General features: G+C 45.3%; 6 protein-coding genes and 1 pseudogene across 19 annotated transcripts; 2 read left to right on the forward strand and 5 right to left on the reverse strand.

Moving 5' to 3' along the window:
* Positions 1–13,561: 13,561 nt before the first annotated feature.
* LOC110199394 (uncharacterized) lies at positions 13,562–20,536 on the reverse strand. 2 transcript variants are annotated; one of them, XM_020974210.2, is made up of 5 exons: positions 19,909–20,536; positions 18,615–18,731; positions 18,151–18,504; positions 17,468–17,581; positions 13,562–16,865 (listed from the first exon to the last, which is right to left on the reverse strand). In XM_020974210.2, the coding sequence occupies exons 3-5, from the start codon at positions 18,329–18,331 to the stop codon at positions 15,571–15,573; spliced, it is 1,590 nt and encodes a 529-aa protein (XP_020829869.1). In that variant the 5' UTR covers positions 18,332–18,504; positions 18,615–18,731; positions 19,909–20,536; the 3' UTR covers positions 13,562–15,570. The 2 variants fall into 2 exon arrangements, with proteins under 2 accessions (XP_020829869.1, XP_020829867.1); XM_020974208.2 differs by lacking the exon at positions 18,615–18,731.
* A 103-nt stretch (positions 20,537–20,639) lies between these two features.
* On the reverse strand, positions 20,640–23,773 carry RING1 (ring finger protein 1). Its single transcript, XM_020974212.2, has 7 exons — positions 23,651–23,773; positions 23,274–23,425; positions 22,921–23,081; positions 22,515–22,730; positions 21,942–22,337; positions 21,377–21,650; positions 20,640–21,047 (listed from the first exon to the last, which is right to left on the reverse strand). The coding sequence occupies exons 2-7, from the start codon at positions 23,349–23,351 to the stop codon at positions 20,946–20,948; spliced, it is 1,227 nt and encodes a 408-aa protein (XP_020829871.1). The 5' UTR covers positions 23,352–23,425; positions 23,651–23,773; the 3' UTR covers positions 20,640–20,945.
* Positions 23,774–25,489: 1,716 nt separating this feature from the next.
* On the reverse strand, positions 25,490–27,877 carry HSD17B8 (hydroxysteroid 17-beta dehydrogenase 8). 5 transcript variants are annotated; one of them, XM_020974132.1, is made up of 9 exons: positions 27,785–27,877; positions 27,273–27,490; positions 27,036–27,152; positions 26,798–26,890; positions 26,639–26,724; positions 26,361–26,445; positions 26,189–26,231; positions 25,869–25,943; positions 25,490–25,674 (listed from the first exon to the last, which is right to left on the reverse strand). In XM_020974132.1, exons 1-9 carry the CDS (start codon positions 27,828–27,830, stop codon positions 25,658–25,660), a joined length of 780 nt encoding a protein of 259 aa, XP_020829791.1. In that variant the 5' UTR covers positions 27,831–27,877; the 3' UTR covers positions 25,490–25,657. The 5 variants fall into 5 exon arrangements, 4 of the variants coding, with proteins under 4 accessions (XP_020829791.1, XP_020829795.1, XP_020829792.1 ...); XR_002321974.1 differs by lacking the exon at positions 26,189–26,231; XM_020974136.1 differs by lacking the exon at positions 27,036–27,152.
* A 256-nt stretch (positions 27,878–28,133) lies between these two features.
* Positions 28,134–31,683, reverse strand: SLC39A7 (solute carrier family 39 member 7). The gene is made up of 8 exons (XM_020974129.2): positions 31,543–31,683; positions 30,774–31,289; positions 30,483–30,651; positions 30,287–30,358; positions 29,987–30,118; positions 29,682–29,825; positions 29,263–29,459; positions 28,134–28,889 (listed from the first exon to the last, which is right to left on the reverse strand). Exons 2-8 carry the CDS (start codon positions 31,278–31,280, stop codon positions 28,617–28,619), a joined length of 1,494 nt encoding a protein of 497 aa, XP_020829788.1. The 5' UTR covers positions 31,281–31,289; positions 31,543–31,683; the 3' UTR covers positions 28,134–28,616.
* Positions 31,684–32,076: 393 nt separating this feature from the next.
* On the forward strand, positions 32,077–39,675 carry RXRB (retinoid X receptor beta). Its single transcript, XM_020974130.2, has 10 exons — positions 32,077–32,194; positions 33,257–33,507; positions 33,908–34,064; positions 34,592–34,771; positions 36,095–36,267; positions 36,651–36,780; positions 36,984–37,116; positions 37,241–37,332; positions 37,902–38,007; positions 38,284–39,675. Exons 1-10 carry the CDS (start codon positions 32,176–32,178, stop codon positions 38,429–38,431), a joined length of 1,389 nt encoding a protein of 462 aa, XP_020829789.1. The 5' UTR covers positions 32,077–32,175; the 3' UTR covers positions 38,432–39,675.
* COL11A2 (collagen type XI alpha 2 chain) lies at positions 38,432–77,843 on the forward strand. Of its 9 annotated transcripts, XM_020974217.2 has the most exons (67): positions 41,019–41,108; positions 42,012–42,099; positions 44,392–44,541; positions 44,728–44,938; positions 45,122–45,284; positions 48,051–48,242; positions 49,126–49,203; positions 49,843–49,905; positions 50,506–50,685; positions 53,330–53,389; positions 53,512–53,553; positions 54,128–54,190; positions 54,541–54,615; positions 55,167–55,253; positions 55,608–55,664; positions 55,953–56,006; positions 56,154–56,207; positions 56,430–56,483; positions 56,691–56,744; positions 57,322–57,375; positions 57,516–57,560; positions 57,712–57,765; positions 58,204–58,248; positions 58,760–58,813; positions 59,124–59,168; positions 59,401–59,454; positions 59,785–59,829; positions 60,007–60,060; positions 60,193–60,237; positions 60,492–60,545; positions 60,975–61,082; positions 63,294–63,347; positions 63,925–63,978; positions 64,459–64,503; positions 64,591–64,644; positions 64,820–64,864; positions 65,043–65,096; positions 65,297–65,350; positions 65,560–65,613; positions 66,152–66,259; positions 66,435–66,524; positions 66,771–66,824; positions 67,110–67,217; positions 67,472–67,579; positions 67,761–67,814; positions 68,663–68,716; positions 69,001–69,108; positions 69,404–69,457; positions 69,887–69,940; positions 70,198–70,251; positions 70,454–70,507; positions 70,971–71,078; positions 71,366–71,419; positions 71,716–71,769; positions 71,976–72,029; positions 72,488–72,541; positions 72,819–72,926; positions 73,088–73,141; positions 73,330–73,383; positions 73,691–73,798; positions 74,042–74,095; positions 74,430–74,465; positions 74,747–74,800; positions 74,955–75,222; positions 75,695–75,807; positions 76,094–76,300; positions 76,527–77,843. In XM_020974217.2, the coding sequence occupies exons 2-67, from the start codon at positions 42,060–42,062 to the stop codon at positions 76,665–76,667; spliced, it is 5,169 nt and encodes a 1,722-aa protein (XP_020829876.1). In that variant the 5' UTR covers positions 41,019–41,108; positions 42,012–42,059; the 3' UTR covers positions 76,668–77,843. The 9 variants fall into 9 exon arrangements, 7 of the variants coding, with proteins under 7 accessions (XP_020829879.1, XP_078011557.1, XP_020829874.1 ...); XM_020974215.2 differs by lacking the exon at positions 42,012–42,099 and having other exon boundaries at positions 40,703–41,108; XM_020974216.2 differs by lacking the exon at positions 42,012–42,099 and having other exon boundaries at positions 40,703–41,108; positions 50,512–50,685.
* A 32,864-nt stretch (positions 77,844–110,707) lies between these two features.
* LOC110199352 (large ribosomal subunit protein eL8 pseudogene) lies at positions 110,708–112,119 on the reverse strand (annotated as a pseudogene).
* Between the last annotated feature and the right edge of the window lie 27,875 nt (positions 112,120–139,994).

The raw sequence follows: 139,994 nt of genomic DNA on the forward strand, positions 1-139,994 counted from the left end.
AGCAATAGCACTTCTAGGGCTATATCCCAGAGAGATCATACAAATGGGAAAAGGACCCACATGTACAAAAATATCCATAGCAGCTCTTTTTGTGGTGGCCAAGAATTGGAAATTGAGGGGATGCCCATCAATTGGGGAATAGCTGAACAAGTTATGGTATATGAATGTAATAGAATACTATTGTGCTATAAGAAATGATGAGTAGGCAGACTTCAGAAAAACCTGGAAAGACTCGTACGGATTGATGCTGAGTGAAGTGAGCAGAACCAGGAGAACTTTGTACACTGTAACAGCCATGTTATGTGATGACTAACATTGATAGATTTAGCTCTTCTCAGCAATGCAATGATCTAAGACATCTTCAAAGGTCTCTTGATGGAAAACACTATCCATATCCAAAGAAAGAACTATGGAGTTTGAATGCAGATCGAAGCACACTTTTTGCCATTTTTTTCTTCTGTTTTGTTTTGTTTCCTCTTTCTGGTGGTTCTTCCTATTGCTTCTAATTCTTCTTTACAACATCACTAATGTGAAAACATGTTTAATAGGAATGTATATGGATAGCCTATATCAGATTGTACACCGTCTTGGGGACAGAGGGAGGGAGGGAGGGAGGGGAGAAAAATGTAAAACTCAAAAGTTTATGGAAGTGATTATTGACAAATCAAAATAAATAAATAAATAATAAGAAAAATAAGCCCATTCTCCCCCCAGGGATTGAGATAGTATAAGTATAATAGTATAGTATTAGGTGAAATTGGTAACTTCTTTTCTTTTTCTTGTTATGTCTTTATAGTAAATACTCCTCTGTAAAAGCTTATTGATGGTAATTGATGAAATGGAATTGGGATGTAATCACTGGTGATTAACAATGGGGAGGAATACATCAGAATACTATCAGCTCAAGCTGATAGCACTAAAGAAAGAGGACCCCAACCTCTCAAGTGTACCCCCAATCTGGAGGGTGAGCTGTAGCTGGTCTCACACTTGGAAGAGTGAGTTGAGAGTATCATTACATTTATATAATCAAAATTATTTATTTTGTGTTTTATGACTAGTTCTATCTCTTGTTTGACTATTGATCCCTTAATAGCTAAATCTGATGGCTACTGGCCATCACCTCTATTATTTTTCCTCTCCTTGACTTCTAGGACACTGATCTCTTTCTTGATTCTTTTCCTAGTTGTCTGCATGCTCCCCTGATTTCTTCATTGCTTCATTGTCTTCTTCCTACCCCTTAAGTGGGAGTGTCTCAAGGCTCTGTCCTGGACCATCTCTTCTTTCTATGTGTTCTCTCCCCCTGCACTCTCTCCCTTGGTTGTCTCATCCCCTCCCTTTGGTGAGTCATCATCTATATGATTGACTCTCAGATCTACATATTCAGCCCTAATGTTCCCCCTACACTTCACAACTGCAACCTCATGTTAAAAATCTTCCCTGAATGTCCTATTGTTGCCTCACACTGAACATATTCCAAACTAAACTTTCCCCTTAAACCTGACCCTCCTACCAATTTCCCCATTTCTGTTCATGGCATCAACATGTATTCAGGCTCTAATTTCAGTTCATCTTTGACTCTTCTCCCTTTTTCATGCTGCACATAAAATCCATTGCCAAATAATGTTAAATCTACTTCCACAATGTCCTTCAAATATGCTTCCTTCTCTCCATGAATATTGACTACTCTTATCACCTCTCACTTGCACTATGGCATTAGTCCCCTAATTGGTCTCTGTACCTCCAATCTCCGCCTTCTTCAATTTATCTTTCATAGAGATTCCTTTATCTTCTTAAAGTGCCACATCACCCTCCTGCTTAAACATTTTCAGCGTTTTCTTATTGCTTCTTTAAAAAAAAACTGCACATACAATTTTATTCATATCTTTTGTTTCTATGTTGCCTAGATTCCCCCCCCATATCCTTTTCTTCTCCCTTCTTAGAGAGCCTTTCCTTATAACAAAGAATATTTTTTTTGAAGAATGAGAGGCTCCTTAGTTCTAGGATAAAATATGACCTTCTTTTCCTGGCATTTAAGGCCCTCTGTAATATGTTCCCAATCTGTCTTTCCAGCCTTATCTCAGATAACTGCCTTTCATTCATTCTGTGTTCCATCCAAATGGAATAGCAGTTTCTCAATCCTGACATGCTGTCTCAGCCCTGTGCATTTCTGTAGGCCCGTCCTCATTCCTGGAATGTACTCCCTCCTGCTCTCTGCATTTCAGAATCCTTATTTTCTTTTAAGGCTCAACTCAGGTACCCCTTCTATTGAAATCTTTCTACTCCCTGCCCTTGTCCCCAGCTGAAAGCAGTCTCTCCCTCCTCAGATTTTCCTATGCACTTTGAAATTTCCCTTTGCCTTTATTACTTCCCTGCCTTGTATTTGCTATACCAGTGAAATCACAGATGCAGTGCTTGTCTATATCCCTGCAGTTGAAGGCCAGTTTTTAAGGAGGTGACTGTTTTACTTTTCATTTCTGTGTTCCCAGAGCCTTTCCTGTGCACCCAATAGGAAGTTAATGAATGGTTGCTGTTTGTAGTTGACCCTGGGTAATGAGAAACTAGCATAGCATTAGGAGGGTAGGCATATAGGGACACCTTGAATACCCTTACATCCTGAAAACAAGGAGAAAACCTTAGAATGAGGGGAAAAGTAGTCCACATGCCTTATCCATCCCAAATGGGACCTCCTCCCATTTCAGAGAATCAAAAGTCAAGATATTTCTGACACTGAAAGGCAAGGGCCTGAGAGGAGGAGAGAGAGTCGAGGATAGAACAAATCAAGTAATTTATTCTAGATATGTTGCTGAACATTGGGACATCAAGGATTAATATATATCAGGGGATCTTACTAGCTTCTTCTCTGGATTGTGCCTTCATTCCCCTGACTTGAGAATTGTCCTCCGGGTCTATACTTCAATTTCCATGTCCCTGCTTTCTGGGACTTCTCACCCTATTAACAATGTTAATGGTGTAGGGCGGGTGTATTTGTCCAGATATGATTTCATTTCATATAGCAAACTCCCTGGCATAGAAATTCCCTTTACAAATGCAGATCTGCGACTACAGATAATTTAGGGTTTCAGAATATGGATTTCCTTATAAATTGTTCACCTATCCATAAGTCTGATAAATAATATGTTCATATTTTTCTTGTAATATCTCTCTTTATATCTAGGTCATGTAATCATTTTGACCTTATCTTGGTAAGTGGTATAAAATATTGGTTTATGCCCAGTTTCTGCCAGATTGCTTTCTAGTTTTCCCAACAATTTTTTACTAAATAATGAATTTTTATCCCCCAAACTTAAATCCTACATTCATTTGCTACAAAACCATCTGGTACTGGCTAAGAAATAGAAAGGTAGATCAGTGGAATCTTTTTCCATCAAAATATTTCCCTTGCCTTTCAGTAGACTTTTCTATACCTTCTATTCAATAGGAAAGGAAGAAAAGAAGGAAGGAAGGAAGGAAGGAAGGAAGGAAGGAAAGAAGGAAGGAATAAGCATTTATTAAACACCTACTATGTGGCAGGCACTGTATTAAGCTCTTTACTAATATTGTCTCATTTGATCCTCACGATAACCTTTGGAGTCAAGTGCTATTATTATCCCTTTTTCACGCTTGAGGAAACTGGGGCAAAGGTTAGGTGACTTGCTCAGGACCAGACAGCTAGTAAGTGTCTGAAATTGTATTTAAACTTAGATCTTCCAGACTCCAGGGCACTGGAAATACATTATAAAATTTACCATGAATGTGCATGTGAGAATTAAAAATCGAGATTAATTTCAATTGGATAATATAGTTATCTACCAAATACTACCAAATATCCCTGTCTTCTAGAGTTGTCTGGGGCTCTGAGAGGTAAAGTAACTTGCTCAGCCAGCATGTGTCAGAACTATATGACAAGTTGTCTGTCTCCCATATCATACTGCCTTTCCTTAAGGTATTATTCTTTGTTTTATCAGCAATCCCTAAAAAGGAATCTGGATAAAAAGTATCTTCTTGGGGCAGCTAGGTGGCACCCTGATAGAGCACTGGTCCTGGAGTCAGGAGGACCTGAGACCAAATCTGGCTTCAGACACAAAACACTCACTTAGCTGTGTGACTCTGGGCAAGTCACTTAACCCCAATTGCCTCACCAAAAAACAGACAAAAAAAGTATCTTCTCGGTGGCTGATGACACTCAACTGAGTTTCTATGCTGATTAGTTTTCCTTTCCAAGAATAAACCTAACCAAAATATTTATAGCAGCACTTTTTTTTTTGTGGTAGCAAAGAATTGGAAACAAAGCTGCTCATTGATTGGGGAATGACTAAACAAATTGTAGTACATGAATGGAATGGAATATTACTGTGCTGTAAGAAATGAAGGTGATGAATGAAATGCAGAAAGATGTAAATGAACTGATGAAGAGTGAAGTAAGCAGAGTCAAGAAAACTATACACACAATGACTGCAACAATGGAAATTGAAAGAACAATCACACACAAAATTTAAAAATTTGTGGACCTTCTACCTCTGTAGAAGGGTAGGTTGGAGGTGTCTTCTCATATCTCTTTTTCGGAATCATGCTTGTCCTTTGAAATTTTGCAACATTTGGGGGCAGCTAGGTAGTGCAGTGGATAGAGCACAGGCCCTGAAGCCAAGAGGACCTGAGTTCAAATATGGCCTTAGACCAAACACTTGACACTTACTAGCTGTGTGACCCTGGGCAAGTCACTTAACCCCAATTGCCTTTAAAAAAAATTTGCAACATTCATTTTTAAATTAATATATCAGAAAATCCAAAAATAATGTACTTGACTCTGTATTTTTGAATTTTTTGATGTACTAATCAATTATGTTGATTCTTCCTTTTCTTTGCTTTTTTGTGTTTTTAAAAATGTGAAGTGTTATATTGGGATGACTTTCTGGGATGGAGGGAGAGACAGAAAGAGAGAGAGAGAGAGAGATGGAAAATTCTGGTGATGTGAAAAAAAAAAGACATCAATTAATATTTGTTTTTAAAAAAGAGTTGAGGGGCAGCTAGGTGGCGCAGTGGATAGAGCACAGGCCCTGGATTCAGGAGGACCTGAGTTCAAATCTGACCTCAGACACACAACACTTATTAGCTATGTGACCCTGGGCAAGTCACTTAACCCCATTGGATAGCCAAAAAAAACAAACCAACCCAAAAACAAACAAAAAAGAGTTGAAACAATCATATGACAATTTGGAGAGTCCTGATGCTGGCACACAAATATTTGGGGGTGAATATCCTTAACTAAGGGGTCTTCTTTCCACTCTGACTCTGGGGTGTTTATAGGTCCTTTGGAGGCTCTTGGATAAAGCTCTGATGCTAGTGCTGTAGGCAGAGATACCTCAAATAAGTTCCAGCAGCTGCCCCACCCCCACCCCAGACTAGCCAAAGAAACAAGCTTTGGGATTCAAGAGGTAAAGTGAGTGGGGGAACTACCTTTTTATTAGGGCATCAAATTCTTGTTAGGGTCTAAGGCGTTTCTGGAAACCAGTTGGTCTCTTTCCCAGGAACTCTATACTATTGTCTTTCCTATTTTGAGAGAGAACTACAGAAGCTGGTGCCTCATCAATCACAGATTTAGAGTCTCAAAGCTTACAGATCTCTGTGTCCAAACCCCTCATTTTGCAGAGGAGAAAACTGAGAACTCAGAGAAATTAAGTGACTTGCCTTATTATACAAGTCGTTACTAGAAGAGCTAGTATTTAAACCCAGGTTCTCTGACTCCAAAGCCACTATTCTATCCACAATTCCTGGCTGCCTCAGTCTTACTCCAGTCTGCCAACTAGGTGACTCAGTAGATAAAGAGCTGGGCCTAGAATCAGGGAGACCTGGGTTCAAATCCAACCTTGCTAGCTGTATGACCCTGGGCAAGTCACTTAACCTTGATTGCCTCAGTTTCCACATGGGTAAAATGGGGATGATAATAGTAGCACTTACCTCCCAGGATTGTTGTGAGGATCTTATTGGTAAAATGCTTAATAAATGATTATTTCTTTCCTATCTCATACCCCTGTTCATGGGGATGTTCTTCCTCATGTTTAATCTAGGGGCTACAAAGAGGCATAAGTCAGGGAAGCTGACTTATGTGGTAGGGGAGCTAAGCCTTGACAAGGCAGCACAGGCAGTCCCCAACTTGTAGATGCCCAGTTTATTCACATTCCTCACATACCAGCAGCTAACTGAGAATGTGGCCCCATAGCCACAGGAGCTCACTCTGAATTCTCTCCTTGCTGCTACTATTTGGGACTTCCTTCCTCTTCTCCCTCGCTCTTGCCAAGCCTGCCGCCACTCAGGACCCTTCCCATGCCCCATCCCTTGTTTGTCTTGTCACCTGGCTTAGATGACAATCAAGGACAAGGTCGACAATCACAACAATGGCAGGGAAGATGAAAGGGAAGGGGGAGGAGTGAGAAAGACACTGGAGTTGGAATCTGAGGAACTAGATTCCAATCCTGTCTTTAATGGTGACTAGCTATATGACCATGGACAAATCACTTAACCTCTCTGGACCTATGTAGCTTTATCTGTAAAAAGCAGATGGTAATAGCTGTTATTTCTAACCTCACAGAGTTGCTGTGAAATCAACATGAGGTAAAACCTAAAATGCTATGGAAATGTGAGTTATTATTCTCTCCATCTCAACTCCCCCCTTCCCCCTCTCCATTGCTGGTAGTGTTGATAGCCCCTCTCTCATCTACTCATGCTATATACTAAAGGCCCAGCTTCCACTCCAGCTTCCAGAAATACCCTAAAGGCCAAGATCAGGCCTCAATGAGTATGGGAATGCCTTTGAAATAAACACAAATCCTTTGTTTATTTCCAACCTCACCATTAACATATATAACTTCTTTCTTTCCTTATGGGAGAGAGAGAGAGAGAGAGACAGACAGACAGAGAGACAGAAAGAGAGAGAGACAGAGACAGAGAGACAGAGAAAAAGAGACAGAGAGAGCACAGAGGAGAAACAGAAAGAAATAATTCTTCCCCTCTTCCCCCATCCTACCTCCTTCTTTTATGTTGCCACTGAAAGCAAAAACTGTCAGGATCCTTTCAAAGGTCTCTGTCTTTGCTTGAGGGACAAGGAGAAACTGTGAGACTATCATGGCTCTAAAGCTACAAGCATCTCAGGATATTGAGTCCACTCTATCCATTTTACAGAGGAGGAAACTGAGGTCCAGCAGTTTAAAAACCTTGCCCAAGATCACACAGGTGATATGCATCAGAGCTCAGGTTTTGGACTCTTTTGTCTTCAGACTTCACAGTCAGGTCTTTAACCACTGGACTATGCTGCCTCTCCTCTCTCCTTTGGTGATTTAGGGGAGGAAATCCAGGTCAGAATCAACAGGTGGTAGTAACTATTGAAAAAAGGAAACAAACAGGACAAATTGTTCTGTTTCTTTTACAAGTCTTCTACAGATGGACAAGGAGTAGTCTGGGAGCCAGCCTAGGACCTAGAAGGGATCCTCAGAATTTTAAACACCAAAAGTGTCTGATTCTTTACAGCTCTTCATGCCTCCATCCCAAAGCCTCAATACCCCTTCTTCCTCATCCCAATATTGTTACCCAGCAATATGGTAATCTGTGAAATACTTAGCTACTCTGATCAAGACAATGATACAAGACAATTCTAAAGGAACCATGATAAAAAAATCTTATCTACCTCCAGAGAGAGAACTGATGAACTGATGAAGCATACTTTTAAAAAACCTCTTTTTATTTTACCTGTTTTATTTTTTGTCTGTTTTCTTTTGCAACGTGGCTAATAAGGAATATATTTTGTATGACTTCAAGTGTATAATTGATATCATATTGCTTGTCTTCTGAAGAGGCAGGAGGGAGGGAGAGAATTTGGAACTCAAATTTATTTTTAAATGAATGTTTAAAAATTAACTAAAAATTAAGGAAGAAAATATATATGGAGAAAAAAAGGAACATTGGTATCCATGCTGGTTAGATTCTGTAGTACTATTCATATCTCATTATATCAAGTGCATTGTGGGTTAAAAAGGGTTTTCTGAATTAGCCTGGGAAACTAATCTCTCTATGTAACATAGTTTCTATGGAAAAAAATGTATCCTAAGTTTCACGCAATCTACTTGTAGCAATATAGTTCAGAAGGGGGCAGTCTGTTCCTGTACATGTGGGTGAAGAGATAGGCAGATTGATGTGACTCTTGCTCCGTGAGTCTTTCCTTTCCTCCTTGCCCACCACTCCTGAAGAACTCTGGGTTTATATGGACCAGGGGTCACCTCAAGGGATCATTATGACTAAGCTTCGATATGGATTGAATTTGTACTCCCCCCCAAATAGGTGATAGGGTTCCCAACACCTACACAAGCACTCAATGTACCATATGGTTTTATAGTGGGGAAAAGGGGTGTGTGAGAATACTGGGAGGATATGGTTTCAGCATCCTTTCCCAGAGAGCTACCCTAGTGACTGGGGTTCTTGCTGTGGCCCTGCCTCTATTTAGAATGGGTGGCCAGAAATTCATTCTTCCCTGGGGCTCAGGAAATGACAAGCACTGAACTTCTTTCAGGATATTTTCCTTGGGAGGATTTTGTGCACCAATTAACAATTTTTTTAAAAAAAATTTTACTGGTGGAAAAGACCTGGTAGGGTTGAGGTTTCAGGACATGGGTTTAAATCAGCTCTGCTGCTTACTCTGTATGTGACCTTATGCAAGCTATTTCATCTTTGTAGGGTTCAGTTTCCTCCCTTCCAACTTGGAAACCTTTGATTCTTTGTGTATAATTCCAAGAGGATTGGGCATTTGGAGACTGCGTGAAGCTTTTGGGGAACCAGAGGGTTGAATCTTAAGTATTCTAATAGTAAAATGACCTGCTGTATCTTTATCAGTAGAGAACACAGGGTAATATATGGAAGAACCATGTGATAGAGGAAAGGTACGTGGGAGAATGATTTGCTAATACTCTCTCCTTCCTCTCCACAGCCTTGAAGACAGTGTCGCTTACTGAGAAGAGCAATAGTAAAATAATGGGAGTATTAGTACTGGAAATGGAAATAAGGGCTCAGTGACAAGGTAGGGAGACTCAGGAGCTGAGGGGATGCTATGAGAATAGACAAACTGGAAGATGAAGTGGCAGTTGTTAATAATAATAGCTAGCATTTATATAGTACTTTAAGTTTTTCAAAGCTCTTTACAAATATCTCATTTAATCCTCACAGCCATTATTGTCCCCATTTTACAACTGAGGAAACTGAAGTACTCTGGGATTAAGTGACTCATCCAAGGTAACTCAGCTAGTAAGAATTTGAGGCTGGATTTGACTTTGAGGCTGGACTGGACTTACAGGTCCAGTGTTCCACCCACTGCGCCACCCAAGTGGCTGCAAGATGAGGATCCATTGCTACAGCTCTTCTTTAGCTCATTGAGGGTAAGGACTATTGTGATATTGTCTTCAACGCAGGGCAGAGTGTCCAGCACACAGGAGATGTTTAATAAATACTGCTTGTTGAATGATGAAAGAATCCAAAATATGAATTCCTTGTTCCTCTCCCCTTTTTTTGTCTTTGTATCCCTAACACCTAGCTTATTGCCTTGCATATAGTAGGCACTTATTAAATGATTGGTAAACTAAATTCAGCTTTCCCTGGTATGTACCTTGCTTGAGGCATTGTGTAACCCAGGGGTGGGGAACCTGCAACCTTGAGGCCACACGTGGCCCTCCAGGTCCTCAAGTGCAGCCCTTTGACTGAGTCCAAATCTCATAGAACAAATCCTGAAGTTTGGATTCAGTCAAGGGGCTATACTTGAGGACCTAGAGGGCCACATGTGACCTTGAGGCCCCAGGTTCCCACTGTAACCTATTCTCTTCATATTCTTCCAAAGGGTAAAAAGCTAATATATTGAGATGACATCTCTTAACATTCCAAGAGTACGCCCTGTAGATACAACAACAGTTACAGCAACCCTTTTTTGTAGTAACAAAAAAACTGCAAAGAAAGTGGGTGCTCATTGACTGGGCTGAACAAACTCTATATGAATGCAATGGAGTATTATTAACAACAAGAAATGACAAATATGAAGAATTCAGAGAAACTTGTGAAGACTTGCATGAACTGATGCAGAAAGAGGTGAGAAGAACTAGGAAAACAATTTACATGATTACCACAGTAGAGTAAAGGAAAAAGACTTCAGAACTTTAATCAATGTGGTATTCATTTCTGCCTTCAGGAGGCTGAGGGTAAAGTATGGTTCTTGGCTCTTGGCAGAGGTTAAGTGACATAGCTAGTGTCAGAGCCAGGATTCAAACTCAGGTCTCCAAAATAAAGTTCTTTTTCTACTACAGCAATGAATGGATCCAGGCCCTGAGTCAGGGTGAAACCAGAAGTTGCTATAGAAGCAGCCACATTTCAGGCAGAAGCTGGAAGGAGAGAGATGAATATCTGATTCTTCATACTACAGTTACTGCCTTGGGGTGTGAGGCAGGGATGTGGTGTAAATGCTGAATAACTGGCTATCCAAAAAGAAAAAAAAATGTACCTGTGACACTTTAAGGTTTGACATGCATTATTAACATTTTATTCATCTTTTTCTTAAGTCTAGACCACCCACAAAACAATAAATCAAACCCTAACTTCTGAGGTATAAATACTCACAATGAAATTTTTTTTAAGCCAATTGGGGTTAAGTGGCTTGCCCAGTGTTACACAGCTAGTAAGTGTCAAGTGTTTGGTCTGAGGTCAGATTTGAACTCAGGTCCTCCTGACTCCCAGGCTGGTGCTCCATCTACTGTGCCACCTCGCTGCCCCCAATGAAAATTTAACAATTGGTTCTCTCCATGGCCTGACTGTAGCACACCCCTGGGTGTGGCCAGAGGCAAGTCATTTTCCTTGTCCTGTCCTGACTCATTCTCTTCTGCTTTCAGTCCTATCCAAAGTGATAGTATTTCCCTTAATGACGGAGCCCTTGCAGCTCCCCACCTGTTCATTGACTGGTTTCTATCCTGGGTAACACTGAGACTAAAAAACCAGGAGTTCTAGGAGTGTCCATGTCTCGGGATAGGGAGAAGCTACCTATTATTTTAAGTTCACCAGTTACTTCCTCTTGACCAAATGCAATGATTTTAAGTTTTCATCTTCTTTCAGGTCTCTGTTGTATTTGATATTATTGAACAGGTTTCCCCTGATTCTTTTCACTTGACCTCTATGACACTATTCTGCTGGTTTTCCTAGTTCTCTGGCTAGCCCTATTCATTCCCATTTTGCCTCTCTTGTTTTTCTCCTGATACATTTACTCTCCATTCCTCCAAATCTCCTTCTCTGCCCTCTGAAAATTTAAAATTTCACCCTTTCCCAGTTTCTCCATGACTGTTAATGAATCCACCTTTTTATTGGCTCACAGACTTGCAACCTCCAATGTAACTTTAATTCCATTCTCCTTCACCTTCCACACTGCCAGATCGAACCAGTTTTTTTTTGCTGGCTTAATATCCATGTCCTGCCCCTTATGAGTGGGGGTACTCCAGGACTCTGTCCTGGCCCCTTCACCTGTCCCTACACTATCTTTGATGATCTCATTAGCTCCCATGGATTTAATTGTTGCATCTATGCAGATGATTTCCAAATCTACACATCTAGCTCTCATATCTCCTGAATTTCAGTTTATACCTCCAACTTCCTGCCGGACATTCTACCCACATGTCCCATAGTCATCTCAAGCCCAAGAAGTCCATGGCAGAATTTATCTTTCCCTCTAACTTTATTTCTGTTGAAGGCACCATTATTTTCCCACATCCATATTCACAACCTAGGCATCATTACTGACACTTCCGTTTCCCTCAACTCTTATATCCAATGATCTGACAGATCTTATCAATTCTACCTCCATAACATCTCTTACCAGTTCTCTTCATTCATATGGCCCACCACCCTAATTTAAGGACTCAGTACCTCTTGCCTGAACATGTGTAGTAGCTTTCCCTGCCTCCAGTCTCTCTTCTCTCACTCCATCTTCCACACTGCTGCCAAAGTGATATCACAGGTCTGACCACTCATTGCCCTGTTTAAGAAACTTCAATTGCTTCTTTGCTTGGCATTTAAAGTCTTTCACAGTTAGGCTCCAATCAATCTATCTCCCCAGAATGATTAAACACCCTCCAGAAAACCAAGCTCCAGGCAAACTGACTTATTTGTTGTTTCCTGTGTGCAACATTGTGTCTCCTGCCTCCATGCTTTGGTATAGGTTTTCCCCCAGGACTGGCAGACTCTCCTGCCTCACTCCCACCTCTTGGAACCCCTATCTCCCTGCAGGATCTGCTCAGCTGTCCTTCAAAAGGCTTTTCATGATTCCTGCCAGTTTTTTAATGCCTCACAAAATTACTGAATTTATTTTGTATAGATCTAGTATTTTACTTATCTGTGAACCAGTATCTTCCCTAGTAGAATGTAAGCTCCTTGAGGGCAGGAACTATGTTATGTATTTTTATTCCCAGCATCTAGCACAATGCCTTGGCACATAATAAGCACTTAGTACATGTACAGGTCTTTTCCATCTAACACCTCGATTATCCATAGAGCTTTTTTGTTTGTTTGTTTTGTCTTTTTGAAGGTACCAAAGAAATCCAAGTCAATAGCAAAACAGAAATCAGAGATAGTATACATGGGAAAATATATATTGGACTACATAGAGTGGAGCTCTGCCATTGCAAGTGAGGTAATTCAGTTCAACCAAAATTCAGTCCTAGATTTCATTCAAGGTGAAGTTCCTCAAAGTCTCTAGTACAGCAAGCTGGGGATATGGACATGATGGAGACTGTCAGCTCCTCTCATGCTGGCTTCTTCCCAGAGTCTTATTTTCCTTTCAGCAATTTGAAGTGGGATTGGCACCAAATCTTTAAACTACTTTTTCTGATCTAATTCTTCCTGTTCCAGCTCTTCCTAGCTACTGACAAAACTATCTTTCGGATAAACCATTTCCATCATGCCAGCCCTCTACTCAAGGATCTGCAGTGACTCTTTATCACCCAACAAAATCAATCCATAATTCTCAGTTTGGCACTTACAGTCCTCCACCCACCAGTCACTTGTGTTTCCTATACTTCATTCATTCTCACTGGTTGTCAAGTCAGCCCCTTCCCCCCCATGAGTCATTCCCTTCTTTCCATCCTCCCGTATATTCTTTACTATTCACCATAGTCGTCGTCAGTCCATTCATTAGCATATGATTCTCTCCCTCCTTTCAACAGACCTATGTCCTTCCCTCTTTTCACTCTTACCTCCTTTGGGAAGTATTTCCTTGATTCAGATCTCTATTACTATGTCTCTTCAGCATTTTTATGCAGTTCATATTATAGCATGATGCTGTCTTGCAATATAACCTCTTCCCTCTCTCTGGGCCTCTGTTTCCTCATTTGCAAAGCAAGAAGTTTGGGTGCAATGATCTCTAAGGTCAAATATTAACCATCCCATGGTTCTTTTTCTTGCATTTGTCAAAATAGTCAATCAACAAGCATTTCCTATATGCCAAGGCCCTGCCATGATGTTGGAAATACAAAGAAAGGCAAATCCCTTTGACACGTTCTAGGAGAGATTTCAATCCAAACATTTATTGAGTGTTTACTGTAACAGCCCAAAAGTTACATTGAGAAAAATTAATAAATTAACTAAAATAACTATTTATACTTTAATATTAACAATAAGAAAGAAGGATATTGCAAGAATGGACCTTTCTCATCCTAGTCAACCCATATTGCCTTAAGCAAGGACTGATGGTAATAGTTCCCTCCTTTGGTTTCAGCTTTGGCACTAGACTGTGACCTGTCTGTATCAGAGCTTCATAGCCTTCACTGGAACCTTTGATGGGAACCATGGGCTGCTTTTCATACAGGGTCTCTTACTTGCAAAGGAAAGGAAATGTAGTGCTTGTGGTAGGAATTTAGCACCTTAGCAACCTAGGGTGAAAGTGTAGGTTGTGAGGAAATACGTATCTCATGAATGTAAATAGGTGGTCTCACTACATACTGTTTTGTTCTCATAGATATATCGCCTTATAATTTTTTCTAGATGTGTCCTGTTTCCTCAAATAGACTATAAGCTCTCTGATGGCAAGGACCAGTAAACTAGTGCCTTAACGGTGGTATGACAAAGTCATCCGTTGGACTCAATCAGACTTGGTTGGATATGTGAGGATGCCCCTTCCTCTCTCAGGCCCTTGGTTTCCCCTATCTCTAAAAAATGAGAATCAGACTCTCTACCCTATCTACCTCACAGGGTTGTGGGGATCAAATAAAATGATGAAAACTTTTTTTTTTACTATAAAGCACAATAAGTGTGGTGAAATTATTACTTTGTAACAAGTGACATCCTTTCCTCCCACCTCATCCCCTTATGTCTCTCATAATCTCTCTTTAAATTCCCTTGCTTCCCTTCAAACTTCTTTTAGTTTCTTTCAACCTGACCCTACTATTGCACTCCTATCATGCTCCTGATTTCCCTAGTTACGTCTCCCCATATTCTTAGGCTTTAATCCAAGGAAACATCTACCATAGTCTTATTCTGATGCCTTATTTTGGTGTGGAGGTAAGACTGGGTTCTTGAAGGTTTTGTTACAAGAGTGATCTGTTTAAACTTACCAAATTGAAAAGGCTTTCAAAAGCACAGCCCACAACAACCCATTGAGTCTGTTGCACTAGAAGCAACCTAATTAAGTTTGGAGGAGTTCAGCCTCTAAAGGTTGGCCACTAGGTGATGCTTTTTTTTTTTTTGGCTACGGTAATAAGAATTGCCATAGGCATGGGCAATTTCTGAGCTATATCATTGGAGAGAGCACCTACAGCACAGAAATCACAGGTTTTCCATAGAATGTTAGTAATGCAAGGGAATATAAGTAACTGGAAGGGGATAGCCTGGTTTGCCTATATTCTTGGCTTCAAGTGTGACAAGGAGTTTTAGGGAGATCTGGGACCCTTAGGGAGTCCTGTAGTCAGTGTTTAGTGACCCCTAGGGAGAAACGAGATCACATTGTCAGAGGAAGTTGGGGATAGCTCTTTGGTACCCAGAGAAGAGAGGACCCCAGGTAGCCTCCAGGGCATCATGGGGTCAGACAGAGAATTAAAGGGATGGTGGTTAAGGACCAAGTGCAACTTCCGGAGGTAAACTAACACATCTGTATGTGGTTTCTCTGTATCCCAGGCAGGGATACAGGGATTCAGTTTATCTCCCTTGAGGTCTCCTGCAGAGACCAGTGATTCCCAGCTATCCCTGAGACAGCCTCATCAAGCCCCTCAGACAGAAAAAGATGAAGAGGGAGGAGAACTTTTCTCTACCCAAAATGAACAGGGAGCTTACTCTCCTTTGGGGAATACTCTTCCTTAGGCACAGGGAACCCCACCCCCTCCAGGCCAGGAGGGGAACTTAGGGCCTCTCACTCCTGGCATGAGCAGGGTGAGCTGGTCATCCCCTTTCTGAGGAAAGACAAGGGGAGAGTAATCATTTGGACCACAACAAAGTGGTTGCTTTGGGAGTCACTCTGGCAAAAGATAGGGTTGGAGTCAGACTCAGTTGCTCCAACCAGAGAGAATAAATAGGTCACTCTGGCTGAGTTAGGGATTCAATCACTTGGGCAGCTTCTCCAGATTCCTTGGGGGATTCCTGGCTTATGGAAGTTGCCTTAATTGTCAGCATAGGGACCCCTCCAGGACCACAGTCCTCATCTCCATCCTCCCCACCATGTGTGGCCCGGTGCCGTAGCAGGTGAGAACTACGGGTAAAGCCACGACCGCAGTGCTCACACCGGAAGGGCCGGTCCCCAGTGTGGCCACGGTAATGTTGTGCCAGGTTGGAGCTATAGCGGAATCCACGCCCACAGTCTGGGCAGCGGAAGGGCTTCTCCCCAGTGTGAACACGCTGGTGCTGGACCAGGCCTGAACTCTGACCAAAGCCTTTGCCACACTGACTACAGCGGTACGGTCGCTCCCCACCATGACCGCGCTGGTGGCGCCGCAGGTTGGAGCGGTGGCCAAAACCCTCCCCACACTGGCTGCAACGGAATGGCTTCTCACCACCATGCTGGGCTGCCCGGTGACGGGCCAGTGCCAGAGCCTGAGGGAACAGTAGACCACAATCAGCGCAGGAATGGACAGGAGGAGGTGGGGGTGGGGGTCCTGTGTGATGGGCTTTTCGGTGTGCCACGAGGCGAGGATGCTGGCTAAAGCCACGTCCACATTCCCCACAGAGGTATGGTGTCTCTCCAGTGTGTGTCCGAAGGTGGCGGGCAAGATTTGCGCTCTGAGTGAAACGCTTGCCACATTCGGGACAGGGGAAAGGACGTTCACCTGAATGGGACTTCTGGTGTCGGATAAGGCTGGGGTGGCGGCCAAAGCCTCTGCCACAAACAGCACATATATATGGACGCTCGCCTGTGTGGACAGTGGCATGCTGCAGGAGTCCAGAACTCTGGGAGAAACCCTTGCCACACTGGCCACATCGGTAGGGGGGCTCAGGTAGATGTGTACGTCGGTGCCGGGCCAAGTGGGAGCCGTGGCGAAAGCTTCGACCACACTGACCACAAGAATAGGGTCGGTCACCTGTGTGGGAACGCAGATGCAAGGCCAGGTGGGCACCCTGGGCAAAGCACTTGCCACATTCTGGGCAAGGAAAGGGGCGCTCGCCAGAGTGGATCAGCCTATGGCGCGAGAGGTGGGAGCGTCGTGAGAAGCAGGAACCACATTCAGGGCAGGAAAAGGGCTTTGGGGGTGGGGGTGGGGATGCTGGGGGTGGGGGCAGGGCTGGGCCACAGGGTGTAGCTGGTGGTGGGGAACCCTCCAAGGCAGGGGGTGGGTTGGGGACTGATTCTGCCTCCTCTTCTTCCTTGGTCCTCATGCCTGTGAAAGAGACAGTGATGAAATGAAGGAAATGAGGAAGGAAATACAGAGGAAGAAGAGGACCTTGTGATGAACTTGAGAAAGATGTGGGTTCAATCCCTATGGAAGCTGCTCTGCTCCCCTCTCTGATAGATAGTATTCCTGAAGGGATTTGGAGTGGACCAGGACACTTCACAGAGCAGTTTGTATCCTTGGAGGCAGAAGGAGGAAGGGATGAAGGGCAGAGGTTGGCCCTCTCTACTGACAGCAAGGATAGGGACTTTGGTGATTCCTGCCAATTACTGGGAAGCAGGTTTAGGATCGTGAGGAGCGGTGAGGTGGAGCTCCATCCTTGGGCCAGTGTGATACTATGGGAAAAACGATGATTTTGGCATTGGAGAACCTCAAGACTCCATCTCCTACCACTTTCTAGCCCTTTGGCTTTGGGCAAGTAGAGTCTCCTCTCTAGACCTCAGTTTCCTCCCCTGTAACATGAGGTTAGACTAGGAGATTTCCAAAGCCCTTTCAAGCTCTAAATCCTGGACCTGATGATTCCCTCTCTAGGGTATGAGGAGGATGTGAAGGGTGAAGGCAAAAGGATCTTTTCCCTGCTGGTTATTCACCTGCATAGGGATCTTTTGGGACTCCCCTTTCTTCAGACTCCTGAGACCCCAGACCCCATGGCTCAGCCCCTTGCTCCAGGTGGGTGATCAATTCTGGTTTGGGAATCGGAAATCCTGAGGCAAGAAAGAACAAGATTCGTTATTCTGTCTAAAATATCTCCCCCTCCCAGCCCTTCCTCTAGCTGAATCCTAACCATTCTCCACTCTTCAGCTCAAGTTTCTTCCTCCATGAAGCCTTTCTTGACCACTCAAGATTGCTGTGCTTTATTCCTCAGGAATCCCGCACTTACTGTCTATCAGATGGGATTTAGCATACATTTCACTGTACTGTCTGCTTCCGTAGGTCTCATCTCCCCAAATGGGCAATAAGGCACCTTTTTGGTGTGTTCTTGCAACCTCTGCATCTAGCACAAATACTTGCAAATTAAAAGTGCTTGATAAATATCTGATTGCTGGCTTCAGGAAGACTCAGGAGATGGGGAAGCAGGATGCTTGAGGGTGAATAGAGAGGAGAGGGCTAAGGACCTCTAGGAGGGGTGTAAAATGCTGGCATTCTATGCAGGGCATTCAGAGACACTACCTTCCAGCTTAACATTTAAATTAATTCAGTGCCCCTGATAGAATGAATGTCAGAATCAGGGTGGTATTTCTTATTTTTTTTGGTGGTGGGGGGAGTTACTCACCCAACGAGATGAGGTTCCGGTAGCTCTCCCACATGACATCTCCAAAATACACAGCCATGTCTGTGAAAGTCACTGGCATAGGAGGTGGGGGATCAAGGTGAAGAGTAGAAGAGAATGAGGGGGAAGGGGGAGAAAAGTGAGAAGAAGAGAGTAGAGGAGGATGGGAGGATGTGGGTGACATAGGAACTGGAGGAGAAGGGGAGGGACAGGGACATAGGGAGGAAGGGGAAGGGCAGGGGGAAAGGGGGATTGTAGGCTGAGCCAGGGTGGAGTAAGAGGGGAGCAAGACCAAGAAGAAAGGATGGGCTACTGGGAAATTAGGTTTGATGAGGAGGGGGGAAAGGGTCACTGGCTCTGGAACCAAAACAGAGAAGAGATAATTCCACCACTTCTCTCCTCATGCATTTCTAGACCTTTTCTCCACTTCTTTCTCCACATCATCCTGCCCCTCCCCTCACGCCCACCTCTTGAGATTTCTTCCAGGCACCACGAAGTTAGCAAGTTCAGACTGCTCTGGGTCACCAGGCTCAGACTGAGCAAACAACGCCTCAGTTCTCAGAGGAGTCCCATCTTCCCTTTCCCTAGCATAACAGAAATGCCACACCTCCCAGATCAGGGACAGAGGAAAAGGCGGCAAGCTGGGGGAGTAAGGAACAGGATACCTGGGGAGGTAGTCAGAGGCAGGTTGCAGGGTTAGACAGGAACTTGGACGACTTATTAGGAAGCCTGGGGACTGAGAAGGGGCTGCCTGGGTTTGATGTTGGGGGGCTGGAGGAGTATATATTGTTATTAGAGGACCCTCAAAGTTAGAGAGGACACATGTAGGAGGGTCCTCCCCGGCACTGCAGGGCTCCTGAAATTATGGGAATTGGTGATATCGGGGGAAAAACTGGGAGAGCTTGTGGCATTGAGGTATTCCCAGAGGCTACAGTGAGTCTTTGGTTCTGGGGAGGCTCCTTGATATTGGATATCCGGGGTGGGGGGTTGTAGCATGGTCTCGGTATTTAAGAATCCCATAGGCTGGGGGAAGGCACAGGAATTGAGGGGGAGATCTATAGTACTGAGGGTCCCAGGGGTCTTAAGAGGGTTTTGGCATTGAGGGGCTCTAGAGACTGCCGGAAGGTTACAGTAAAGGAGCTATGAGTCCCCTGTGTTGAGGCTCCGGCAACAGAAAGGTCCCTGATATTGAAGATCCCCAAGGGCCGTGGGAGTGTCCTCGAACTGTAAGAGGATATCTGATATTGAGGGTCGGCGGCGGCGGTGAGAAGATCCTGGGTATTAAGGATCAAAAGGGTCTGGGAGTGGCAGGGTCTCAGGTATTCAGAGGTGAGGATGAGTGGGAGGGGTAGGGGTAGGTCTCTGGTATTGGTTTCTGGGGCTGGGGGGGAAGTTTCTAGTATTGAGGGTCCAGGGGCTGTGGGAGGGTTTCAGGGGTGGGAGAGTCCCTGGTATTGAGGGTCGGGGGTAGGAGGTCCACCAAATCGAGGATCCTGGGTCTCGGGAAGGGTCTTTACTATTGATGGTCCAGGGACGGAGGGAGGGTCCCTGGTATAAAGAGTCCCGGGGGTGTGGGAGGGTCCGGGACAGTGGGAGGGTCCCTGGTATTGAGGATCCCAGGGGGGTGGGAGGGTCCTCGGTATAGGTCTAGAGGGTGTAGGAGGATCCCTGCTGTTGAGGATCCTAGTGGGGGTCCGGGGGCTGGGGAAGACTGACGGCTAGGGTCTGGGTATTGGGGAGGGGGCCGGGCGGGCCAATTACCTGCACCACCGACTCGTCTGCCAGCGAGACAGCGGACTGAGCTCAGCCACAGGAATTTGGGGAGGGGGGGAGGGATGAGAGGAGTAGCGGAAACAGGAAGTGAGGGGCAGAATGCCCGAAGAAGGGGCGGGGGGCCCTTAATCCCTCCCGGAGCCGTCCCCCTTCCCCACCCACTGGACTTTCCGAATATGGGGATCGAACCCTGACACTTCTTCCAAGCCCCTGCAGCCCAGTTCTGGCTCCGGAGCCCACATTCTACCCACCTGGTGGGAGGGAAGGGGAACAGATGATTTCCACGCCCCCCCAACTGTCTGGGGACGCAAAAACTACAACTCCCACAGACCCTCGGGACAGCAGCGTTCTAAGGCCAGCTATTCCCTAGCCCGAGGCCTCATGGGACTCGTAGTCTTAACTACTGCCCCTCTTAGGCGGCGTGGGAGGCGGAGCGCCATGGAGCTGGAGCTCCCACCAAGGACAAGAAACCTGAAATAGCGGCGCTGCGGCTGTCTCTGCTTGCCAGCTCTAGTTTATTGGGGAGGTATTTGTATCTCTTCCACTTAGCTCATGCCAGCTTTCAGACTGTATTAGCGACCTTTCCCAACCCCGTCTCCCAAAAGAAGACTTATTTTTTTCCCCCCACAGAGGCAGCAGTCAAAATTTTTCATGGCCGCTATTTCCCCTTCCTTCTTTGCCCTGTTCCCTCCTCCCCTAAACACACAGACAGACACAGATTTGAAAGAAAAAAAAGCAAATGCGTTGTTGTTGGGGGAAGGGGAGGTCTTCCCTCCACAACATCCCCATTACAGAAGGGAGGTGACTGGTGAGTAGAAAAGGAAGGAGTTGGGGGCGCACACCCCACTCTGTACAATATAGAAGAATCTGATATAGACACTTTGTATAAAAGCCACTTGTCCTCATCAGTGTCCTCTCGCCGGCCCGCCGGGCAGGGTAAGGGGGGTGGGGGGTGGGGGGAACACAGACCTGGAGGTGGAGCTAAGACATACACACAGAAGCCCTATAATCCCCATCCCCTTGGGTCACTTGGGGTCCTTAGTGGGGGCATAGCACAGCTCCAGGGGTCTGGACACCTTCCAGAACTTCTCGTTCACCAACTCCAGGGTCAGTGAGCCATTCAGGGTCTGGGTATATGGAATAAACCAGAAAGAAAGTGGAGGGAAAGGGGAGAAAAGAATGGTATCAGTAGGGAAGAAAGAAAAAAAAAGGAACAGAAGAGAGATATGAAGAAAAATATCCAAGTATGAAAGAGAAGAGAGCATTAGGGACAGGAGGAAAATAAAAAATAGAAGAGGAAAGTAATGGGAGATAAATGGAAGGACAAGAAGAAAAACGGGAGAGAAGAGTATATAGAAAAACTGATTAGTGACAGGATGAATGGAGCATATTTTATCTCAAACTTTTCTCTCCTTCCCAACACCTCCCCGACAATCATTCCCTTCCATCCTCTCACCGTGAAAGCTCCTCCCCCAGGTGCGATGTAGATGGTATACTGCTTCTCACTGACACCCTCCAGGCTGGGCAAGGCTGGCTCCTCTGGCCCATCGGTTCCTCCAGTTCCTGGTGCCTCCCCCCCACCTCCCTCAGGTCCTCCAGCTTCTGGGACTCCTCCACCTGGTGCCCCAGGCTCCCCAGCCTCTTGCTGCTGTCTCCGCTCAAGTGCAATCCTTAGAGCCAAGTACTTGGAAAGGTGGTCAACTGTGGCATTTCCTGTTGTCTTCACATATCTGAGGAATTGTAGCAAATGATCAGTGAAAAAAGCAAAGGGCTGAAGTCGTAAACATGATATATTGAACCCCACTCATGAGATTTTCCAGGAGTGTCTTTTTGTGTTTATAGAGTTTGGAGGTGACCATGATTTTGCATTAGGTATGTTTCTGAGTTTGGGGGAGTCAAAATGCTGGATAGAAACATTGTCTCAGGTTATGGGAAGGAAGCCCTGTGACTTTGAGGTACCCGACTTGGTCCCTGATTTCCCAGTTTTTAGACAGTCGCTGGAGGGATAGGGATCTTCTCACCTAGTCTGACTGTATTCTCCTTTTTCGACCAGCAGAGGATGGGGCCGGAACACAAGCTCGATCTCTCCTCCTGGCTCAGGAGGACTGGGGGCCCCAGGTGGGCTTGGTGGACCCAGGGTTCCCCCACCCAGGGGGGCACCCCGGTCCCCAGAATCCTCAGAGCCTGCTCCCCCTCCTATACCTCCAGCAGCCACGCCCCCTGTCCCTCCACTGCTACTTCCCACAACTCCTGTTCGATGTCGTTTTGGGGCAGGTCCAGGAGTGGAGTCTGGGGCGGAGTCTGAGCTAACATCTTCCCCATCCCCATCTCCCTCTCCCTCACCAGGCTCTCCCTCCCCACCACTCATTGTTGTTGTCTGGTCTGACTCTGGCATTGGCCTCCTTACACGTTGGGCCCTGTAGAGGCAAAGAATACCAGTTAGGAAATCAGTATGTAGCAAGGTTATAGAGCAGGAGGTCAGATGTTAGGAGGTCAGAGAATCAGAAAGTGAGAATCATGAATTTTTGCCTATTACACGTCCAGAAACCTTCCAGAATTCAGTGTCTAGCACTTCAGTATGACCACCCTCATACCTGTGCATTGCCTGCATTCGGAGCCCCTCCTCAATGCTGGAGCTCAATGCTTGCTGGTTGTGCAGACGGCTTAAGCGGATGAGGACTCGATCCTGATGTGCCTCATACTCTTCTCGACTTGGGTAAATTTTGGAGATCAGTGCATCAAAGTTTGGATCAGGCCGAAGAGACCGCTTTGACACCAGCTTCTTCCTACAAGTGGGGCACTCTTTGTTCCTGAGTTGAGTTAGAGGAAAGAAACCACTTAAAATATTAACTGGTAACTGGGAGTTTTAGTTTCTCTCACTAAAAAGGTATCATTTAGGATCTAGGAGTTCATCTATGGGGATATAAGATCTCCACAAAGGGCAAAGGCATAGAATCTCTCCCCCATATTCCCCAACGTAGCACATGTGTCTCCTGATACCCGCTACGCAGTGCAGTGACAATGCAGTCGGAGCAGAAGCGATGGAGACACTCCTTTGTGGTCATGGTATTCTTCAGCATGTCCAGACAGATTGGGCACATGAGCTCTGAATGTAGGGATCGTGGGGAAACAGCAATCTCTGTGCCATCCATGATGGCCTCCTGCAGAAGGGGAGAGAATGACACGCAGGGAGGGGTGAGAAGGGCAGTAAGATCAGAGTTGAGAAGCACAGGAAAGATGCAACCTTTGGGTCTCCTAGGAGGGTGGGAATTCGGGTACAGACAAAATGGGGGATTCACAGGAGATAGTATACATTCATAGCTGTCCGTGGGTGGGGGTCCCCCCCTCCTCACCTGAGGGGTCCGATGCAGCTCATACAGACTTAGTTCCCACGTTTTGCTGGCGCTCTGTGCATTCGCTGGGGTCGCCATGGTAACAAGGAGTAGACCACCACCCCCCGAGATCAGGGGGCAGACAGAGCCACTAAGGAGCAGCCGAAGGAATCCTGGGGGTGGGGATGGGAGTGGGGGGAGGGGAGTGAGAGTCAGTCCCGCCTCACCCCGCCCCTTCTGCACGCGTCCCAGTCCCCGAGGCCCCGCCCCCTTACGTTTCCTTCCCCTCCCCCTCCCCTCCTCCTTTCCCTCACCCCGCCCCCCAGCCCCAGTCCCTCTTCTCGGGCTCGCCCTGCCGCCAGCGCCCTACTCCATCCCTGTGCCCCAGCGTCGTGTACCTCTCGGGCCAAGCTCACTCAGTCCCCGGTCCCTCCCACTCAGGACCCTGGTCCCGGAGCCACCGCCACCGCTCCCGCCGCCGCCATGGTTGGGGCGCTCGGGCCCTTGCGTCACTTCCGCCTCCCCATTCCCTCCCCTGTCTGACTCAGAACGATGGTTACGTCACCGGACTGCTCGGAACGCGGGTGGAACGTGGAACGAAGGGGGTGCCCCCCTTTTGTACACGTGACACACCCTCTCCACGTGAGGGGACGGGCTAGCGTGGTGGTCTCTTGCTCCACGTGGGGCTCCTTCCACGCGGGATGGAGACAAGACAGGACAGGACGCGCCTCCACCGGTTTCCTACACTTAAATGCATCGGGGATAGGGACACGCTCCTCCCCGTGAGGCCTCTTCCTCTCGGAGTGGGCTGGAGATGGGACATCACTTGCCTCCCGTGGGAAGAAAGCAAAGTGGCCTCGGGCTGTCTTACACAGGGGACGAGAATTAGAAGGGCCGCCCGCCCCAAGCCCCCAGCCCTCCTGTCGCTCCCGGCATCCCACCCCCATCGCCTCCAGTCCCTGCACCCAGAGTTCAGGCGCCCCCGGTCCCTAGGGCACGCCACGGAGTCCTCCCTCCCACCCCACTCGTTCCGCCTTAGGGACTCCTCTCTTCTGTGTCAGGCGTCCCGAAGTCCCCTCGTCCGCCCTCCTCTGCGAGGCGTAGGGGCCGCGGCTCGGGATGTCCAGACCCAACTCTCGAGGGCCGGAGCCACGAGAATTGCGTTTGGACAATCAGGAGCCGGGGCCCGAGGAGGAGGATGGTTACCCAGGGGATAAAGAGCCCCACCTGTGGAGGGCCGGAGAGAGCTGTGATTGGGGTAAGAGGGCCGGCCCGCGGGGAATGGAACGACTGGGGATAAAGAGGGGAGCAGATGGAGACCTGGACCTGTCTGGGGACGGGAAAGGGAGGGAGATGATGGGGAGCTAAGGACAAGGAGGGGATCCCAGCTCTCAGAAGTAGTGGGAACAGGAACTACACAGGAGATGGAGAGGAGCCTGGACCCTCGCCCGAGCAGGTACACATGGACCAGAGACCAAGCTGAGGCCGAGTAGGGAAGATGGCTGGGGACCGAGCAGGGAATCTTTGCGGACGTGGGGGAGTTGTTTCTTCTTCCCCCACCCTGCCCCGGTAGACCACCCTTTTCCCCTCCCGGTCCTCCCTCCCTTCCGAGCCCCCCACTTCCCTGTCTTCTCCTTCCGTCCGTGGCCAGTCCTTAAGTGGGCTCCAGAGGCGATTCGCCCCCGGCCCCGTCCTCTTCCCTCCCCATTACCCCTCCTTTCTTTTCTCCCCTGGCCCCTCTTTCATCCCCTCCGGCCCCTTTCAGTGGCTGGCCCCCTCCTCTAATCCTGGCCACCTCCCCTAATCCCCCACCCCCCACTCCGACCCCAGGCCGGCTGCACTATTGTGAAGCACCGAGAAGGGGGGTGGGTGGGAATAGAAAGGGGACTGAGAGAAAAAGGATGAAGGTTGAGGCACCTGTTCCACGTTGTGCCCCCCTTACCAATGCCAGAGTCAGGAGTATGGCCGCGAGGATGCCCTCTCCCCCTCCCCTTTGCGAGACACAGGGATGGGAAAAGTTAGGGGGATTTTGGGGATGCTGGGCACTGTCTACAGGGGTGGGGCCAAGACCCCCTCCTTCTGCCGGCCCTGTATCCCACACTCTCTCCCTCTCACACCCGGCGGCGGGGGTTGCCCTGGGAAACGAGCCAGTGAATGGGAACAATCCCACCAGGAGAAGAAGGGGAGGAGGAAATGGGGAGGAGTCTGAAGGCTTGGACACAAGGGCGAGCCAGAGGTGGTAGGAAGATTTAGAATTTATTAGGGTCACAGACACCCTTTTCACATAATTTGTCTTCCCAATATACAGTCGCTGGTCCCCCAACCTCTATCTGAATCTTCCTTTGCCTGGCCATGGTGCTGCTTGGGGGAAGAGATGAGTTCAGTGTCCTGGGACCCTGTGGGAGTTACATGAAGAGACCTCCTGGGAGGATCAGAAACACAGAGAAACAGAAACAGAGGGAGACAGAAAAAGAGGAGTTTGGAATAGGGATTTCTCTAACCTCCCACATCATTCCCAGTTCTTCAAGACTTCCCTAATCCCTCAAGATTTGTTTCAGAGGTTTCCATTAACTCCTCCCTTATTGGGTCCTGTTTCCAATTCTCTTTTAATCATACCAGTGACCTCCAGAGTGGTCCCTGTGATGTATCCACTGTCATCTGATGCCAGGAATGCCACTACATCTGCCACATCTGGGGAAAGGGTTCAGAAGTCTTACCACTGTTGCCCCTTGGATCTCAGGAATGATTCCCCCCCCAAAAAAAAAAACCAAGGCAAGGAGCATATAATAACATAACTCCCAACCCTAAGGACATCACCTCACAAACACCCTAGGCCTTGTGTGCAACAGCATCTTTCAATCTTTACTTGCCTAAACCCCAATTTCTATCTCCCCCTTCCACTCAGTGTTTCCCTTTTCTTTACTCTTGTTTCTCACCCTCAGGAACCCCTAGATGGCCCATCGGGATTTGTGGCATTATCTGAAAGTAGAAACAACAGGAAGGGAGATTTTTATGGAGAAGTGGTTTCTTTGGCCTGGGCTTCTTGTCCAGAATTTTCTCCATGATAGGGTTTGATGGGTATCGAGGGAGGGTTTAGGAGACCCCTACCTGCTCCAATACTTTCTGTGGTACTTTCTTTGTCATGGGTGTTATGATGAATCCTGGAAGGATGGAGTTACATCGGATTCCATGTCTGTGAGGAGGAAGAATTATCACTAACCCCTGATAATTGCCAGTTCCCCATTCTGACCCTAGTGATTGCCAGGCTGGATATCAATCTAGCTACTATTTTAGCTGATCAGGGATCAAGCATATCCAGGAGACTGATTAGTTTGCTGCTGTACAAAGTAACCAGCTTAATGATCCCTCTCATCTCCCAGGCTGACCTTCCAAGTTCTCGGGCCACACTTCGGGTCATTCCTTCCACTCCAGCTTTGGATGCTACATAGTTTGTCTGCCCCAGGTTCCCCACCTGTGGATGAGTCATGGTTAGAGATCACGAGGGAAGCCTCCCTTTCCTCCCTTTTGCCTTTTCCCAGGCTGACCTTTCCTACAATGCTGCTGATGTTGATGATGGAGCCACCACAGCCACTGGATACCAGAGCTCTAGCTGCAGCCTGAGTGACCAAAAAGGTGCCCTGAAAATGAAGGGAAAGGATGGCAAAGGTGCTGGGTGGTCAAGCACTTCTCCTACTTTGGGAACCCCCTCCCATTCCCTTCTAGGCAGGTAAACGGGTCAGGGTCAGGATGACCACAGGATATGAAAGGTTCAATGGTCAAGACCTTGAGGTTGACAGCAATGACTTCATCCCAGTAATCCTCAGACATTCCGAGCAAAAACTCATCCCGGGTGATCCCGGCACAAGAGACCACCACTGATGGTGGGCGGGAGAAGCAGGCCTGGGAGAGGCAGGAATGGCACGAGGTTACTGGCAGAGAAGCACAAAAACAGACTGGGAGAAAGAGACATGCAATAGCTTCTTCCTTTCCCACGCGTGGACTGTGCAGACTCACTCTCACCTGGATTTGCTCTATCAGCCCCTGCACTGCCCTGGCCTGGGTTACATCAGCTTGGAAAGCAGCGTGACCCCCTGGGCCGGCCCCAGCTTCGCTCCCCGACCCCTCCAGAAGCCGTATAGTCTCCTCGGCCGCTGCCCCATCCCGGTCACTTGCAGCCACGAGGGCCCCTTCCCTGGCCAGGCGCAGGCTGACTGCCCGGCCGATGCCACCGCCTGCACCTAGGAGATGGGTGGAGGAAGGAGTACAAACGCCGTTCTTGGGATGCGGGCCAAGGCAGAGGGTGTACGCAGGAGTCGGGGGAAGAGGGCAGAACCGGGAACGCTCCAGGACCCGACACTGGGCACTTCAACCTCGGAGCCTGAGCAAAGGAGGGCAAGGGAACATGGGTAACAGAACACCTCCCCGGGAAGCTGAATTTTGCGCGACCCTCGAGTGACGTCACCGTGCCCGAATAAGGACCTCCTTTTTAGTGGGGAAGGCAGGCAGCGAGAAGTGTGGTAGGATTCCCTAACCTGTGACCAGAGCGAGCGCGGAACGCAACCGAAGCTTGGCCGCCATAATAAAGAGGACTTCGGCCCCAAACCAATGGGAACAGAAAGGGCGGGGCTGAGAACTTGGAGCCAATCGGAAGAGAATGGATGCGCATTAGCTCTCTGGGAGTACAAGCCCCAGGGAAGAAGCGACACTTCTCCCAGGACGAGAGGTTGGAGAACACGCGCGCCCCCCCCTTCCCCGAAATTAAGACAAGAGACCAGATGGGGTGAAAGAGCCGGCGCCTTTATTTCCGGTCACCACCCTTCCCCAACCCCTGCCCCCCCCCACATCGATATAAAAAAAGCAAAAAACTAAACAGGTATAAGATCAATAACAAGCCCCCCCCACCTCCCAATCACCGCACACGATTGACCTAGATCCTGACTCCTCCCCTCCACCCCCTCGGTCCAGGGCTCAGGCCTTTGAGGAAGGCACACCCTCCTCGAGAGGAAAGATGGGAGGAGCTGCTTGGTCCCTAGAGAACAGGTTTGGGGGACACAGGTGACAGGCATCCCTATTCTGTGGCTCCCTCTTCCTTTCTTCTTGGGGCTGGCCCTTCTACCATGACCACATTTAGCCATGCCACCTAAAACCCAACTCCACTGTCAGTCAATTCTCAATACTGCGGCCGTTCTAGAGTCTCATTCTCAGGTCTACTCCCTGAGATCTCCAGGTGTACAGGGCCAACCCAAGTTCATTGCCCCTCTAGACGGTTACCTTTCTGGTACTTGGCTTCTCCTCCCTTTGGCTTGTGCACCCCATCCAAGTCACCCTGCCCTCCAAGACTTAGGGGGAGGGGTCTCCCACCTCTCATTCGAGGTAGGCAATCAGCACCATCATAGCAACTCCACCCAACAGCCCCAGAACCTCCAGCAAGGACTGCAGGGGAGAAGCCTCCCTCAGTAGCTCAGGCAATACAGACACAGTTGCCACATAGATGAAGCCACCAGCTGTAAATGGGAGGATCCAACCTGGACCATTACTACCAGCAGCACTGTTTCCCTGGGACCCTCCTTCAGCCAAGAGTGCACAGGTTGTGCCCGCTAAGGCCCCCAGTGCTGTCAGCAGTTGAAGACGCATCGCCTGAAGTGAGGGTAGGGAAAGAAAAAGAGAACCTTCAAAATCATCCCTGGTGAGAAGACTTGTAATATAAAGGCAAGAAGAGGAACTTGGAATGTTTTAGTTTGTTTTTCACAGTCTAGAGTCTAAAGAAGCCAAAAGGCAGAAACAATTTGTATGCCAGAGAAAGAAAGTACAGAGACTCCTGCTTGAAACAACAGAGAGAAACAAAGAATACAGGGAAGCTAATTTCTCAGGATTTTAGGGAGGTGATGTGGGGGGAAGGGGTCAGAGACAGTGGCAAGGAATGAAGAATGACAGAATGAAGGAATTCCTCCAGGGGCACCCGGGAGGAATAGATGACTGTGGAATATTCCTAATTCCCCCAATTACTGACCTGTCTCTTGCTGCAGCCAGACTGCACAAGGATGGCAAAATCTCCAACTTCATGGGGCACCTCATGTAGCAAGACAGTCAATGTGGTCAAGATCCCTAGTCCACGGCCCCCTCGGAAAGAGGCCCCAATTGCTAGACCATCGGTGAAGTTGTGAGCTAAGTCGGCAGCTAGGTTCAGGTACCCAGACACACGCAAGTCTGTATAGGAGAAACGGGGAAGGTGAACTGAGTAAGATACTCCAAATTCTCTCAGCCACTTCTATAGCTACCATGTTCACCCTGAAATGACCTTTAGATAAACAATATCTAAGCACAGTGACCAAACTAACAGTAAACAGTGGCTTGTGAAAATACCGCCCCCCCCAAAGCTGTCTCCAAACTTCTTTCAGAATGTTTCAAGCACCATTGCTGGTCCCTCACCTGAGCCCCCTTTCTCCTCTTCAGATTTAAGTTGTTTCACTGCACCATCACTGGGTTCTCTGCCTGCTCCTCTTCTCCTCCTTGCCCCTCCAATCTCTTTCTCTTTCTCTTCCTCATCTGAGCTCTGTTTTTCCTTTGAGGATTCTGAGGAAAGAAAACAATGATCAGAATGAAGAAGAAATCTCCTCATTTCATTTAGAGACAGGCTCAACCCTATGTCAGGAAGATTCCTAGATATCCACCAACTCCCTGAGATCCCAAGACAAGAGACTACATTGCAGGGGAAGGAGGTATTTCTATCTTACCACGTTGGCCATGCCCGTGTCCATGTCCGTGTCCGTGTCCCCCCTTCACGTGTGTCACAAATTTCTCCACCACAAGAAAGGCAACAATTCCACCGAGAACCCAGAGCCCAACAGAAAGAATGGGGCCCTGGTCTGAGGGCAAGGAGACAGAAGGAGGATACTAAGATAGAAAAATAGTACACTGATTCCCCTCCAAATCCTCTGGCATAAAGTTGTAGAAAGTGGGGGAGATGGTCAAATACCCTCCCCCCTACCTCAAACCCAGACTTTGCCCCATTCCTCCCCCCATTCCCTCCTCACGGCTATGGGAGTGTCCATGTCCTGGCCTTTCCTCAAGTTGAGATTCCACATCCCCATGATGAGAATGAGGTTCTGAGGAAAGAAGGTCAGAAATATCAAGCACATGATATAAATATCACAGCTAATAAAGAGACTCAAAGTGTTAGGCAGAGTAAAATTGAAAAGAAATGAAGGCTAGAGGTCAGAGATCACTCACCCAGTGCATGAGGTATGAGATGCAAGAAGGCATCTCCCAGAAGGCCCCCTGAGGCAAAGCTGAGCAGGATTTGCAGGAGAGAGCGGTGCTGGGGGGAATTGGATTCCACAGGCACAAGGAACAGAATGAAAAATGGTGCGGCTGAGATCAGCACTGTTGCCCCCAGAGCCTAGTAAGTATAAATTTGGGGTTAAGGAAATAAGTCATGAGTGTGAATTAATTACTACATAAGGGTAAGATCCCATACCCCACAACCCCTTCCACTATACCCACTATTCTCTGGAAACTCACATATGCCCAAAGACTGACTGTGTCCAAGTCTTGCCCACTGCCTAGAACCTCAGAATCCTCAATGCCTTTAGGGCTTTGTCCATATTCATGAGCATGGCTGTGTCCATGGTCATGAGTGTGACCTTTGTGTCCATTTCCTTCATGTGAATGTCTACTGTGCAAGGGGTCAGACTCATAATAAAAGTTTTCATGTGTGTGGCCATGGTGTCCTGGTGCATGGCTGTGACCATGATGGAAGTCATCATGCAAATGTCCATGGCCATGATGCTGGAAGTCTTCATGAGCGTGCCCATGGCCATGATGGTGGAAATCCTTATGTGAGTGCCCATGGTCATGACGGTGGAAATCCTTGTGTGCATGCCCATGGCTAGAATGGTGGAAATCTTCATGCACATCTTCATGCAGGTCTGCGTGGCCCCCAAGTCCAGACACCAGCAGCTCTAAGGCAACCCAAGTCACCAACCCCACAGCTGCCCAGCATCTGGCCCCTGGGGCTCCGTGGGCCATCGCGAATATCTAGAAAGAAAAGAGAGAGTGACCCTTCTGGGTCCATCCAGGGGGTCTATTCCCCAGTGTGGTTGCTTTTCTGTAGTGGTCTATAGTCTTCCAGACTCCTCCACCCCCGCCCCCTCCCCAGGCTCTCCGGTCCTCGGGGAAAGTCTCGCTAGTCTTCAGGAATTCCGGTTTAATGTTCCCTCTGGGCCACCGTCTCTACGGTACCCGGAGAAGATAAGGAGACTGTGAATGCAAACGGAGGCTGGGGTCTCACCGGCTCTGGGGTCCTCTCTCTCCCCGGTTCACACGGACGGACGTGGCACTCCCGCGTTCCCCGCTCCCGCGAGAAGAGGAAGTTCCACCCTTTCTCCGCCCCTTTCCTTTACCCGGACAGCGGCTCTCACAGCTGCAGCGAGGGGAAACTTGTCCCTTGATACGCATGCGTGTAGGAAGGCTGTGGGCCAGCCGGAAAGAACGGAACGGTCTCCTCCACCTTGGTGAAGGGCGGAAGCTAACCCAGCGGCTTCCTGTCCTTACCTAGATGGCTGTCGCCACGGTGCTGCCATTTTGGTATAGGGCAAAGTGAAGTACCTTGTTCCGCCAGATCTGGCGCCCCATTCCAAGACCCTGGCAGTATCCTGTCCTTCTCTCCCGACCCCAGAGTTCTGTAGGTATCGTCCCCCAAGTCCTTCCACCCCTCCTTCTGGGGGGCCATGCCGTTGGAAGCTTTGCCCTCCCCCATAGATCCTTCTCTGGCCCCCATGCCGCGGGGCAGTGTGGGCCTGTGGGGGAGCGTGGCGCGAAGCATTGTGGGGCCGGGACCCGGTGGTGGCGGCGGCGGGTGGAGGTGGCGGCCGGAGAACAACAAGCCCCGGAGCCGGAGCCGGGGGGAGCGGGACGGGACGGGATGGGCGACAGCGGGCGGGGTGAGTGGTCGGCAGGGTAGGGCCAGGGCGGGCGGTTGAGCGACGGTGTTATCTGCATGTCTTCTTCCCCTTCTACATACACCCACGGGTGTCTTTGCCTACCGTCTCCCCTCCCCCTTCCCTGCCGAACGCTTAGCTTATGGGTAATCCAAATGCTGGGAGGGTCTCGCTCCCCATTAGATCTAGAGTCCGGAGTGGGATGAGGGAGCGTGGACAGCACTCTGCTTGACTCGGGAGGGACTGGAGAGGAGGGCTGGGGGGCGGAGCACGTGTCAGGGAGGGGTCAGCATCTTCCAATCTCCCCCTCTGGGCGACCCCGAACTAGAGCTTAGGCTGCTTTTGCTATGACAGGGGGGTGGTTCGTGGACAGCACTTATGACCCCACCCACACTGAGACTAGGTAGTCTCCGGGCCATCCCCACTAAGTTCAGATCTAAATGTCCACGTTCATTCTGTCACTCACAGACCGTTCTACTGCTGTCTCATGCCTCCAGCTCACTTCTGGGGAAAATGTAGTGGAAAGAAAGAGGAGATTAGACTTTGAATGCTAGCTTCAACTCTTACCAGCTATGGGACCCTGAACAAGTCACTTTTCCTTTCTGGGCCTCGATTTCCTCATGTGTAAAGTGAGAGGGTTTCTAACATCCCTGTAAGCTGGGTCCCAAATCTTTTCCTAGTTCAAGAAGAGTAGAATAAGAGTTTGTCATTTTACTTCTATCCTCCCTTCTCCCTCCCCCCTCAAAAAAAAAATCCAAAGCTTTCTGCAACTTCCTAACCAAAAGGAGTGTCTTCTCCCTAGCCCTGGGCTGGTTTGGGCAAACCCAAAAATGATTAAAGGCAAATAAAGTGTCTTCACTTAGGGTGGAGAAAGTTTAAAGTCTCCTTTTACCTTTGTATACCTAGTGCCTACAGCAGGGACTTGCACATGGTAGGCCCTAAATAAATGTTTGTTGAATTTGAATTGGAGTAAATTGACCAGATGAAGACTGATTATCTCTCTTTTTTTTTTTGTCTTTCTGCATCTTTGTCTCTGTTTCTTTCTCTCCTCTTTTCCCATCCCAGACTGTAGAAGCCCAGACAGCTCCTCCCTGAGCTCATCCCCACAACCCCCTTCCCGGGGGGGCCCTCCCCCTTCTCCTCCTGGGCCCCCCCTGGCTCCCCTACCCTCTGCAGCTTCATCCCTCCTAGGAACAGGAGGCCCACCCCAACTCCCGCTTGGCTCCCCCTTCCCTGTCATCAGCTCCTCCATGGGGTCACCTGGGCTGCCTCCCCCAGCCCCTCCTGGACCCTATGGCCCTGTCAGCAGTCCCCAGGTGAGCTGTGGTGATCCCATGATCCTCTTGAACCATATATGACCCTTGACCCTGCTTTGAATTTGAATCACCAGGTTATGTCCTGGTGATCTTTCATGACACCAGGCCCTGGTGTGAATCTCTGTTCCTTGTGACCTCAGACTTTTTGATCTGTGATGTCCTTGGCCCTTTTTTACCATGATGAATAACCTTGCAGTCACTCTTAAAGTTGACAATTGTACTTTATTCCCCTGACCTCTCCTTCCCATCATCCTTGAACCTGTATTCAGTCTCCTTTGCCCTTTCATACCTATAGATATAGATAGATAGATAGATCATAGAAGAGGTGGAGAGTAGATTTAGGTCCTTATGACTATCACCACCAGCCCTCCCAACAGGCATCCCTGTAATATCCCCTCAGATTAACTCCACAGTGTCACTCCCTGGGGGAGGGTCCGGCCCCCCAGAAGATGTGAAGCCACCACTGTTGGGTGTTCGAGGCCTGCACTGCCCACCTCCCCCATCAGGTCCAGGGGCTGGCAAACGTCTTTGTGCAATCTGTGGGGACAGGAGTTCAGGTACGGTATCATGGGGTCACTCAAAGCTCAGTGAGAAGGTCTTGTCCATATCCCACTTGTGGCAGCTGGAACTTAGATAAATGACTGGTGGTCGTCTAAGAGGCAGAGAAGGGGCCTGGTGAGAGCTTTAGGAACTGGGTGGGTAAATCAGAGGATATGTCTCATATGTGTCAAGGTAAAAGAGGATAAAGAAGAGGCAGCATGATGTATGTGGAGTTATGGTCAGAATTAGATGACTTGAATTTGAAATCTTGTTCCGTCACTTACTAGTTATATGAGCTGGGGCAGGTCATTTGACTCATATGTAAAACCTGTATAAAAAATGGGTGTCACTGAACTTGCACTTGGTTGTAAGCAAAGTGTCAGTGTCCTTGGTTCCTGGTCCCAATCCTTGTTTTAGGCAACACGGTGGGGTGTGTGTTTGCAGGGGTTTGGAGGGGAAGGTGATTAGTCTCCCCACTCTGGGGCCACAGGTCTCTCTCTAGCCCCTTGTGTTCCCCCTCCCTCCCTGTTACCTGCCATTCTAGGCAAACACTATGGGGTCTACAGCTGTGAAGGTTGTAAAGGTTTCTTCAAGCGAACCATCCGAAAGGACCTGACGTACTCATGTCGGGACAACAAGGACTGCACTGTGGACAAGAGGCAACGGAACCGCTGTCAGTACTGCCGCTACCAGAAATGCCTTGCCACCGGCATGAAGAGGGAGGGTAAGAAATCAGCTTTTGTACGGCTGAGACAGCCCCACCCCTCTTCCCGTCCCATCTCTTGGTCTTTCCAGTTTCGCCTTCACTGAGGTTAAATGGGGGAAATGTTTTGAAGTGCCCACCAGCCCCTGTCTTACAACCTTAGAGTCAAGCCAGAAAGAGAAAGAGAACCAGAGTAAGGAAACCAACCCATCTGCCCCTTTCTTCCTCCTCTGCCATATGTCTTCTTTCCTCATTTCCCCTTTCCGCTAGTGGGCTCCAAAGATCCTGATCTGGTTTCTCTACCTCCTCTTTCAGTGGTTCTGCAGTGGTGTGTCTATCCCAGATCTAGCAACCTTCTGGAACCCATCTAGCTGGACTAGCTCTTTGACCCTCTCTGTGTTTCTGGCCTCTTCCACTCTATCAGCCATTACTCTCTATAACTTACAGTCATGGCCACTTTGGCTTTCTCCTCCACCCTATAATCGTGTTGTTTCTTCTCTGACCTCCAGTTGCCGACCGTTTGTGGTTCAAAGAGGAACTCCCTCAAGCCTTTCTTCTCTATGACCTCTGGGGGATTTTTCTGTCCCCATAATGGCATAAAGTTCTGGGGAGGCTTGGGGCAGTCTTATTTCTTTTTTCCTTTATTACCTGAGAGTCTCACTATAAGAATCCAAATATGTCTGAGCTGGAAGGAGCCTTAGAGATCATCTAGTTCATCCCCCTTCATTTTTACAGATTGGGGAACAAGCTTATCAAGGGGGAAGTAACTTGCCCAAGGTCACACTGCCAGTAATTTGCAGTACCAGAACAAGAACCTAGGTCTCTTGAAAACTGCAAGGCCTGACTTTTTTTTCCCCCTACACATACTGGTAAAGCAGTGACGTTTTCCAAAATTGTACCAGGAATCACGTAACCTGGGTTCTGGTCCTAGCTCTACCACTTACCAGGTAGGTGACCCTTATCACTTAACCTCTCTGAGACTTAGTTTCCTTACCTATAAAATTGGGGTAATAGTACGCTTGCCCTTATCTACCTCATAGAATTGTGAGGCTCAAATAAGATAATGAATGTAAAAGTGTTTTCTGAAAATATATCTAAATAAGAGAATGTTATGATCTGTTTCTAGTTTCTGTAACCTTGTAGGTGATCTCTGCTTCTCCTTCCTGACTCTGTCCTTCACCAAGGCACCCACATCTAACTTATCTACATCCTCCAGTCACCTACTTAGTTCTCCTTAGTCCCCTGTGACCCCCAAGAACATGACTGACTCTTATGCTGATGACCCCCCATGACCCACTTCTGACTTCCCACCCATTTTTCTTCTCCCCCTTCCCACTTCCCCAGCGGTACAGGAGGAGCGTCAAAGGGGCAAGGAGAAGGACGGGGAAGGGGAGGGGGCCGGGGGGGCCCCTGAGGAGATGCCTGTGGACAGGATCCTGGAGGCTGAACTCGCCGTGGAGCAGAAGAGTGACCAGGGCGTAGAAGGGCCCGGGGGGGCCGGGGGCGGCGGCAGTAGCGTGAGTGATGAGGGAGAGATCCATCCTCTCCAATGACACTGGGGGGAGGGAGTTCTTGAATATATATCTGAGGTCCCTCTGGTTCCCAATAATCCAGATAGTAATCATTGAAATAGGAATGGTTTCCAGGGCAGGAATGCTTAAGACACATAAGCAAGCTTCCCTCCCCTCCCTTATCCCCGAGGTATCATCCTTCCCATCCCTTCCCAACCCTCCCTTCCCCAGCAATAAGGGATGGAACAGAAATTTAAATGTTGGGAAAACTGTAGCCCTGGCCAGGGGGAGGGGGTGGAAACCTGTTGGGCCTGGGGTGGGAGGGATTTATGTAAAAGAGGGGGTGGGTCCTAATATTTCCCCAACTCTGTATCGTCATTCTCTTTCAGCCAAATGACCCTGTGACCAACATCTGTCAGGCAGCAGACAAGCAGCTCTTTACACTGGTTGAGTGGGCAAAGAGGATCCCGCACTTCTCCTCTCTGCCTTTGGATGACCAGGTCATCCTGCTCCGAGCAGGTCAGTGATTTCTATCCTTTGGTCTAGGTGACCTTTTGACCCTGACCTGACAGTGACCTCCTGGCATCCTGGGATGTTTACCCTGAGTCACCTCTAGGTGGACAGACTGTCCTGAGTAGGGTAACTTGCTGCCCCCTCCCTTCAACTCCAATAACTCCCCAGCCTGGTCTCTGGCGCCTGACCAAATGGCCTCTGCCTCTTAGGCTGGAATGAGCTCCTCATCGCCTCCTTCTCCCATCGTTCCATCTCCGTCAGGGATGGCATCCTCCTTGCCACAGGGCTCCATGTCCATCGAAACTCTGCTCATTCAGCTGGTGTTGGAGCCATTTTTGACCGGTCAGTGTTCCCTGGGGCACTCATAGACTAGGTAGCTGGCTGATGCAGAGGAGGATGTGGGGCCATCTTTTGCCGATCGGTTTCCTGAGCTGGATAGAAGTGTGATTTACATGCCTTTCCTTAGGGTGCTGACTGAACTGGTGTCCAAAATGCGTGATATGCGAATGGACAAGACAGAACTTGGCTGTCTGAGGGCAATTATCTTATTCAACCCAGGTAGGGAGACATACTTCTGTATGAGATGCCCCTACCCACGCCAGATAACCTAGAAATCTCTCAAGGAACCAAGCAACCTCTCCCTAAATATAACCTTCCTGTATGGATGGCATTTTGCAGTAGTGGAAAGAACTTTGGACTTCAGCATTTGAAGACCTGGGTTCAAGTCCTGGCTTTGCCAGTTATTCGTTGTATGACCTTGGACAAGTCACCTCTTTGGACTTCAGTTTTACATGTAAAATGATAGGATTAGATTAGATGATCTCCAAAAACCCTTCTAACATCTTCTAAATTGCAAAACTCATCATCTTAGCTTGGTTTGAGGACAGATGTCCTATTTCATAACCCAGAGACAATTTTTTTCCTCCCTAGCGTCCTGGAAAAACAAAATACAGCCAACACTTGCAAAACAATGCTAAATGTGGATGTAGAGGGCTCCCTGGGAGTGAGAGTAATGGGAGGAAGGACACTTGACTTTGTTATTACTCTTTCTCTCTTATCTTCCTCTTTCATCCAGTTGTTTTCTTCACCTAATCCTCTCCCATTCCACTTCCTCCTCCTTACTGCAGATGCCAAGGGCCTCTCCAACCCTGGGGAGGTAGAGATTCTGAGGGAGAAAGTCTATGCATCTCTGGAGTCATACTGTAAACAGAAATACCCTGAGCAGCAGGGACGGTGAGATGGGAAGGGGACAGGGAAGAGCCTTGGAAAGTATTTGTTTGTGGAACTAAAGGGGGGCGGAGGGAGAGATGGGAGATGGGGATGGGTGGTGTGATGCTAGTAACGGGTATATGTGTATATCTAATTTGTCTCTCTAATTTCTATTTCTCTCTATGTCTCTCTTACACACACACACACACACACACACACACACACTTTTTATGGAGGGGTTTCTGATCTCCTCCCTTTATTTCCCCTCTCCTCCACCACTCTTCCTCCCTGCCACCCCAGGTTCGCAAAGCTGCTCCTTCGTCTCCCTGCCCTCCGATCTATTGGCCTCAAGTGCTTGGAGCATCTGTTTTTCTTCAAGCTCATCGGGGATACACCCATCGACACCTTTCTCATGGAGATGCTAGAGGCACCACACCAGCTTGCCTAACACTGAAAATTAGAAGGGGGGGATGACCCTCATACCTGGATGGAGGCCTGGAGGGAGGCTGGAATGCAAGATGGGCCCCAAACCGTGGGAGGTAAGGGTGGGGAAGAAAGCTTCAGCACCTTGGATAGAGGACAGAACTAAACTTAAACCCCAAGGGGGTTTACATCAGTTCACCTGATGCCAGCATCCAAGGAAGCCCCAGAACCCTGAGAGGAATGGGGTGGTCCCTGACCTCAGCTGGTCTGGTCCTCTAAGTTATAGGGGATACCCAAATTTTGAACTGAGTTCTCATACTGGTGAAGGATTCCCCATACTCCCCAATCTATTCCCTCAGTACAGCACTGGGGATCTGCTGTGCTTTTCTCCCAGGACCCTGTTCCCCTGTCTGGGGACCTTTTGAGCTCATTCCCCTTCCTCCCCATTTTTTGAATAAGACAGTTGAAATGGGGGCTCTGTTTTCACTCAGAGAAATGGACATTGGGGGGCAGGACCCCTCTACGCAATGATGGACATTGGCCATGGGGCTCATGCCTCCCTCCCTTATGAAGACATGGAAAGATTGTGGGAGACGGTAATAGTGACTGGGAGAGGAATCTCTCTGAAATCTTCATAGCCTGGTTCTTAGATCCTTCTTTTTATGGCCATCTCCCTTTCCAGTCAGACTGAAGGGGAGTAGAATGGGGAAGAAGATAGACTGGCTTTTTCCCCTCCTTGGGTTGCTGAGGTTTTACAGGGAGAGCCAGGGGTTAGTCTTAAAGATCTTCCCACTGGTGAAAGAGAAATGAGTTAGGGGAAAGGTATAGGTTGTATCCATCCCTGGGGATCTCCAAGCATGAGTGATTTGTCCTCTCCCAAAACTTCATCCTTTCTATCTGCCCAATCTTGTTGGGCAGCCAAGCCAGGGAGAGGAGTGATTTGAGTAGGGAGCTGTTCAAGAGAGATGCTTTTGAGATGATAACAGTTATCACTGACCCCCTCCCCCCCAAATTCCTGATTACACCACCTCCCTCCATAATCATGTCTTCCCAGTACTCACATAAACTTTTTGCCCTGCCCTCCCTGACTGGGAGAGCTCCTGGTTTGAGGAGGCAGGGTTGCTGCAGGGATTGGAGGAAGGGGTCAATCCTAGGGAAAGGGGAGGGGGGTGTCTTCTGGGGCCTGCATGATTCTATAGGTTCCAGCTCTCCCACAGAACTTTTCCTAAAAAAAAAATGCTTTCAAATTAAAGTCGCTGCTTTTCTGGATGTGGGGGTCTCTGTGGGGGGGGGCGGTGGGGGAGCAGGGAGTGGAAAAGGATTCTGTGTTGTCCCTATGTGGTGACTTCAAGAATGGGAGAGAAATACCGCTCAGACTCCCCCTGATGTTCCGTCGTTTCCCTAGGGCTTGAAGGGGTGGGAGTGGGGGGACAAGGAGCGCTTTGTCCGGGGGGGGGGCGGGTGTGCCAGGCTAGGGGCGGGGCAGGGGTCGGTGGAGTGGAGGGTGTGAGTGTAGAGAGCTGACTTTCAAAGGCTCCTTGTTTCCCTGCCACCTCCGCCCCCCTCCTAGGCGGAGGCGGCGGCGAGGAGCGGGCGGTGTCTGCTCAATCCCAGCTTTTCACCCGTCGCACCGAGGGCTCCGGGCAGACCCTGGGACTGCGCGCGTCCCGCTGGTGCCGAAGATCCCAGGACAGCGGCACCTGGTCACAATCCCAAGTCCATTTACCCAAACTGATTCTTCTCTGTCCCCTTGTGCTACCCCTCACTATGTCTTTACCACTCTCAAAGTCCTGGGGCTTTGTGCCTCGCACTCTACGTGCGGCTCTCGGACTCTTCTTGAGTCCTCCATGCTTGACATCCCCTAGTAACCTTGATTCCTCTGGGCCTCTGTCCCCCCAATGTCCTGCCCATCACTATCTTTAGCCTCTGCTATAAATACCTGGACTCTGTAATTACCTCTGCGGGAGGGCGGGGGTATGTGTAATTATGGAGAACTGATTATAGGGGAGAACCCCCCGACCCCGCCCCCCACAACCCGGACTCCGCCCCCAAACGGGACTGGGAATAGAATGCTTGGGTTCTAGGGGGAGAGAAGGGGAAGCAGGGCACCTGGGGCCCTAGAAGAGATGGGGGTAAGAGGACAGGATGCCTAGGTCCTTGAGAAGGTAAGAGGGGCAGAATACCTGGGTCACCGGAAGGCCCTGGTCCCCATACGCGGAGCAGGGATTTTCCCCAGGGAAGGTGTAAGAAGTGGGGTGGGATTTTCCCTCTCCGGTTGCGAGAGGGGCGTGGGGGGGGCTGGGCCGGGGGCGGGGTCGGGGGCTCTTGACTGGTAGGGTGGCCCAGGACACACAAGTGGTTGCGGCACAGGAGGGAGCAGCAGCAGCGCTGGAACCCTGGCATCTCCCCTTGGGTGCATGGAATCTTAGGGCTGAGAATTGCAGCGGTCCTCAGACTTCAGCCAACCTCCCCTCTCCAGGGGACCCAAGGGTTCGAGCACCAAGAGCGCGCTGCTCCTTCTCCCTGAGTCAGGTGTCCCAGCGCCTCCAGCTGCTCCTCCCTCCCTCCATCTCCACTCCCTGGCTCCTGGGGACCTGGGCGTCCCGGCCGCCCAGCCATGGAGCGGTGCAGCCGCTGCAGACGTCTCCTTCTGCTGGTCCCTTTGGTGCTGGGGCTGAGCGCGCCTCCTCCAGCCCGAGCAGGTAAGTGAGGCTAGGTTATCAAGACACCAGAGTTGGGAGGATGGGAGGAGCCTTGGATTGGAGGGAATCTGGCAGGATATGGGAATTAATAAGTCCCTGGGTGGAATGGGGTTGGGAGTGTTAGGATTTGGTGAGGATGAAGGATCACCTAAAATTTTGGTACCTGGATACAGTAGTGTGTGAGGAGACACCTGGAACCCTGTGTCAGTAACCCTTGGGGATTGGAGATGGGACATCTTGTCCCAGGAGGGGAGGCAAGGAGATCGAGTCTAGGGGTCAAGATTTCAGACTTGAGGGTAGAGTGGACAGGAACACCTCTCATCTTACATCTCAACTTCCAAATAGCGGGTGGTGGAAAAGATGCATAGGGTAACGTGCGTAAGTAGAAAAACTAGTCTAGGAGCCTAGGAACACCTGTATTCTTTGAAAGGGAGCTGGGGAAGAGATGTCAGAGTCGCTGTTCAGAGACCTGAAATTGGAGGCTATACACTGAAGGGGGAAGGTTCACTAGGTGAACTGACTTATCATGCTGAGTGTGCAGGTCTCCTGGTACTTGGGAGCCCACCGACACCAGTAGGGGAGCCTGTACCTGTCTTGATGTGTCTATTTTTTCTCTCTTTTGGGAGTGTGGAATGAGGGTGGGAGATATTAGGGGATGAGTCAGAGGTTCAGGGGAGCTTCTGTGATACTCCCATGCTCCTTAGACAGTTCTATCTGTCCCTGTTCTCTTTCCCCACTGCTGCCCCCCCTTCTCCCTGTGCCCTCGCTGCTGCCACGCGGCTGGCTCTGGAGAGGGCTGGGGCCGCTGCCAACGGGCCGGGCTGGACGGGTCTGGGATCAGGTGTCTGAGATCAGAGCCAACTCTCTGCATTCCTACCTCTCCCCTCCCCCCCTTGTGGCTAGGCTTGTTCCCCCGGGACCCCAGCGTCCAGGACCCCAGGTTTTCCTGAGATGAGAAAGTTCTACCCTCAAGGGACCACAGTGAGGGGAGGTATGGTTTCACAGAAGAGGAGTCTGAGGAATAGGACTCCAAGGTTCCAGGTGGTGGAATGAGGGCTGGGATCCCCTTTGAAGAGGTTAGGTACAATTTGCATTCAATAAGCATATTAATTTATTCTCTTTCCTCCTTCACCCTTCCCCCCCCCAAAACAGGTCAGAAATTGTGGCATAAAGGATTTCACTTAGAGTACAGTAGGAAGAACCCCCAGATACTATAAAGTGTGAAGTACATAGAAATATAGATCTAGAAATAAACTCAGAGGTCATCTAGTCCAATCCCTTTTACAGATTAGTAACTGAGGCCCAGGGAGATTTAAGTGCCCAAGGTTTTGCTCAAGGTCACAGATAGTAGTCATCAGAGTAGGATTTGAACCCAGGTCTTCTGATTCCAGAATGGTACTCTCAGAGATTGGGAATTTAAAGAATTCCTATCCCTATAATTTAAGGAGTTAAAAAAAACCAACCTGCTTTTTTCAGGATAACTTAAGGCAGGAGAAAAATCCTCTTCCTCTGTTTGAATTTGGGGACTATTTGCCATAGATGCAAAGGGAAACTAAGAAAGATGGACCATATAGATATATATTTTTTTGAGGTGCCCTATATGTGTGTGTGTGTGTGTGTGTATTTGAGGTAGGAAACAAGAAACCATAGAGTTTAATAATAGACTCAAAGGTGGGGTCCATAACATTACAGGGGAAGATACGTTTCTCACTACCACTTGTGGACTGTGAGGACCCTATGGGACAGGCAAGGGGAATCAGTGGGGGAAGGGAAAAGAAGGGATGTTTGTAGAGCCAGAAGTGGAGAGTACGTAAGACAAAGGTAAAAAGTTTGTGGGACAAATGGGGGGAGTCTGTGAGGTCAAATGTGAGGACCCTGTAGGGCCAAATACAGGGATTCCATGCTTATAGAGACAAGGAGCCTGGCTAGATGGAGGGAGCTGATAGAGCTGAACAGCATTCTCCTAGGTGGGGTGTATGTGTGTGTGTGTGTGTGTGTGTGTGTTGAGATGGGCTAGAGTCTGAGGCCTCTTGGGCTTGGGGTCTCTGTATGTGTCTCTGTCTCTCTGTCTCCCTCTGTCTCTGCATCTGAAAGCCGCCCTTGTGAGTTGGTGTTTGCGGAGCCTCCACACGTGGGGGCCGGGGAGGGGTGGGCAGTCCGTGGTTTCCCCAGCTCCAGAACTCAAAGGGCCTTTTCTCTGCCCCACCCCGCCCAGTCCAGCTCTCCTGATCTACTGGGCACTTCTCTATGTCTCTATGTCTCTCTCTCTCTCTCTCTTACCTATCTCTGTAGTTCTGCCAGTTTTGCTGGATCTGATATAGGACTTTCTTCAGACTTGGGGCTGTAGTGAAATAGAGAGAAAGGGAACAAGGGAGAGGTGGTTTCCAGGAGAATTTTGACAGCAGAAGCTTGAGTGTAAGAACAGAACGGGGTGGCTAGCTGGCTCCTGGTGGTGGGGTGGTGTTTGAGGCAAGATGCTTAGGTCCCAGGTATAAGGGAGGGGAAGCAATGGGCCAATTGGTTCCTGGGTAAGAACTGTCTGACCATTTCTGATGGGTTCCCCAGATGTGTGGCTCAGGGCCCTGGATCAACTCAGACTTCATGTGGCAGTTCCATCGCCCCCCATTCCTCCCCTCCCCTGATTCACTCCGTTTCTCCTTCACACTAGGAGGCATGGACTTGAGGCCTGGGGTCTCAGATCCTTCTTCCCCCCAACATCCCCAGAGTTAGGAGTGCCCACTCCCACCTCAAACTGCAGAGTCCAGATGAATTCCTAAGACCCTTCTTTCTATGCAGCTCTGTGTCCCAATTTCCAATGCCCTCTCCCCTCTCACACATGCACACCTCCCTGTGCCCAGACTGATCGATCCCCCAGATGTTGTTTGTGTCGAAGCTGGGATAAAGGCCAGAGGCACAGAGAGAAAGATATGGAGAGGGAGAGGGAGGGAAAGAGACAGAAACAGAGACAGAGAGACACAGAGAGGCAGATAATGCTGTGAGGCAGATACAGAGAGGATGAGAGCAACAGAGATAGAGAATAGTGAGAGAAAGAGATAAAAACAGATAAAAGAAGAACACATAAATGGAGACAGAAGGAAATTGAGAGAAAGAGACAGGGTGGGAGTTTCTGAGTCCTGTGAAGAATGCTAAGGACAGATCTGCCCTGATCCAAGTTATTCTCCCCCCCTACCCCAACTACCACCTCCCTGTGGCCTGTGACTCAGAAGCCAAATTACTCTCTTCATGGTATTGGCCTTGCTCCCTGATCTTCCTTTACTTCCAGGGGGGCCCCCTGTGGATGTGCTCCGTGCTCTCCAGTTTCCCTCACTCCCTGATGGTGTCCGGAGGGTTGTTGGTGTCTGTCCAGCTGATGTGGCCTATCGAGTGACCCGGCCTGCCCAACTCAGTGCTCCGACCAGGCAGTTATTCCCAGGTATGGAGATGATGGGGAATTGGAGGCTACTGAAGGTTACAGGAGAACCCGCGGCCAAATGTCATAATGGAGGAAAGGTCAGACCTTATCTGATAGGGACCTGTGTCCATTCCTCATATCTCTATTTCTCTCAGTCCTCTGTAATGCTATCTCTCTTCCCATGTCTTTGTCTTTGCGCCCCTCTAGGTGGATTCCCCACTGATTTCTCATTGCTGTCTGTGCTCCGGCCAAATCCTGGTCTCCAGGCCCCTCTGTTGACCCTGTACAGTGCCCAAGGTGTTCGGCAGTTGGGGCTAGAGCTTGGCCGGCCCCCCCGATTCCTGTATGAAGATCAGACTGGGCGGCCTAGACCCCCTGCTTTGCCTGCTTTCCGAGGCATTAGCTTGGCTGATGGCAAGTGAGTCACCTCTACCCACTGACTATTTCCCCTGCTATTCCCTAATTCCACTGACCTCTCCCCTGACCTGAAATATACTACTTCCCTGACCCTCCAATTCCTTACTGACTTGCCTGCTTGGCCACTGTCAGGCATTACCATCCTCCTTGGTCATTCTTCTTTTTTCTTGCTTCCTTTCCACAGGTGGCATCGTGTGGCTGTGGCTGTTAAGGGCCACTCTGTCACCCTAATTGTTGACTGTAAGAAGCGGGTCACCCGGCCCCTCCCCCGGAGTGCCCGCCCTGTTCTGGACACCCGTGGAGTCCTCATCTTTGGTGCCCGAATCCTGGATGATGAGGTCTTTGAGGTAACTGGGTCTTCAGAAGCATTTCCTGCTCCCAACTCCTGCTGTCCTCTCCCACTTCATGCCCCAGAGTTCTCCCTTTTGGCCTATCTCTCTTCAATTCTTGTCTCTAGGGTCTGCCCTACACCCCAGGCAGACTTGGTAGCTACCTATATGGTATGACTTGAGGTTTGTCATTTAGCCTTCTCTGCCCAAATAGTCATTCAAAAAGATTTGCGGGGGCAGCAAGGTGGGTCAGTGCATGGAGCTCCTGGGCCTTGGAGTCAGGAGGACCTGAGTTCAAATCTGGCCTCAGACACATGACACTTGTTAGCTGTGTGACTCTGGGAAAGTCACTTAACCCCGATGGCCTTACCAAAAAAAAAAAAGATTTGGTGTCATCTACTATGTGAAATGTATCGTGGGGATGGGGGCAGGGGATGGGTTGGTGGGACAAAGATGAATAAGATGTGGCATGTCATCCAGTAGGATGGTGAGATAAATAATGGTGTAGTGGACTCAGAGCCAGGAAGAACTGGGTTCAAATACTGCCTCAGATATGTACTAGCTGTGTGATGTTGAACAAGTCATTTAACATGAGTTTACTTAACTATAAAATGAGGTCAGACTTAAAAACCTCTGAATTCTTAAAGCTATGAGAGTATGATATAACTGTCATAAAAGGCCATATATGACAAATGCCATGTGAGCATTGAATCTCTTCTGGCTATGGGAATTAGAGGAGGCTCCCTGAAAGAAGTGACATTTGAGCTGGGCCCTGAAGGAGGAACAGGTTTTCAACAGTTAGGGATCAGGGGAAGGCTTTCTAAGAGAGGAAAAGGCATGAGCAAAGTACAGCACAGTCAGGGAAGTTTAGGATTTGCTCAGGGGGCACCAACAATATGTGGAAGGTAGTAGTGGGCAATGAAAAAGTAGATTGGTACCAGATATTGGCAAAGCTTTGGATAAGTAGTGGGCAGCCTGTTAAAGATCCAGCCCTGGGTCTTATTTATAGGCCTTGCGGAACCTTATCACTTAGCTGAAGGAACTGGCTCTTATGTTCAGCAAGTGTTTCATGGAACTTTTGATTTGGCCACAAGACTTTTCCCAGCTTTCAGAATGCCTACCTAATCCCTGAATCCTCAGTGAAGATGAAGAGCCCTTTAGGCCTTCATAGCCCCTGAGCCTGTTTGGCTTCCTACCAGGGGTTTGCCAGAGAGGAAACCACAGCCAAGCTAGGACAGGTATGTTTAATTATGGACAGCAGCTATCACTTAGCTGGGACTTTAAAATTCAAACCTATTCTAGTCTTTTTCTGGGACTTTAAAAAATTTTAGACATCTAATCACCTTACCCTCCTGCATTAATTCAGATTTTGTGTATTCCTTTTTTGGGGGGAAAGGAATTTGAGAAAACAGTATTGTGGTCTGTGGTGCGGAGAGAGAATGTGGAAGTGGAAAGATAAAAATGGGTTCTGAGATATGGCAGCTATGGTAGAAGGTGATCAAGCATGGGAGATCTCTGAACCCAAGATCAAGGATGATTAAAAAGTAGTGAAAAGGCTCTTTTGGCCTTGAGACCCAAAGTTAAAGTTCCTCTGAATAGGCTGTCTTACCCTGGGAAACTGTAGGTGAAATATGCTGTTGGCTCAGGACCTGTAAACTAAAGGCTCTTGAGGAGGTAAATGGTAAAATTAGAACAATGCATTAGGAGTTTATTTGGGCAGTATTGCACATGAAAGGGAGAAACAGGAGAAAGCAGGGAGGTCAGCTAGGTAATGGTTTTTATTCAGGCAAGAGATGAAAAGGACTTGGAGTAGAAGGGAAGGAAGAGGAACAGATAGATACCAGAAATCTAGAATCCCAGAAACATCAGCTGTAGAAGGGGTTTAGAAAGGATCTAGTCCAGTTCTCTTGCTTTACATGGGGTGAAACTTAAGCATAGAAAGGGGAAGTGACTTTCCCAAGATCACACGGGGAGTAACAGAATGAGGATTTGAATACGGGTTCCCTGACAATTCTTATGCCCCTTGAACTGCCCCCTGCTGCCTGTTCAGAGCAAAGAGGATGGCCTCCCATCCTATGGAGGCTGAGAGGCTCATCACAGTCACTCACTCTTCAGTGAGGCAGCAAAGGCCAGGGCATTATTTTAAGAAGGCTTCTGTAAAATTGCTGGGAAGTGGTGGTAGTGGTGGTGGCTCAGCTAGCTAGAAATGGAGATGTCAGGAACCCTAGGATTGTCAATTGGGGAACTTGAAACCAAGGAGGGCTAAAGTGGTGAGGAGAGTCTAGGGAAAGAATCTAAGCTAAAAGGGATTTTTCTAGGGTAGAGCGGGGTGGGTGAACAGACTGAATGCGATCAGAAAGGGGTAGAAAGGAGAGAGGAGAGGAATGGGGGATGGGAAGTTAGGAGGGGGTTGGAGGCAGAGATCTGCCATTGAGTGAGCCCTCAATCAGCCAAAGTCAGTTTAGTAGATTAGCTCTCAATCACCTGGGCCCTAAGAAACTGAGATGCAAGAGGTGGAAGTTTCACTGGGAGGAATATAACAGAGACATGGCCCAAATATGAGGGAGGGCACTGGTGAAGGGAGTCACAGTTTTCCATCTAGTTAGCTAGCCCCATCTGTCTTACTTCTTGTTCCTGGCTTCCTCCTCCTACCTTCGTCTCTGTGCACTCTTCCTTCCTATCCCAGTCCCTATCTTCCGTCTCTCACTGCCTCCACCCTTCTGTGAAAGAGACAGGAGGGATATCATGCTTCACCTCAACATGTTCTCCTCCCCAACTCCCCAGGGTGATATCCAGCAACTTGTCATCGTCCCTGGGGCCCAGGCTGCCTACGAATCCTGTGAGCGACGACAGCTGTACTGTGAGGGGAGCCGTGGGGAGAGACCCCAGAATCAAGAGCCCCACCGAGCTCGCAGATCCCAGACAAGGGAAGCACACAGACTCCATAGGCCCCAAAACCAGGAACCCCAGAGACAGGTGAGCAAGAACCATAGGAATCCTCAACTTACAGCAAACCCCAGAATAGGCAACTCCAAACCCGTCTCCATGAAGCTTCCCTCAAAACTGTCAGGCCACCCTCCTGGGTGATGTTTCACCCCTGCCAGCCCTGATCAACCTTGACCCAGTCCTAGTCATCCCACAACTTTATGCTGCCATCTTTTCCTCCTTTATCTACAATGTTCATTCACAAAACTATTTTTATTTTCATTTAAAGAAAAGGTTTTGTGATGAAGGAATTTGGAGGAATTGGAGGATGGGGACTGCTCATCCCTCCACTCCTTATTTCCTTCTTGTTCAACATGTGCCCCCATCCCTCTGCTGCATCCTCACCCCCAAATTAAGAGATTTGGGGAAGGAAGAGGTTGAGAGAAAATGGAGATATGGGAAGATAAGAGATGGAGAAATAGTCAGAAAGAAACAAAGACGGGGAAACACACAACCAGAGATAGTAATAGTGTTAACGGTCTCGGGAGATGTGTATGAGGGGGTCTTGTCTATGAGGGCCTGGAAATGTATAGATAAGCCTAAGAGGGGAGGGGAACTCTAGCATAAAATTGAGGTGAGGGATGATTAGGGTGAGGGTTCTGATAAGGGGTTGGGAATTCAAGTGTTGGATCAATCTCTTAATTATGTTTGCTTCTGTCCACATGTGGGACCCCCACTCAACCTGCTTCTCTATTTCCCTTACCACCCATCTCCACCCATTCTTCTCTCCCCTTCATCTCCCTTATGGCTAATGCCTCTTCATTTGCTAACTCCTTCTGGTCACCGTTCTTTTCTTTTGCCATCTCCCCCCATAACCTCCTTATTCCTGTCCCGTCCCCATCTGGTTTCCTATTCCCTCTTGCCCTATTCCCAGTCCCCTGATTCTTTCTACTATGACTATGAGCCCCCTTATTACGATGTGATGACCACAGGGACCACCCCTGATTACCAGGTAACCCCCTCAGAGATCCCTCTTTCTCACACTGTCTACTTTAGGACACCCCTCCTGACCTCACAAATGTGGGAGCCACTTTGTATTGGGTGGTGGGGAAGCTCATTCACTCATACCCCTTCCCATGTCTCTTTCCTGCCACAGAGGCCTCGGAGCCCCTCTCAGCGGGCTCCCCCTACCTCCCTGGGTCGCAAGGCACCCCCTCGCCGGCTTTCCCGGCTTTCCCCACCAACCAAGAGGTCAGCGGCCCAGAGGGCCTCCACCTCACCTGCCCGGCAGCCTCCCCATGGTAGGGGTGCAGGGTCAGCCAGGGACCAGGTTCCTATATCCCGACGCCCTGCTCGACGGGCAGTTGCCCCCCAAGCCCGGGGTCCCCCTCGGACTAGAGGCAGCGGTTACCGGCAGGTAGAACAGGGGGATCCAGATCTCTGCTCTCTCCAGTCTTCTAAATTTACCCCTTCAGTACTCTTCTCCCAGAGGGGTTGCAAGATCTGAGATTTACCCCCATCCCCAAGCGCGGACAGGTTTCTACCGGTGGGGGGATATCTGCGGCTTTGCACCCATCTACATTAATCCTCTTTCCCCTCCACTTCTGGCTGTGCTCTTCCCCCCCCCCCCACCCCCCTTCCTTGAGGTCAGGACCCTCCCCTAGGTGAAGAAGATGGGACCCAGGAGTCCAACCCCCTGCTACCCCCTGAGGAGGTAACTATGCCCCCTCCCACCCTAGAGCATAATCTGGACAGCTTTGACACCCCCACCCCCCACTTCATCTTGATAGGTCATTTTCTCCTCTCCTGGCCAGAGGGCTATTAGGCATCCAGTTGCATGTCCATTCTTCTGACTGCTCTCAGTCCATCTTCCCAGCAGCTCCTGAACCTGTATCTGTCTTTGCCCATCGGCCCCCCATCTCTCTCCATTTGGTTGATTACTCACCCCCTCCACACCCACCTATGTCCCCCTCAGTCTTCTGGCCACTTCCTGGTCTCCTTTGCTGGACACTGTGTCCATCTGATCACCCTGGCTGTTCAGCCCTCTGGCCACCCTGCCCCTCCAGCCACCCTCACTTGGCCATCCGAAGTCCCTTTGAGCCTTTGGTGGTGTCCTTTCCCTTACAATTGGTGCCCTTGGCCCTTCAGAGGGGCCATTCCTTCCTCAAATGGCCCCGGGCCCCGTGGAGTGAAAGCCTCTACCTGCCACTGCCTAACCCCCAGCTCCTTGGTCAGGTTCAAGAGGGAGAGGGCACAATATTCTTAGCTGCCTCCTCACTGTCTCCCCTCTAACTCCTCTTCCCGCCCTGGGAAGGAGCAGACAGACCCCGAGGGTCCCCCCACCGCTGGCAGGTTTCGAGCTGAGGAATATGGGGAGGGGACCACAGATCCCCCTCCAGGTCCCTACGATTACACCTATGGCTATGGGGATGATTATCGGGAGGAGACAGAGCTTGGGCCAGCCCTCTCTGCTGAGACCACCCATTCAGGAGCCGTAAGTGATGTGGGTCTCCTCTGCCCCCCCTCTATGGTCCTCTGCCAGAGTTGTGAGCACCGCTTCCTGTCATTAATGCATCACTTCCTATTGTTAATACATCATTTCTTGTTGTAAACGCATCACTTCCAGTTGTTACTGCATCATTTCTTGTTGTTAATGTGATTCCTGTTAATGCACCTCTTCGCAGTTGTTAATGCACCGTTTCTTGTTGCTAATGCACCACCTCCAGTTGTTACTACATCACTTCCTGTTGTTAATGCACCACTTCCAGTTGTTATTGCATCACTTCCTGTTGTTAATGCACCACCTCCAGTTGTTATTGCATCACTTCCAGTTGTTAATGTACCACCTCCAGTTATTGCATCACTTCCTGTTGTTAATGCACCACCTCCAGTTGTTATCGCACCATTTCCTATTGTTAATGCACCACCTCCAGTTGTTATTGCATCACTTCCTGTTGTTAATGCACCACCTCCAGTTGTTATTGCATCACTTCCAGTTGTTAACTCATCCCTTGCCTGTTGTTAATGCACCACTCCAGTTGTTAATGCATCCATTTCCTGTTGTTAATGTACCACCTCCAGTTGTTATTGCATCACTTCTTATTGTTAATGCATCATTTCCTTTTCTTAATGTACCACTTCCTGTTGTTACTACATCACTTCCTATTGTTAATGCATCTCTTGTTATTGTTAATGTATCACTTCCTATTGGTTGTGAACTACTTCCTTTTGGTGGTTAGTCACTCATGTTCATTTAGGGGGAGTGGGAAGGTCTGTGTTGCTTCAGAAGATCGTTTCCTGTTTGCCATTCCTTGTCTGTCTCACCTGGTACAGTTAGGTATTTTCTTCTGCTTAGGGTGGCTGGATCATTTTTTTTCCTCCGGGGACCATTTCCTGTTTGTTTTGGACACTTTCTGTATGTTTAGGCTGATGCATTCATGTTGTTCTGGGGCAAAAAGCCTCTACTTTGTGACCAGTTCCTGTCTGTTTCCACATCATGTTGCTCATTTTTTCTTCCTGTCTGCACTGATATCAAAAGATTTAAATTTCAATGTTGTGTTGCTTTTCCAAAACTAGGCCCACTTCCTGCCCAACAAGTCATTTCCCGTTTGTCTTAGTCATAGCATCCATCTTCATGTTGGTGTTGGCCTGAGAGCCACTTGTTTGTGACTGTGTGTCCTGGCTGCAGTAACCATGTTGTCTCTTCCCATTTCCTATGAATAAGCCACTTCTTGTATATGCCAGGCAGTGCTAATCTTGATGCTCTTATTGTGAGCCTTGCTTTCTATGGCTACTTCCTGTGTGTCCTGTATTTTTCTTGACATTTTTTTCCCTCACATGTAATGCCTTCTTGAAAGGAGCCATTTCTTATCTGTCTCATGTGATTTCCTTTTTCTCTTGGCTATGAAAGCCATATTCTACCTGAAGAGCACCCCAAAGATTCTTGCCTCAATGGGATTTCCTGTCTGTCTTGGCCACTTCCTGTTTGCCTTAGTCATGGCATATGTGTTTCTTCCAAATGTGCTTCTCTTTTTCTTTGTGTCTCCAGCCATTTCCTGTCTGTTTTGATCACGTGTGATTCAGTATGGCCTATTTCTTGTGTTACTGGTTTTTCTTTGGGGCCACTTCCTGTGTATGTCTTGCTTCTTTCCTGTTGTTATGGCTGCCTCCCCTGGCCTGATGTTTTACCATCATGATTATTCTCTAATATTCCCACCCCTAACCTTCTACTACCTCTTGCTTCCTCTGCTATTGTCTAGTAATTTGGGGTTATCCAAGGGGCTGGGAGAGTTTGGTCAATTGATCCTTGCTGTTTGTGGGGGAGGACATTCCTGGGAATTCTGAAGACCTTGAAGGTGGCATCCAGCCTATCCTGCCATGATCATGGGGGTAAAAGGGGAGAAGGTATTAGAAACAAGGACTGTGGGAGTGGGATGACTTAGAATAGGGTGGGGTTCTGGTTTCAGAGTTGGGGCAGTAAACACAGGGTTTACAGGGTGCTGATGGAGGATGAGCTAGGTGGGTGGTGAGGTGGTCTGCACTGAGGGTGGAGAGCTTGGGTTAGGGAACCTGGGAAAAGCAGGATGTGAGTCCTAAGTTTAAGGGATTGTTTCCAAAAATCTCCTCAGATGAATCTGGGTTTGGTGGTCTTATAGGGTTGGGGTAAGGGTAGGGAAAGAATCTGAGGTAGTAGATAACTTTTTTTTTGTACTTTTACATATTCCTGAGGGAAGAGAGGAAAATACTTGGGTGAAAATCCTTGGATAGAAAATTCAGGAGGATTGGGTTTGGGGAAAGATTATCCCTAGGGGGATCTTGGGGTTTTCCTATGAGGCACCCCTACAGAAGTCAGGGTGGGGCCTATGCAGGTATCTTTCCTGGGTGGGGGTGAATGGAAGTTAGTAGGCTCTGAGTTAGCTTTGAGGGGTTTCTGGTGGAGGTATTTGGGGTTAGGGATTTGTAAGAGAAGGCTAGCAAACTATGAGGGATCCATGCATTAGAGTTGGTAGTGAGGAAAAAGGGAAACGAGGTCTAGAGTATCCTTGGGGTGGGGCTATTTGAGGGGGTTGTGAGGGGTTGTTGGATGGGTATCTGCTGCTCACAGACCCCACTTGGGGTTACATGTGTGTCTCCCTCAGGCTGCCCGTGGAGTCCGGGGGCTGAAGGGAGAGAAGGGAGAACCAGCTGTCTTGGAACCTGTAAGTCATGACACTTGCTGGCTCAGCAAGAATTCCTGGGGTTGCAGGTGCTTGGGTGTCCTCAGCATAGGGGAAGCTATTAGGATGACAATGACCTTGACCTCAGACCTCTGTCTTTGCAGGGAATGCTAGTGGAAGGGCCACCAGGCCCTGAAGGACCTGCGGTGAGTCTAGCTTTGACCTTTCCTCTTCAAATTCTCAATAAACTCTTCATGGTCTCCCCCATCTCCATCTTCCTGATAGTATCCCTACAATATCCACTTGCTCATTTCTCCCCATATCTTCATACCTTCTTTATGTGACCTACCCCCAGAGCCCTCACTTATTTACACAGGTCCCATAGTGGACTTAGAGACAGGAAAACCTGAGTTTGAATCTTATTTCTTACACTATTGGCTGATCATGGGCAGATCACTGAATCTCTCTGAGCCTCAGCTTCCTTATCTATAAAATGGGGATAATAATAGCTTGAGTGTCTACTTCATAGGGTGGTTAGGAGACTCAAACTAGGTAATAATTGATAAAATGCTTTGGAAACTATAAAATTTGTACATAATTCAGCTGCCCCTTCTAATCGTCCCGTTTTGAATTAATCCTGAGCTCCTTTGAGAATTCTTTCTGAGGCTCCCCTCTGCTCCAGACTCACTGTTCCTGGCTTATGTCTACTGCCCCTCCCCCTCTTCCTGAACTCTTGATCCCGCTCTCCTACATCTGAATTCCTTCCTTCTGTCCCCATAGGGATTGACTGGCCCCCCTGGAATTCAGGGGAATCCTGGTCCTGTTGGTGATCCTGGAGAAAGGGTAAGAGGGTAGTGGCCTGAGTAGAAGGGCTCAGGAGACCCTGGGATACCTTTGGTGTTAAAAATAAATATTTTCTACTTGGCGGATTGATAAAGGCAATGTGATGCTTGTTACCAGGAAGGGAAGGTGAAATTCACGCTTAAGGAGGAGGTGCCTGGTATCTGCTGCCTCATTTCTGTTTGTGGGAGCTGGGGAAGGGTTGGAGGACACTTAAAGGAGTCTTCTGGCCCTGATATTCCATGGCAGGACTCTTGGGGGAGATGTTAGCTTTCCCTACTGTCTCTCTATTCTCCTTTCTTCCACCCTAATTCTGTCCTTATTCCCCTCTTTCCTCTCCCTACCCCCAAAAGGGTCCCCCAGGCCGTGCAGGTCTTCCTGGCTCAGATGGGACCCCTGGTCCTCCTGGAACATCACTTATGCTTCCTGTGAGTTCTATTTTGGACATCAGAAAATGGTGTCATTGGTGATGGGCTAGCTAGAACCCAAGATATCAGGAACCCTAGGACTGGCATATTGGGGAACTCCTGAAATCAAGGAGTACTAAGGGGTGAGGAAAGTCTGAAGGGGGAGGAGTCCAAGCTAAAAGGGATTTCCCTAGGGTAAGATGGGATGGGGGAACAGCATGGATGTGATCTAGTAGCAGGAATGAGTCATCCAGAACCAGGAATGGCATAATTTATACCAGAGAAAATCAAAGAAGAGTGGACCCAGAAGAAAGATAAATATGCCTGGTATAGGTATTAAGTTGGGTCCAGGAACCCTAGTGTTGTTACCTAGAACTCAAAGGGATATTGGGAGGGGGAGGGCTTGGGTGTTTAGACGGTGTATAATCCTGGAGATGGTGTAGGGATGGCCACTTGGGTACCTTAGAATGGGGGAGAGGTGATAGATGGATGGCTTCTAGGCACTGAATCACCTTTTTTTTTTTTCCCCTTTCCATTTTACTCTTGGTTCCACTACTTCTCACACTGCCCAGTTCCGGTTCGGCAGTGGTGGTGGGGACAAGGGTCCTGTGGTGGCAGCTCAAGAGGCTCAGGCCCAGGCTATCCTGCAGCAGGCTAGGGTGAGCAGGGAATGTCATTAGGGTGAAGGGCTCAGCTGTGTCCATGCCAGCTCCCCTTGCTGGGGGAAGATGTTGGGAGGGTCTGGGGAAATTTAACCTGTTGGGACTGGGGATGAGGATGGTGAGCATCACCTGGACTGAGAAGGAGTGAGGGCAAAGGGAAGCTTCTGCAGGAGTTTGGAGGATTGGCTGGTGTTGGAGGAAAAAGTTGGGAAGAGGCTAGAGGTAAATTTAGGACAGGGGTTTGGGTTTTAAGAATTGGGGAATGAGGTGAAGGGGGTAGATGTTGGGAGAATGTTGGAGGTTTCTTCTTCTGCTTCCTCTTCTCAGTTCTAATATCTCCCTACTCCTTAGTTGGCGCTCCGGGGTCCTCCTGGCCCCATGGGCTATACAGGCCGCCCTGGACCCCTGGTGAGTGATGGGGAGGGGTGTGTGTGTGTGTGTGTGTGGTGTGTGTGTGGTGTGTGTGTGTGTGTGTGTGTGTGTGTATGTCTGGAGATGGGAGGTGGAGAATTTTTTTTGAGGAAAACAAAAGGAGAGTATGGAAACTCTTAGGATATAGTGTTCCTGGGGGTATCTGGGTTGGGGATTGATCTTCAATGTTGAGGTCCTTGGGAGGGCACTGGGGGGCCTGTTCCCCATTTGCCCTCCTTTTATCTCCTATTATCTCATGCCATCCTTTTATGTCTTTTATCTCAGGGCCATCCTGGGAGTCCCGGACTTAAGGGAGAATCTGGAGACTTAGGCCCTCAGGTACAGTGCCAGCCCTGACCCCTTATTTCTCTTTCCTTATTTCTAACACTTGCCTCACCCTGACTCTAATCCTCAACCACTTCATGAGTGACCTTTTCATCTTCCTTTTCCACTGACTTCATATATCCTGTTTCTCCCCTGCACCAGGGCCCACGGGGTCCCCAGGGCCTTTCAGGCCCCCCAGGCAAAGCTGGACGCAGGGTAAGTGGAGGGGTTAAGGTGGGGACTCACCTGGGGGGGCAGGTAGCCTCTTGGTGGTGAGGGATGTGTTGTGGAAAGAACCTGGCTTTGCTAGGGGAGGGTATGGAGAGGTGGGTCTGTGATGGGAGTGATGCAGTGGTGGGAGTGAGGAGACAGGAATCTATATAGAGGGATGTCCCTCTCACTTGAATCCAACCCCATCATTTCCTCCTATCCCTTCAGGGTCGTGCTGGAGCTGATGGAGCCCGAGGGATGCCAGGGGAGCCTGGGGTGAAGGTAACAGCACAAGAAACGCCTCTGTGACCCTCCTGTCTCTCTATAGTCCTTGATGCCCTCTTGAGCCCCCCAGGCCTCTGATTACCCATTCTCCTTCCTGAGTGCTTCTTCCTTTAATTTTCTGCTTGTTAGCATGTGCCCCAGGCATTCCCTGACTCCCCCTCAATGGGATGGGAGTGAGTTGGGTTCTCACACTTACTCTCTCAGGGTGACCGAGGATTTGATGGGCTCCCAGGGCTTCCAGGAGAGAAAGGACACAGAGTGAGTATATGGGGAAAGAGACTGAGGGGCTGATTACCAGAGAGAAGAGGGAGGGAAAGAGACGGACAGTTGTATGTGGGATAGACTATGTGTTTGGGGAAGGGGCAGAGTTTCAGTTCCTTCAGCACCCAAGAATGAGTCCAAGTGGAGCTAGAGAACCATCTGGACTACGTGGAGTTGGAGACCAGATAAGAGGGGGATGTCAGCAAAGTGTGAATCCCCAAACGAAGAAGTGGGGTTGGGGTGGTAGTTGCTGATGATACTGAAGAACTCACTAAAGGGGTTCTTAATCTTTTTTGGGCCATGGACTTTTTTGGCAGTCTGGTGAAACCTATGGACCCTTCCTCAGAATAGTGTTTTTAAATGCATAAAATACATGGAATTGCAAAGGGAACCAATCATATTGAAATACAGTTATCAAAATATTTTTTAAAACAAGTTCTCATGTTCCAGATTGAGAACCTTGGTTCTTGGGAACTTGGTTGGGGAGGAGAGAGTTGGTGTCTGTCTATGGGGTGTGCGTTGGGCGGAAGGGGCTGATCTGAAGTCTCAGTGACACCTGTCTTCCTCACTCCAGGGTGAGAGTGGATCCCAAGGTCTTCCTGGTCCTCCAGGGGAGGATGGAGAGAGGGTGAGTGGCAGTGGGGGCTGCTGGATAGGTGGGAAAGGAGAGGACTGAAAGAGGGGGAACATATGTGGTGTTTGGGGAAGGAAGTCTGTGGGCTTTGGGAGAATCTCCTCACTCCTTCCCTGTTCCTCTCTACCCACTAGGGAGATGATGGAGAAATTGGACCACGAGGCCTGCCTGGGGAGTCGGTGAGTATAGGGGGAATAATGGGCAGGAGGAGAAGGGGGTATGGTTGTGTTGGGACTGTGGATCCAGGGAAACCAAGAGATGAAAAGTCACAGTCCTGAGCTGTTCTCTTTGATGCAAATGTCTTCTTCTTCTGCTCTACCCCTAACCTAGGGTCCCCGAGGTCTTTTGGGCCCCAAAGGTCCTCCTGGAATCCCTGGACCCCCAGTAAGTAACCCTTCCTCACACCTTAACCCACCTCCTGAACTTTTAAACCCCTGGTCCTCCGAAATCTTAACCTCTTGACCTCTCCTCCCCTCTCTCTTTCCCTTGGCTCCTAAATGAACTCACTGTTCTCTTGTCATTTTTACGCCCAGGTCTCAAATGACCATATCATATATTTCACTGTCTGCTTTATGTGTTACCAAAAAAAAAACCCTCAAGAAAAACAAAACAAACCCACAAGTCCACAAACCCACACCTGGCAGGGAGCCAGGGACATGAGTTTGTTTACTTGGGTTTTGGGTGAATGGGGCACCTGAGAGATGGAGGGGACACACCCACACCCTGGGATGGGGCTCCTCACCCAGAAACCCACAGACCCTCTCCCAGCCTCCATCTCTTTGCCCCCTTTTTTCCTTCTCTCAGTCTCTTTTTATGTTTCAGGGAGTCAGAGGCATCGATGGACCCCATGGCCCCAAAGGAAACTTGGTAAGCCTGGCATGGTACCTGGCCCATAATAGGTATAGTGTAGAAATATCATATGTATATGTTCTATCATGTATACTTATTATACATATATAAATATAACATATTTAAGTATATAAATACTTGCTAATTGAAAGCTAATTGATTTATGTACTTGGGAAGGCTTCTCTAATTGCTATTCCCACCCCCCAAAATCCTTTTAATCCTGATATTCCACGGGCCTTTCCCGGAAGCCCCTTGGCCCTCAGTTATGGTCATGGGTCGTAGAATCATAGTATGTCAAAACTGGCAGAGATCTCAGAAAGACCCCTTTCTTTTACAGAAAGGGAAACTGAGGCTTAGAGAGGTCACATAGTACGTCTGTGGTAGACCTGAGACTAGAACTCAAGTCTCCTGATTCATAGTCCAGTGCTGCATTCATTTCATATCTTCTATCTTCTATCTATCTAGTGACCTGGGGGTCAGTCCTCATATTACCTTCCCAGCTGACCCCTATATTGTTCTTCATCTCCAGGGTCCCCAGGGAGAGCCTGGCCCTCCTGGACAACAGGGTACACCAGGAACCCAGGTGAGTAGCCCCATTGCTTCATCTTCTATACCCTCTGATCTGCCTCACCTACTCTGCCTTTACACATTGCCCCTTTCTCCATCCTAAGCTCATACCCAGACCCTTGGTGTTAGTTGGGAGAGAGTGAGAGCTTATACTATCCCTGGTCACTGCAATAGGGTTAGTACTAAGACTGGGGCAATGCAATTAGGGGGCTTTGGTTCTTCCTATGCAGTGATGGGTAAGAGGAGGGATGTGGCCAGGGTTGTGAGGATAGAGGGAAATAGACCCTACAATCCTCTCATGACATCCCTCTTCTTACATCTGTCAGGGTCTTCCTGGGCCTCAAGGTGCCATTGGCCCCCATGGAGAGAAGGTGAGTGATGGGGGTGGTGGAGCAAACAGATGGTGGTTAAGAAGATGAGGGTCATGGGAAAGAGAGGGAAAGAGGACATATTGAGACTAGGATGATGGAGTAGTATGGGAAGGATGGGAACTTGAGGTATGCTGGGAGGTGTGGGAAAGGACTGTACAACTATGTAGGGCTCTGCCTGTCTGTTCATAACATTGCTGCCTGTAGCTATGATCCCCTCATTGCCCTTTTGCAGGGTCCTCAAGGGAAACCAGGTCTTCCAGGGATGCCTGGCTCCGATGGACCCCCGGTGAGTGATTTCCCCTAACCCCTCATAATTCCTGGGTCCCAGGCTGCCATGAGCTCATAATTCGGTTACTCCTGGTTATGTTGGAACCAGTCTCTTGACTTTCCCCATTCTCAAAGAGTAACGTTATTTCTGACCCACAAAGATCTTCCAGTACCATCTTGCCTCCTCTCCCCTCCCTAGATTCCTCCCTCCCATCTTCTTTGCCTTGAAAGGTTTCTAGCTAGTCACAAGGATTTGATGGTTGCTAGGTTAGAGTTGGGGATGTGGGGATGGGGAGGTAAGAGAACTCATGGTATGAGATCTCGTTCTGTTTCTGCCCTTCCCCTCCAGGGCCATCCAGGAAAGGAGGGTCCACCAGGAACCAAAGGGAACCAGGTAAGAGACCTTACTTCCTCTTTTCAGCATCCTGTGATTCTAAAGTTACTATAATATCCCAGAAGTGCTGTTCTTCCAGTTCTTCCAGCCTGACCTATCCACCCCTGTTGCCCTGACCTCCTAGTGACCACATTCATCTAACCCTTCTGGGACTTCTTTTTTTCCTTCTCCATCCAGGGCCCATCTGGTCCACAGGGTCCCCTAGGATACCCTGGACCTCGAGGTGTCAAGGTAACATGTGGCCAGAGAGGGAGGTGGACTTGGCAGGGGTGGGAGTGGCCAGGAGAAGGATTTCTGTATCTCAGGGTCCTATTCTCCAAACCTGAATTTTGTCTCTCAATTATTCTTCATCTCTCTTTCCAGGGTGTGGACGGAATTCGAGGCCTGAAAGGTCATAAGGGAGAGAAGGTGAGAGAACCCCTTGGTTGACTCCTATAGCTTCCCCCCACTACCCTCTCCAGGCAGCTTTATCCTGACATCTCCTCCCATCATCTGAGCCTCCATCTCTCTTACCTCTCACCCTCCAATCCTTCCTTATCCAATCCTCCCAATCTTTATCCAGAATTGCCACCATGACCCTCCAAGCTCCTAATTCCTGGCCTCTCTGGGGTCCTCCTACACTCTTTCTACCTATTTCTTTGCCTCTCTTTGCCTCTTCTCAGGGGGAAGATGGTTTTCCTGGTTTTAAAGGTGACATGGGTGTGAAAGGTGACCGAGTAAGTATGAGAACTTCTCCATTAGCTTCAGTGCCCCCCTGACATCTATCTGGGCCTTCAGTGATTCTTCCATCCCCTAGGTAGCTTCTGAGTCTCCAATTCCAAACCCCTTGGCCCACCTTCATACCCCAATATTACAGTGACCCCAATGTTACACTGCTGTTCATATTATCTGAACACCCAATACCATCCCAACTCCCTCCAGCAGTAGTGCCATGGAACTCCCTGACTTTCCCAAGTATCCTCTATCTCCCAAGAGCATACCCTCAACCTCCTATGACTCTTACCTTTTTGAGATCCCTATCACAGGTATTTCCCCGCGTCAAGTAATCCTTCTGATACCAAATGATCCACATACTTAACTTAACTCTCAACTCCCTACTGTAAGCTCTGACCTCCTGATCCTTACATTCTCCCCATCTCCCTTAGGGTGAGGTTGGAGTCCCTGGTTCAAGAGGAGAAGATGGTCCTGAGGGGCCGAAGGGAAGAACTGGACCTAATGGAGACCCAGGCCCCATAGGGCTTGTGGGGGAGAAGGTAATGGGGGTCAAGGGGAACAAATCAAAGTATCAGCGAATCAACAGGCATATATTAAGTGCCTCTCATGTGCCAGGCATGGCACCATGTGCTTTGGATACAAAGGCAAAAATAAAATGGTTATTGCCCTCAAGGAACTTACATTCTGTTGGGGAAAACTATTTAACTGGATGTAAATATAGATAGATACACACACACACATATGCAATTAAATACAGAATATTCCTTTTTTTAAGGGGAACCACCAGCTAGGAAAGTTTGTTTCAGGAAAGGCCTCATGTAGGAGGTAGCTTTTGAGCTCATCTTTTTTTGTTTGTTTCTTTGTTTTTTGCTGAGGCAATCGAGGTAAAGTGACTTGCACAGGGTCACACAGCTAGTAAGTGTCAAGCGTCTGAGGCCAGATTTGAACTCAGGTCCTTCTGACTCCAAGGCCAGAGCTCTATCTACTGCACCACCTAGCTGCCCCTTGAGCTCATCTTTGAAGAAATCTAATGATTCTAAGAAGACAGAGTGTCCCAGGCATAGGGAACAGGAGGGAAAGAAATTTCTTGTGTCCAAGAAACAGCAAGAAGGCCAGTTTGGCTGGAATAGAGAGCATGTGAGGGGAAACAAAAAGGTAGGCCTGAGTCAGACCGTGAGAGCCTTTGAATGCCAAAGTGGGTGTTATGATTTATCCCAGAGACAAAAGGGAGTCATTGGAGCTTTTTGAGCAGGGAAATAGCACGATCAACCTTGTGCTTCAGGAACTTCACTTTGGCAGCTGTGTACAAGAAGAATCGGAGAGGGGAGAGGCCAGAGGCAGGGAGACCAGTTAGGAAGCTATTGCCCTAGTCCCAGCAAGAAGAATTAAGGACCTAAATTAGGATGGTGGCCATGTGAGTAGAGAGGAGGTGGGAGAGATGTTGTGGGGGTAGAATTGACAAGATTTGGCAACTGATGGAATGTGAGGAGTGAGGTGTGGAGTATGCTCTTCCCTTTGAGCCTAGAAGGATGGTGGTACCCTTGACAGAAATAGGTAAATTTGGGAGAGCAGCGTGTTTGGGGAGAAACACGAGTTCTGTTCTGGATGTGCTGAGTTTGAAATGCCTTTGGCAGGCACTCCCAGTGTGAAATGACAACACTGGCAGCTGGTGACATGGGCCTGGAGCTCAAGACACTGGGCTGGTAATATACATTTACATAAAACTGGCACTTGACCCAGAGGCTTGGGTTTCTAGGAGAAATAGGCAATAGCGGGGAGACTGGCCACCTTTGGCTTACTAGAGAGACCACCTGTTGTCTCAGCAAATGAAGTTACTGGGTAGTTACTGAGCACAACGGCATGCCCAGCTCTGTGCTGGGTGCTGTCAGGAATACAGTGGAGCGGTAGAAGATCTCACAGCGTAATTGGTAAGACTGAATTGATGCAGATGAGTCGACTCAAGAAATATGCAAGGTATTATGTAACCAAGTGAGACTGTGGGACTCTGCATCCAAAACGTGTTTAGAGAAGGAAGAAGTCAGTGCAATGGGGTGACCAGGGAAGCTTTGATAGAGGAAGGTGAACTTTGAAAGATGGATAATATCTGAAGAGGGGGCACTGAGGGGATCAGCATAAGCAAAGGGCCAGAGATGAGAATGAAGCATGGGGTGTTGATGGGAGACTGGCCTGACTTGAATGGAGGGGTGTATAAATGAGTCACGGAGGTCATGGCTAGAGCATGGAGGGCTTGGAAGATCAGCTTGAGGAAGCTGCATTTTCTCCTTATGGACAAGGGGGGCCACTGAAGGATTAGGAGCTGTGGAATGATCTGATGAGAGGGCTGTTTTAGGCAGGTTGGTCTAGTAGTGCATGCAGGTTGGGTAGGAAAAGGGAGAGGCTGGAGGCTGGAAGAGCAGTTAGGATGCTGTAAGAATAGTATAAATAGATGAGAGAAGCACCTGACCTAGGGCAGGAGAGAAAAGGGCAAGGATCTAAGAGACATTACAAGGAAGAATCAACAGGGCTCAGTGACTGATTGGGAAGGAAGCAAAGAAATTCATTCACAGAAATAGAAAAATAGAATCATCAAGCAGCTAGGTTTGGAGGAAGGAGAGTGGGATTGGGAGACCTGGGCCCCTTGGAGAAAGCAGGGGGGCTAAGGGCCTGGGGGGGCTAATGCCAGGGGTCTATGTGATGGCTTGCCCCTTCTCTTCCTTCCACCTTCATTGCTCTTTCTGTCTTCTCCACAGGGCAAACTGGGTGTTCCTGGTCTGCCTGGATACCCGGGACGTCAGGGACCCAAGGTAAGGCTTAGGCTGTGAAACCCCATTTCGATTCTGTTTCCTTCTCCCACATCCCATGTTTCTCTCCCCTTTACTGATCCCCTATTTCAGACCAATAGAGACTATAGAATGCCAGCAGCCATTAGTTCAGCCTATTCAGTTTACAGAGGAGGAAACAGGCCCAGAGAGGGGAAGTGAGTCCTCCAAGCTTGCATGGCTAGTCAGAAGCTTGTTGTTATTTGTCCTTTGTTCTGGAAGAGGACCATGACATCAGGAAGATGACACCATGACATGGAAGTGAATTGGATTTCAGTGAGGGAAGGTTGTGCAAAGTCACCGGCCTCACTTTCTCCTCCAGAGCCATCTGGGTCCAGTGGCAAGATATAGATCAGGAAGACTGGAGATAGCCCCCTAGTCAGGAACAGAGCTGGGGCAAACCCCAAGTCCCCTGACTTCTTGCCCAGAGTTCTTTTCACTTCATTATACTTGTGTTATCTCTATTATACTTGTACTTGTGAGAGAACCCCTAAGGCCTTTCTTATGATCTCATCTCTCATCCCATGACTCCTCCATATTTTCCTCTCTCTTCCTGTCCCAGGGGTCACTTGGATTCCCTGGATTTCCTGGTGCCAATGGAGAGAAGGGAGCCCGGGTAAGAAGGGAGGGGAGTCTGTGTAAGAGAAAAGCTGGAGAGCAGAGTGTGTGATTGGGAGCTGAGATAGGGTGGGCTTGGGTTGTGGGTTATGGGAAGGGTTTAGAAGAGTTCTGAAGGGCCTGAGAAAGCAGGATTCTGTGGGCAGAGAAGGTGGGGTTGAATGAAGGCTCTCTGAGTGGGGGGAGCTCTGTAGAGCAGAGTCCTCAGGTTTTTACATCATAGACCCCTTTGGCAGTCTGGTGAAACCTATGGACCTCTTCTCAGAAGAATGCTTTTAAATGCATAAAATAGAATATGTAGCATTACAAAGGAAACCAATTATAGTGAAATAAAGATATGATTTTCCCTATCCAAATTCATGGGCCCCCGGAAATCTATCCACGGATCCCGTGGACCTCAAGTTAAGAACCCCTGGTTTAGGCAGTCTGAATGGCAGGTAGGTGATGTATTTACCTCCCGCTACCCCTTTCTCCACAGGGCCTGTCTGGGAAGTCAGGGCCTCGAGGGGAGCGTGGTCCCACGGTAAGTGAAAGAGAGAATCTCGGTGAGTGTGGGAGAATCTATTCTTGTATCTGTGTGTCTCACCATCTTCCCCCAATATCTTGCTAGGGTCCACGAGGCCAGCGAGGACCTCGAGGTGCCACGGGAAAATCAGGAGCCAAGGTTGGTGACTCTTGCTTGGACCAAATATCCTCCATAATCATCTACTTTCATTACCTTTTGTCACTTATTCGCTCTTCAGCTTTCCCCATACCTCCCCCTGCTCGACTGACTTTCCCTCTCCAAAGGGAAAGCTTGTTGGTGCCCCTGACATCCTAACTCTGTTTCTCTCCTACAGGGAACGTCTGGTGGTGATGGTCCCCATGGTCCCCCAGGGGAGAGGGTGAGTCTGACCCATAACTGTCAGTCTTCTCAGCAACTAATGTGTCTGAATAGTGCACTGAGCTAGGGCTTGGGAGAGCCAGTCTCCTGCTGTGGGGAGGGCGATCTGCTCCCCAGGTTCACACTTTCCCTCCTTTATCACACTGACTTACTATCCCATTCCTGTCTATTGTTTCTAGGGTCTTCCTGGACCTCAGGGTCCCAATGGCTTCCCTGGCCCTAAAGGTCCCCCAGTGAGTATAACCTTGATTCTGACTTCCAACCCCTTTATCCATCTATTCTGTAACTACCCCACCCCCCTACCCTCCCTCAAAGGCCTGCATCATATATACTCCAATCTTTTTCCTTTGTCCTTCTATGGGCACCCCCTTTTGAACTCTTTACCCCTTTCTCTATCCTCCCTTGTCCTCATATCTTTGATCCTTTGTTCTAGGGCCCCCCTGGTAAGGATGGGCTTCCAGGACACCCTGGCCAACGAGGAGAAGTGGTAAGTGACTGTCCCTTCTTGATCCCCCCTGTAACTCTCCTGCCCCCTTGACCCACACTGCGTTAATTTTAGGTATTTTTCAGTGGATGTACCCAGCTCATTTAAATATAGCCCCAGTGGTGACCCCTCTTTCCCTGTAGGACACCAATGATAATTTGACAACTGCACATCTCTTTAATCTGTCTCTGTCTCTCTCTCTCTCTCTCCAGGGTTTCCAAGGAAAGACAGGACCCCCTGGACCCCCAGGGGTGGTGGGACCTCAGGTATGTCTTCTCCTGGGGGATGATAGACCTCAAATTTAGGGATGTGTGCCCTTTCACCTCTCTCCCGCTCCCACCTCCTCCATGCTTCTCTTCCTGTCTCCTTGCTGGGGAAGGGATGAAATGATTCCCTCTGTAGTTACTGGATGAGACAATGATGCAGGTGAGGAGTTGGAGGTGGGAGGCCTTGGGCAATCTAGTCCAGCCTTCAGTTGCTTCTGTTTCTGAAGACTTTGAGGACAGGGGAATATGGAACCTTCCATGTCTTTCCATTCTGAGTGGCTTTAGACCATCTCCCTGGGGCTCTTGGGGAAGGTGCAGTTTCTAGGTATAGCCACAAGATGGCACATTTATTTGCACACATAAGCATCCTCCCTCACCCCTCCCCAAGATAACTTGGTCCAAGAGTGGGGAGTTTCTTAGAACCCCTATTGTCACCCAAAAGATCATGCGAATCAGAAAGTGAGGGTGTTGTCAGACAGACAATTTAGGGGGTTGTTAGGAGGGTCTGTGACGTGACATTGCTGTTTCCACCCCACAGGGAGCTGCAGGAGAGTCAGGACCGATGGGGGAACGAGGCCATCCAGGCCCCCCTGGTCCCCCAGGAGAGCAGGGACTGACTGGGCCGTCTGGCAAAGAGGGAACCAAGGTAAGGATGGGAGGAATATAGGAAATGCAGGACAGACGGACCAGGGACTGGGGATCCAGGGGAAGGGAGGCTGAGGAAGTATATGGGAGCGAGAGTGCCTTGGGCATCCTCTCCCCAGTTTAGGAAGAGACTGTATCTATTTCTTATTGTCTCCATCATTATGCCTCACATTTAGGGAGACCCTGGCCCCCCTGGAGCTCCTGGGAAGGATGGACCAGCTGGTTTGAGGGGCTTCCCTGGCGAAAGGGGCCTCCCAGGCACTGGAGTGAGTATAACCCCAAAATATATTATAGACAAATGCAGATATCTCCAACATCGTCAGACCCTCCTCACACCCCAGCCTGATCTCTGATTTCCCTGTTTCTCTGATCTTTTCACTCCCACCTTCATGATTGCTGGCCCTCCATAGTCTGCTGCCTGATTCTCTGATACCTTCCTCAGTTTCTCTGACCTGCCATTTCCCTTTTCTCTGATTTTTTGTCTTTTTCACTCTTATCTCTTCCTTCTACAGGGAGGTGGTGGCCTGAAGGGAAATGAAGGTCCACCTGGCCCCCCAGGCCCTGCGGTGAGTCTGGGGTCTTAAAGGAGAGAGAACTTAAAATGGGAGACCCTGACAAGGTCATTGAATCCTTCCTCCCATTCCATGTGGAGAAAGAGCCTGAAGTGGGAGAGGAAATTACTCCTCTTAGACTCTTCAGAGTCAAGAAGCAGAGTATTGTTGGATGTGGGGGGGATTGTGTGGACTTTCTCTATTTTTAGATAGAAGCAACATAGAATAATCTTCTGTAGGGAGCTTCTAGGTCAGTAGTTCCTCTTGCTAACCCTCATTTTATCCTGTCTCTTCCTCTAGGGCTCTCCTGGAGAGCAGGGTGTGGCAGGCACAGGAGGACCCATTGGTCCCCCAGGAAGGCCTGGGCCTCAGGGTCCCCCGGGTGCTGCTGGAGAAAAAGGTGTTCCGGTGAGTGTGTGTAAGAAGATGGGACAGGGGTGTTTATGAGGTCTCTGTACTGAAGGTGTTGGGGGTGGTCTGGGAGCTGAGGAATGATGAAGATGCTGCTAGATAAGATAGGGCCTTGGGGGAACATAGAGGAAACTATGTTTGTGAATTGAGTAATGGAGGAAGGGGTTTTGGTGAGGAGGTTTGGTGGGAGAAGGGTTGATGTGTCCCCCCAGTGTCTGACTTTATTTCTCAATCCCTTCTTCCTCTCACAGGGTGAGAAAGGTCCCATTGGCCCAACTGGCCGGGATGGTGTCCAAGGGCCTGTGGGGCTACCTGGTCCTGCTGGCCCCCCAGGTGTGGCAGGAGAAGATGGAGACAAGGTAATTCACCCCAAACCCTCTTGCTCCCCACCGCTTGATCATTCCCAGGCTCTTCTTGAAGAGGGTAGGTTCAAGATAACTCAACTGTGGCCCTCTAATCTTGCTGTGTTAATAGTTTCTCCTTTCCCATTCATCATTCTGTGTCTCCCATCCCTATATTTGACATATCTCCCCCTTCCAGGGTGAGGTTGGTGATGCTGGACAGAAGGGCAGCAAAGGAAACAAGGGTGAACATGTGAGTAACCATGACCTCTGATTTCTTGGCCTCATTTCTTTTAAAAGTATATATTTGTATTGATATCTTTTTGTTTTACTGTATTTCCCACTGTCTCTCTCTTCCATCTTTTGTAATGAAGAATTTTTTAAAAGGGGAAGAAAAAAAATTCCACAATTCTAACCAACACATTAAAAAAGTCTGATGTTATTTGTAGGATTCTATACCGACAGTTCCCCCATACCTCACAAAAGAAGAAGGAAGGCGGTGTCTTTTCCTAGCTCATTTTTGGGGGACAAGCTTGGTCATTATAATTCCACGGCATTCAGTTTTAGTTGTTCTTTTTCGTTTATAGTCTTGTCATTGTATACAGTGTTTTCCTAGTTCTACTTACTTCTACTTACTTCACTTTGCATCAGTTCATAACTCTTCCCATGCTTTTCTTTATTCATCATTTCTTATAGAATATTTCATTATATTTATGCACCACAATTTTTTTTAGCCATCCTCTAATTGATGGGCATCTATTTTGTTTCTAGTTCTTTGCTACCACAAAAAAGTGTTGCTATATTGGTTTTATAGGACCTATCTTTTAGTCACTGACAATCTTTGTATATACGTAATGGTAGAATCTCTGGGTCAAAGGGAAGGGACACTTTAGTTACTTTCTTTACATGATTCAAAATTGCTTTCCAGAATGGTTGGATCAACTTATAGCTCCCCCAACAGTGCCTTAGTGTGCCTGTCTTTCTAGCCCCCTCAACATTAATGATTCCCATCTTTCCTAGCCACATTTCCACTCTACTTGTCTCTCTTTTTGTCTTTGTACCTTCTGGTATCTCTGATTAACCTTCTCTTTTTCTTGCCAGGGCCCTCCTGGACCCCCTGGACCACTGGGTCCCCTGGGTCAGCCTGGAGCTGCGGTGAGTGACCAGATACTCCTGACTTCCCTGATTCTGCACCAATCCTTTCTCCAAAATTTTCCTCTATTCATGGGCTGTTATAGTTATTATTGACGTGCCCTTTCTCAATCCCTGTCATTTACTTGTTCTTCAGTGAAAGTGCCTCCCTACTTTGCTGGAGGGAACCCCCTCAGTTTCTGGACCTGGGACCTCTTTTCTTGCCCCTAGTATGGTTCTCTGTGTGTGTGTGTATGTGTATGTGTGTGTGTGTGTATGCAACCCCCAAATCCCTTCTCTGTGTGTAGGGAGTAGATGGAGAACCCGGTGCTCGGGGACCCCAGGGACATTTTGGAGCCAAAGGAGATGAGGGAACAAGGGGATTTAATGGCCCTCCTGGACCCATCGGCCTGCAGGTGAGCTCTCTGTGTGTGTATTTGTGTTGAAGGTCATGGGATGAGAGAAGATGGGGCCTGCCTCCCTCACCCAACTCCAACTCCAGAACTAAAGGGAAGGATGGTACGGGGGACTTCAGAGAGAAGTAGGAGGCAGCATGGATTAGCAGAGCGTGAAAAATTTTGAGGGGAAGAGACAGCTTTTTTAGGGAGATGGGGATGCCATCAAAAGAGTATTGGGATCTTGACCTTTCTTTAAGGAAAGCCCCTAGGCTTTTTCCTCATGTCAGTCTCTATGTGTTTGTCTAACCCACAGGGTTTACCAGGCCCTTCAGGAGAGAAAGGAGAGACAGGAGATGTGGGACCCATGGTGAGTGTGACCCCTCTATTGACCCCCCAACTCTAACCACTGACTTATTATAGCCCTCCTCTGTTCTTCAGTAACCCCTGCTCTGACCCATCTGTGACCCCTTTACTAACTCTCAAAGACCCCTTTTATTTTATTTTATGTATTTATTTTTTTTTTAGTGAGGCAATTGGGGTTAAGTGACTTACCCAGAGTCACACAGCTAGGAAGTATTGTGTGTCTGAGGCCAGATTTGAACTCAGGTCCTCCTGACTCCAGGGCTGGTGCTCTGTCCACTGTGCCACCTAGCTGCCCCAAAGACCCCTTTTATTGATCCCTGGCCACTTCCACTTTGGTCCCTTACTTAAAGTCTGACTTTCTCCATTTCGACTTCATCCTATTTGTTTGTCTCCTTGTATCTTTTCCCCTCTTCTCTCTTCTGTCTCTCCCCAGGGCCCACCTGGCCCACCAGGACCCCGAGGCCCTGCTGGACCTAATGGAGCAGATGTAAGTATCTCCCATCTCCCACCTTGATGTCCCTCCCAGGTCATTTGGCTCATCCTTCAGTTTCTCTTCAGTGATGAGAAATCTCCTTGGAAGAAGAGTTATACTCCTTCAGCCCCTTTATCCTGACCATCAAGGAGTCCTTCCAACTCCCCCTTCTAATTTTCTGCTGTGTCCTTAAGGCCCATCTGTTCCCTGCCATCTCTGTAAACTGTTCACTCTCTGGGTGGTAACTCTTTATCACTGTGTCCCTCTTTTAGGGTCCACAAGGCCCCCCAGGAGGTGTTGGAAACCAGGGGCCTCTTGGAGAAAAGGTAACTGTTGGGGAAATGGGTTTGGGGAGCTGGGCAGGGAAAATCAGAGGGAGGAAAAGAGGAGGGGAATCCTTCTGGTTGTTGGGCAAAGGTGGGCAGGGAATAGTGTGAGGAAGCGGGGCAGGGAGGCTGGCAGAGAAGGAATGGGTCTAAGGGGAGGTGGGATGGGGAGGGCCTGTATTTGACCCCAGTCTTGTTATAGGGGGAACCAGGAGAGTCAGGATCTCCAGGAGTTCCTGGGGAACCTGGAGTCAAGGTGAGTGACATCTCTAACCCCCAGCTGATATCCACTTTCCCTAAACTGTGACCTCCTGAGGCACTGAAAACCCAGGGAAAGGGAAGCTCCCTTTCCTTCCTCCCATCAGCGATTCTTTCTGCTGTATTATTAGTTCTTGCCAGGGGAGCTAAGGTCTCTGGATCTGTGTGATGCCCCCAGCCCCCTATTTCCTTCTTTCCTCACTGACTGTTAAGAGGATTGAGCACATGGGTTGTCCTTTATCTGGATCAATCTATTTCCTGAACTCTTCTTCCTTCCTTCACTCCCATTCCTTCCAGGAGGGGGTGGGGGTTGGGGTTTGGGGGTGGAGGAATGGGCAAGGGCAGTTGAAGGCATGGAACATGCCTGTTATTCTCTTGACTTCCTTGTGACCTTTCCATTAATCCGGTTATTCTGTCCCATCCTCCATTTCTGTCTCTTCATCACCTTTGTCCCTCTCTAGGGCCCTAGAGGGGAACGGGGAGAGAAAGGAGAGTCAGGACAACCAGGGGAAGCTGGACCACCTGGACCTAAGGGCCCCACTGGTGATGATGGCCCAAAAGGAAACCCTGTGAGTATGGAGTAAGGGTCACCCAGAGAGTTTGAGGGAATGAGGATAGAAGGATGGCTCAATTCCCACAGACCCCAAGGTGTGGGACAGCAAGGTGGGGGTGGGGTAAGGGTTATGGGAGGGGGTTCTGTCTCCAGAGGGAGGTGAACTTGACTGGAGTAGGTGTGTCAGAAATGGGGGCTGGGTGGGTAGGATGTGTGCTGTGTGGGGCTGTGATAGCTCCAGAATCGGTGGTGAGTCTGTTCGAGGCCTTGTGACTGAGCTCCTTTCTACTCCTTTGCCCTCAGGGCCCTGTTGGTTTTCCTGGTGACCCTGGCCCTCCTGGAGAAGGGGGTCCCCGAGTAAGTCTCACCTTTAGGAAAGGGGGTAGGAAGGAGTGGGGGGCAGGGGTTTTGATAGATTACTTGGAGAATGGGAGGTATTTCTTGGGCTTTCACAGTCATAAGGATTAGCAATTATTTCATTCTTTGTGTTTGCATTCCCAGTATGCACATAGTATGCACTTACTAAGTACTTGATGATTCATTGGTAGTTAATTGTGGGAGCAATAAAATTGGAAAGACAGAAAAGCTTGGGGGTATAATTCTAGGAAGGGTTGAGATCTTCCTCTAAGCTCCTCACTCCTCCATCTCTCCAGGGTCAGGATGGTGCTAAAGGTGACCAAGGGGAGGATGGAGAAGCTGGACAGCCTGTGAGTGATCGTGTTTCTCTCACCTTTGATTCTTGACCACCTCAACTTTCAGACCCTTCAACTCCCAACCTCCAGATTTTTCAATGCCCCCAACCTCTGGACTCTAGTGTAACCTCTCCCTAATCTGTCCACTTTCATCACCATCAGTTCCCAGCTTGCATTACCTCTTCACCATTGATAGCTCCATCTCTTTCTCCTTTCCCTAGGGATCCCCAGGTCCTACTGGAGAGAATGGTCCCCCTGGACCTCCTGGCAAGAGGGTAAGTGGCATAATGGATAAAGTACTAGACCTGGAGTCAGCAAGACCTTAATTCAAGTCCTATCTCAGACATTTACAAGTCATACGAGACCTCTCTCGGCCTCAGTTTCCTCATCTGTAAAATGGAGTGATAGTAGCACTTACTCTCAGGGTGGTTTTGAGGATCAAATGAGATAATGTGTTTAAAGCACTTTGCAAACATTAGAGAATTATGTAAATACTAGCTAAAAATGAGGGAAGGGGTCTGGACCCTTGGGTCCCCCTAGGCCATCAAAGAGATGACTGAGTCCCTACTGGGACAAGGTTTGAGAGAGGACTGGCAGTGAGGTTCCTATGCCTGGTTTTTTCTCTGGGGTGCTAGTGGAAGCTGTGTATGAAGTAGGGGGGGAGACAGTTGTGTTTATCTGTTCTCTATCCTTTGTCTAACCCCTTTTCCTCTTTCTCACTCCATCCCTCTAGGGTCCTGCGGGTACAGCTGGCCCTGAGGGTCGACAAGGAGAGAAGGGAGCCAAGGTAAGACAGAGTAGCTCCTGGAAGACTTTTGTATTCTCTCTCACCATGGGGACTTTCTTGCTCCTCATTACCCCCTCAAAAGTTGTCTCTGTTGTAGCTCTGGTCTTGTTATCTTCAAGTGTCTTGGCTCAGAGGGCTAACCCTCTTTCTACCCCAAAGTCTTCTCATGGAAGCATTAACCTCTTCTTGTCCTCTGACCTGGCCTGTTCCTACCCTTTGATTATCTTTTGTGCTTATACTCCCCCAGCCTTCTCTGATTCCCTTTTATGTATTTCAGGGGGAGCAGGGTGCAGTTGGGGCTCCTGGAAAGACAGGACCAGTGGGTCCAGCTGGAGCAGCAGGAAAACCAGGCCCTGATGGTCTGAGGGGAATCCCAGGCTCGGTGGTGAGTCACAGTGGACTGAAGAGGGGATAAATAATGCCTGTGGAGATGGGGGATGGGAACCGAGGACCTGGGAATTCAGTTATCAGTTATTTGATGGGAAGGAGAAGACCCATGGGGAAAGCATCCTTCTCTGACCCCTGTTTTCCCCCTCACCTCCATAGGGACAACAGGGACGACCTGGAGCCACTGGACCAGCTGGGCCTCCAGGTCCTGTGGTGAGTGAGCCTGAGGGAAGGGTATGTGTGGGGAGACAGCAGGACCCTGGGGATGGGTGATCCTGGGGGTGGAGGACAGTAAGCAGCTGTAGATATGGAGAAAGGGACAGGGAATTTAGGGCTAGGAGGAGATGGGGCCTGCCTGCTAGTTATTACCCCATAATGAATGATTATCTGTCTTCATACAGGGACCTCCTGGCCTCCCTGGGCTCAGGGGTGACCCTGGAGCCAAAGGAGAAAAGGTAAGAGACGGACACATAGGTAGCTTATCCTGTTTTCTAATTCTGGGCATGTAATGCCACACCCTCCAACAAGATGCAAAATATCCCCTCACCTCAACGTGGTGGGTTCCCTTGCCCTCCCCCTGTACTCCCTCAACATCTCTTTTGTATAAAGGTCACTGACCCTGTCTTCCAGACAGAGTCCTTTTTCCACCAGGGAAGGAAGAGGTCTAACTGCCATGGTTAACGGTTCCCTTCCTGTCCTCTGATCCCCTCACATCCCTGCCCTGTTTGTGTTCTTCTTGCTTTTTGCTATTCCCTCCCCTAGGGTCACCCTGGTCTCATTGGCTTGATTGGCCCTCCTGGAGAACAAGGGGAAAAGGGTGACCGAGGACTTCCCGGTCCCCAAGGTGCGCACGGACAGAAAGGAGAGACGGTGAGTATGAGGGAGGGGCCCAGGACCCCCTTTCCCTGATCACTCTGTGGGCATTGACCTTAAATGTGCTTGAGGGCTGGGAGAATGAGAAGGAGAGGGGGAGATTAATATTAAAGTCCTTGGAGGTAAGACTTTATTATTAGTGGGATATCTTCATTGTAGAGTGAGCAAATTTGGAGGAGGCTTAGTATTGTGGAAAGGGGGTATACAAAATGGGGTTAACTAGACTTTTCCTCCTTCTAGGGGATCCCTGGAGCATCTGGCCCAATTGGTCCTGGAGGACCCCCTGGCCTTCCTGTGAGTAACCCTTCCTCCCTGCTCCTTCAAATACTCCATCAAGCAACCCCCAGTAGTCCCCTTCTTCCCACTCATACACCTCAATAACTTCCACAAATCTCCCTTAACCTAGTAATATTCAACTTCTAATTGTTCCCAGGAATTTGAAAACATCCTTTTCCAATATTCCCAATATCTTCCTAAATACTCTAGCACAACCCTCATTATTCTCCCCCACAGCCGCCCAGAAGTGCCCCTATTTATGTACAGTCTGTGTGACTCCATGATCATTGCTCTGCTTCTCCCTCCGTCGTTTCTCCATGGTCACTCTGTCTCTCTTGTCCTCTCTCTGTAGGGACCCGCTGGCCCCAAAGGTGCTAAAGGAGCGACGGTGAGTCAGTCTTTCCCCTTCCCTCCCCTTTCCCAGCCAACCCTATCCTCTGGCCCGTCCACGTCCCCCCAGATTAGACTACACATCACTGCCTACCTTGATATAAACAGCAGCTCTTAGAGATGGGCCTCGTTACTTGATACTTCAGACTTGGTAGGACATTTGACCATCTGATAGGCTATGACCTCTCACCCCTCACTGCCAACCATTCTCTAACGCTCTATGATCCCTTGGAGTGATTTTATGAGTCCTCTGACTCTCTTTGTGTCTCCCCACATCAGGGTCAAGCTGGACCCAAGGGAGAAAAAGGCGTCCAAGGTCCACCCGGCCATCCGGTGAGTGAGGGGGTGTTCTCTGTTCCTTTGCCTCATTTTTCCCTCTCTGCCTTTGATGCTTTCTCTGGTTTGGTTGGCTGTCTCACCATTTCTCTCTTCCAAAGTTTGGGTTTCCATCTCCCTGCCTCCTCTCATTAAATTTTCTGTCCTTCAGGGTCCTCCTGGAGAGGTGATCCAGCCACTGCCCATCCAGATGCCCAAGAAGTCTCGGCGTTCAGTAGATGCGAGCCAGCTGATGCAGGAGGATGAGGCTGGAGAGGCTGGGGGAGCCCCTGGGGCCCCTGGGGGCCTGGAAGAGATATTTGGCTCCCTGGATTCCCTCCGGGATGAGATTGAGCAAATGAGGCGCCCTGCAGGAACCCAGGAGAGCCCAGCCCGAACCTGTCAGGACTTGAGACTGTGTCACCCTGAGCTTCCTGATGGTCAGAGGGGAACATGAGGAGACAAACACAGAGGGAAATCAGAAGAGAGGGGGTTGATATGGGAGGGAAGGAAGATACAGGGAAACAGAGGCCTGGGTGATAAAGAAATCTGGATGTTGAATGAATGAAAAAGCATCAAGTAAGAACGTATTATGTACAAAGCATTGGGCTAAGCTCTGGGGGGGAACAGAAGAGGGAGCTGGCTCCTCCTGTCACATTCTAATGGGGCAGATGACACATATTGGAGGTTTCAGCTGCAAGCCTCAAGTAGAGAGAAGAATGTGTGGGCCTAGGTGTGTGTGTGTGTGTGTGTGTGTGTGTGTGTGTGTGTGTGAATAATAGGTAGGAATAGGGGCTGGGAATGTGGAACAGAAAAGGAAAGGGAACTGGGTGATGGGACAGACGGTGGGGAAGGGGTGGAAGATGGTCCTGACCCTTCCATTTTCTCCCGCCGCCCCTCCCCCCCACCTAGGTGAATACTGGGTCGACCCTAACCAAGGCTGTGCCAGGGATGCTTTCCGTGTTTTCTGTAACTTCACGGCAGGAGGAGAAACCTGTGTATCACCTAGGGATGATGTCACACAGGTGAGGCCACCCTCCCGACCTCTGCAACCTCATACCTCCCTGAGCCTCACTGCTTCTCTCCCTGAGTCTATTTTATTTCCTTTCCCATCAGCCCTTCTCCTGACTCATCTCTTTCTCTTTTCTGGCCCCCCATCTTTTTCTTTCTCCTGATCTTCCCTTTCTCATTCTGTTGCCTCATGTCTCCTCAACTTGCTGCCGCTCTCTCTCTGCTTCAACCTTTTGCTTACCTTCCTGGACAAAACCCCAATCTCTAGTCTGATGGTGCCCATTCCTATCTTTTTTCCAGTTCTCCTATGTGGACTCTGGGGGATCCCCAGTGGGTGTGGTCCAGCTCACATTCTTGCGCCTGCTTAGTGTATCTGCTCACCAAGATGTCTCCTACCCATGTACAGGAGGGGCTCGGGATGGGCCCCTCCGGCTGCGGGGAGCCAATGAGGATGAACTGAGCCCAGAGACTAGTCCCTATGTCAAGGAATTCAGAGATGGCTGCCAGGTATGGGGAGAGGAGACCAGGGATCTGCTGGGGACAGTGGAAGAAGTTATGGGCTCCAAATACAGAAACTCGAAGAGTCCTTGGTGATGGAGGCCAAGGGGAGTAGTGATCCTCTCCAGGGTAGCCCAAGGAGGAAGGAGCCTAGTTCTACAGTTTTGGGGTGGCAGTTGTAAAACGGGGACTCCATCTCTATTTTCACCTCTCATCCTCTTTTTTCTTTCCTAAGACACATCAGGGCCGAACAGTGCTTGAAGTTCGAACACCCCTACTGGAACAGCTTCCTGTGTTGGATGCTTCCTTCTCGGACTTGGGGGCCCCCCCTAGGCGGAGTGGAGTCATGCTGGGGCCTGTCTGTTTCCAGGGCTAGGACCCCTGCCTGCTTAACCCTCCCAACCCTTCAAAAAGCCAGGACCCCCTTTGGCCAATTCAGAGCCATTGCCCAGGAGAGACCCCCTTCACCATCCCAGGGGCCTCAGGCAAGGCAGAAAGTGTCCTCTATCCATGGGGGTCCCATGGAGGGGGGATTTTGGGGGGGTCAGATCCCCTCACATGATGAGGGCTTGGGGGGCTTCTATGCCCCTCCCTGAAGCCCTTTTGCCCACTGAAGATGAGACCTATATTTAAAATCACCCCCAAGCAAACAGAAGAGGAGAAGAAGAGAAAGAACACTGTGTATTTTATATTTTAAATTAATTATATTAATTATTTAACAAGCGGAAACTAAAAAGAAACAAAGAAACTCCAACAGAGAAACCCGAGGCAAGAGATGGGGCTGAGTGCCCCCCCCCCCCCCTCCAATTCTTCAGCACTCTCCTCTGTGACTGTAGGGGGAGGGGAGAGAGACCTCCCCCACAGGGAGATACCTCTCCCTCCTCCACCCCATCTGTAGCGGCAAGGTGGATGTTGGAATATATTGTCTCCTTGTGTCCCTCATGCTCTCAATCTCTCTCCCACAGTCAAGGCCAGTTTCTTCTCTTCTCCCCTCCAGATTCTCATTTCAGTCAACAAACTTGATGAGCACTTACTATTTGTAGGGCACAGTACTAGTCCTGGGCTTTTAGGGTGACGTGACATCAAATGACTCCCTGAATGTTCCCTCTCCCTCCCCCTTCCCCCAGGTGTGGAGAAGAGTGCGTTATTAGTTAAGAATCCAATGTTGGACTGGATACTGTAAGTCTTATTGGAGTTTTAACACCAGAGAATTATGATTCCTACCTCAAGAGCAAGTTGCCAATCATGGCATGGCCTCAGACTGGTGCTAGCCAATCAAGTGGCTCTCTCCTCCTCCACCTCTTCCTCCTCTTCACTGGCTCAGGATATTAGTATCCCCCCCAAAAAAAGAAGTGAGGGCAGTCTTAGTTTGGGGGCTTCTGAATAAAGGTCCTTGTTCAGATAACCTGGGGTAGAGAAGAAATGGAAGACCCATCCTGCCTTCTGGGAGCTTACAGTCTAAATCAAGACATGGGACACACAAATGAACCTGAAGGACTATTTTACAAAGCCACTTGTTGACAAATGGAAAATTATATCATACACAGTGACATTCTGGGTGTGACCAATAGTCTGTCCAGTCTAGTGGTCTTTGTCTTTCTGTGTGGGCAGATGGTTTGTGGGAAGGTGGGGCCCTTCCTGACCTCAACCTCAAACATCTCAGGATTCCTCCTGGCTCAGCCAAGCTTACATTTCTCTAGGGTTTTTACTGTCAGCACTTGAACACGTGCACACACACACACACACACACGCACACACACACACATTCTTTGGCCCTCCCAAGAACCCTCTGAGTCAGGTAGTATCCACATTATGACCTCAGGTCTTACAGATGAAGGAACTCCTGTTCAGAGACAGAAAGCAACTTGTTGAAAGTTACAAAGAAATTAAGTGACAGAGTTAAATTTGAACTCAAATCTTCTGGCTCAAAGTCCAGTTCTTTTTCCAACTTGAAAGGTCTTCCCTTACACATTGCCAACCCTGCTGTCTCTGCTTTTAAATTAGGATCACAGAATCAAACCTTGAGCAGAAAAGGTCCTCACAGGCTATTTAGTCTAACCCTTTCATTTTAGAATTGAGGCCCAGGAAAGTTGTTTATTTGCTTAAGGCTGCACAGGTGGTGTTGGGCAGAATTTTAATCCAGATTGTATTTACATCAAAGTTGGTGCTGGAGACCTAATCTCTACCACTCCATGTCACAAGCTCCTATGTTTGCCTCAAGAGTAGGTAAAACTACTCACCCTCAGTTCATTTGTATATGCTATGTTCCCATTGCTAAGTCACTCCATCTCTCTGGGCCTCAGTTTCCTCCTTTGTAAAAAGAGGAAACTGAAATAGACAACTCCAGTCCCACTGAACTCAAAATCCTAAGATCTAGTTACTTATTTTATGTTAAATGCAAAGCATTGTCTTTTTGGTAACAATCCCAGCTTCTGTCCTTTCCATACCCCTCTTCTCTCCTAGTGGCACCTCTGGGGCACCCTCATGATTGCCCTCTTTTCATCAACTATTGATGCTACATTGAAAGGAGAGAACTCCCAGGGAAACGTCTCTGTGTAGTGGAAAGAATGCTGGATTTAGAAGTCAGGCGAGGGGAGCTAGGTGGCACAGTGGATGGAGCACTGGCCCTGGAATCAGGAGGGCCTGAGTTCAAGTCCAGCCTCAGACACTTACTAGCTATGTGACCCTGGGCAAGTCACTTAACCCCTAATGCCTCAAACAAACAAACAAAGTCAGAGGGTCCTGAGGCCTAATTCTGACCCTAGGAAAGTCATGTCAATTTCTATCTGGGTCTCAGTTTCCTTACTGATAAAATGGAGATAATAACACTTTCACTACCCACCTCACATTGTTGGTGCTTTGTAAGCCTGAAAGCACCATAGAAGCTATTGCTATGGGTAGCCTGGGCTGGTGGTTGGAGAAAATAGTAGCCCTGTTTTCTCTAGAATGTCCTACCCACACTCCCTCCAAGACATCTAAATCCTGCCAGTGTCTTCTGCCCTTCCTCCTCCCCTTATGTCATGCTCTTCATCTTCTTAACTTTCAGTTCTCCCCCAGAATCAAAAAGGGAAATATGGAAAGAAGCTGTGACCTTGCTTTCTAAAATACACCACACTAAAGAGGCTGGGGCCCTAAAGAGGTGGGCAGGAGGAGCCAGAGCCAGGAGACCAAGCGTTTCAGCCATAGAGAATCTTAGTCCTTCAAGTCAGTATTTTTTTTTTTTTAGTCTCTTTATGAGTCTGGAACGGTACTGGGCACTGGGAGGGAATATGAGCGAAGAATCAGATAGCCTCAGCTTTCTAGGAGCGTTCAGGGTAGCAGAAACCAGATGTAAACAGGAACAGTGAGAAACAGTATATAATTCAGAGCTGGACAGGATATTCTAAATTCTATTGGCGTTCAGTAAAGGATGAACTGGGATTTCTGCTTAGAAGCAAGCAGCCAATCATAGCACGACCTCAGGCTGGTGTTAACCAATCAGATGCACATTTTTCTTCCTCCTCCTCCTCCTCCTCTTCCTCCTCTTCCTCCTCCTATTTACCCTCTCCCTCCTCCTTCTCTAATCTCTCCTCTCCCCTCTTTAACTTTTCCTCTCTTTTCCCTAACCCCTTCTCCTCCTTCTTCCCCTCCTGTGGTTCTCCCCCTCTCCTCTCTTTCTCTCCCCTGGCTCAGGATATTAATAGCGTCCCAGCTGCAGGAAGTGAGAGGGGCAAGTTTATGAGTGGAACACGTCCTTGCTTTTTGGCTGTTCTATTTCTAGCCAAAGCATAGCCCCTGGGGAGAGGGCGGAGGTGGGTTGGCTGAGGGAAAATTAGTTTCCAAGAAAGTCCACTGAGAGCCTGGGGCTAGTAAAGGGGAATTGATGATCTGGAAAGCAGTCTTTTATATGTCTTGGTAGAGAAAGAGAACGTTTCAGACTTGCAGAAGCAGAGAAGAGAACTACGAGAAAGGACCTCCAAACCAGAAAGAGAAAAATCAGGCCAATGGAGAGCCTGAGGGGGTTTCCTCAACACCTAAAAAATAATAGGAAACTGAAGAAAAATGTGCAATAGGGAATCTCCTTCAAATTGAGAAAAAGGCAGTGAAGAGAGCCAGGCAAAAGAAAATAGCTGAGGTTTGAGGAAGGTGGGGAAGAGGGACTACTCAAATGAAACTCAAGTGGGGTGAACAGCAGTTTCAGAGAGCAGACAGGTAAAGGATGCTGTGGCTGATGTGCCAGGCTGAGAAAGGCAGAACAGATAGACAGGAAGGAGTCACTTGAGATTTTGATCAGATGTGATCAGATCAATAAATAAAGATTCATTTGGCAGCAGTATACAAACTGAAAGGGTACAATGGAGACAGGGATACCTATTAGGAGGCTACCTGCAACGGGTCAGGGAGGTAGGAGGAGCAGCTAGGTGGTGCAGTGGGTAGAACCCCAGACCTGGAAATCAGGAAGTTTGATCTTTCTGAGTTCAAATCTGGCCTACTTGCTAGCTGTGTGACCCTGGACAAGTCACTTAAACCTGTTTGTCTCAGTTTCCTTATCTGCAAAAATGAGATGGAGAAAGAAATAGCAAACCAGTATCTTTTCCAAGAAAACCCCACAAATAGTCAGACACAACTGAACAAGGCAGGTAGCAATGAGGGCCTGGACTAGGGTGCCACCGGTGCGAGAAAAGGGAAATGGATGCTGGAGATATTATGGAGGTGGAATTATCAGAAATTGGTGATAACTTGATTATGAAAGGGAAGGCAGAAGGAAGAGCCTGATAATACCAAGGGTTTGCAGATGAAGATGGGCTGAATAGTTTATTGCCTGAAAAGTAAAGGGACAGGTTTAAGGAGCCAAGATAAGTTTGGTCTTGAACATTCATCCGTTCATTCACAAGAATTTTTTAAGTAACTACTGTGTACCAGCTATTGTGTCAAGCTCTGAGGATACAAAGGCCAAAACAGTGTCTTCTCTCAAGGAGCTGACATTCAATCAAGGAGAAACAACACGTTTACGTGTTGAATTTGAGGTGCCTGTGCTATGTCCATGTGAAGGTACCGGTAGGTTGTTGGGGATGTGAAGCTGGTGCCAGGAAAGTGGTCACAGGTGGAGATACAGATTTGTGAATCACTTGAATAAAGGTGGTAGTTGAAGTCTTGTAAGCCAATGAGATTGATAAAGAAGAGGAGAGAGAGAGAAGAGGACCAAGGACAGCACCTTGAGGGAACGCTTACCTTAAGGGATGAGTAACTAGAGAAGTGATTTGGCCACTGGAAAGTCTTTGAAGTCCAGGGAATAATGATTATCTAGTAGGAGGAACAACTCAACAATATCAAGGGTTGTCAAGAGATAAAGGAAGATCACCACCCAAAAAGGCCTTTGGACTTGTAAATTAGTGAAAGGTCTTTAGTGATTTTGATAAAACATTTTTAGTGGAGTGGTGGGGATGAGAAGGGAGCAGTGAGTGGAAGGAACATATGAGATTCATGCAAAGGTGCATGTAAAATGTACGTGGAATGATTGATGGAACAAGGCCCTGGAGAAACATGAGAGAATAGGATCTGGAGAACAAGTAAAGGGCTGAGAGCAGAGTAAGGATATCTTTTTTTATTTTTTTGGTTGAGCAATGGGAGTTAAATGACTTGCCCAGGGTCACACAGCTAGTAAGTGTTATGTGTCTGAGGCCAGATTTGAACTCAGGTCCTCCTGAATCCAGGGCTGGTGCTCTATCCACTGTGCCACCTAGATGCCTCCCCCCCTTTTTTTTTTTAATGATTGGATGGAAGGAATAAAGGATGGCATTTTGAGTAATGAAAGAATGGAGCTGAGGCAGCTGATATCAGATGACCTCAGCTGTGTTAAGGAAGTAGGGAGTGATGGTATCTGCTGGAATTGTGATGGTGGGAGTGGATCTTGGAATTTGAGGCAAGAGAAAAAGGATTGAATGAGGAATGGGATAGAGAATTGATGAGAATAGAATGAAAGGATTTTCAAGCAGCAGGAGGGGCTTAGCTAAGGTCTTTTTTGGGTAGAGCTGTGATTTCATCCTTGTGAAGGGACTCTAGGGATGGAAACTCTCCCCACCAATGCATGTAGATAATTTGTCTGTAATTTGTAGCCTTAGAGATTTGCTGGGGCTCTGAGAGGTTTAAGCAACTAGTCCTTGGTTACACAATGTCAGAAGTAGAAGAAGAACCCGAATTTTCCTGACTCCAAGAATGACTTTCTTTCTTACTATGCTACACTACCTCCCTCTTTCCTATAAGTTATTGCAGATAAAAATCAACCCAAATTTGTGACTCTAGCAACACCCCACAGTTCTAGAGCATCAGCAGAAAGTTCAGGGTTGAGGATTAGCAATTTGGGAATAGCAAAAGCTCATGGAGGCAAGCCTTTTCTATGTCATGTAGTAGGTAGTGGGACATTACAATAGCCGATAATGATGTAAAGGCCAAATATGAAGGAAAAAGAAAAATCAAATTGAGGGAAGCAGACTGGAAAAAGAATAATAAAAGAGGATTAGAAATTATTTAGTATTTAGTATGTAATTAGTATTTATTTATTTAGTTGTATTTAGTATGTAATAGAATGTTCCCATATACGATAATTATCCTTTATGCAACAAGACATGTGACAGGGGTGTGTCCTAAGGTAAACTGTCAATCACCTTGAACATTTCCTTTTTCCCATTACTCTTTAGGTCTGTGTAGGCTTGCTTGTCAAATCATTGGTTCTATCTCATCCCATTGGAAATGCCTCTTTTTTTTTTTCAGCTCTGACTGTTGTTTCAATCACTTAAACCGCAACATCATAGGCAAAACAACTTAGATTAGAGAAAATGAATAATAATGTCCAAAAACACCAATTAGAGTTTACATAACTTCCATAACCATCAGTTCACATTAACCACAAACTTCAGTCTCCTAATAAGAAACATTTCCCCCCACTGAAATGCCAGTGGAGTTCCTTAAGGCTTTCCACAGCTATTTGAGTAAGTAATACTGTGAATAGGCGACTTTTAGGGATTTAGACTTACCACAGACACTGGTGGGAAATTCATCTTTAAGTTGGGTTGTTGACACTTTTTGCCTTGGCAATAGCTGAGAGACCCTTTAAGAACTATGGCTACAGCTGATACCTTCCTGTATGTGGAGAAGATTGGAAATCAGCTGTTGTAGATTAACATCATTCTCCAGAGACTAAAAGTGATTTTCTTATCAAGTTCTTTCCCAGGCATGGGCACAAACAATTCCTTCCCATATTCAGCAACCACATCAATTATCAGTCTTCTTTCAGAGGAGGGGGTAGTGATGGTGAGGTAAAAACCTTTCTAATTACTCCTCCCTGCAGCCCTGATCATCATTCATTCTCTCTCCTTTTTCCTCTAAAACTTTTTGCTCATCACCTGCTGTATGCATTGTCATGTGCATTCCTAAAGTCAGCCAAAACAAACTGGATCCATGATGAAGTAATCTCATCAATTATTATTACCCATCTATGTCCTGTTCCAGCTGGAGAGTGTCCCTACTCTTGCTCTTGGTGGACTCATAGATATCAGCCTCCACATCAGATTTAATGTGAGTGAGAAAATGAAAAAAGAATAAGAATAAGGGGTTAGAAATTGGAATATCAATTTTCAGGATCCTGAAGGTGGTGTAACTCTGAGAGATAGTGAAGTGTAGGGTATGATCATTCTGATGTGCTGCTTAAGTGAGAGGTAGAAGGAGGTTATTGGAATTAAAGTGTTTGAGGAACAGATGGTCGGTTTACTGGAGAGATTGTCAATATGAGCATTAAAGTCTCTGAGAATGATGGTGGGGTATGAGGTGGTGATAATGACTAGGGACCATTGAAAAAGTTGGAAGAATGACCTAGAGTTGAAAAAGTATAGTGACAAGAATAGGGAAAAGATATTCTCGAAAGCAAAGATTTCAAAAGATCATTGGAGGATGGCAGTAGAGAAATGGTCAGAAGGTGCTAGTAGGGAGGAAGGAGTACATCAACCTCTTTCTTATATGACTTGGGGAGGATGGGAGAAGAGTGGCCACCAGTTGAAAAGATTATAATGAATACAGTATTATCACATGGAAAGAAAGGAGGTTGAAGAAATATTAGTTGAAAAGTTTAAAGATGTAGGGAAGCTTATTGAGAATAAATAAAATGGAGGCAGCTAGGTAGAGCAGTGGATAGAGCACTGGTCCTGGAGTCAGGAGGACCTGAGTTCAGTTCTGGTCTCAGACCAGATGCTTGACACTTACTAGCTGTGTGACCCTGGGCAAGTCATTTAACCCCAATTGCCTTACAAAAAAATAAAATGAAATGGTTCTAAAGTACACAATAGAATGGGCTGGTAGATAGTCAAACTGAGAGGAGTTGAGCCCATTAGAATAGTGATAAGCACTTGGGAGGAGATAGAATGAATATGAAATTCACATCTAAGGTAGTGGGGGTTGAGAAACCAGTATGATAGGAGAGAAATTGGCATAGTATTCTCAGTTAGCAGAAATTAAAGAATAGTGAGCTAGCAGAGTTAATATAAGATGGAATTTGAAAGTCTAGCATTTTGGAATATATGTGATCATATAAAATCTCATCAAGGTATGATGGTGAATCCCCTAAACCTTATCCAATTGGATGACTACTATAGACCTCTGGTTATTCACATGGGCACAAATGATACTACCAGAGGAAAGACACCGACATATCTGATGGATGAGTTGCACTCTTGCTTGCAGGCCTGGTGCTTGGGCAGCTGGGTCCCTGGTGAGCTGGGTCAAGCAGGGTGATCCTAAGAGCTAGCTCCCCAACTGCCTGGGCTTCTGTGGCTATGGAAGACTGCTGTGGACTCTGATTGCTGCACCTCTAGGAGCTATTCTGACCTACTGAATATCACAGTGTTGTGATAGAGTCTGTTCTGTCTGATACTCATCCGTTTAATATCAAGAAAGAATGAACAGAAGAAGAAACAGAGGTGGCAGCTAGGTGACACAGTAGATATGGCTCTGGCTTTGGAATCAGGAGGACTTGAGTTCAAATCTGGCCTCAGACTCTTGACACACAGGGTAGCTGTGTGACCCTGGGCAAGTCACTTAACCCCAATTGCTTCACCAAGAAAAAAAAAAGAGAGAAACAGAGGTAGACAAAGGTTCATGGCCACATAGTGGCCTGGGTACGGAGACAATGCAGCTAGAAAATAGGATGATAGGAGAGAGATTGGTGTAGTATTCTCAGTTAACACAACTTGAAGAATAATGGGCTAGCAGAGTTAAAGTAACCCTACATTTAAAGATGGAATTTGACAGTCTAGTGTTTTGGAATACATGTGATTATATAAAACCTTACCAGGATAGTGCACCCCCTAAACCTTGTCCAATTGAATGACTGCTATTCACCTGTGGTTATTCACATGGACACAAATGATATTGCCAGAGGAATCTAGAAATCATTGCTAAAGACTATGAAATCTTGGCTGAGAAACTGAAGTATTTTGGGACACAGATGTTATTTTCATCATTGTATCCAATTTAAAAGCAAGGGCTTTCAAAGAGAAAGGCAGATTTGGGGAGTGAATGCAGCCCCTGATACCATTTTCCTCAACTGGAGGTTTATAGCAGCTCTTGCTTTAATCACCTCCCTGCCCCACCCCAGACCTAGAGAAGAGAGGAAAGAAAGGGAGAGAAAGAAGAGAGAGAGAGGGGTGGGAAAGTGGGGTGGGAGAGGAAGAGACAGGAACAAAGAGACAGAGACAGAAAGATAGGGAGAAGAGAGAAACAGAGATCAAGTTCTATATTGGAGGTATGTACCCTCAGCAGCCAGCTCAGCAGATAATTAAAAGGCTTTTCATCTTCACCCGGTAAGCCAATAGGAGGAAACAGTCATAGATTGTCAGTGCATCCTCTGAAGAGGAAGGCAGAATCCTCCATGAAGCCTGGAAGCAGACTTGCTAAGCCCCAGTGTAGGTTGTCAGGAAGCAGAGCACGCTTCAGATGCCCTAAGTACTAGCTCCTTATAGGTCAATTTCTCATTACATATGTTTCCTCCATCTTACACTTATGAAATAGATTTTTTTGTACCCAAGTGGAAGACTTTACATTTATCCTTATTGAATTTGTCTTTTATTTTTTAATTACAAGCATTTATTTTCTTTCCCTTCCACCCCCAATTTAAAAGAAAAAAGAAAAAGTATCCTTATAACAATCATGCATAGTTAAGCAAAACAAATTCCCATATTGCCATGTACAAAAATGTATGTCTCATTCTGTATCCTGAATCCATATGCTCTCTTATTATATTTAGCCCAGTGCTCTAGCCTGTCAAGATCCTTTTGGATCCTGACTCTAATCCACTGTGTTAGCTGTAATTCTCAGCTTTATGTCATCTGTAGATTTTATAAGCATCCCATCAAAGCCTTTATCCTAGTCATTGATAACAATGTTAAACAGCACAGGGACAAACATATCCCTGAAATCTTCTATTATAGACCTTTTACCATGTTACTATCATATCATTAACAACTACTCTTTCAGTTTGGCTTTCCAACCAGTCTTGAATCATTCTGACTCTATTATCATTAAACTTTATCTCTCCATCTTCTCCATAAGAATAGTATGCGACACTTAAACAAAACCTTTGCTAAAATCAAGGTAAACTATATCCACAGGATTTCCTTTATCCACTAGGAAATTATGTTAGTCTGGCATAACCTGTGCTTGATGAAGGCAGGCAGGCTCCTCATAATCATTGCTTTCCTTAATGGACATTTGCCAACTATTCATTGATACATTCAATAATTTTCCTTAGGAGTCAAATTTACTGCACTATAGTTGGCAGGCTCTGTTTTCTTCTCTTTTTTGAAAATGTGGACAACCTTTACCTTTTTCCAATTATGTAACACTCTTCAGGTTTCTGTGTCTTTCAGATGCCATTGACAATGACTTAGCAATCTCATCTGCCACTTCTTTTAGGAGCCAAGTATGTGGCTGGTTCCTTTGGGCAAGGTCACTTGAATTCATCAATTGCAGCTAGGTGTCCTTTTAATATCTCTTTACTCATCTTGGATATCAACACCATCTTAGTATTTCTGTTCTGTTTTTTTCCACTATAAAGGTCATTCTCCTTTGTAGAGAAAACAAACTGAAGCTTGAGCTCCTCTGCCTTCTCTCTGTTGTCAGTTACCACTATCCCATCTACTCTAAATCAAAGTTCTATACTCCTTTTTCTCCCAATATAATTTTCTAATAAAGAAACAATCAATCATTTTATTACCCTTAGTTTCCTTTACCAATCTCAGCTCATTCTGAACTTTAGCATTCCTGACACTGCTTTTAGAGTCATGCTTCTCTTTTATATAATATTTGATCAGTGCCATTGATTCCATCCTTTATAAATTTCTCTTTAAAGTCTAAGTGAGTTCTCTGTGCATCCACATCAGTCTTTTCAGTCAAATCCCATCTTCCCTCCTCGCTGGAGCTGCTTCCCTTTGTGTCTTCAGAATTTCATTCTTGAGTACTTCCCATCCCTCCTGGACTGATTTCCTGAAGCAATTTAGTGCATTAGATATTACCTGTCTTTCCTCTGGACCCTTTAAAATCTGCTTTCCTAAAATCTATAATAGGAATGTTTCCTGCCAACGGATGGGTTTATAATATCATAAATAAAAAGGCTCTAAATTCAAAAGGAAAGGGATGGAGGAGGGATAACACTGTATATCTATGTATATCTGCCAGGCTGGATATCATAGACAGACTAGAAAGGAAAATCACAGTAGAGACATCCAGAAATTCATTTCAGACTAAAATGAGTGAGTAGAGCCAATGGCCTCACATATCCATATACAAATGCAAACTGTAGATAACAGGAAAGGTGAAACAGAGACTCAAAGCAAGGAAGGAAACAAGCATTTATTAAGTGCCTACTATGTGCTAAGCACTTTATAAACATTATCTCATTTGATCCTAACAACAACCCTGGGAAGCAGATGCTATTATTATCATCCCCATTTTGCAGTTGAGGAACCTGAAGCAGACAGAAATGTCATACTCAGGGTGACACAGACCTTAGAGCTGCATTTGAACTCAGGTCTTCCTTACTCTAGGCCTAGTGCTCTAGCCACTGTGCCACTGTGTCAGCTCCAGCAGCAATGAAGCAAATTTGACCTCATAGGAATCACTGAGACTTAGTGAGAAGAGATCCATGACAGGAATATGGCTATGGAAAGGCATACTGTACTTAAAAGGAATAGTATAGATTAAAAGGGCAGTGATGATTGGGGTAGAAGTATGATTATATATTAATGTAACAGGGGGAAAACAAATGAGACCTCAACCTTCCCTCCCCACACAATCTTTGAGAACCTGGGTCATGTGTATTCTGGCTCAGTGCTAAAGGCTTGATATTTTGAGTTGATGCAGCAAACCCCAAATATTTCCTTGTTTCCCCATTGTCCCACCTCACCCCACCATGATGGCAGCTGTATCAGTTTTTGAAAAAAGAAAGCAGAAAGTAGCACAGAGGGGCTGCTACTATATTTTCATCCTCCAGAAGAATGTAAGCTCCTTGAAGGCAGGCACTGTTTTATTTGTGTCTTTGTCTTCCCTCAGTGCCATGTGTACAGCAGACACTTAATAAATTCTTGTTTTGTTGAATAGGACTGACCATAGCATTATGGAGACCATCAGGTTTTAGCAAGGAAACTGGTAGGTTTTAGAAATTTACTTGGGAATCTTAGAGGTGTCTTATACAGGAGCAAAACTTTCAGAGTCCCAAGGGCAAAAAGACTTATTTCAAGAGTAAACTTTGAAGTTTGAAAATAAAAGAAGAAAAGCTATTTCCCCAGTGTGGAAAGAAAAAGACCACTCTAAAGAACTGAAAACTCATCAGAATTTCAAAGAGCAATGATCCCTCACTCTGGTGCCAGCAGTCCTAGTCAGCAATGCATTTACTACACAATGTCTCCTTGTCTCCCTCTTCTGTTTCCTTTCCTTTTCTCTCCTGTCCTATTTCCCTTTATTCCTGCTTCCCAAACGGACCACAATATAGAATTTAAATGATTATCATTTGGGGGGAATAGTTATGTTCAATGTTTTTTTAACTTTGAAAGTGGGTAAATAAACTCTTTTGGTTCCTTCTTTAAAAATAATTAGGTTGCTTAAACTTGTGACTGGTCCTTGGCTTAGTTTTGTCTTGTAGGTCAGAACCTTCAATAGAGAAAATATTTTTCATTCCTAGTGTTAGTCATGTTCATTTCAATTAGATACGTACTTATAGAGTGTCTATTATGTGCCCAGTTTTGTGGGGAATTTTTAAATGAGTAATTTTAAGTATTTTTACTTAATTTAACTTAATTTTAAATTAATTTACTTAAAATTAAGAATTTTAAGTAAGATGTGGTCCTGGGTACTTACAATGTGGTTGGGAAGATAAGTGTGATCTGTGGCTCAACATTCTCCCTTATCCTCACTCACTCCCCTCCAAGGAACTATGGCTCCAGACTCCTACTGAGTTCATCCTGAGCAAGACTGACCCAAAAAAGGGGTGTGGGGGCAGGTCAGACTTCACTCAGCCTCTCTGGCTCATTATGTTCCCACCCTTTAGTAAAATTCCAAGGCAAATTTATTAAACAAAGCTGAGGTATGACTCATGTCTAACATCTCCCCAAAAGGGATTTTTAGGATTCCTTCTAGCACCTAGTTAAGGGGTGCTAGGAACTTTGAAATGCAAGGGTGTAGAGTGGAAGTCTGCCTTGAAAGAATTCAACCACTCAAGCCTTCTTTCAGTTCAAGTAGCGAGTTTATTGTAACGTTCTAACATAGAAGAGGGCCAGACTCCTACTGAGTCTGCACTATTTGTGACACCAATACAGGCAGGCCAGATTTTAAGAATCTACACATTTAATGAGGATAAAAATGGCACTTTTATACAGAAGGACTGTGGGAAGATGTGGATGGGATTAAGTAGCAAGTAGCCTGGGGTGGGCCAGGTACAGACAGTGAGGGCCACAATGAAAGGGCAGTTTAAAGGATTATTGACTAGGATGGGCAATGCCTCAGTGAACACTAGGGACTGGGCCAGGTGGAAAAGTCCAGGGCCTTTTAGGGATCCATCATTAGCACCCCATCAATAGGACAGCTATTTGTTTCATCTGCCACAAAAAATGCTTAAGACACAATTAATTCACAATCTTACATTAACAAATTCTTAAAACATAAAATGACAATCCATCACCAGCATTCTACTCTCCTGAAAGGTAAAGGCACTTTGTGGGGCTCCTATATAGATATTTCACTTTCATCATAAATCTGCACTATTTAGGCAACTGACGAGGTCCAGATATCCTGGTCAACCAGGGCATAGTTTGGGCTTTTTAGCCCTTTCACTTGCAATATCCTCCTGGCAGATACTTCCACTCCTGGTGATTCTTGTCATAGGAGCCACCCACTCAGTAGCTGGCACCTCAAGAGCCTCAAACTCATGAGGTGATTGTTAAGGCTGGAAATATTGACTCTGGATCAATGTGAAGAAATACAAAAACAGAAGAATGGGAGAGAACTCAGGCTTGCCTAGGCAAACAGACTGATCTCCATTTTCATGTGGTAAGCTGTGGGCCACCATTGCCATAGCAGAGGGGGTCACTGAAAGGAAGCAAAAATCCCTCCCTCCTTGCTGGCAGGAAATCCAGGGAAAAGGAAATACTGGAAGAGTTTCAAAAAGAGAGGCAGAACCTTTTTCCTCATTCCTTTCAGAGCCTACTGAGCAACCATACTTCTCTTGGTTCAATTGCCTGTAGTCTTTGCTGAAACCTCAGTACCATCAAAAGTTGCTGTGTCACAAGTATCCTTTAGCAAGAGACCAGACTTCATGCCAACCTTCAAGGGAAAGAGTCTAGTCCAACACCCACTACATAAGATATGTGCATAGGGAACAATTAATCAAAATATAAAGATTTCCAGTTCTGTTGTTGTTCGGTGGTGTCCAATGCTTTAGGACCTTATTTGAGGTTTTTCTTGGCAAGAATACTGGAGGAAACTGAGGTAAACAAGGTTAAGTGACTTGCTCAGGGTCACATAGCTAGTAAGTGTCTGAAGCTAGGTTTGAATCCAAGTCTCCAGGCCAGCTACTCAACTCCTACCACTTCCCAGCCCTGGCAGTCTAGTTTCTACACCCACAGCTCCACTGAAAATGCTTCCTCTAGGGTTGCAAAAACTCTTTCTTATTTTCATATTTTTAAAATTTGGGACTTGACAAATAGCAATAAACATGAACATTTCTATATACAAGTATAACAAGGAACACAAAGTGTCCTGGCTGTCGTCAGCCAACCACACTGAGGCTATTATGTACTAGGCAAAGATAAAGAACAGAAGCTAGTGGCACCTACATGGCTCTGACACCTTGGGGTTATGGATTCGACCTACAAACCCAGGCTGGGGCCTGAAGCTGATGAGGGCAAGAGGATCAGACCAAGGGTGAACTGGTGATTTTGTTGCTCTAAACCTGACAGAGTCTAGGAGCAGCAGCGGTCTACTGGAGCACCAAGAGGGGCAAATCTGCAATTGCATCACCCAGATACAAATGGAGATCAGGAGCCTGCAAAGCTCAGATGAGAAAAGCAGTGGTCAAGCTTTACCCTACATCAGACTGCTGCTAAAAGTTTGCAAGTCCCCAGCCTGCATCACCCCTGACATCTTTGAAGAATACAGCACTTAATACCTGGAGAAAGCAACAACAGGATCCCAGACAATACAAGTTAGGACCAAACAAAACTCCAGTGTTCTTTCCAAAAGTGTGTAGAGACTGACCTTAACACGAAGTTTCAATTTGGGAGATAAGGCTTGAAGAATGAGTGAAGAAAAAAGACAACCCTGATAAAGAGCTGTTATGGGAGCTAGTGACACCCATGACACGAATCCAGAAGAAAAGAGCAACTCCAGAACACCTACGAGCAAAGTCACAAAGAAAAACACAACTTGGCCACAAGGTCAACTGGAATTCCTGGAAGAAATAAAGCAAGAGGGGCCAGCTAGGTGGTGCAGTGGATAGAGCACAGGCCCTGGAGTCAGGAGGACCTGAGTTCAGATCCAGCCTCAGGCACTTACTAGCTAGCTTTGTGACCCTGGGCAAGTCACTTAATGTCATTGCCTCAAAGAAAAGAAAAGAAATGAAGTAAGAGTTTAAAAATCAAATTATACACAAAATAAGATTAATTAAATAAGGAGTTGCAAAAGAAATGAGTACTGGAGGAAAGATTTGGAAGGAGAATCAAAGCTTTACCAGAGTAACAGATTTCCTGAAAAGCTTAATGTAGTATACAGAAGTTAATGACTCTCTCATTAACTTGGAATACAATAGTCCAAACAGCTAAAAAAAAAATGGTGTGACAACCAAGAGCAACTTACCCAGAAAAAGTAAGGACTTCCAAGTTTTCTTTTTTTTTTTCCTTTTCAGTGAGGCAATTGGGGTCTCACAGCTAGTAAGTGTCAAGTATCTGAGGCCAGATTTGAACTCAGGTCCTCCTGACTCCCAGGACAGAACTCTATCCACTTCACCACCTAGCTGCCCCTCCAAGTTTTCTTGATGAAAAGAAGAGAACTGAGTAGAAATTCTGAAATGCAAACACAGGAATCAAGAAAAACATAAAAAATGGTACATACATTTGAGCAATTGGAATGGTCTATATGAGGATGAAATCTTTATGTTCTAACTGGGAGAGAAGAAATAAATGTCATTAGGAATCAGAGAGAGAATTAAGTAAGACAAAGAGATTGGGAGAGATTTTATTATGTTTTAATCATATTTGTTTAAAAAAAGAAAGTAGGAGAGAAAAAGGAACAGACTGAAGATGAATGGGGATACTTACTATTTTACATTATCTGGGCTCACAAATAGAAATTTATATAAACAAGTAGGAAAGTATGGAGGAGGAGCAGGTGTTACTTGAACTTTACTTTCATCTGAACGTGTCAAAATTTATTTTGCTTCAGCTAACTAAAAAAAAAAAGGAGGACTAGCAATCATCATCTCTGGCAGAAATTAGGTTTAGACCAACACCTCATACCATATACCAAGATACATTTCAAGTGGATACAAGACTTAATATAAAAGGTTCACTGACAATATGGAGAGGCAAAACTAGAGGTAAGGAGTGCCTGAGAGATATTAATCTCTGTTCTTATCAGTTTCTTTTATGGTTGTGTGGGGTTAATATATCTAGGTGGGAGTTAGAGAGCTCAAGGTAGGTGAGGGAACTAGCATTTATTAAGTACCTATTATGTCTCAGGCACTGTGCTAAGAGCTTTACAAATCTGGTCTCATTTGGTCCTCACAACAACTCTGGGAGGTAGGTGTTATTATTATCCCCATTTTACAGTTGAGAAAATTGAGGCAGACAGAGGTCCTCTGACTTAACCAGGGTCACACACCTAGTATCTGAGGCTGCATTTGAACTCAGGTCTTCCTGACTCCAAGTCCAGCACTCTGTCCACTATGCCACCTACCTGACTTAAAGCATTTGAGGAAGAAGTTTGGAGTAGGCTATGACATATGTCTTTGTGTATTTCTGGCCTTGAGCCCTCAGTTATTACTACATCCTTCTGCTTTCCCATGTTTCTTGAGGCATTGGATATAAACTTTGAAAAGTCACTGATAGTTTCCAAGCTCAAGTCTACCAATGACTAGTAAATGGGCCCATGGAAAGGATCCATGGTAGACTCTGAGAAGAAAATACACTTGGGAATGCAGAAATAACTTCTAATGTTGAATCACAAAGCTTTCACAAGGAGACTTTTTATTCTTCCTCTCTCTTATCCTGTCTCTGTCTCTTCTTCTACCATCATTCTTCACCCGTACTCTGAAGGGAACTCCCTCTTGACTCTTGTGGCCAGGTGTTATCCAGATTTCCTTACTTTAATGCAATTGAGACGTGGTCAGGATGGAGAAACTATGCTAGAGAATCAAGGGGAAAAAGAAAATAAAACAAAACAAAGCTCAAAGTCATAGCATTGCCAAGTCTCCAAAGGTATAGAAATCTTCGTTATCATTCCATCTAAGCCTGTGTGAGAAGTTTGGATTTTCCCCCCTCACCCGTTGTAAAAAACACTTTAACTGATATGATTTTTATTTATGTAATTGTCATTTCTGAACATATTCTTCTTGCCTACTCTACCTAGTGAACCACACCTTGTAACAACAAAAAAAATTTTTTTCCAAAGTCTTTTTAAAAATTTGTAATTATGGGGCAGCTAGGTGGCACAGTGGATAGAGCACCAGCCTTGGAGTCAGGAGGACCTGAGTTCAAATGCCGGCATCAGACATACAACACTCACTAGCTGTGTGGCTCTGGGCAATCCCAATTGCCTCACCAAAAAAAAAATTGTAATTATTCTTTTTTTTTGTTTTGTTTTTTTAAAAATTAGTTAATTTAATTTTAGTTTTCAACATTCACTCCCACAAGCTTTTGAGTTTTAAATTTTCTCCCCCTACGTCCTCATCTCCCTCCCAAAGACAGTGTGCAATCTGATATAGGCTCTACATACGTATACATTAACCAATAGGAGGAACCATAAGAAAGAAGAAACAAAACAAAACAGAAGGAAAAAAAAGAGAAAATAGTATGCTTCGGTCTATATTCAGACTCCACAGTTCTTTCTCTCAATATGGACAGCATTTTCCATCATGAGATTTCTGGAGATGTCTTAGATCCTTGCATTGCTGAGAAGAGCTAAGTCTATCAACATTAGTCATCGCACAACGTGGCTGTTACTGTGTACAACATTTTCCAGGTTTTGCTCACTTCACTCAGCATCAGTCCGTACAAGTCTTTTCAGGATTTTCTGAAGTTTGCCTGCTCATCATTTCTTATAGCACAATAGTATTCCATTACATTCACAGACCACAACTTGTTCAGCCATTCCCCAATTGATGGGCAATTTCCAAATCTTTGCCACCACAGAAAGAGCTGCTATAAATATTTTTATACATGTGGGTCCTTTTCCCATTTTTATGATCTCTTTGGGATACAGCCCTAGAAGTGCTATTGCTGGGTCAAAAGGTATGCGTATTTTGATAGCCCTTTGTGCATAGTTCCAAATTGCTCTTAAAATGGTTGGATCAGTTTACAACTCCACCAACAATGCATTAGTGTTCCAATTTTCCCACATCTTCTCCAACATTTATCATTTTCCTGTTTTGTCATGTTAAACAATCTGATAGGTGTGGTACCTCAGAGTTGTTTTGATTTGCATTTCTCTAATCAATAGTGATTTAGAACATTTTTTCATATGACTATAGATAGCTTTAATTTCTTCACCTGAAAACTGCCTGTTCATATCCTTTGACCATTTGTCAATTGGAGAATGACTTGTATTCTTATAAATTTGACTCAGTTCTCTATATCTTTTAGAAATGAGGTCCTTATCAGAGACACTGGTCATAAAAATTCTTTCCCAGTTTTCTGCTTCCCTCCTAATCTTGGTTACATTGGCTTTGTTTGTGCAAAAACTTTTTGATTTAATGTAATCAAAATGTCCTCTATCTCTTGTTTGGTCATAAATTCTTCTGTTCTCCACAAATCTTATAGGTAAACTATTCTTTGCTCTCCCAGTTTGCTTATAGTATCATCCTTTATATCTAAATTGTCTACCCACTTTGACTTTATTTTGGTATATACTGTAAGATTTTGGTCTATGCCTAGTTTCTGCCATATTCTTTTCCAGTTTTCCCAGCAGTTTTTGTCAAATAGTGAGTTCTTATTCCAGAAGCTGGGGTCTTTGGGTATAACAAAAAATTTTAAGAAAGAAAAGCATTTCAGAAAAATTAACCAAGACATCAACCATGTCTAACAAGACAGGCAATGTTCCAGCCTCAGAAAAGAAGGGATTTCAATTCCTCTCAATCTCTGCCTGTCTCTTAATGACTCTTCCTTCTAAAGTTCATGAATAGCCTGGGTTCACAGATCTTTCTCCCACTGCCCAGGACAACAGTGTGGTGCAATGGAAAGAATGCAGTATTTAGAGTCAAAATACATGGGTTTAAATCCTAACTGTGTGCCACTTTATTATCTATGTAATACCTTGAATGAGTCATCTAATTACTTTTAGCCTCAGATTGCCCAATTTATAAAATGATGGTGTTAGAGTAGGCCAACCTTTAAGATTCTAACTGTGACGAGACTGACTTTCTTTTCTAGTTTCAAAGCCCACACCTCTTGTACCTTCCACTCAGTTCCTGCTTCTAGCCTGAAAATATACTCCTGAGCAGAGGTAGGGTGACAGATATATGACATCAGTGAGATCCAGACACATCCCTGTGTTCTTGGGTTAGTTGTTTATTTGCCCCTAGGGAAGGGTTTCCTTCTTATCATTCTGAAAGAAGTTCTGGATATGACTAAAGAATTGCTGTCAGTCACTTCTGGGCTATTGTGGAGGATGGGAGGGAAGCTCTAGAACTGTGAGGTTCAAAAAGGAGAGGATGAATTCTTCAAACTACAGGCTGGAGAGCTTAATATTGACTTTCAGCAAAAACATGGGATGTATTATTCAATGAGTGGTTTGTAGCACCTGGAAAGGGAAGATTATCATAGAATCATATTACCATGGATTTAGGTCCATAAAGGAACCTCTTTGAACAATCATTATTTTTTTTAAAAGGTTGCTAGATTGATAGGTCAGTGGAATAAAAACATAAACAAGGACCTAAGTTCAAATTTGGCCTCAGACATTTGACACTTACTAGCTGTGTGCTTAACCCTGATTGCCTTGCCAAAAAAATAAAGGAGGGGGCAACTAGATGGCACAATGGATAGAGCACCGGTCCTGGAGTCAGGAATAACATAAACATAATATAACCCTGGATTTCAACAAAGTGTTAGGCAAAGTCTGCCATCCTCTTCTTTCAAACGATATGGAGAGACACAAGTGCCATCATAACATAGTTAAATGGATTAGCAACTGATTGAATGACTAGAAGCAATGTGAATTCATGTCAAATGAATTAACTTGTACTGGAGATCTGTCCGTGGTCCTGTTTTCTTCAAGCTTTTAATCAATGACTTGTGGATGAAGTCCTAGTTGATAAACTTGTCAAATCTGCAGAGGAAATTAAGCTGGAAAAGATAACTAATATGTTAGGTGACAGTACTCAGATCTCAAAAGCGCTTTGCAGACCAAAATGATGGACAGAATTTACTAAGATGAAATTTAATAGAGATAGTGTAAAGTTTTAGGTGTGGGTTCAGAAAATCAACTGCTCAGGCACCAATTGGGGGAGGTGGGACAAGACAACGGTTTATGAGCAAATAAGCAGGGTATGGGAGGGTTTACTGGGCTACAAGCTCAGTGTATGACAATGGTGGCATTATGTGACAGCCGAAAAGATTAGATTTCATTGACAGAGACAGATTCTAGCATGAAGAGGCCTATAATTGTGTCTTATTCTTCTCTGGTCTGCTCATTACTGGGCAATTGCATTTAGTTCTGACCACTATATTTCATGTTATCTCTTCCACATCGTGACTTTCCTCATCATGCTTTCAACATATCATGGGTCAGCATAAGAAATTAAGTGGGAATTTTTAGGGAGTTTTGCGAAAGCTGCAGACCACATGCAAAGGTCAGCAGATAACAGAAAAGTTTAGAAACTCAGAAACAAAATATATGTATAGTATTGTATAATATCAGCATATTTTATCTTTTAATACCATAATAATTCAAACTTCTTCTCTGGTATGAAAGGATGGCCAAAAACTTTATGCAGATTTTCCAGATTGCAGGGGCGCCACAACCCTATCCCCACGATGTGGCAGGGATAACTGTAGAGCGTATCTAGGAAACGGTTCCAAATGAGGAATGGTTAAACGAACTATAGTTGTTCGGCCTGCAGAAGAGAAGGGGGATGGGGACAACCCTTGATAATTGCCTTGAAGCATTTGACCGGCTGTCCTTTGGCAGAAAGATTAGAAATATTCTTGGCCTTTAAGGCCAGAATTAACAGCAAAGGGGAGGTAGAAGGTGCAAAGAGGCAGATGTAAAGAAATACAATAAACACATTCAGAGCTCTTTCCTCGGAAACACTATTCCTTGCTTTTAAACAGACAATTTCTACCCCTAATTAGAAGGAAAGTTTCTCCCAATACCAAAAGACAAGATTAATTATTTCTCCATTTTAATTCTCCCCACAGTCTTTAAGGGTGAGTCCTCAACTGTACTTTTTTATTTTTATTTTTCCCACTTGTCAACTTAAGGAATAGGTCTTCAAACTACCAACATCTCCTAGAAAAAAATACAGGCTCCCTTTCCAAAGAAGCTTAAAAGCAGGCAGTCAGCTCCCTCTGCATATGCGTAATCAAAGGTCAGGCCAGCAGTCTTGGTTACAACCTTTCCCATAAAATCCCCATTCACAGGTACACAGAGGACCTTGTATGCTCCTTTCAAGCCATTCTGGAGTTCCTCTCTTCCTGCAACAGTAGCTTCGAAGTAGGCCTCCAGTTCCCAGGTAGATAGGAGGTGCAGGATTTGCATCACAGTAGCAAGACAAAAGGATCAGTTTTATCAAAGATCAAGCCTTCCTCACCGGGTCCCAAGGTAAGTGGGGGGAAAATGCTCATAGTCTGCAACTTTTAAAACAGTGCACACAAAAAACATTTCAGAATCATGACTAAAATGTTCATGCTCTTTGACCCAGAGATCCATTGCTAGGTACATGCCCCCAAGAAATCAAAAATAGAAAGAAAAAAACTCATCTGCACCAAAATATTCATAGCAGCCCTTTTGTGGTAGCAAAGAACTGGAAACAAAGGAGATAGGTGTCCATTGACAGGAAAATGTCTCCACAAATTGTGCTAAGGAAGTGATGAATATAAAGTAGCGAGATTTATGTGACCTGATATAAAGTGAAGTAGAAGGGGGGGGAGGGGAAATATACACAATGAATGCAGTTAGGAAGATGGAAAGTGGCACAGTGGAGAGAGCACTGAGCCTGGAATAAGGAAGACCTGAGTTCAAATCAAGTCTCAGACACTTACCAGCTGTGTCACTGGGCAAGTCAAGTCACTTCTGTTTGCTTCAGTTTCCTCAACTGTAAAATGGGGATAATAATAGCACCTGACTACCAAGATTGTTGAGAGGATAAAATGCGATGATAATTGTAAAGCACTTAGCACAATGGTAAGTGCTATATAAATATTAACTATCGTCATGAAGATTATTATTATTATTATTACCTCAATGACCAAATTGTTATTAAATAGTATATAATTTTACTGACTGGGCAGCTAGGTGGCACAGTAGATAGAGTGCTAGACCTAGAGCCAGGAAGACTCATCTTCCTGGGTTCAAATCTGGCTTCAGACACTAGCTGTGTGACCCTGGGCAAGTCACTTAACCCTGCTTGCCTCAGTTTCCTCATCTGTAAAATGAGCTGGAGACGGAAATGGCAAACCACACCTGTACCTTTGCCAAGAAAGCTCCAAATGGGGTCTCAAGTCGACCAGGACTGAACAACAAAAATTTTAATGACTTAAATTTTGCATCAAAGGGAGATGTTTCTTTGCAAATGTTGGGGATTATGGTTGTGGAACACTGTCTATACCATTAAACTTGGATAATTTGTGAGTTAGTTTTGCTGAACTGTTTTTTTCCCTTTTAAAAACATCCTTTGTTTTAAGGTATGACTCTATGGGTGGGAAGGTGGAGAGGAAGGATATATACAAAGTGATTTAAAAACAGAAGATATCATTAAAATTTTTTTAATACTCCAGCGTTTCTGAGCGGGGGGGGGGAGGACAGGGGGAGGCGACAGAGGGATGATGACGACACTTTGCTGCAGTTCTAATACCTTTCTTCTCTTGTTAAATGAGGACTCAATATCTTTCTCTTAGGTTGTTCCCCACAATGGGACTCATGACTACTCCTCCTAGGCCTAGGGCAACACGGATTGGGTTTAGAAAATTCCTTAACTGACATTTATATGAAAACTTCAGGGTCCCTGAAACTGGTCCTGGTGTTAGGACTGCCTGCATCTAAGTAATAATCCTCACCTTTTCTAAGTACTTCTAAGCCTTTTGTCCTACTAGCCAGTGCCTTACCACAGGGACCTTGCTGCTTATGGATTTCTTTACTGTTTGTTTTTTTCCCCCTACTCTATCAAGGACACAGCTATATCACCCTTTGGAGAAGCTTCTGGCTGTCTTAGGACTCTCAGGTGAAACCTTAGGTTTTGATGTGCTCTGTTTCTCTGATATCAATGACTTTGGTGTTAATGTTTTGATGAGAAGGGCCTATACCAACTGACTTTCTGGGACCCATGATCTCTGACACAGGCATGCCTGAGAGTCTAGGGAAGGACTCAGAAAGTGTTAATGATGTCACTTTTCCTGAGTTTGTGACATCCACACCTTCTCTGTGCTTTATGTCCAAAACCTCAGGAAGATTGCCAGCAGACAGATGCAAAACTTTTCCAGGAATACAAACAACATAACAAATTCAGTTGAATGGAGTGTGTGTGTTGGGGGTGGGGTATAGGAGCACGATGATAGGTGAGTGGGGAAAGGTGGTTCAGGATGGCTTTGGAAAATCTGACCATGGGTACAGTCATACAGGGACAGTGTTCCCCTATGCTATTTCCTTGGCCTCTGCTGGCTTATATTTACTCTCCCTTATTCTCCACTGGTGTTTCTGTTCCCTCCTAACCTTCATGGTCTGTGGCCAGTTGAGGATTGTAAACTGTAGAGGGGAGGAAGGATTCTCCCACCCTTTCAGTTATGGAGGATATGTGCCCCCTCTGGATGCTAGTGCCTGATGTAAAGGCCTGGTTGCCCTGTCCTAGTTACTTTCTCTCTTCTTCCCATCCTATCCCCATAAGGGCATGTGTGATCCATACTCCCTATGTGTATCTAGAAGGAAGTGGCTCATATTGGCAATGGAGGCAGCTAAGTAGGAAGAAGTATGTATCACCTACTATGTGTCAGACACTGTGCTAAATGCTTTTTACAAATTACCTCATTTGAGGTGGCTCAGTGTATAGAGCACAGGACTTGGAATCAGGAAGATCTACTTCAGAAATCTCCTAAACATTTGACCTTTGGCAAGTCAATTAACCTGTCAGCCTGAGTTTCCTCATCTGTAAAACGGGGATAATAATTTGTGAGGAACATGTGAGGTAACATGTGTAAAGTGCTTTGCAAACCTTAAAGTGCTACATAAATACTATTATTATTATTATTATTAGTCTATTGGCTTGCAGTGTATTTTCCATGCATCTATGGATAGCTGTTTTCTGTTGGTCATTTATTTTCCCCAGCATCAGTTCTTTAGGAAAACAAAGCCCTGTGTAGTGGGACTTGTGTTCAGCAGCTTCTGTCTTTGGTTTGTGTAGCTTTTTCTTCCTGTCATTCCTTTGAAGGGCTGGTTTGTGTTAACAGCCACTCAGTATTCCCTCAGCTTCCTGTGAACCTTCAGAGGTTCACAGGAACCAGCCAGGAGGGAAAAAATGCTAGCTCCTGCATCTTCTTCCCTTCCAGAGGCCTGCCAACCTGAAGCTTAAAAGTCTTGTCCCTTGAGAGCTGTACTCTATTGTAAGCAGAGGCTGCCATCCTCATAGTGCTGGAATTTTTTTTAAAATTAAAATGTTTTGTTTTGTTTTACAATTATTTATTTTTCTCTCCCTTCCATCTCCTCACTCCCATTCCCTCCCCTGAGGGTGGGGAAGAAAAACAAAATTCTTATAACAAATGTGTACAGTCAAGCAAAACAGACTCTCAAATTGTCTGTGTCCAGAAATATATGTCTCAAAAAAAAATAAATAAAAAACCCCAGAAATATGTATCTCATTCTGCATCTTTAATCCACCACCTCTCTGTCAGGAGATGGGTATCTTGCTGCAGATCAGTTCTCTGGAATCATGGTTCATCGGTCATTGCATTGAATAGAGCTCTCAGAGTCTTTCAAAGTTTGTCTGTACAATGCTGTTATAGTATAAATTGTTCTCCTGCTTTCCCTCACTTCACTCTGCATCAGTTCATACAAGTCTTCATCAGTTTCTCTAAAACTGTCTCTTTCATCATTTCTTATACCACAATAGTATCCCATTATATCCATATACTGTAATTTGTTTAGCCATTCCTCTGTAGATGGGGAGCTCTCCCACCCCTAGCTTCCAGTTATTTACCACCACAAAAGGAGCTACTATAAATGTTTCAAGCTGCTGGTTGCCTCAATGGATTGACCACCAGGCCTGATGTCAGGAAGACTCTTCTTGAGTTCAAATCTGGCCTAAGACACTTACTAGCTGTGTGACCCTGGCCAAGTTGCTTAACCCTATTTGCCTCAGTTTCCTCATCTGTAAAATGAGCTGGAGAAGGAAATGGCAAACCACTCCAGTATCTCTGCCAAGAAAACCTCAAATGGGGTCACAAAGAGTTGGACACAACTGAAAAACTTCTGAACAACAAAAATAAATATTTATGATTATAATTACTTTTCCTCTTTCTTTGATCTCTTTGAGTTATAGCCCTATTCATGGTAATCATTGGTTCTAAAGGTGTGCATGGTTTAGTAACTTTTTAGTCCCAAATCTTCTTCCAGAATGACTAGACCAATTCACAGTTTTACTAATAATTCATTAATGTGCTATTTTCCTGCATCTCTTCCAACATTTGTCCTCCTCCCCACCTATTCTAGCATCAATGAGGTGCTACAATGGTTAGAAGCCTGGAGTTAGAATAGACCTGAGTTCAGATCTTGCTTCAGACCCTTACTAACTGTGGGATCCTAGGCAAGTCATTTAAATTCTCCCTTCCTCAGTTTCCTCTTCTGTAAAATGGGGCTAATAATAGCACCAGCCTCCCAGAGCTGTGTGAGGACAAAACTGAGGTAATATTTGCAAAAGGCTTTGCAAACCTTAAAACAGTATATAAATGCTCTTGGTGGGGAGTCACTTTGGTTGTGAAGTGGGATCTCAAAGTTGCTTTAGTCTAAATTTCTTTAATTTCTTTAAATTTCTTTAATTAGTGATTTGGAGCACTAAAAAAACTTCGTAGTTGATATAATGGATTTCTTCCCCTGAGAACTGTCTGTTTATATTCTTTTACTATTTATCAGTTGAGGAATTGTCCTTGTTCTCATAGATTTGAATTAGTTCCTTACAAATCTTGCAAAAGAAACTCTTATCAGGGAAACTTGCTTCAAAGATTTTTTTTCCTCAATTAATTGTATCCCTTCTAATCTTTGTTGCCTTGGTTTTGTCTGTGCAAAAATTTAAATTTTATATGATACAAATTGTCCATTTTATTTTTAGGGTTTTTTTTCCCCCTCTATCTTTCATTTAGTCACAAATTCTTCTTTTTTCCATAGCTCTAAAAAGTAGTTTCTTTCTTGTTCCTCTAACTTGTTTTTGTTGTGAGCTTTAATATCTAGGTCAGGAGATTTGGATCGCTCTTGATGACACGGCCTCCCTGACCACCCTTTCCAGCACTAGCTGTGCTTTTAATCATTCTCCCAACTCCCTGATCGAGGTGGGAGAGTTGGAACACTCTTTACTTCCCAATGCCACTTCCAGGTTTTCCCCTCTATCTCCATTATTCAGTAGTCTCTCTCCTTTGAGATTCACTCCATCCATATCTACCACCCAATCAAGATTCTGGTAGCTCTTGTCTATCAACCTCCAGGATACTCCTCTTCTTTCCTCAATGAGTGTCTGGATCACAGTCTTTCTCTTCTTCCCAACTCCTGCCCTCAGACCAGGGGACTTCTGCATAATATTGACACTCCCTCAAACAACTTTACCCCCCAATTCCTCAACTTACTCATTTCCTATGACCTATTTCTTCACCCCACCTCAGAGTTGATCATACCTTTGATCCTGCCATTATCCAAAAATACTACGCTTTCATTTTTATGAAGTCTGAAATTCCATTATCAAATCACTGTCTTTTGTCATTCCACCTCTCTCAGCTTTGCAACCCCACATTCTGTTCTTTGTTCTCATCATGACCTTCAGTCCCTTAACTCCTTAGGTCTTGCCCAAGCTATCTCTCCTTTACTGGTTACACTCTCCTCCCCTCCCCATCTCAATCCCTTAGTGAGCCAGCTCAATTCTTACTGTCATCTTTTTTTCATTCCTTTGCCCTCCTATCCTTTGCCAGAAAAAATCACAGAACCACATTGACTAGATCCACTACAAATTTACATTATGTAATCTCAACTAAGCCCTCACAATTCTTTTATACCTCCCAGTCTCTAAGGGACAGTTAATTTAAACAGTAGATAGAGTGTCAGGCCTGGAGCCAGGAAGACTCATCTCTCTGAGTTCAAATCCAGCCTCAGACACTAGCTGTATGACCCTTGGCAAGTCACTTAACTCTGTTTGCCTCAGTTTCCTCATCTGTACAATGAGCTGGAGAAGGAAATGGCAAACCACTCCAATACCTTTGCCAAGATTTTGAGTTAGACTAATAGACAGAAAAAATGACAACAACAATAATTGAGTCTAATCTACTCACCACAGCAGTTTTTCCAAACCTTTTCTTTCCTTCCACCACTCCCACCTGTCAGCTGAGAACCTTGTCTTATATTTCACAGGAAAAAAAAATAGATTGTTAAATTATCTCTCATTGTCCTGTTTTCTAGGTCAGTTATATTATATATATATGGTATCTTATATTTTCTTCTATTTTCACGATCTTTTGATTTTGTTCTAATATTTCTCGCTGTCTCATTGTCATTGATTTCTATTTGCTCAATTCTAGTTTTCAGAGATTTCAATTTCTGAGTAACATTTACAAGTTTTTCTTCAAAGCTACTCATTCTCCTTCCAATCCTTTCCTTCAGATGTTTAATTTCATTTTTAAACTCTTGCTTCATTTCTTTAGGCATTTATGAAGTTTATAGTCTCAGCTTGATCACAATTCCCTTCCCCTGGGGCAAAGGCATTAGACTTGAGTCCTGTTAGGATGGAAATTCCCTATCACTGAGGCACTGGATTCAGGTCTTTAGCCTTTGCTTTCTTCTGTGAAGACAGGAGTCCTGCCCATTAAGGTGCAGATACCTGCGGTCCTAGTCCTCATCACTTTGGTAGCTGAATGAAGGATGGTTTACCTTGGAAAGAGGAGTTGAGGTCCAACCAGGAGGCTGTGGCAATAATAGTACAAGTATGTGGTGATGAGAGCTTGCAAGATGTAGTGGCTATGTGAATGGAGAGTGGTGGATTTAGCGGTAAAGGTCTATGGGCTATCCAGTTTGAAATGTCTATTAAACAGTTGATACATTCAGAATTGTGGTTCGAGAAAGGGATATAGCTTAGAGTCCATCTTTAGAAGTGATAATGAAACCCTTTGGGACCTGATGAAGACATCAAGTGAGAATGCACAAAGAAAAGACAAGAATGCCCAAGATAGAACCTTGAGGCATATGCGGTTAAGGGATGGGGTATGGATGATAATTCAGCAAAGGAGACTGAGGGTGGTCAGATGATACACAGAGTTTGAGAAGGATGAAGACTGAGAGAAGGTCATGAGATTTGGCAATGAAGAGATCACTGGGAACAATATCAGTTGAGTAAGGTGTCAAGGTTCACAAGGAGGTTGAAAGCCTGGGAGACTGGAAGGGTGGTGGTGCCCTTGAGAAAAACAGGGTAGTCAGAGAGGGGGGTGGATTTTTGGAGAAAAGGTAATGCGATCACATGCCTGCTTTTCCTATACTCTTTCCCAGTAAAAAATGAAAAGTGTGTTCATGCATGCATATGTGTGTGTATGTGTGTTTGTGCATATATATGTGAGGGGACCTTATTTACTGTCCTAGCAAACAGTGCCCTCATGCCAAGGAGCATCTGTGGCAGCCATGAGATGTTGGGCAGGGGATGGGGGAGTGGGGAGGCAAGAAGAGGGGATGCTAGGGGTTATGGCTAGGAATTTTCCCCTGAAGGGTCCATGTCACAGGCAACTACATGGGAGGCCAATGGTAGAAAGGGGAGGAGCAGGTAAGAATTGGAAGGTGTAGTATGGATGTGCTGGAGATAATATGATTAGTTTGATGGGGGGAGGGAAGAAGGAAGGACATGAACCATCTGCCTACTTGGCTAAGTGGTTGATTACACATTTCTTGGAATCATTGCACGGCCCCTCAGGAGGTCCTAGCCTATGCCTTGGAGACCACAACTTTAGACTCTAAGTACTGGTCATACCTACATGCCAACCCTAGGCCAGTACTCTTCTTGATAGTGGCACCAAGAACTAATTAGTGAGATAGCATGATTGTGTGGTGGGTAAAATTTGAAACAACTGAGGAAACCAAAGGTTCAAATTTCTGAGCACATTGATTTATTAAGCAATGTATGCCAATTGCATAACAAATTAAGGCCAGGCCTCCTCATTTTGATACTGGACCCCAAATACAGGGAGAGATAGATTTTATGCATGAAAAGAAAACAATTAACAGATAAACCTGGATACAAAATTAGGTCATCTGATTTCTAATTGGAGGAAAGACTAGGGCCTTTCCAAATTGGGAGCTGGAGAGCAAACAGTGTGATTCTCTGAAATCAGAAAAAGAGGGGTCCCACTGCCCACCAAGTGTGTGTATTCAATCAAAGGAACAAGGAAACAGTAACTGATTGACTAGCACAGGGTCAGTTTTCAGATCAGACATATAGGCTGCTTGAGTTGTATAATTGTGAGGAAACTCCTACCATCAACCTTCAGATCTTCTGGTCAGCATAACCTAGGTCCTTAGTTAAGTCTCTAGCCAACAGGTAGAGGTAGTCCAGCTCCTCAGCCATGCAAGGTTAGGTTCAAACAATAGAAGAAGGTTTTCTCCCAATTCCCACAACTGAAGAAAAAGTTTTCTCACGGGACAGAAATTGAATTAGACCCATAATTGAATAGAAAAGGAACTGAACTAGATCCAGAATTGTGTCACAATATGGAATCAGTGTGGTTCACTCAGTTCCCACAATGTCCACAGTTGTTCACTGTGAAGTCAACTTCAAAAAATTAGGACTTTGCCTCAGATATCCTAAACTTTGCTTAATTATCCATCATGGACTTATGTTGCTGTTCAACCATGTCCAACTTTTCATGACCCCATTTGGGTCATACTGGAGTGGTTTGCCATTTCCTTCTCCAAGTCATTGTACAGATGAGGAAACTGAGGTAAATGGAGTGAGTGACTTGCCCAGGGTCACACAGCTAGTAAATGTCTGAGGCTGGATCTGAACTCAGGCCATCCTGATTCTAGGCCTGGCGTTCTATCCACAGTGAACGTGTATAAATTAATCTCTAAACCATGTGTAGTTTCTACTTATACCTTTTCTGTTGTTATATGTCTCACTGATTTACTCATTTCTGCCCAAAGCAATGTTTCTCATCCCTTCTCATTCTGTAATCCGTTTACATGTCCAAGTTCTTCATGAGGTTTGGACTAGGGTATGTTTTACACACACAGCTTGGTTGTTTGGGGAAGGTGACATAAGGTGAGTGAGAGAAGGTATGCCTTTGGAAGAATTCATGAGATGCAGAAGAGAGAGAGAAGAGAAAGAAAGAAGAATGAACGAGGAAAACAAAGGAGAAGAAAGAGGGAGAGAACAGCTCAAGGGAACTAGAGACCTCTTCATTTTGCAACTAACAAAGAGAGCCCTTTCTGAAATTTTGCCTAGGGACCAAAATTTAACCTTACCCACTAAGATAACAGGCGAAAATTTTGAGAGTACTTAGGTTTAAATACCTTAAATAGTCCTTAAACCAGCCCCCTTTATTTTGTAATAGTTTGCCTAGATTACACTTATTTCTGTTTAAATTTTTAAATATTTAAAAAATTTTAAAATTAAATTTAAATTAAAAATTAAAATTTTTTGAACATTTAAACATTTATTTCACTTTAATTTCTGAATATATTACTCTTCCCTACCCTGCTCAGCAAAACCATCAAAGAATAAAAAAAGGAAAAAAAAGCAATCTAGCAAACATTAACACACCAGATGAGACTAACAGTATATGTGTAATCAGACTCTGGTGCATGCTCAGACCCCCTTCAGCTTGCTTGGCTGATACAACTTCTCCACATCGGGAAGCTAGGAAGCCTGCTTCTGGGAAGGAAGGTTATGATGAAGGGAAGCATCCCGGAGACACTGAGAAGCATGTATAGACCCTCTATGACTGGTTCTGGCAGCTGGAAGGAGGCTTTTTTTGATTGGCTGCATAGCCAAAACTGGGGACATCTTCAAGAAGCCCCTAGATATAGAAGTATGCATAGTTTGGTTTTACATATATTTATAAATCTGTGTCAGATGGTGGCCTTCTCTAGTGCAGGTGGGGAGGGAGGAACACAGTTAGGAACTTAAAATGTAACATAAATAGATAAATGAATGAAATAATGTTTCGGTTTTTTTTTTTTTTTGCTTTTAGGCAATTGGGGTTAAGTGACTTTTCCAGGGTCACACAGCTAGTAAGTGTCAAGTGTTTGGTAAGAGGCCAGATTTGAACTCAGGTCCTCCTGACTTCAGGGCCGGTGCTCTATCCACTGTGCCACCTAGCTGCCCCTGAATTAACGTATTTTAAAAAGACCTGAGACACTTGCAGCTGGCTATCTTTCCTTCGTTTGGTGATTTCTTTGCTCCCAGTTGGCCAGCTAGGTGTCAAAGTAGATAGAGCACTGGACCAGGAAGCAGGAAAGACTCATCTTCCTGAGTTCAAATCTGTCCTCAGACACTTATTAGCTGTGGGACCCTGGGCAAGTCATTTGACCCTGTCTGCCTCAGTTTCCTCATCTATAAAATGAGCTGGAGAATATGGCAAACCACTCCAGTATTTTTGCCCCAAAATACCCAAATAGGGTCACAAAGAATCATACGTGACTGAAATGACTGAACAACAGTAACATTACTCATAGCATCAGATGAAGAGGAGAGGCCTTGGAACCTTCTCCCCATCAAGGCTATGAAACCCTTTGGCCGCTATAGCTGTTCTTTTCCATTCTGGATGAAAGGAGTGGAGCCTGTGTTATCTTGTGTGCCTGAAAGGATGAGTGGTATCTTGGCATTCCACGGTTTAGGTTTGCTGTCAGCATAGCTTCGATGCCCTGAGGAACAAGAAGGGACCTTTGGGGGCAACCTTGGGGACCCCAGCCTAGCACTAGCAGAGATGAGGATTCATCTCTGAATGGGTGTCAGGACTGGCAGTTATGTTGCACGTGAACAGGAGCCTTCCAAGACTGGGGCTGTGTAGGGAGCTGGGAGGAGATGAAGTGTCTCATTTCAGCCACAGGTTAGTGTAAGTGCTGCTGCTGTGTGTGTTTCCTTGATCTCCTATAAATTGCCTTTCTTCTTTCCTACTGAAATGAAATTGAAGTGATTTGTTACCATGGCTGGATCTGAGAGGAAGTAAGGAACTTCCAAGGGGATGGGATCCCCAGAGAACATCTAGACAGAGTCCAGGAGTAAGTTTCCACTGCAGAGACTGAACACACCATTACAAATGCTTCTTTTTTTCCTTAAGCCGAGTTGAATTGTACCATTGATTAATCTGTGAGAAGAGTCTGGATCTTGAATGTTGTTTCAGTCATGTCTGACTCATAGTGACCCCATTTGAGGTTTTCTTGGCAAAGATACAGGAGTGGTTTTCTATTTCCTTCTTCAGCTCATTTTTCAGATAAGGAAACTGAGGAAAACAGGGTTAAACGACTTGCCCAGGGTCACAGAGCTAACAAGTGTCTGAGGCCAGATTTGAACTCAGGAAGAGGAGTTTTCCTGATTTCAGACCCTGCATTCTGTGCACCATGGCGCCACCTAGCCGCCCTGGATCATAAATATCAAAGTCCAATGAGCGAAGGCAGGATCAAAAAGGGTTCAGCCTACCTATGCAATCAGAACTGATTTATTAATTACAGTTAATAACCAGCAATGAATAATTACTTATTAACAATTGTCCATTGTAAATTGACCATCATACTTTTTCTGGATCATGCTCTATTTTGAAGGCAGCTCTTGTGGCCCTTCTTGTCTTTAAAGGGACTTTAATGGACCGGGTTCCCACGCTAAGAGATTTTACTACATTTTACATCTGTTTGCCAATTTGAGGAAGAAGCTGCAAGGCCTAAGGTAAAGAATACTGTCACTTGGAGTGCCTTATCTTAAGATAAGGGGATTACACTAGACCTGGGAGGTCCTTTCTGATTTTAGGATTTATTTAGATGTTACCTGCAAGCTTTCAGGTCAGTCTCCTAGAAAACCAGCCATGCAGTACACGAAACAACCAGCAGATAGAGGTGTTACTCCATAAAACTATTTTGCTTTCTCTAAAATGTGACATTTCCTCACTTTTCAGGGGGAAAAAAAAGGTTGTGTTGTTTTTTTTTTAAACACTGAAATTGAGGGAAAGAGAGTGTTGTAGAGAAAGCCTCCATTGTTTTTTCATATTGTTTACATTTTAATTTTTACTTAGGGAAAAATCAAACATACATTTAACCCAATTTGGTTGCAAGTTCCTTAGCTTTTGCCTTTTCCAGCTTGGCAATACGAGCCACCGATTTTGGACCCAGAACATTGCCATGCCAGGGATGACAGATCTCATCATATCTGTCCATTGTAATTGGTTCTGGTGGCTTCTACCAGCTTAGCCAGGGCTCCCTTATCTTCAGGATTAACCTGTGTGAAGGCAATGCTTGTGGACGTCTTTCTGTGAACCAAGCGACCCAGTCTGGCTTTACCTTTGATGATACAGTAAGGAACCCCCATTTTTCAGCACAAGGCAGGTAAGAAGACCAGTAGCTCAGTGGGGTCCACGTCACATGCAATCACTACCAACTGTGCTTTCTTGTTTTCTACCAGGGCAGTAACAGTGGTAACACCTGACCTGAGGACAGGTGGTCTCTTAGTGGGGACATCTCCTTTGCCAGCAGCTTTTTGTTCATCCCCAGCCAGCAACCTTTGCTTCTTTTGCTTTGTCCTGAGACAAATGGCCTGACATTCTATCCACTGAGCCACCTCCTCAAGGAAAAGTGAAACACATTTGAACAAGTTCTGACAGCGTTTGGAGCGGCTAGGTAGTGAAGTGCATAGAGCACTGGGCCTGGAATCAGGAAGACTCATCTTCCTGAGTTCAAATCTGGCCTCAGACGCTTACTAGCTGTGTGACCCTGGGCAAGTCACTTACCCTGTTTGCCTCAGTTTCCTCATCTGTAAAATGAACTGGAGAAGGAAATGGCAAACCACTCCAATGTCTTTTGCCAAGACAACCCCAAATGGGGTCAGGAAGAGTCAGACACAACTGAAAAATGACTCAACAACAACAACTAACAGTATTTACCAATGTTTTCCCTCCAGAGTACTGTAGTTTTTCCAGAGTTCCTTCTCTGGGCCTCTGTTCCCTCACCTCTAACATGAAGGGACTGGATGGACTTGCTGTTTCTTCCCAGAGGTTCCATTCCATCTGAACATTTGGTGATTCTGTTGCAAACACTGAAGCTAGGTTACCATGGCTAGGAGCACATACTGATTTGCACCACATGATCAGACAGAACATCTGGATGGAAGACAGCCACACTTTCTGTGGAGGTATCACGTGTGTTTCTGGGGTCCCCTCAGGATACAGTTTTGTCAAAGTTTCTGGAAGCAGAGTTTTATACTGTCTCACTCAGATTGGCTTCCTCTGGATTTTATTCCACTCTTTCATGGACTCTCTCCAGACTCCACCTTCTTCTCCTCATACATCACATTGCTACGCTGGAAACCTCTGCCCTGGAGCCCTCCTTTCCTCATTAGTGGTGCCATGGGACCACCATTTTGGTAAGGGCCTCAGCTATGCTTCACCTTACCCTCCCTGACTCTCTCCAGACTCCACTTTCTTCTCAATTGCTGTGACATTGCCCCTCATGGGTACCCTTCCTCCCCTCCCCCCTTTTCCAGGATCCTTATATGTGTTGACTTCTCCCATTAGAACATAAATTCCTTGAGGGTAGGGAATGTCTTATTCACTTGTATTTGTAAATCCAGAACTTAGCACAGTCCCTGAAACATAGCAAGCACTAAATGTTCTTTCTAGCTATCTATCTAGCTAATTAACTAGCTAATATACGTTCATTCACCGATCTACATATATCACAGAAATCAATGCCAACCTAGACGTCATGATCGCCCATTCCAATACCAGCCAAGCCCCCAAAACTACCTATACCCTGACTGTTGGAAGGAGGGCAGGGCAGGGAAATTCCTTTCTTTCCCATATCCTCAGTACTATCATTTTCCCTATATTATCAATGGTCCTCCAATTCAAACCTATCCCCTTTTGTAAGAGGAAATTTCACATCTCCCCTATCCCATTGTGGGCTCCCCTTTCTCCATAAACCTGCTGGCTCCATCTAGGACTATTTGGGACAGAGCCCCCATCCGGGCCCATTGTACACACACTCCACCATTTCTGGGCTCCTGTGTTTCTCACCAGTCCCCAGAGGGTCTCTGCCCCAGCCCAGACACACCCAAACCCCGACAGCTCATCTATTCCTACCCCAAGCGCCAGAGCTCTCTTGTGTCCCCATTTTCCACTTAGGCCTCCAGGCAGAATCTGAGCCCAGTCCTCTAGTCCCATCCCTGAATCCCAAATGCCTCCAACACACCAGTCTTTCCACAGGGCTCCAAGTTTTTTCCCTTAATCTTCCTAGGCCTGCAACCACACTCTCCATATAACAAGAGACCCCTTGTTCTCTTCAGCCCCACCCTCCTGCCAGCCCCTACATCCTTCAGGCTTCCTTTCCCCTCTCCTTTCCCCAGAGACCAAGAGCTGTTACTAATTACCGTGGGGCTGAGGAATGTGAGGGGGAGTTTGAGGGAGGGGCAGAGAAGAGGCAGGAAATTACCAGGTCCAAATCCTGGGAAGGGCTGGAATGGAAGAGATGAAGTTTTGGGGTATTAAGCTCAAGAAAAGGAAGTGTCATGGTTTGAAGATAAGAAGGGGGCTCCCACTGGCATTATATGTTCCTGCTGTCCTGAGTTGCCATCATTCTTCATCCCCACCCCAACAGGAATAGAGTGCCAGGTCCCAAGTCAGGAAGACTCATCTTCCTGAGTTCAAATATATTTTTTTTCTTTTTTAAAACAATTTATTTATTTTCAGTTTTCAACATTCACTTACATAAGATTTTGAGTTTTAAATTTTCTCTCTCTTCCTTTCTTCTCCCCTCCCCAAGACGGCATGTAATCTGATATGGGCTCTACTTATACATTCATATTAAGCATATTTTCACATTAGTCATGATGTAAAGAAGAATTAGAAGCAATGGGAGGAACCATGAGAAAGAAGAATTAAAACAAAACAATGAAAGAAAAGGTGAGTGAATAGTATGCTTCCATCTGCATTCAGACTCCATAGTTCTTTCTCTAGATGTGGACAGCATTTTCCATTGTGAGTCTTTTGGAGTTGTCTTTAGATCTTTGTATTGCTGAGAACAGTTAAGTCTATCAAAATTGGTCATCACACAATGTTGCTGTTACTGTGTACAATGTTCTCCTGGTTCTGCTGACTTCACTCAGCATCAGTTCATATCTGTCTTTCCAGGTTTTTCTGAAGTCCAATTCTTGGTCATCACAAAAAGAGGTGCTGTAAATATTTTTTGTACAGATGGGTCCTTTTCCCGTTTTTATGATCTCTTTGGGATACAGACCTAGAAGTGGTTTTGCTGGGTCAAAGGGTATGCAGTTTTATAGCCCTTTGGGCATAGTTCCAAATAGTTATCCAGAATCGTTCACACTGAGTTCAAATCTTACCAGCAGATGTTTACTAAGTGTGTGACTCTGGGCAAGTAACCTAACCCTGCTTGCCTCAGTTTCCTCATTTGTAAAATGAGCTGACGAAGGAAATGGCAAACCACTCTGGTATCTACCAAGAAAACCCCAAATGGAGTCACAAAGAGTTTGACAAGACTGAAAAACAACAGCTGAGCAAAAACAACAACCCCCACGGGACACCTTCGTTCCCCTCCCCCTTCTATGTTCAGCTTCCTTTTATATGTTGTCTTCCCCATTAGAATGTCTTTCTTTTTGCGTGTATTTGTATTTGCAGTGCTTAGCACAGTGTGCAGCACAAATAAGTACTTAGGTGCCTGTTGCCTGCTATATGTTGTGTACCTATTCTATTTCACTGATTGATCTATTTTATCTGGAACCTATTTAAAAAAATAGTTACTGCTTTGTAATATGGTTTGAGATCTGGCACTGCTAGGCCGGTTTTGTTCCCATTTCTTTTCAATATTCTTCTTGAGATGTTTGACCTTTTTTGCCTCCATATGAATTTTGTTATTATTTTTTCTAGTTCTATAAAGTAATCCTCTGGTAGTGTGATTGGTATGACATTGAATAAATTAATCTAGGTAGTATTGTCATTTTTATTATACTGACTTGTCCTACCCATGAGCAATTAATATTTTTCAAAGTATTTAGGACTGTCTTTATTTCTATTTGTAGTTGGATTTATATAGTTCCTATACGTCTTGGAAGGTAGACTCCCAAATATTTTAGAACCTTTTGTAGTAATTTTAAATGAAATTTTTCTTTCTATCTCACCCTGTTGGATTTTACTGGCATTATATAGAAATGCTAATGATTATGTAGATTTATATCCTGAAAGTCTGCTGCAATTATTCATTGTTTGAGGTCATTTTTAAGCTGACTCTTTTTTTTTTAAGGTAGGCAATGGGGTTTAGTGACTTGCCCAGGGTCACACAGCTAGTAAGTGTCAAGTGTTTGGTCTGAGGACAGATTTGAACTCAGGTACTCTTGACCTCAGGGCCAGTGCTCTATCCACTGCTCCACCTAGCTGCCCCTAAACTGACTCTTTGGAGTTCTTCATATATACCATCATATTATTTGCAAAAAGTGATAATTTTGTTTCTTCTTTATCTATGGTTATTCTATTTTTCTTGGTTTCTTCCTAGAGCTATGTCAAATAGAAGTGGTAATAACAGACATCCTTGTTTCACTTCTGAATTTATTAGAAAAGATTTTTGTCTTTTACAAATAATGGTAGGTCTTGGATTTAGATATATACTGTTTATTATTTCAAGGAGAGGCCCATTTATTCCTATGCTTTGTAGAGTTTTTAATAGAAATGTATTTGGTCAAAGCCTTTTTCTACATCAATTAGTATCATTACATGGCTTTTGTGGTTAAGTTCATAGTTTTTCTCATGTTAAACCAATAATGCTTTCCTGATATAAATCCAATAAGACTAGAAAAAGAAATTGAGAGAATCACCATAGGTTAAGAAGAAACAAAATTATAACTTCTTGCAGATGATATTATACTTACTTAAGATGATAGCATACTTAAAGAACTCTAAAGTCAACTAAAATTAATTGAAATAACTTCAGCAAACTGGTAGGATATCAAATAAATCCACACAAATCATGAGCATTTGAATCATTCCTACCAAAATATGTTAGCAGATTTATATATACTCCAGAAACACAGGAAGATAAATAAATATAGGTATCAAGAAAAACACAAATAATGAAATAAATACCCAAGGGTATTATTTATGCAGTCAAAAACAATAAGAACAACAATAAAATAACAAGAGGGACCATTAAGAAAATTCTTTCTAAAAGTACTCAAGGAGATGTGATGAAAGATGAAAGCAGAATTTAAATAGAAGTAATGCTAGAGGAAAAAAGCACCTCACCACCCTATCTACCTGTGAATCAATGTTTTCTCTGGATCTAAACAGCCGAATAGGGGCAGCCAAGTGGCACAGTGGATAGAGTGCTAAGCCAACACTTAACTGGTTGTGTGATCCTGGGCAAGTCATTTATCCCTGTTTGCCTCAGTTTTCTCATCTGTAAAATGAACTGGAGAAGGAAATGGCAAGCCACTCAAGTATTTCTGCCAAGAAAACTCCAAATGGGGTCACAAAGACTTGGACTTGACTGAACAATTAAACAATAACAACAAAACTACATTGTGGGAGAACACACAGAAGAGTAGAAGGAAAAAGAGGAAAATGTGTGATGTACTTTAATCAAGTCAATGGTAAATAATAAAGGGAAAATAACTCTGTAGTCTCTTCAGAAGAAAACGGGGTTATGGGAGAATGGGTAAGATAGTAAAATGAAGAATTAAAACAGGAGGTAAAGAAAGGGGGGATGTTTCACGCTAAAGAACAAATATTCTTAGGGATTAAGGCAATACTCAAATGTCCTCTGTGAAAGTATTTCAATGAATAAAATCTCTCTAAAAATGAAAATAGGCAAAATAATAAAATGACTTATGTAGAAAGATGTCAGAGAGCATGATGAGAACCTATGTGGACATTTCTCTCTCAAAGTAGAAAAATGTTTGAATTAGACTAATAATAAATTAATTTTTACAAGTTTCTGGCTGCAACATGGAAATGTTTTGCATGACTTCACATGTATAATGAGTATCATATCACTTGCCTTCTAAATGGGTGGGGAAGGGGCTGGAAGGAGCAGAGAATTTGGACTCAAAATTAAAAAGTGAATGTTAAAAAATTAAATTTAAAAAAATTCTGGCAGGCTTGTACCTACAATTTATTCTTTCACACCAACATTATCAGGAAAAGATTTGAGAATATGTCCTGGGAGTAAAAAGATCGATGGATAGATACATTATAATAACCAAGTTTGCTCCTGGAAAAGAGTTGAGAAAATATGCTTTTCTCCTTTTGCAGAAGCGAGGGGCTATGAGTGTAGAATAGTGCATACACCCTCAGGTATAGCTGATGGTTGGTTTTGTTGAACTGTTTTTTTTTTCCTATTTCAAAATCTTTATATCAAGGTATAATATTTTGGGGCAGGGGAGGTAAGAGGAATATATTTCAAAATTAATGTGATATAACAACAAAAGTCATCAATTAAAAGAAAAAGGTCAATGGACAGACTGGTTTAGTGGATACCCTGAAAGAGAAATGTCACAATCAACACACCAGTACACATTGCTATCAAACTCCAAGGCTTCATCAATAAAACATCTTTTTGATATACAGGGAAAAAAGCATAAAGTCAGGATTGTACTATTAGGATAATTATAATCAACAAATCCTTTCCAACTCTGATTAACCATTCACTATCTCATTGTAATCACCGTACTTCAACAGATGGATTAATGAGCTGTCACCTAAAAGGGCAGGTTTTCAGGTGGAGTTGTCAGTGAATTCTATCCAACATTCAAAGAACAAATAATTTCTTAACTATATAGGGTGTCCCAAGCACCTTAGCGCAGTTTTAAAGCTTCTGAGGAGACAAGTAGATTGCAGTGCTCCTGGGGCTGGGTGTTTTCTGTATTTAAAAAAATGATAACCAGGGAGGAGAGAACAGAGACGGAGAGAGAGGATGAAAATATGGGCTGAGACTGGTCAGATACCCTTCTTGTCCGTGTGTCTCACTCTGTGGCTGGTTCTCAGGAGAACTCAGGCCCTCTTCTCTGAGGAGATGCTCATTTGGAAGGCCTTCTGAGAAACTGAGGCCAGAATTCTCCTTTCTCAAATGTTCTCCTGTGAAGTATCTGTCTCCCTGGTCTCCCAGCTCTCCTCTTTCATTCTGTCCCCACAACCCCATTTTGGCCTTGGTATTTCTCATTCTTCTGTCATCTCTAAGACTGATTAATCCTGGAGGATATGCACAGGCAGATCTGAGGAACCAGAATATTCTCTCTCCCTCAGTCCTTTCTTATATGTGCTCATTTCTGCAGTTCCAAGAGCCCCTCAGCTCTTCTCTGTGGTGGGGACCCCTGGTTCCAACCTATCTTCACCTCACACCACAGTGAAGCTTACAGCAGAGAAAGCCTTTAAGGTTTAATGGGATGATCTAGGCCTGACAGATCCAGGATTGCCATTCCAATGCCAGTAACCATACAGTCCCAACAGCCTGTGGCACTGGCCCTCAGACCCTTTAGCTCAGAGTTCCTTGACCTGAGGTCTGTAGACATATTTCAAGGGGGTCTGTGAACTTGAATGGTAAAAGAAAAAAAAATCATATCTTTACTTTTACTGACCTTTGGTTTCTATGTATTTTTTTGAGGGTGTCCTCAAAAATTCTATGTATTTTATGCATTTAAAAAGCTTATTCTAAGAAGGGGTCCATAGGTTTCACCAGACTTCTAAAGTGGTCCAAGATACAAACAAAGGTTAAAAACCCCTTCAGTAGAAACTGGAGCCAAGAGGCAGTCCTCCCAGTATTACCTCTCTCTCCACTGCTTACTTCTTCCTCATACTTCTGCCCCCACACTTTTCTCTCTCCCCATGCTCATCCCTACCTCAACTCACTCTGCCCCCATACTCACCTTACATTCACCTCTTTCCCCACTCACCCCCTCCATGCTCACCTAATATTCACCTCTGCCCTTCCCCACAGATCTCAGGCTCATCTCTGCCCCCTTTAGTCCCCATGCTTACATCACACCTCTGTCCCCACACTCACCTTTGCCTCTACATTGACTTCATTCACTTCTCTCCCCATTCACCTCACACTAACCTCTGCCCCTACATTCACTCTTTCCTGCAACACCTCCACCCATATTCCCCTCTTGTCTGCCAGTGAAGGACCTGCACATCTCATAACTGTCTGCCCATCGTGTCCACCTCTGCCCATTTCTTCTCCAGGATCTCTGTCTCTGTCTGTCTCTGTCTCATCTGTCTCTCTGTCTCTCTGTCCCCGTGTGTGTCTCTCTCTGTCTCAGTCTCTCTCCCAGCCCTCAGCATCCCGAAGCCTCAGCTCAAGATCATGGTCACTAACACCCCCGCCTTGGTCAAAGTCCTTGAACCCCTCCAGGTTAAAAGACGCATTTCTCCACGTGGCGCACATGCTCTGACTCTCTGCTGAAATAACACTGTAAATGTCCCCTCGAACTGAACCGTGAAAGGGAGGGAGAGCGTGGAGGTGGCAGTAGCAGGTGGGGAGGACAGATTCTCACCAATTGTTGAATCATTCACTACGAGCCTGTCGCTGATTGGTCCTTGTCTTGGTTTCCCCTCCTCCACTGCCCTGCACATCCCCGGATCTCTAAGTCCGCCCACCTCCGCACATGCTGTTCAAAGCCAAGAGACATCATGCGCTGCATGGACCAGAGAGCTCTTCCCTGCCAGACCTCAGGCTCAGTCCGATCTTCCAGCCTCTCGAACTGGCTTCGGGGACAGAAATGCATTTAGATCTAGTCCTGGGGAATTGGACCATTCTGCCTTTCCTGTGTTCTGGAATTAAGAGGAACAGACAACCAGTTTCATAGTATCAAACCTTCTATTTCTTAGGTTTTTGGAATGATTTGGTGTAACAATATATAAATATTGTCTGTGGTGGATAGAGAGCTAGCCTTTGGAGTCAGGAAGACTTGGTTCAATTTCCACCTTTGACAAGTACTGGCTGGGTGACCCTGGGCAAACCATTGAACTCTTCACGGCTTAGTGCCTAAGTTTTAGACTAGAAATTAATTGCTAAGAACGTGTTGACCTGCATTAGTTTCTTCTCTCTCTCTCTCTCTCTCTCTCTCTCTCTCTCTCTCTCTCTCTCTCTCTCTCTCTCTCCCTCTCTCTCTCTCTCTCCCTCCCTCCCCTCCTTCTCTCCCTCTTCTCCCTGTCTCTGTCTCTGTCTTTTTCTCTGTCCCTCCCTCCTCCCCGCTAATTTCCTTTTGTGTCCTCTCCACCCCCAATGCCAGCACCAGCCTTGACCAATGCCCTGAATCGGAGCTCCAGGTTCTCTGCCCCCAGTGCTTGGTCCTGCTTGACCCAGACCAGAACCTTCTACAAATCCACCGTGCTTCATCCATTTGGGGCATTTTGCTCCATCCAGGAACCCAGCACACAGCCTCGGGTCAGTTCTTCCTGACCACCCCTCGATTTGCTTTCACTTGCTCAGTTCATGTTTTGTCTGCTCCCATCTTGTGCTCCCTATTGCTGGTGCTACTGTATCTCCCTGACACAACAGTTCTCCTTTAAACAGCAAGAGCCTGGTGACTCAGCATCTAGAGCCTAGATTTTTTTATTTAGAGAATGTCAAAAGCAGAGGCCAAAGGAGGCCCCAAGGGCTGCAACCCCTCGCTCCCTGACACCTCAGCTTGCCACTTCGGTTTCTTCCCCTCGAAAAGTATGTGGTGGCGGATAAGGAAAATTGCTGTCTTTCCCTGTAAGGGACTATAGTATTTCTTCCCCCGTGCTTGGATCTTCTTGCTTTGACATAATGAGATTTGCTCATGAAAGTATTAGTCTAGGGCAAAGGTGCTAGTTCCACATAGCTTCTTCTTTCTGAAAAGCTTTTTAAAAAAGCTTAAAAATACAATTCATAATAAATTCATAAAATTCTCTCAGCCCCCCGGCAATCTATTGATTGCCAAACTGGGAGGGTGCTCCCGCAGACTGTGGGGATTTAATATAATTGGCTTTCTATAAGTTCCAGGATGCAATTAAAATGATCTTATTTTTGCTTAGTAAACCATCTTTTCAAAAGGCAAATAATCAATAAACAAAATTTAAATTAGCAAAGGAACTCTTTAATAATGAATCTTACAACTAGGAGAATAATGCATACAGTTACAGCAACATTGCATGATGATCAACCGTGAATGACTTAGCTATTCCCAGCAATACAATGATCCAAGACAATTCCAAGGATTTGCAATGAAAAAATGCTATCCACCTCCAGGAAAAGAACTGCTGGAGCCTGAATGCAGATCAAAGCATACTTTTAAAAAAATTTTGTTATTCTAGGGTTTTTTTTTTTTGGTGTGTGTTTTCTTTTGCAACATGGCTAATATGGAAATGTTTTGCATGACTGCGCATGTATATCTATATCAAATTGCTTGCCTTCTCAAGGAGGGGGAGGGGAAGGAGGGAAAGGATAGTGAACTCAAAACTTCTTTTGAAAAACAAATGTCAAAAATTTTTGTTTACATGTAATTGAGAAAAAGAAAACAAAATAAAAGGGAAAAACAGAAGATGAAATAGACTTGTCATCCTTCTGGCAAGTTTACCAAGAAGCCAGAATTCAGTCCCTTTCTGCTGATTCTCTTAATTAGCTGACTTGTAAGCCATCTTGGGGGAAGGTTTGGAGCAATCCTGGTGCCCCACATGGCAGCAGAGTGGCAACTAGCAGTGTGGACACTCACACGGGCAGTAGAATTTTTTGTAATCAGGAACTGATGGTCCCTCTCTGCACTGCTGCCAGTATAGTACCCAGGGGTCATGGGACAGCATTCTTGGTGAGGCTTTGGTATTGTGATAAAACAGTTTGCTTTCTGGTGAGTGATAGCATGGAACTATGTGTTCACAAACTTTATCATGACAGAAGTGCATTGTTACAAATGTTTGGAGACCATTGCTGTCTTCACTAGCCCAAGTTTGGGTTTATTTTTTTTCCCCCACCTAGTCTTAACTGCTACCTCCAACCCCATTACGAATTTCCACTTTCTTGGCTGCCCCCAAAGTCCCATTGGTAGGTCCTTAGGAGCTGAGCCACTAGTTAGCTGCCATTAGGGAGAGTAAGAAGCATCTAGCTTAGATGGTGTAGGCTGCTGGACTGAAACCAGATCGGTAACAATTGTTGCCATGTCCTGGCCAGCCCTCAAGGAAGTGTTGACCCAAGCCCAGGAAGACTAGGACAGACGTCTTGAGCACCCATCACGCTGATGCATTAGAAGCAGGTCAGTCTGGTACTGGTTCTGGGGAATGGAAAGGATGAAGGGAAGATGAGTACACCTTAGCTCAGAATAAGCTACAGCAGACACTCACTTCTGGCTATGATGGGCTTGGGAAATTGCTGTTCCTCACACTGAGTACCTTCATGGACTTCCAGTTAGGTAGGGGATTTCCATACTCTGCTAATTCAACATCGCAGAGAATCCATATGCCTGAGCAAGAGGAAAGGGCTGTGCCCATATCATTCCTGACATTCCTTGCTCTACCTGCATAATCACCCCCAATGTGATGTAATGGTTAGAGCCCTGGACCTGGAATCAGGAGGACCTGAGTTCAAACCTGGCCTCACACACTTACTAACTAGATGTGTGACCCTGGGCAAGTCACTTAACCCCCATTGCCTCAACATAAATAAATAAATAATCTTTAAAAGGAAGAATAAATAAATAAATAAATGAATGAATGAATGAATGAACAAATAAATAGATAAATGAATAACTAACTAACTAAATAAATAAATGCTTATTCCTTTCCTACCAAGTGATGGAATAACCAAGAATTGTATAAAAGAAAAGCTGTAAAGATCATCATCTGAATAATATGACTGGAAAAAGACAGTGAGTTACTCATGTGTTGAGAACAAGGGATAAATGATAGATAGATAGAACATGGGTGCTTCACTGGAGTCCACAGTATTAAAAGAACTAGAGGAAGTCTCCCAGCATGTTGAGTGAACTTCCTGGGGAATATGAAGCAATACAAAATGTCACTATGCTAAGCACACACACACACACACACTACACACACACACACACACACACACACACACACACACACAGAGTCATGTTGAGACAGTAGTCGTGTTTGAATCTGAGTTACTGCATCTTGACCTGAAAATTCTTGAAGCTATGTGATATGGACTGTTAGGATTTAAACATCACACTTTTCCTAAGCCTCAGTTTCCTCATCTGTAAAATGGGAATGACAATAGCTTCATGACTTATTTCCCAGGCTTTTCTAAGGATCAAATGAGTTGATGAACTGGACTTAAGTAGCTATATAAATATAAGCTAATTATCTTACTGAGCTGTTGTAAGAAAAGCACTTAATAAGCCATAGAATGCTATAAAAATCTGAGCTTTTATCATGTATGTTACTGTGCCAGAAGCTAAGAGCACCAGGCTTTGTACATCTCGTATGCAATTAGATTCTAATTTGTATTCAAATTGTTGACAAAACTGTCTCATCTCCCCTACTTGAGTGAGGGCTTGAGGGCAGGAAAACAGCCGTGTTTATTTTTGTAGCACAAATGTTCATTGTAAATGGATTGAATGAAAAAATGTGGTACTTCTGTAAACCTCACTGGTGCCTAGTACAGGGCTGAGTACCCAGCAGGTGCCCCAGAAATGCTGGCTCATTAATGGGAAAGGAGTTTTGACAGTCCCTAGAGTGGGTTCATCAGTCTTTGTCTTATGGTAATCAATGCCAACTTGAAAACTGACGCCCAGCATGAGAAATAGAGGATTCAGGCAGACCAGCGAAACCAGTGCATGATTGATTCATTTATATATCCAATAAACATTAACTGAGCACTTATGGGCTATAAAGCAAGGAGTTGGAAGTGTGAAAAAATTTATAGAGTCCCTGACCTCATGGAGTATACAGCCTATTAATTGTGAAGTGCATCCCTTTTCCCCTCCCCTTTGCCCGAGGGCAATGATTTTGTCCCATTTAACCATTCACTAGGGCTAGAGTGGGATCTTCCATCTGTCCCCCTACTGGGCACCATACTTCTTTCATCTCTTGCTCAAGGAAAAATAATCAAAATCAGTATTACCATTATTACTGGAAGGAGAAGGGATATGTACTCATCTATTTCTGGACTTCCTAAACCAAAACTCCCTGTCTTCCGTGGCTGCCATTCTCTTTTCTATGTGGTGTATGCCCCTAATAGAATTCAAGTTTCTTGAGGGCAAGGGCTGTCTCCATTTTTAATTTGTGCATCCAACACTTAGCAAAGGGCCTGGCATATGGTAATCAGTTAACAAAAGCTTGTTTATTGACTGGTTGACTGCTGAAGACAGGCTATCCCACAAAATCATGGGGTGGTGGTAGAAGAATTCTTTCCCTAAAATCTCAGAGGATGAGGTGACCCTGCTACTCCCACTGGTCACTCTGAAATATATGACACTGCTGGCCACTCCCTCTATCTTGATACTTTTTTCTTCCCTTTCTTCCATGACAATACATTTTTAAAATCCTTCTCTTAATCCTCTAATTCCTAGGTTCCCAAGTGGGTGATACTGCCCCCTGGAGGGTGCTGGAATAGTCCAGGGGGGTGGTAGTAGCCCTGGGTACAATTTGGGGACATTAAATAAAAATAACTTGGGGATGGAAGCATAAGGAAAGAAGAGATGAAAATTTTGAAAAACACGTTAGTATATGTTTCATCTATTGTGTGATAGCTTTAAAGTGGCAGTGATAACATTATTTTTCAAATAAACGCACAAAATGCAAGTTATACTGATCAGTGATCAAGTCCACCAACAGGTCTTAGCAAGCAAGTGTTGGCAGGCGAGTGTGTAGCACATTGTCAGGAAGTCCAGCAAGCTTTGGCAGGAATATACACGTGTAATGACTTGTTTACGATATGATCCTAGATGGTTACATGATGTGATAGCGAGTCATCAAATTTTCAATGCAGGAAAAAAACCCCCACAACATCACAATAAATTATTAAATTTAATATGCATCATTTCAAAAAATATACAGTTTTTGAAATGATGCAAATTAAAAAAAAAATTGAAGGGTTAAAGAAAGTAGCTTTCCAGGGGGCACTGAGGAATTATTTTTTTGAAAAGGGGATGGTAGGCCAAATAAGTTTGAGAACCTCTGCTCTAATTGTTCTAGGCTCCTCAGCCTCTTCCTGACCCCTGAACATGGGTATCTATCCTCCAAGGCTCTCTTCTAGCTCCTCTTCTCTTTCTTGGTGATCTGATCTACTACCATGCTTTCAATTCAGTTCTCAAATACTTATTACAACTACTGGCTTCTCCTCAGAGCTCTAATCTTGTGCCTCTAATTTTCTATAGATATCTCAACCTGGATATCCCACCAAATTGGGTGAAAGTTGAAATATTCTTCTTTCCCCAAAACATGTCCCACCCCATTTACTTCTCAACTTGGACTTTTCCATTCCCCCCTTAGCTCCTATATCCGGTCATAGACATCATAGTTTAGAGCTGGAATAGAACTTAGAGGTCATATAATCCAATCTTCTCATTTAACAAAGGAGGAAACTGAGGTAAGTGGGTCAAACAGCTAATAAATGTCTCACCATGAACTCAGATCTCCCTGACTTCCAAGTCCAGCAGTCTCTCCACTATGCCAGCTAGCTGCCTGAACAAATTTGATTCCGATAAAAAGGATCTATAATTTCCTTACCATGGGGAACTCCTGGAGTGAGCACCCCCTCCAAACACAAAGATTTCTAAAAATCACATAAAACATGATTGTCGTTGTTTAGTCATTTTGTAGTTATATCTGACTCTCTGTGACCCCATTTGAGGTTTTCTTGGCAAAGATAGTAGAATGGTTCGCCATTTCCTTCTCCCACTCATTTTGCAGAAGGAACTGAGGTAAACAGGGTTAAGTGACTTGCCCAGGATCACATAGCTAGGAGGTATCTGAGACCAGATTTGAACTCAGGTCTTCCTGACTCTAGGCCCAGTGGTCTATCCAATGGGACACTTAGCTTCCCCCATAAGACTTGGTAGACATGTTCTAAAGATATTCCAAGCATTATACTCATGAATGGTTTTGATATAAAATAAAAAATATAGTATACAAATATAATATATACTTTAAAATATAATGTATAACATATAAAATAAAGATATAATCTCTTTGAGTAGAGATTTTGTTACATTTTATCTTCATAGCCCCAGAAACTAGCACAGTGTTTTGCATGAGAGATGCTTAATTACTTTTTCTTGAGTGAATGATTTATTTAGACTAGAATACATAAATTAATTGATTTTAATCTCACTTACAATTTCAAATGCACCACCAGTGTTCTAAAAAAGAAAGAGAACCTTGAATAAAGATGATGGGAAGGATCAGTGATTAACAGCTTAGGGAGCTCTCTGACTGAAATTTTCCAAGTTACATGGCAAGAGCAGATTATCCCCCAGTTCAAGGATGCCTCCATTGTGCATCTGTATAAAGGTTAAGGAAATAGATTGTCCTGTGACAAGCACAGGGGGGTCTCTCTCTTAGTTATTGCTGGCAAGATTCTTGCCAGAGTCTTCCTTAATAGGCTGATCCTTCACCTGGAAGACGGTCATCTACCTGAGAGCCAGTGTGGCTTTTCAGAAAGGGCTGAGGAACAGCTGATATGGTGTTTGCTGTCCAACAACTCCAGGAGAAATGCCAAGAGCAGAACAGAGGTCTGTACACAAAGTCCATAGAGCTAGCTGACTGAGGCCTTTGATACCATCAGTCATGAGGGCTTAAAGAAAATTATGTCAAAAGTTTGTTGCCCAGAGAAATTCACCAATATTGTATATTAATTGGTCTATGATTCAAAAGAAGAATCCTGAGGAGTTGCCTGAGGCATATCAAAGTAGCATCATTTGGTGCTAGAAAGTGAGATTTGAATCCAGGTTTTTCTGAAGCTAGGCTCTACTTCATCATCTACCCCTACAGCCAAGTTTTATTGGATATGCAGAGAGATAGGCGATGGAACATCACATGTAAAGAATAGTGAGAAAGCCAGCACAGTTGAAACATGGAGTGCATAGAGGGGAGTAAAGTGTGATAAGACTAGAAAGATAGGAAGAAACTAGATTGTGAAGGATCTTAAATGTCATACAGAGGACTTTCTGTTTGCTTCTAGAGGTAACAGGAAGTGCCCAGAGTTATTGGTGAGGGGAGAATAATCAGAACTATGCTTTAACAAAATCCATTTAGATGGGAATGAGTAGATACTAGAGTCAGGAAAACCAATTAGAAGGATACTGCAATAGACCAGCTGAGAGGTAGAGCAGTGGCTAGATGGGACATATACAAGGGATGTCATGAGGGTAGAAACAACCAGATTTGACAATGGATTAGAAATGAAAGGGGTAAGAGTGAGGAGTTAAGGACAACACAGAGGTAACTGGAAGGAAGGAATGTTGTGATCTCTATAGTAATAGGGAAATCGCGAAGAGAGAAAAGTTTTAGTTCTTTATGTAAGTCAAGTTGGAGATGCCTGTAAGACTTTTAGTTCAAGATGTTCCAAAGGCAGTTGGTGAGGCACTAAGGCTGAATATATAGATCTGAGAATCAGCTGAGTAGAGACCAATCAGCAATCCACAAACATTTTTAAAGTTCTTATTGTGAGCTAGCCCATGAACGATGATAGTTGAACTCATAGGAACGGAAGAGATTATTAAGTGACCTGTGAAATTCCACAGGAGTGTGTATTAAAAGAAACAGACTTCTGAATAAAGACAGTGAGGATCTGTGATCATCTGCTTAGGGAACTAGTGACAAAGAATATTTTGATTCAGGAACTGAATTCTGAGAAGTTGCCTTAGGCAAATGTAGGATAAGGAGTCCAACATGTCAGAAGTAGGATTTGAACATACCAAGTAATGTGCTGCTAGACCACCCGCTTCTCTTTTTTTTAACTGGTTTTAAAGATATGTTTTTATTTATTTCCTTAAATATTTTCCAATTGTATGTAAAAAAAATTTGTCTTTTTAAAAAATTTTTAAATTCCAAAATTTCCAAAAAACTCCAAATTATTTCCCTCCAATCCCCCTTGAGAAGCAAGCAATATGATATCAATTATACAAATATATCATGAAAAGCATATTTTCATATTAGCTGTATTACAAAAGAACAAGAAAATGTTAAAAAGTTAAAAAAAAATCCCATATGCTTCACTCAGAGTTTATCAGCTCTCTCCCTGGAGGTAGACAGCTTTATTTATAATGGTAGACCACTCACTTCTACTACCAAATTTCATCTGACCATTTCTTACCTCTGCCTACTGCAAATACTCAAGTTCTAGCCCCCATCATTTCTTGCCTAATAGCCTCATTTCCCTGTTTCCAACACTGCTGCCCTGGTAATGTTCCTCATGCATGATTCTGATAACATTCAGCCCTCCACTCAAAAGCATTGAATGGCTCCCCATTGCCTTCTGAGTAAAGAATGCGATCATTCACTTACGGCTCTTCACTAGGAGGATAGAGTACACCTTTCTATTCTTTTGTCACACAAGTTAAGTATTGTGGATGAATTTGATGACTCACTATCCTTCATTTTCATTTTCATCCCTTCTGTAAACTCTCTAGGGCCCAGCTGAGATTCCAAATCCTTCATAAGAAGCCTTTATGTTGTTGTTGTTTAATTGTCTGTTGTGTCCAACTCTTCAAACCCCATTTAGGGTTTTCTTGGCAAAGATACTGGAGTGGTTTGCCATTTCCTTCTCCAGTTCATTTTACAGATGAGGAAACTGAGGCAAACAGGGTTAGGTGACTTGCCCAGGGTCACACAGCTAGTAAGTGTCTGAGGCTGGATTTGGACGCCTGGCACTCAGGCCTGACTCTCTAGCCACTGGGTCACCTAGCTGCCCTGAAGCCTTTTCCCAGAGTGAAAGTCATCTCAAATTTCTCATTGCACTTTGGACATTTCCTTTCTACTTAGTGCTGTGATTCTGCAGAATATCATAGTTAGTCACACACATATTTTCGCCCTCCTGCAACCTCCTTGAGGCCAAAACTAATTTGAATTTTTTATTCCCAGTGCCTACTGGACTGGCCTACAACAGTGGGCAACTCTATCTGAGATGCCATTTACTCTGAGAGGTCTTGTTGCCTTCAATATCTCACATGTACATCCCAATGAAAAGAGGTCACTTGGGGGGAGTATGATATAGGTAGGGAAAGGAAAGCTCCAAATAAGAGAGACCCAGTGCCCCCATACCAAACCAGGACTCTGACTGACTTCTCTATTTCTCCAGTCATCTCGCCCTGGGGAGGTGGGGGTGTCAGCAGCAGGGAGGCAAAGACTGAGAAGTTCTTAGACCTCCTATTATATCACCTCTCTCAGAGGAGCATCATCTCAGCCTTCCTGTGGGTCAGAGCTTTCTGGACTGAGCTGGTTCTCTTTTCTTCTTCCAGGCTCTTCATATAGACTTTTCACCTCCCCTATAATAATAACCAGACTCTGTTATGGCCCTTCAAAGTTTACAAAACAGTTTATGCACAGTATTTGATTTGATCTTTGAAGCAACAGCAGCAGCTAATATGCCCCAGGTACTGGGTGGTGCAGGGAAAAAAGTTTGGTCTTGAGTCAGTAAGGCCTGGGTTTGAATCTGGCCTCAGACACTTATTAGCTGTGACACCCTGTATAAGTCACTGTTAACAGGATCCCTCCACAAACTTCTGTCTGCCTGAGGTTTTTCAACTGTAAAATGGGGATAATAGAGCTTAACTCACAGGGTTGTTGTGAGGATCAAATGAGAACATATTTGTAAAGCACTTAGCCCAGTGCCTGGCACATAGCAGCTGCCTAATAAATCCATCCTTCCTTTCCCCACTTCTCCTTTTCCTTCTCTCCCTTCTTTCCTTCTTTTTTTTCTCCCTCCCTTCCTTCCTCCCTTCCTCCTTCACTTCCTTCCTTCCTTCCTTCCTTCCTTCCTTCCTTCCTTCCCTTCCTTCCTTCCTTCCTTCCTTCCTTCCTTCCTTCCTTCCTTCCTTCCTTCCTTCCTTCCTTCCTTCCTTCCTTCCTTCCTTCCTTCCTTCCTTCCTTCTTTTCTTCTCAGACTTGGGAGAAGGCCTGGTTATGGAAGAAATCAAAATGCTGGTAAAACAAACAAACAAAAAACAAACCTTGAAACATTACTGACATGCTACAGGGATGGCACCTTTGCTGTATAAAAAGGGAAACCCTCTTTGGTGTTGGCACTCCATGTGGAGTGTTTCCAGTGCTGAAACCCCCTTGGGCTATTTGGGAGCTACCACCTTCCACTAAGTAACTGATCAGAGACCACAGGCCTTTGTATTGCCCAGACAGCTGGTGGAGGCCCAGCTCCTGATCCTCTCCAGAAGCACATTGGTGCTTCTCAGGCCCTCCAGAAACTTCTGCTGGCTGCAAAGAAGAGCCTTCGAAAACCCTCACTAGGCCATGAAAGTTCTGGCTTCTTTCCTTCACTAATATGGCAGTTAATCACAAAATCATTCATTTAAAGGGAAATTGTTGCCAAGTAGATAGGAGAAGCTAATCGGTTCTCTCTTTCCATAATTTTCTGTGACTTCCAAAAGAACCCTAATGCTTTTGATCAAAAGAGTGTGGCACTATTTTATCTGGTACCAATAATGGGGCAAGTGTATGGGGTTTTTTGTTTGTTTTTTAGGCAGCTGGGGTTAAGTGACTTGCCCAGGGGCACACAGCTAGTAAGTGTCAAATGTTTGGTCTCAGGCCGGATTTGAACTCAGGTCTTCCTGACTTCAGGGACGGTGCTCTATCCACTGCACCACCTACCTCTCCCAAGTCTGTTTTTAATCTTTACACTTTAAGGGAAATGAAAAGACCAGCAGTTGAATGAATAGGAATGCTTTTCCTTGACTTTGGGCTGGTATTTTTATTCTCCTGGCTTCCATTCAAACTTGTTATTATGCATTTTCCTTAAAGGTGTTATGGAAGAAATATCTCCTTTTTGAGTTCACGTGGTAGGTAACTGCTGCCAAAATAAACCTGACATAATGTAGAAACTGTAGAGGTAAAAACCTCAGTTTTATTATGCTTAAGCACAGGTTCAGAGGGGTAAAGAAAATAACCCCTGAATAGCTATTGGGATTCTAACAAGGCTTCTTATAGACAAAATTACATCAGTGACAGAGAATTACATGTTGCAATCTCATGCACTTTTTTAGACTATAAAAGTTTTTTTTTAAAGACAAATTCATAATTCTATGCTCCCTTCAATGTCATAAAAGTTGAACAAATTTAAACAGAATCGTAATCTCATACATCCTCTAAGGAAGCAAACCTAGTTTTAAAAAAATGAGGTGAACCAAGTTAGGTTACAGATTAAACAACATTTTGAAGGTTCACATTGGGCTGACTGAGAGGAGAGATTTGCATGCCTGGGCATTAGATGAATCCTTCCTTAAGTCAAATTACTTAGGAACCCTTAATTTCCTTTTTTGGTTTCTTATCTGAGGAGTGTTTGAAGCCTTAAGTAAATTTTCATATCCCATGGGGCAAGTTTCATCCAGCTTTATAATCTAACTAGGAGAAATGGCCCTGATCCACTCCCCCCCCAATAAAAATTCATAAAAATGAAATCAAAATTCAAAAATTCCCATAACAAAGGCAATATACAAGCAAAGGTAGATCATTAGTGACCAGTAAAAATAAGAGGAAAACAACAGGGAGCCCAGGCATTTCACATGACTAGACAAAGCCTGTCCTCAGTGACTTCAGGATCTGGAAAGCTAGGTTTTGGGCACACTTACACTTGTTGATTTCTGAGAAGTTTTTATTCTGGAATTTCTACTAGTTGATGGTCACCTTTCCTTAGTATACTTGAAAAGAACATATACATTGGAGGGGCTTCTCAGGGCTTGGGCTGAGGGCCTCTGGGTAGTATTGGTGCCATGATTTCATGGGACCTAGTGGCATGGACTTCACACATGATAGAACCTGTTTGATTTTCTGTCCAGGGACCCTTTGGATTTGGCTTCTTTACAAATCCTACATCCACCCTGGCAGTTCTTTTTAGGGCTTGGGAGAAAAAAAATTGAAAAATACCAGCCAACCGAAAGAACAAAGAGGGTGCCAAATGGCAATAGTATTTTGTGTCCTGGATATGTGGTTGCAAGACATTCAGTTTGGGGCACTAGCTATTGAGCTAGACTCATGTTGCAAGATTCCCAGTATTGAAAATTCAGTAGTTCTGCAGTAATAAATACCCTGATCCTGAGATATTTTTCCTTAGCAAGACATGGAGCACAAAAGAATAAGGATAGGTCAGTAATAGACATCTCAGTTCCCATAGCAATATTTCCTTTCCTCTTCTCGACTTCTGCAGAGCCTGGGATGGAAAAAAACCACAAGGGAAGAGGCAAGCCCAAGCTGTCTGAAAAAAGGGGAAAAAATCTTACAGAAAAAATTTCCAATCTGTTTAAAACAGAGTTCGCATTTCAAAATAACCCCCTAATAACTCTCAACTGAGAGCTGACAAGGTAGAAAGTAACTGAATAGATAAGACTATCTATAGAAAAAGAGTTGTACAGTCATTGATCCCAGAAAAGTTAGATAACTTTTGCTTCAAATCTATTTGTATGTGAATGAATACACACACACACACACACACACACACACACACACACACACATGTAGATAGATAGATGATCAGTAGATGAATAGATGCCAGCATGCATTTGTCTGTTTATGTTTAAATATATGATTAATCTGTTAAGTGAGAATGGAATATACACCCTAATAAAAGTGGAGTCAGGAACGAAATGGGAGCTTTTCAGGTATTTGAGTCCAATTTGAACAGTTACTGTAACTATTAATTTTATTCTTTTCTTCAGACTCAGCCAATTAGGAGAAAAAAACAAGAAAGGGAAAAAAAGAAGGAAAGAGAAAGAAAGAAAGAAAGAAAGAAAGAAAGAAAGAAAGAAAGAAAGAAAGAAAGAAAGAAAGAAGGAAAGAAAGAAAAGGTCTTTCTTACTTCCAAGAGTCACTATCAAATTCTGGACTCCACAAGGAATCAAGGAATCATGATATTTCTGCATTTGAATTAAGCTAGATTTGCTGCATCGGTTGTCATGCAACTATTTTAATAAACTGCTTTTTTTTTTCCTATTAAGAATAGTAGAATGACCACATTTGGATCCTAATATAAATATGCCTGAGGTACTTATAGAAGAGATAGAATTGTCAAGAAAAGGATAAAGACAAAGAAAGCATACAGATTGGAATATGTGTGTGTGTGTTATGTGTGTGCGTATACACACATATGTGTGTATACACACATATATGTGTATACATATGTATATATGGGGAAGAGAGAGAGAACCAATATACAGATATATACAATATCTAAAGGAAAGGAAGATATAACAATGGTGTGGACAAAAATCTCAAATGTTAATTCCAAAAATAGGTGAGGAGGGCGGAGCCAAGATGGTGGAGTAAAAGCAGTGAGTTGCTTGAGCTCTCCCCCAAAGCCTCCAAATACCTGTAAAAAATGGCTCTAAACAAATTCTAGAGCAGCAGAACCCACAAAAAGACAGAGGGAAAGATATTTCCAGCCCAAGACAACCTGCATGGTTGATTGGAAAGGTCTACTGTGCCAGGCTGGGAGAGGAACACAGTTCAGCATGGGCTGTACAAACAAAGAGAGGGCCTCCGCAAAACTGGAGCGGGCCTCAGAGGACTGAATCATGGGCAGCTGCGGTGGTTTCCAGACTTCTCAACCCACAAACACCAAAGACAACTTAGAAGGTCAGCAGGAAAGGACTGTGACTGCGGTGAAGTGAGCGAGGAGCTCAGTCCCAGCCCCAGTCCTGGGCAACAATGCAGCGGTGGCTGCTTCCAGAGCTCTAGGCCCACAGATGGAGGGGGAATCGAATGGCTGAGCAGAGAGGAACTGCAGGGATCTCTTTGCTAATGCTGAGGCAGGAATCTCCTGCCCGGGCTTGGATCTGGGTCACAGTTATGGATGGAGGTCCTGGGGGGAGGAAGAGTGCTGGTGTGGTGGAACTTGTGGCAGAAAGAATCCTCCTCACAGTTCCAAGGCAGAAAAGAGTGCTTGCGGTCACTCATAGACCAGAGCACAGGCCAGGAAAGGAGTAAACACCTCACCCTTGATCATAGCACCTTGGAAGAACTGAAAATTTACAGCTCCCTAGAAGTATCTCTGAAAACAGCTGCACAAAACCCCCAAAGCTTGGGACACTACATTCTCCACATTGGAAGCAGACCCCTACCTTAACAAAGAATTTAAAAGTTAAGTAATTGGCTGGGAACCTGAGCAAACTGTGCAAAAAAAGTCAGACCATAGAATCTTTCTTTGGTAACAAAGAAGATAAAACATACAACCAGAAGAAGACAACAAAGTCAAAGCTCCTACATCCAAAGCCTCCGAGAAAAATATGAATCAGTCCCAGGCCATGGAAGAGCTCAAAAAAGATTTTGAGAAGAAAGTAAGAGAAGTAGAGGAAAAACTGGGAAGAGAAATGAGAATGATGCAAGATAATCATGAAAAACAAGGCATCAGCTTGCTAAAGTAGACTCAAAAAAATACTGAAGAAAATAACACCTCAAAAAATAGCCTAACCCAAATGGCAAAAGTGGTCCAAAAAGCCAGTGAGGACAAGAATGCCTTCAAAAGCAGAATTGGCCAAATGGAAAAGGAAATCCAAAAGCTCACTGAAGAAAATACTTCCTTAAAAATTAGAATGGAGCAAATGGAAGCTAGTGACTTTATGAGAAATCAAGACATTTTTAAACAAAACCAAAAGAATGAAAAAATAGAAGACAATATGAACTATCTCATTGGAAAAAAAAAAACTGACCTGGAAAATAGATGCAGGAGAGATAATTTAAAAATTATTGGACTATCTGAAAGACAAGATAAAAAAAAAGAGCTAGACAAAAAAAGGTGAGCAAGAGAACAATAATAACACTGACATATATACCTACTCTACCATATATACAAAATGAGGGTTATCTATGTTGCCAGCAGACTCTAATAGGGAATAAGTGGTTTTCAAAAATGTTATTCAACAATAAGACATCGTTACCATCTCACAACTGAATGAAAGAAGTAGAGAATATAAGATTCCATTATGTTTGTTATATGTTGATTATAAAAAAGAATTCAATTTGTTAGAACAAAATGCCATCTTATAGGCTCTTTTACAAGATATCTCCAATCCATATTTAATATGTATGTAGGCAGTGCCACGTAATAAATGTTTGGCTAGCCTGTATGCTCCATGGATAGATATCCATCTGGGATCTAGCCCACCTAATCACCAACGGAGTATGTGATTTCTGCCTTTGTGGAAGGTAGAAGGGGGGACTGCCCATAACACAACAGAGGAAATGCATGACTGTCATGAGTAAATTATCTCTCTTTTGCTCTCCCATCTACAAGAGGGATATTGGGCTAGAATTACACCTATCTACCATACATCTGGTTATCTAAAGATATGATTTTTTTGGAGCTCAGGAGAAATGCCACTTTTCCTGATTGCTTTCTAGGAGAGAGTAATAATTAGTCTACTCTCAAAAGCTTAGCTCTGTCCCACCAAACACTGGCTACACTAAAGACGATCATAAATAGCTAGCTAATAAATCTCTTTATCAAAGTAAGCACTATGCAGAAATTGGGAAAGTTATACCAGTTAGAAGACAGAATGCACAAAAGTGTAAATGAGCTCTTTGACTGGGAGTAGATGAGATCTCAGCTTAACCAAGGAGACATCTCACTGGGGAGGAGTCTACTCTTATCAGTCTTTAGGGTTGCAAGCACTGGAATTCTAGGGATATGTTGGAGACCAGCTTATTCACTAGTCTGTGGCTCCTCCCATCTGTTACTCAAAAGTTCATGTTCATATCTCTTGAATTCCTTCTTCTGAAGTTTTTCCATCTAATGTAGGTACACAGTGTTAGGGGCTCAGATGTCTCTCAGCAAAGCTCCCTCCACAAGATCATCCCTCAAGAAACTACCCACCCTGGTAGGAGTGGGGTTATACATATATCAAGATTATTCAGTATTCCTCAGAAGATATAACAACAGACATATGGCTCTTCACTAACTTTCTGATAAACATCAGGCACTGGACTCTATGCATGCTGAATTTTCTCCATCACAGTGGTAAATACGTTTAATGTACATATCTCCTTATATGCCTTGCCTAATGTTCATCAGAGGGTTAGTAAAGAGCCCATAACACTGTATGCCTATATAAGATAGAAGAACTCCAGAAGGAGTGAACATGAACTTTGAAAAGACAGATGGGAGGAGCCACAGGTATCTCAATAATTTTTCTTTTTGTATGAGAAGCTGTCTTCAAGCCTTAGCTAAGTCTCCTACTGAAAAAATATCCTTCTCTCCAATAGAGGGAAGAATTCCCATGACCCAAGGGTGGCCTGGGTCTATGGGCCTAAGAAAGAACAAAGACCCCAGGAGATATAGGAATCACAAACATGGTCCAACATCTAGTAGTTTTTCTATTAATGAATATTAACATTAATGATAATATTAATAAATATATTAAGTTTATATATTAATTTTGTCATTGCTTTCTTTCTAACAATTTTCCCCTTCCTCTATTAAAGAATATTGTACATGTACAGAGACCCAGAAAGCTTATGGGTTCTGTAATGCTGTGCCTGTGTCTAGATCCTATCTCCCCTAATATGCATTATAAGGACAGGCAGTGAACAGAATGCACAGGGTGTGACATGCTCAAACTGGTTAGCTTGACATGTCAGCTAGTCAGATAACAAATATTTATTAAAATACTTACTGTGTGCCAGGCACTGTGCTAAGTGTTGAAAATACAAAGAAAGATTAAAGACAATCTCTGCCTCCAAGGAGCTTACAATCTAATGGGAGAAGACAACAGACAAAATGAAGCTGAAAGGTGGGGGCGAGGGGAAAGGAGAATATATCCAGCATAAAGGAATGACAGAGGAGGGAAGAGGAGTGCAGTGGGGTAGGAAATGAAGATATGGATGACTTGGGCTTCCTCTTTGAATGGAGGCTTTGGGAGAAGGGGGCTGTACCCTCCAATTAGAGAGAGAGAGGGACCCTTAGAGCAGAGAATATTGATGAAGTTGGAGTTTTAGGGCTGAAGTGAACTTTCAGGATGAAAAGATTCCTGGGGCAGAATGGAGAAAGCCAGAGAAAAATCTGGAAGCTGGTGGTGTATTGGATAGAGCTCTGGACCTGGAGCCAGGAAGACTTGAGTTCAAATTCAGCCTCAGACACTTATTATGTGACCTTTGTCAAGTCACTTAAACTCTGTTTGCCTCAGTTTCCTCAACTGTAGAATGAGAATAATAATGGCACCAACCTTGCAGGGTTGTCGTGAGGATCAAATGAGATAATGTTTGTGAGTTATGTTTAGCACAGTGCCCAGCACATAGAGGAGCCATATAAATGCTTATTTCCTTCCCCCTTCCTAGAAAAATACATACGTATTATGGGACTGATACAAGGGACAGGACCAGAAAACAGTTGGGGCAGCTAGGTGGCACAATGAAAAGAGCACTGGGCCTAGAATTAGGAAGACCTGAGTCAAATCCAGCCTCAGACCTTACGAGCTGTATGACCCTTGGTCAGTTACTTAACCCTGTTTGCCTCTGTTTCTTCTGTAAAATAAACTGGAAAAGGAAATGGCCAACCATTCCAGAATGTTTGCCAAGAAAAAAAATGGGATCATGAAGAGTCGGACACGACTGAAACAAAATGACTAAACAAAAGGGTCTGTTTCCCCACGACAACACTGAGATTTAAACATGAATTTACTTGCTATTCACTGTGGTCTTTAGTACAACAAGAATTTGATGGGAAAAATTAAAAAATTTTTTTAAAAAAATTATTATTTTTAGGCAATTGGGGTTAAGTGACTTGCCCACGGTCACGCAGCTAGCAAGTGTCAAGTGTTTGGTCTGAGTCCGGATTTGAACTCAGGTTCTCCTGACTTCAGGGCTGGTGCTCTTTCCACTGTGCCACCTAGCTGCCCCTTGATAGGAAAAATTTAAGCTGGTGAGTTTAAGCTCAGGGGCAGTGACCAGCTTTTAATTTGAATTAGATTCATATCAGCAATATTTAAGGTGGGTAGAAAGAGATATAATTCTAATCTGATACTCCTCTTGGAGGTAGGCAAGGGTAAGGAACAAGAAACCAGTCTCCATTCTTCTCCAGCTTCCCTCGGGTGGGGAAGTCTACCTCAAGAGTGATGATTCAGATTCCAGAGATACCTAGCCCTGAGGAGTCACATTTAGATAACTCATATGGAATGCATATCTTACACCTGTGTTAGGTCTCTACAGTTTGGAAGCTTTCATTTCGTGTAGCTTGGAGATTATGAGTATTTTATATGGCCACCTCTATTAAAAACATTGTTCTTAACTTTTTTTAGATCAATGTTATATTTGGGTGATTATGGATGGCAGTTCAGGCAATATTATTTTAGTCCTGTTTATTGGCTGAGTTCTCTAAGACATTTTGAGATCTCTATTTGTAGCATAGGTAGTAGTGTGCTGGTAAATATTTAACAACTGGCTCCCCTCCCAAAAAAAATGTAGACAGGAGTTACTGTTAAGTTTAATTTGCATTATGAACACTTTCTCCATCACTTTCATAATTCTGGCCTATCAACAAAACAACAAACCAAGCCCTGATTTGTAGTGTTCGCTGATTTCCGATGCTCACACTGCAAATTTAACAATCTTCTCTAAGAGCCAATTTGAACTGGCTCCAGGATGCCCCTAAGTATAGAAAGTTATCCTCGGTTAGTCCATGACAGACAGCAAGCTGCATGCATAGATGCATAATTCTAGCTGCCTGGTCATATCTTGTTAGATATTCTGTTGGTGCTAAATTTTTGTAATCTGAAGTGATATGTTGCATAGTTTCTACATGATTTTCTTACATAATCTGTATTGAACATTAATAATAATGATGATAATAGTAGCAAGCATCTGTATAGTACTTTAAATCATTATCCCTATTTTACAGATGAAAAACTGAGGCTAAGAGAGCTTAAGCAACTTGCTGGGGTATTTGAGACAGCATTTGAATTCAGGTCATCTTGACTCCAATTCCAGCATTCTAGCTACCACGTAGTGATATAATGATATCATATTAGTTGCCCGTTAAAGCTAGTTTCCTAAAGGATAATTCTTCTGTAATTCCTGGTGGTTATGTTCTAGTTATGGGATGGCCATCCTAAATCATTTTTTCCATTAAAAAAAAATTCCCTGACTCGGAGATTTGTTCATTGCTTCTTTGTTGACTGAGTTCTTGTCAATGTTACCCAAAGAAGGACTTTAGACTTCACTCTTGGATCTTAGCCATTTCATAGGCTTCATCTGGAGGTAAAATTTCCAGTTAATATTCAAGGAATCCAATGATCTCCTTACCTGTTATCAGCCTTTACTATTGTTTGGTGATGCTGACTTGCTCCAATGGATCGGCCCAGACTGGGTTCACCTGAGTTTTCTGCTGTCCAATCAGACCGGAGTTGTTTGTCCTTTGTTCTGGAAAAGGACCGTGACATCAGGGAGGTGACGCCATGACTTGCAATCAAATTGGATTTAAGTGAGGGACGGCTGTGCAAAGTCATCAGCCTCACTCCCTCCTCCAGAGCCATCTGGGTCCAGTGGCAAGATATAGAGCAGGATGACTAGAGATGGCCCTGGATGCGGTGGGAGACCTTGGCCTTTTTAAACTCAGGCCGTCAACAGTTCTCAGTTTGACTGAGGCAACCCCCATTCAGTGATTAAAGCAGGCTGACTCTAAATTTAAGCCAGCTCACCAGGATATCAAAGCAGTCCCCAAACCCCCTCTGCTTTTCCTTCTCAGGCCAGAGGAGGCAGTAGAGAGCCACAAGCACTTAGGAAAAGTTTTACCTTTCTCCAACTCTAGGGAGTGCTGAAGGGTAACGGCTGACCTCTGACCAATCAGGAATCATTCAGCAGAAGTCTTTTTGTCAATTCTATGAAAAATGCTATCCACCTACAGAAAACGAAGTGATGGCATCTGAATGCAGGTTGAAGCATACTTTTTTTTTGTTTTCTTTATTATTCCTGATTTTTTTGGTCTGCACTTTCTTTTGCAATATGGCTAATATGGAAATGTTTTGCATGACTAAACGGGTATGATCTATATCAAATTGCTTGCCTTCTCAAGAAGGGAGGAGGGGAGGGAAGAAGGAAGAGAATTTAGAATTGAAAATTGAGAAAATGTTAAAAATTTTTTGTTTACATGTAATTGAGAAAAAAATTTAAATAAATGAAATTTTTACACATAATTGGGAAAAATATAAATTTTTTTTAAAAGTCTTTTATCAACTGACTCCTAACTG

The sequence above is a fragment of the Phascolarctos cinereus genome, unplaced genomic scaffold, assembly GCF_003287225.1.
Source record: "Phascolarctos cinereus isolate Bilbo 61053 unplaced genomic scaffold, phaCin_HiC Scaffold_5;HRSCAF=322, whole genome shotgun sequence".
NCBI classification, from domain to species: Eukaryota; Metazoa; Chordata; class Mammalia; order Diprotodontia; family Phascolarctidae; genus Phascolarctos; species Phascolarctos cinereus.

Coding starts and splice junctions, on each gene's coding strand:
- LOC110199394 (XM_020974208.2), bottom strand. CDS start 18,331: ATGTCACCCACATCCTCCCATCCTCCTCTACTCTCTTCTTCTCACTTT. Junction 17,582..18,150: donor CCGGAACCTCATCTCGTTGG/GTGAGTAACTCC, acceptor TTCTTGCCTCAG/GATTTCCGATTCCCAAACCA. Junction 16,866..17,467: donor CCCAAAAGATCCCTATGCAG/GTGAATAACCAG, acceptor TCTCTTTCACAG/GCATGAGGACCAAGGAAGAA.
- RING1 (XM_020974212.2), bottom strand. CDS start 23,351: ATGGCGACCCCAGCGAATGCACAGAGCGCCAGCAAAACGTGGGAACTA. Junction 23,082..23,273: donor AGCTGCATCGGACCCCTCAG/GTGAGGAGGGGG, acceptor CCCCTTCTGCAG/GAGGCCATCATGGATGGCAC. Junction 22,338..22,514: donor CGAATGCAGGCAATGCACAG/GTATGAGGGTGG, acceptor TTGCCTCTACAG/GGCCCAACGTGTAAGGAGGC.
- HSD17B8 (XM_020974132.1), bottom strand. CDS start 27,830: ATGGCGGCCAAGCTTCGGTTGCGTTCCGCGCTCGCTCTGGTCACAG. Junction 27,153..27,272: donor GGCTGATAGAGCAAATCCAG/GTGAGAGTGAGT, acceptor TGCCTCTCCCAG/GCCTGCTTCTCCCGCCCACC. Junction 26,232..26,360: donor CACAGAAAGTATTGGAGCAG/GTAGGGGTCTCC, acceptor TTCTACTTTCAG/ATAATGCCACAAATCCCGAT.
- SLC39A7 (XM_020974129.2), bottom strand. CDS start 31,280: ATGGCCCACGGAGCCCCAGGGGCCAGATGCTGGGCAGCTGTGGGGTTG. Junction 29,826..29,986: donor ACACGGGCATGGCCAACGTG/GTAAGATAGAAA, acceptor TTCTTTCCTCAG/AATCCTCAAAGGAAAAACAG. Junction 29,460..29,681: donor AGAGGAGAAAGGGGGCTCAG/GTGAGGGACCAG, acceptor TCTCCTATACAG/ACTTGCGTGTGTCTGGGTAC.
- RXRB (XM_020974130.2), top strand. Junction 36,268..36,650: donor CCGGGGGCGGCGGCAGTAGC/GTGAGTGATGAG, acceptor ATTCTCTTTCAG/CCAAATGACCCTGTGACCAA. Junction 38,008..38,283: donor TACCCTGAGCAGCAGGGACG/GTGAGATGGGAA, acceptor CTGCCACCCCAG/GTTCGCAAAGCTGCTCCTTC.
- COL11A2 (XM_020974215.2), top strand. CDS start 41,024: ATGGAGCGGTGCAGCCGCTGCAGACGTCTCCTTCTGCTGGTCCCTTTG. Junction 66,260..66,434: donor CTGGCAAAGAGGGAACCAAG/GTAAGGATGGGA, acceptor CCTCACATTTAG/GGAGACCCTGGCCCCCCTGG. Junction 74,096..74,429: donor GAGGACCCCCTGGCCTTCCT/GTGAGTAACCCT, acceptor CTCTCTCTGTAG/GGACCCGCTGGCCCCAAAGG.